At 49.5% G+C, this 144,179-nt stretch overlaps 1 protein-coding gene across 2 annotated transcripts; it reads left to right on the top strand.

Annotated features, from left to right (window-relative positions):
• Window positions 1-47,307: 47,307 nt before the first annotated feature.
• Window positions 47,308-117,518, top strand: LOC140729299 (uncharacterized). 2 transcript variants are annotated; one of them, XM_073048905.1, is made up of 8 exons: window positions 47,308-47,410; window positions 48,672-49,028; window positions 50,152-50,526; window positions 55,100-55,219; window positions 60,453-60,480; window positions 96,266-96,312; window positions 102,535-102,587; window positions 117,303-117,518. In XM_073048905.1, the coding sequence occupies exons 1-8, from the start codon at window positions 47,368-47,370 to the stop codon at window positions 117,516-117,518; spliced, it is 1,239 nt and encodes a 412-aa protein (XP_072905006.1). In that variant the 5' UTR covers window positions 47,308-47,367. The 2 variants fall into 2 exon arrangements, with proteins under 2 accessions (XP_072905006.1, XP_072905007.1); XM_073048906.1 differs by lacking the exon at window positions 117,303-117,518 and adding an exon at window positions 108,208-110,768.
• The last annotated feature ends 26,661 nt before the right edge of the window (window positions 117,519-144,179 follow it).

Genomic DNA, 144,179 nt, shown 5'->3' with positions numbered 1-144,179 from the left:
GCTCCTGCTCCAATTCCCTAACTCGGTCTGATAGGAGCTGCAGCTGGATGCACCTTTTGCAGGTGTGGTCATCAGGGACAACTGTGTTGACCCTGACCTCCCACATACTGCATACGGAGCACACCACTGCTCTAACTGTCTCCCCCATTACCTGATCCCAGATTAGTCAGAATAAATGAAAAAAGTACCTGCTGACCTTACCTTTTTTTACCTCAGCAAGCACGTACTCAGGCTCATTGATTTCCTCTCACCGAAGTCCCCTTGCGCCAAAGCCCAACACTCTGCTCCCACGCACTCCGCTGACCGCTCTTTTTAGAGTGGGCCTCTTTTTAAACCCCGCGCTCGCCGCTGACATCACCAGCGCCTGCGCAGATTTACCTTCCTCCTCAGGTACTGTCCAGGTAGGTCCGACGGTCTCAGCCTACCTACACCGGCTGATCCTCCGATCCTCCGATCTCCAGTCGTCTGTCGACCTTGAGCACTCCTTGCTCCCGCTCCGCTGCCCGCTTTCTCTCCCAGGCTGCTGAGGACCTGTACCACTGTTAAAGTGAAGGAGAAACCTGATTGACTACATGCCAGCAGGTGCAATTTGCACCACGACGAGGATGAAATAAAACACTGAACTGGTGACATCTTCCCTGAGAGAGAGGAACGGCGCTGAGAACCAAGAACCAGGCGTTATTGAGAGACTGGAACATAAATCAATTTTAACCTGCACCTCATTTTATATACATAGTGACTGATTATTAACAAAATATATACTCAATAGAGGACTAACAAGAAGGAAGTAGTGGTAATAATCATATTGGGGGTGGGATTGGTTGATTACCTAACAGTATCGGAGGGCAAATACAAAGGAACAGAAAAGTGGAGAAGTATTAGCCTGAGAAGGAGGGGTCAGTGCGTCATTAGGGACAGAATGTTGCACCTACATACTCGATGCTTCAGAAAATATGACCCATGTGTTAGAACAATGACCCAAGCTGCGAGATGGAATGCACAAACTGAACTCTCAAGCTCCTCCAGAAGATTGTGATTTCGTTAAGTGGGTTAAATCAGTGTTAGGAGAGGAATATTTTCCTAGCTACAGCCCCTCTTTTACGGACCCATTGCCCTGCTAACGAAATGGTGGGAAATAATAGAGGGATGGTTTTTTGGCTGGGGAAGCTGGATAATGCATGGAATAATTATACTGGCGATAATATGTGTTTTAGGTTGTTGTGCGTGTGGAGCACTGCGATTGCGCTGTTATCAATTCATGAAAAGAGCCTTGTCTGGCCCTGAAGGTGTCCTTATATTATCTCAAATGATGATGACGCAGCCAGCAAGGAGCATTGGTGGGGTGAAGAGGTGTACCCAGGGAAGAAGAGAGCCTTCCGCTATGGATATGAACCCCCTTATGAGGAGGAGGAGGAAATACCCCAGTAAGGAATGTTAATCTAGAAGATTAACAAGGAGGGAACTCTAGAAAAAATATCAAGGCCTTACATTGTAATGGGCATTGAGGGGCTAATGATATGTTTCAAAATGTGAATTTAAAGTCTACAATCTGCAACTAACATGCTCTGTGTGACTGAAACGTGCCTCGCAACCGAGATATAAAAATAACTGTATCTGTACTTATTTGTTCTGAGAATTTTCATGTATCTGCGGTCAAGCCAGCTTGCCTGATAAATTTTTTGAGAACTAACATTTACGTAAAATGTGTAGCTGCTCAAGGACATATTTTTAGTACTTCGCTATTCGCTAGAATTGTTGGAGTTCCTCCTTGAGGTTTAAGTTCTTTTTGTCACGTTAGCCTGGGATATAAATGTGACTGTGATCTTCTGTTGGGCAGAGGCATGAAGCTCCGCTTTTAGGAGCCAGTGCTCTCAATGACATAATGTGGCAATAAAGCTTTCTGAAGCAGATGCTCTCTGAATCCGACTGATCTGTAGTACTTTTCTGCAACACTGTGTAGATACAAACTTACCTGTAAAATCCCCGCCCCGGGACTTCCCTCCAATCACTTTACAAGTATACCACCTGTTAGACAGCAATGCACCCCTGGGAATGTCACTGTCTACCCACTGAATACAGGTCTGTTATCATTTTGTGTCCCTCTATCAAGTCACCTCTCATCCTGCATTGCTCCAAAGAGAAAAGCATGAGTTCACTCAACCTACCTTCATTGGAAAGTCTCTCTAGCACAGGTAGCATCCCATTAAATCTCCTCTGTGGCCTTTCTGATGCCTCCACAGGATTCCTGTTCTGAGGAAACCAGAAAAACTGAATGTGATATTCCAAATGTGATCTAATCAAGATTTTATAGTGCGGCAACTTCACCTCACGGCTCTTGAACTCTTTCCCCCCCTCCACTAGTGATGGCCCACAAACTATATGCCTTCTTACCACCCTATCGACCTACACCTTTAAAGGATCTATACTTATCTGTGAACTTACTGATTAGTAAGCAACGTCCATGATGAATGATCCAATTGCTCAATTGCTCAAAATCATTTTCAGGCAGCTACCACTGGGGGGGGGGGGCAGGAGGTATAGAGGACTGAGGTCCCTCACCATCAGGTTCAAGAATAGCTACAGACATCTGGTTCTTCAGGCAACTGACACAACTAACCACTACTTTAATAGACCAATTCTGTGTCAATTTGGACTATAATGGACATTGATTTTTGTTCTTCTAATCACGTTCTTCCTTGTAAAATTCAAGTCCGCTCTCTCCAATCCCCTGGCACGCTTCCTAAGGTTTGACACACTGTTTTCATCACAGTCTTTCAGTCCCTCTCTCCTCAAGGGGTGGAACTCCCTCCTGCTTGGCACATTGTGTCTCTGCTGAATCACAATCACAACTCAGCAGAGTCAGAGACACCTCAGGATTATTCAGAAACCCCATCCAGTGCCCCTGACTCTGCTCTCCTGTAGTATTGGGTCACAATCTCCAACCTTGACCGCATGTGTTACCCCACAACCCGATGCTCTCTCTGCCCTCTCCTCCTGTGTCTCAGTCACTGCTCTGGATCACAACTCACAGGAGGTTCATTGACCCCCACAGCGACCACAGTAACTCAGGAGATGTGGAACCTCATCCACAGCTCCGTCCTGATGATCCGGACAGCGCTGGTTCTAGGACTGCTGGCAGTGGTGTGGACGGTGGGCATTTACCTGAATAAGAGGATCCCAGTTACAGGTAACCTGCATTCTCTGTCTTTGCAGATCCCTGTCCGACTAAATGAATTGTGTCAGCCTCCGGTTTGACTTGGTGTACCGTTTATGTACCGTCCGCACTCGAGCACAATCTGGGGCTCTGAATGATGATTCCGGACTTTGTAACACCCCATCCTCCTTCACAGAAAACTCTACCATGGTGATTATCAGCATCCCAAGCCCGTCCATACCCCTCACGTCCCATTCGGAAAACAGGAGCAGTCTGTTGGGACCCTCAAATAGGCTACTGGGACACTCAAAAACGCCCCAGTTTTTAATTAAACTTCAGGAAATGTATCCCGCGCCTCATCCCACTTTCCCTACCATTTACGAGGACCCAATAACAAAGTGTTGGAAAGTCCATCCCCTTCCGATCCAAATGATTTTGCCAAGAATTCCAGAGATGCACCAACTTTTGCAGCAGTTTTAAATGACCACCTCCTCCCATGGACATGAAGAGAATGGAGAGATATTCACATGTTGTCAGGTCAGTTAACTGTGCTATTACTAGTTTTATTAGAGCAGTACAACATCGTGGGCCGAAGGGCCTTTTCCTGTGATGTCCTGCTCTTTACTCAGTGGCCACTCTATTTGGTGCAAGAGTGGAACCCAGTGTTGTTTTCAAGTTTAAATTCAACATTAATCATCACACATCCAAACTGGTATATATTCTGAAACAAATCAGCATTTGAAACAGCTCATGCACCCATCCAATTCAAGATTTGATGTGTTGTGCATTCAAAGATGCTCTTCTGCACTCCACTATTGGAACGTGTTGGCATTTGAGTCACTGTCACCTTGAACCAGACCTGTTGTTCTTCTCTCATCTCTCACAATAACAAACTGCTTTCCCCCACAGAACATCTGCTCACGGCTTTTTTTTTGTGTGTTATTCACACCATTGTCTGTAAAGCCTGGAGACTGTTGTGCATGCAATTCACTGGAAATCATCAATTTCGAAGATACTCAGTTTTACCTCCAAGTTAGCTCAATGGCATTTCTTCCCCACTCAGAGATTTGGTTTGAAGAACAACTGAACTTTGACTGCATTTGCATGCATTATTTGCATTGAGGTTGTGTCACATAATTGGCTGATTAAATATTTGCATTAACCACCAGGTGTACAGGTGCACCTAATATGGCAGCCACTAAATGACCATAAGACTGTAAAACATAGTAGACCTGGCCATTCAGCCCATAGATTCTGCTCTGCTATTCCATCATAGCTGATCTCGCATCCCACCAACCCACCTGCCTTCTTGCCTGATCCTTTGATGCTCTGACTGATTAGGAAATGATCAACTTCTGCCTGAAATATACCCACAGATTTGGCCTCTCCCTGAGTCTGTGACAGAGCATTCCACAGATTTACAACTCTCTGGCTAAAGAAATTCCTCCTTACCTCTGCTTTAAGTGTTGCCGCCTAAAACTGCCAAGACCCAGCCGACTTTTCATGTTTCACAATTAAAGCCAGTTTCCGTCAGCCCCTTGTGTCCCCCGGCTGAGACTCCCTGAGTCTGTGGCAGAGCATTCCACAGATTTACAACTCTCTGGCTAAAGAAATTCCTCCTTATCTCTGCTCTAAGTGTTGCCGCCTAAAACTGCCAAGACCCAGACGACTTTTCATGTTTCACAATTAAAGCCAGTTTCCGTCAGCCCCTTGTGACCCCCAGCTGAGACCCCACCCCCCCCACCTGCCTGTATCATCGACAACCATCCGGCATACAAAGTCTGAAGATTACTGGATGTGCGCCGGAGGGGCGGGGGTTTCCAAAACATGGTAGACTGGGAAGGGTACGGTCCAGAAGAGCGTTCCCAGAAACTTCAGCCATCTCTGCTCTGACGTAATCTCCACCAGTATTCTCCTCCAGTACTCCTGGGCAAGTACCTCTGTCATGTCTCTGTAATTCCCTTTACTGTATTGCGATACTGATACATCTGAGTTATGCTTCTCCCATTAAAATTGCAGTATGAAGTCAATCATATTATCATCATTGCCTCTGAACAGTTCCTTTACGTTAAATTACCTAATAAGATCTGGTTTATTACACATCGCCCAGTCTGAGATAACCTTTCCCCAAGTAACACTGTAGCACAAACTGTTCTAAAAAGCCTCTTCATAGGCATTCAACAAATTCCCTCTCTTGCAATCTGATACCAACCTGTTTTTCCCAAATTCCTTGCTTATTGCAGTCCCCAATTACAATTCTGTCATTACCCTTATTACATGCATTTTGCAGCTCCTTTTGCAATTTCAAACCCACATCTTGTCTACTATTTGGAGGTCTATGTATGATTCCTATAATGGTATTTCTACCCTTGCAGTTTGTTAATTCCACCTCCAAAGACTTAACATTCTCTAGCCACCTCTTTATGAAGATATAATTCCATCTCTTACCAACAGAGCTATCACCTCCTGTGCCTTCCTGCCAGTGCTTTCGATACAAATCATATCCTTTCATGTTAAGCTCCCAACTATGGCTTTCTTACAGCCACGACTTGGTTATGCCCACCGTGTCATTCTAACCAATCTGTAACTGTGCCATGTTCGTGCACCTTATTCAGAATGTTAAGCATATTTAAATACAACACATTCAGTTCTGAATTCACCCTTTCGAATTTCGCCTCTGTGGTACAATTTAACTCCTTGCTCTGTCTGCATTTGTACCCAATCATTGCCTTGACCTTCCTCACATTAATGTTACGCCCATCATCTACTAGTAAACCTGCTGGCTCATCCTCAAGTCTATCATTCTCATTCCCAACCCCCTGCCATATGTGTTTAAACCATTCCCAACAGCTCTAGTAAAATTGTCTGTAAGAATATTTGTCCCCCTTGGGTTCAAGTGCAACATGTCACTTTCGTACAGGTCTCAATTACCCTGAAGTGGTCCCAATTATCCAGAAATCTGAATCCCAGCCCCTGCTCCAATTCTTCAGTCATGTATTTGCCTGCCATCTCATTCTATTCCTATCCCCACTGTCGCTTGGCACAGGCAGCAATCCCGAGATTACTACCCTTGAGGTCCTGCTACACAGCTTCCTTCCTAACTTCCTATATTCTTTTTTCAGGACCTTCTCCCTTTTTCTTCCTTTGTCAATGATACCAATATGTACAACGACTTCTGGCTGCTCACTCTCCCTTTTCAGGATATTGTGGATGCGCCCAGAAGCATCTCAGACTCTGACACTTGAAAGGTAAACTACCATCCGTGTTTCCTTTTTGCGTCCACAGAATCACTTATCTGTTCCCAGACTATAGAGTCCACTTTTACTGGTGCCGTCCTCTTCAGTCCCTTACGCTTCTGATACACAGGGCCCGACTCTGGGCCAGAGGCACGGCCATGGTTGTTTCCCCAGGTAGGTCATATCCCACCCATAACAGTATTCAAAATGGTGTAATTACTTTGGAGGAAGATGACCACAGGGGTGCTCTCCACTCTGATGTTCCCAATGCCATCTCCTGACAGTCACCATTTATCTGTATCATGTAGCCTTGGAGTGACTGCACCCTTTTAGCTCCTGTCTATTACTGCTTCACTTTCCCTAACAAGGAGAAGGTCATCAAGGTGCAGCTCCAGTTCCCGAACGCTATCTCTCAGGAGCTGCATCTCGATGCACCTGGTGCATTAGGGTTGGGAGTCTCCTGGAAATCTCACATCTGACACTCAGAACAGAACACTGGCTCTGTAGATATAGACCCTCTCTAGAATTGAATGAGAAATAAGGAATGAACTTACCTAGACTCTACCTCTACTCACTGAAGCCCCGTTTGAGCCAAAGCCTTCAACTCTGACTCAGACTGCTCCCACGATGACTGCTTGCTTAGATGCTCCCTCTCATTTTAAGAGACTGGGTTTCCTGTTCAAAGTCTTTGTCGGACCTGTGCAGGAACATTCCTCTCACATCTATACACACTCCAATCAACGACGCCGCTCTTTTTTCTATGTAGAGTTGCTGAGCACCAGATTCCCAGCGCCACAGTGATGGATATCGACCATTGCTCCACGCGTCCGTCTCTTCAGCAAATTGTGTACAGCATTGTGCCTGAGACTTTCGCACGGTACAGTAGTAATTTCAGCATCCTAGTGATCCTATCTCTTCCAAGGATGTTTGGTTTATGTGCAACATCTCATGGTTATCTGTATAAGAAAAACCCCAGAACTAGTTTCCAAATAGGTGGGATATTTTCATGGCTTGGATCAGCAATATTGTTTCATGATGTTGGCATATATTTTGAACTGTTTCCTCTTTAGGTTTGTTAATGAATATATTAACAGTGAAATGCCATAAACACAAGGGTTGTTTAAAGCTGCTGGAGAGGCCCTGCAAGTCAAGCAGCATCGATAAAAATGAATCCGTTACCGTTTCTGGCTGAATCGTCCTTCTGGCCTGGGGTGGAAGTGGATGGCGTTAGAATAAAAAGTGGGGGAGGGCAAAAAGAACCAGCTAGAAGGTGATAAGTGAAGCCAGTAATATGCTAAACTTATAGAGCTGGAGATCAAGGAACCTGATATAGGAGAGGAGAGTGGATCCTGAGGGCTAGGGAGAAGGGGTGCACCAAAGGGAGGTAATTGCGCCGGTGAGGAGAAGAGGTAAGAGGCCAGATTGGCATATAGAAGAAAGGGGGAAGGAAAATACTGTAAGGAGAAATCAATGTTCATGCCATTAGTTTGGAGTTTATATCATTGACTGCACCTCCAATAGTCCTTGGAGTTGAGGTCATACTTCACCTGCAAATATGCTGGGCTCTTCTATTTGATGCAACCTCAGCTACATCATGGTGAGACCGGGGGTAAATTTACTGACTATTTTCTCCAGCAACGCCACTCCATCTGTGATTAACCATTTTAATTCATATCCCCATTCTCCTTCCCATTGATCTTAATATTTTCTGTGATGAGGCGACACTCAGGATGGGGGAGCAACACCTCCTATTCCATCTAGGAAGCTTCTAACTGGACGTCATGGAGAAGGATTTCTCCATCTGGTAAGTTTTTCCTCTCCCTTTTCCCTCTTCTATTCCCCACTGTGGTCCCCTACCCCTTCTACTCACCTGCCTATCAATTCCCCCCGTGCCCCTCCGCCTCCCCCTTCTCCCATGGTCCATTCTCGCCTCCTATTAGTTTACTACTTCTCGAGCCCTTTACCTTTTCACCCACCTTCCACCTTCCAGCTCGTCCTCCTTCCCCGTCCCCCACCTGTCTACAGTGCAATATCATATTCTACATCAGAGGCACATCCCTCCGCACCGTCGGTAAAGTCTACAGGAGGCGCCGCTTCCAGAAGGCAACATCCATCATTGAATATCCACGGCATCCAGGGCATAGAATCTGCTCACAGACAGGAGGTACAGAAGCCAAGTTCAAGAAGACATACTCCCGTTCAACCATTAGGTTCCTGAAACATCCGGCTCAACCCTCATCACTAGAGAACAGCGATATTTTTCCAGCTGTGACTTTGCACTGAAGTAGACCTCACGTTCTAATGAATTTTATATAATTTGTGTATAATAAATGCTTTCTTTGCTGCTTATCTGATTCTATGTCTGTGATGCTGTTGCGAGTCAGTTTTTCATTGTATCTGTGCAGTAGTGCTACATTAACCCTCAATATTACATCCTTCCTTTTCTATTCTCAAAAGAATACTAGCATCGCATTTGCACAGAGTAACGTGCAAATTAGCCGATAGGGAGTCCTGCACGAGGATTCCCAGTCTCTTTGCAGCTCAGATTTTTGAATTTTCTCATCAGTTAAAAATAGTGTCTGCTTTTATTTCATCTACCAAAGTGCATGACCATAGACCTCCCAACACCATATTGTATCAGCCACTACTTTGCCCATTCTCCTACTGTGTCTAAAATGACTTAACATCACTGCTTCCTCAAAGCCGCCTGCCCCTCTACCCATCTTCGTAGCATCTGCAAACTTGGGCACAAAGTCATCAATTCAGTCATCCAAATCATTGATGTTTAATGTAAAAAGAAGTCGTCCCTACACAGATCCCCGTGGAAAACCATTTGTCTCCATGCAACCAACTTAAAGGCTCCTTTTATTCTCAATGTTTGCCTTTGGCCCATCAGCCATCGTTTTATCCATGCTAGGATTTCCCTGTAATACCATTGACTCTTAAATAGTTAAATAAACTCATCTAAGGCACCTGCTGAATGGGAGTGTAAAGCAAAGAGTCAGAAACTATAAGCTCCCCCAAAAATATCTCAAATATCAAGAAGTCAAATGCTTTTCAGGAAGTCAAATACACATTCGTATGCATATTACGATAGGAATCATATCCTAATAAAAAATTCAGGTTAATTTCCATCTGCCCAAAGAATTAAATTAAGCAATTTGATGTTTGCTTTGCTCCTCTTAGGAACCGCAGTTAAACAACATAGTTAAGTTAAAGTCTGTCCCGACTTTTTTGGCTGAACAGGCCGGAGTTTATGCCGGTTTTCGTGGTGTGAAGCGACTGAGAGTACGAGATTCCCCCCAGCCCCGGATAGGACGCCAGTCAATCGCGAGGTTAACCCCCAGCATTTGGCCGGTACCCATTTTCAGCTGGGTGTACTGGAGCAATGTGTGGTTAAGTGCCTTGCTTAAGGACACAACACGTTACCTCGGCTCGAACTCACGACCTTCAGACCGCTAGTCCAATGCCGTAACCACTTGGCCACGCGCTACAACAGTCAAACAGCATATATAGCATAAATTCTTCATCAGTGCACTTCGTACAGATGCTAGTGTAACGCGCTGTAAGGATTCACTGCTAATGTAATGGCTTCTCTGTAATGTTTCACTGCTGAGATAACGGTTTCTCTGTAGCAGCAATGTTTGGGTTATGGCTGGAGATAACAGGACTGTGGTATGCATGTTAGCCAATCAGGTTTTTGTTGCTCTGTCTTGTTAATCTGGAAGGAGACTATTCGCGGGCTTTTGCCGGTGCGACTTGAGGAGAGGAGACGCGAATGGAGAGATTTGGTAGACGGCCAAATCTGGACAATGATTTTGGTCCGACAGCAAGCCCAATGGAGCTCTTGGTGGGGTTTCTGAACATGCGTCAGGAGAAGGAGGAGAAGTTTCTCCTTTTATTTTTCGGCTAGAGAGGCAGCTAAATTGCTTGCAGCGCAGAGGAGTCATTCAAGCGGCTGAGGTGGATCAGTTAAGAATGGACCAGATAGCCAGGGGTGCCCAGTCCCAGGACCTGATTGCGTGGGGTCTCCGACAATCTCTTAAGACGCGCCCCCTCCATTTTTGTTCAGCTGATCAGAGAGGTACGGGAAGAGGAGAACGCGACAGAGGCGCGGGCGGACTCAATCCTCGGTAGTAGTCCCCTACGATGTAGTGACCACAGATAGCCTACCCTGGGGAGCAGTAGAGGAGATTGTGGCAAAGTTGAGAACGGAGATATATCGGCTGTTATCAGCGGGTGTGAGCCCCCGTATGATGGAGCTGATGAGGGGGGACGGGCGGGTCAATTCCCCAAGGGGACGAAGAATGCAGAGGGCTGCTGGTAGCAGGCGTTTGAATTCTGGTGGGGACCAACATCCCTCTTGTGAAGAGGCTCATGGGGGCCTGCAAGGAGAAGGCTAGCGAGAGCTTTCTGGGAACATTGTCCGTGCACCCGGTGTTTCGAGCTGCTTTTGAGTAAGTGTGTCGCAGTATTGGGACGGATACCGAATTTAAACGAGGGGCTGTGTGGTTCACCCAGTCGAAGGCAATGGTGGTACAGCCCGGGAAAGTAGCGAGAGTGATGGGGACCCCCAAATTTCCCGGAGTGCCTGAGGGCGAAGCCCTCTTAGTGGACGCTCCGGAAGACCACGAGGGGGAGACGAGATTTCCTGCTGGGGTACTGGTGAGGCCCGAATTGCAGAAGCCTTCGGTTGTACAAGAACGCAGGATGGCAGTTATTGTCAGGACCGCTACGAAGAGAGAGGTCACCCTTAAGCGGCGGATGCCCCTGGCGCATTTGTTCCCAGGGACGGTAATGTATACTGCCCTTGTGAGACAGGCCGGGGAGAAACTATTGGAAAAGGGAGGATAGTTGACCGCTGTGTCATTCAACTTCGGGGACTCGTCGGTTTCTGCGGGTTGGAAGAGGAGGCTGGCAGAGAAGATGTTGAAACTGGAAGGTGTCTTTTCCACTGACGAGTTTGATGTGGGTTCTTCCAAGAGCTTGCTATCTGGGTGACTGAGGATACCCCGTTCAGACAAAGTTCTTGGCAACTGGCCCCTGCAAAGGCAGAGGACGTTCGACAGCATTTATGTAAGTTGAACGAAGGTGGGATCATCACCGAGTGCAGAAGCCCCTATGCGTCCCCAACAGTAGTGGCTCGAAAGAAGAATGATAAGGTATGGATGTGTGTGCACTGTAGAACTCTGACCAGGCGAACCATCCCTGAGCAGTATACTGTCCCGAGGATTGAAGACACGCTGCCCTGCCTGAGTGGTGCGAAGTGGTTCAGTGTGCTGGACTTGAGGAGTGGATATCCACCAGATCCCCATGAGTGAGGTCAACAAAGAGAAAACGGCAGTTATATGTCCCCTGGAATTTTTCAGTTCGAAAGGATGCCCCAGGGCATCTCGGGAGATCCTCCAGCGGGTCATGGAGAAAATGGTGGGGGATATGAACTTGCTTGAGGTATTGGTATATCTGAATGAGCTCATGGTATTTGGATCCACGTTGGAAAATCATGAAGCGAGGCTGCTGAAGGTGCTCGGCCGCCTGAACGCTGAAGGGTTAAAACGTCTGTTTGTTATGCTGGGCACATAGTCTCATGGTTTGGAGTAACTATATATCCGGCTAAGTTGGAAGCGGTTACCTCTTGGCCAGGTCCTCAGACTGTGAGTGCTCTGCGCTCGATCCTCGGGTTCTGTGGTTACTATCCGAGGTTTGTTAAAGTCTACCCAAAAGTGAGTCACCCTTTGAATCAGCTTCTGTGTGTTTACCCTCCCTTGGTGAAGAAAGGGTGGGGGGAAAAGTACAGGGGAATGAAGAGTATCTTAGCCCGTCGGATCCCTTTGGATTTAAAATATGAAGAGGCCTTTCAGTCGCTGAAGGAGCTGCTGACCAAGGCGTCAGTCTTGGCTTGGGGCCTACACCTAGTAAGAGGATTCTTTGGAAACGTGGGGGGACTACCGGGTCCACAACAGGCGAGGTTAGGCCCACACCCACCCCGAAAGGGATACCGATTCGGAGGATGAGCACCTGGAGGTGTGGTATATGCTGCCTTTCGCTAACTCACCAGTGACTGAGGAAGAGTCTCCCGAACCTTCTCCCGCTGAGTCAGGTGAAGTGGAGGCGGGGGGTGGGCCGCCTGGGTTACAGCAGGACCCTGAAGGAGAGGAAGCGGGGCCTGGACATGGGACAGAGGGCTTCGAGTTGCGGGGGGCACGAGTGATAGGTCGGGGGAGGATTTGCCAGGTAGACCAGAAGTATCCCCAGTAGCGTCTGAGCCTGAAGAGTTAGGTGAGGAGGAACGGAGGTCTCAGAGAATTAGGAGACCACCGGATAGGTTGGCCCATGTAGCACCAGGGGATTGGATTGGACTTTGCGTTTTGCAGGAAGGGTTGGCGGATTATCTCAACGTCATGAGGACATGACTAAATTTTGTGGGGGGAAGAGTGCAACGCGCTATAAGGATTCACTGCTGATGTAATGGCTTCTCTGTAATGTTCACTGCTGAGGTAATGGTTTCTCTGTAACAGCACTGTTTGGTTTATGGCTGGAGATAACAGGACTGTGGTATGAATGTTAGCCAATTAGGATTTTGTTGCTCTGTCTTTTGAATCTGGAAGGAGATTTTTCGCGGGCTTTTGCTGGGAGAAATGAGGAGAGAAGATGCGAATGGAGAGATTTGGTAGACCACTGGAAGGGGTGGAATTGGACCGAGGGTCAGAAGGGCCCCGATGATTGGAGGAGGTCAATGGTGAATGATTGACTTATCAATGAGCTCCACCTTTGCACAACTGACTGTTTAATAAGATTCGGCCCTTTGTTTTCCTTTTTTTCGTTTCTTTACTAACAATATAGTCAAAGTAATAATTATAAAGCTTAGTGATGAATCGCATATTGTATACTGCTTGTTATTTCGTGGTACTGATATATAACAGGGGACACATCGCGCAGCATCCACCCAAACGACATTTCTTAATTTTGGTGGTACCAGGGGTTTTTACCCTTTATATTAAGCCGCTAGCTGATGCGAGAGTTACACTAGTATCGTACGATCATAAGATATCAGAACAGAGTTCAGCCCATCGTGTCCACTCTGCCATTTCATCCTGGCAGAGCCAGGATCTCATTCAACCCCATACCCCTACCCTCTCACTATATCCCTTGATGCTCCGACCAATAATAAATCCATTAACTTCCGCTTTAAATATATCCATGGACATTGCTTCTACCACAGTCTTTGGCAGAGCATTCCACAGATTCTCCACTCTTTGACTGAAAAACATCTCCTGACTTCTGTTGCCACTCAATTTTAAGGCTGAGCACTCTAGTTCTGGATACCTCCACCAGAGGGAACATCCTCTCCACATTCACCTTAACTAGTACTTTCAACATTCGAGAGGTTTCAATCAGATTCCCATGCATTCTTCTAAATTTCAGTGAGTAGAGGTCCAAAGCTGCCAAACGCCTCATATGTCAACTGCTTCATTCCTGGAATCGTCCACGTGAATCTCCCCTGTACTCTCTCCAATGACGATCCATCCTTTCTGAGATAAGGGTCCCAAAACTGTGGACAATACTCCAAGTGCCGCCTGACTAGTGTCTTATGAAGCTTCAGGATTATCTCCTTGTTTTATATTCTATTTCTCTTTAAATAAATGCTAACATTGCATTTGCCTTTTTAACCTCAGAATGAAATTTGTGAGAGTCTCCCAAGTCCCTTTGTACTTCTGATGTTTCCTCCCCAATTAGATAATAGTCTGCAATATTCTTCCTGTTACCAAAATGCATGATCGTACATTTCCCAACACTGCATTCCATCTGCCACTCTTTTGCCCATTCTTCCAATTGGTCTAAGCCGTGCTGCAATCGGTGCCAGTATCTTTCCTGTAACACCATAGTTTATCTTGTTAAGCAGGCTCAAGTGAGGCACTTAATCAAATGCCTTCTGAACACATAAGTAAATGACATGCACTGCCTCTTCTTTCTCCACTTTGCTTGTTACTTCCTCAAATAATTTGGACAGATTTGTCTGGCAATACTTTCTCTTGCAGAAAAAAATGCTGACTTTGACTTATTTTATCGTTGATCTCCAAGTACCCCGAAACCTCGTCCTTCATAATAGACTCCAAAATATTCCCAACCATTGAGGTTAGGCTCACTGGCCTTTCATTTCCTCTCTTTAATCATCCTCGCTTCTTAATTTTCCAGTCCTCAACGACCATGCCAGAATCAAGTGATTCTTGAAAAATCATGACCAATGCATCCACCATCTCTTCAGCAACCTCTCTCAGTACTCTGGGATGTAGTCCATCTGCCCCAGGTGACTTATCCACCTTAAGATCTTTGGGTTTACCTAGCACTTTTTCCTTTGTAATAGCAATGACACTCACTCCTGCTCTCTGACACTCACAGGTGTCTGGAACACTGCTCGTGTCTTCCATAGTGAAGACAGATGAAAAGTACCTATTTAGTTCACCTGCCATTTTTTTGGCCCAGTACACCTTCACCAGCTTCATTTTCCAGTCCAATATCAACTCGCAACCCCCTTTTACTCTTTATATAACGGAAAAAATCTTTTAGTTTTCTGCTTTATATTATTGGCAAGTTTGCCCTCATATTTAATCTTTTGAACTTCTAAAAGATTATCAGTTGGATTTTGTTGGATTTTAAAAGCTTCCCAATCATCCAACTTCCCATTCACTTCTGCTACCTTTTATAACTTTTCTTTGGCTTTTATGCAGTCTTTAACTTCCCTTGCCAGCCATTGTTGGCTCACGCTGCCGTTTAGGAACTTCTTCTTCTGTGGGAGGTATCTATCCCGGGCTTTGTGAACTATTCCCGGAAACTTAAACCACCTCTGTTCTGACTTCAACTCCACCAGTATCCCCCTGCAATCCACCTGGGCAAGTAGCTCTCTCATACCTCTGTAATCCCCTTTATTCCAGCGCGATACTGATACATGTGACTTAGGCATCTCCCTGTCAAATTGCAGTTTATGATCGTTGCCTTTTAAGGGGCCCTTTACGTTAAGATGACTAATAAGATCTGGGTTATGACACAACACCCAATCTAAGATAGCCATTTCCTGAATATATTGGAGTACAAACTGCTCCAAAAGCCATCTCGTATGAAGTCAACAAATTCCCTGTCTTGCGATCCAACACCAAACTGATTTTCCAAATGCCCTTCTGAATTGAAGTACTCCATTACAACTCTGAAATTACCCTTATTACATGCCCTTTCCAGCTCCCTTAGCAATCTCAGCACCACATCTTGGCTAGTTTTTAGAGGGCTAAATATTTTTCCCATAATGGTTTCTAACAAAATTAATATGCTTGGTACTGAGGTTGATGTCTGTAATGAGTTTCGACATTCACCCTGTGACCCAGTGGGTTCCCTCTAGGTGTTCCGGTTTCCTCCCACTGTCCGAAGACGTACTGGTTGGTAGGTTAATTCCTGTCTGTAAATTGTCTGGTGATTAGGCCATGGTTCAATAGGAGACTGCTGAGCGGCGCGTCTCGAAGGACCAGAAAAACCCGTTCCGCACTATCTCAAATAAAAAAAGAATTAAAGTGTAGATCCAATAAAAAAAAAGTCAGAATAACTTAGTCCATTTATACCAGTCTCCCACTTGAATTCCCACCATCCTCTGAATTTCATATAAATGCCGTCCTTCGTTTTCATTATCCCGACCTACTTGCCACAGTGATCAAATAGACTTTTAATTCGGGATTTCATTTCCCTTTCACGCAAAGGTACCTCTACATTTATATCCTCATGTTAACGATTGTTTGGTAAGGATCAATGGCTGTTTGCAGGCTCCTAACTTCTACATACTGGCTGCGACCAATCAACTAATTAAACATCAATTTTCTCCCAATAATATGCAAAAAGTGTCCCTTTCGGGCTTCAGAACGTTTGTACTACGCAATGCACGCGGAGACACAACTCCCGCCTCCTGCTCCAACTTGCCCCTCAAACGTTTGTGGTGATGATTTCCCGTTTCACTGACTCATCACCAACTCCCCCTCACCGCGGGAGAATTCCCTTCACTCCCCACTTTGGACGCACAAACCAACCCACGTGTAGGGGCCGGCGGGTGGGGCAGTAGCAAGGGAAATGTCTGAGGGGTGATGGGACCCAAGAGCTGGAGGCGGAGTCGGGGGACTGAAGAAAGCAGGAACACTTAATGGATGACAGGGCAGTCGTGAGTCATGGTCAGTGTTAACTACGGACGCTATCAGCTCCAGAGAGGAAGTGTTGGTGGGGGAGACGCCATGGACGTTTCGCTCTGTCTGGTGTTGCTACAGTTGACAGTGGGTGAGTAGACCCAGCTTCATCACATACCACCTCTATCTCCATTCCTCACCTCCCCCCCCCCCTTCAACAGCCAACCCCTCGTAGAATATTCGGCACCGTTTGTGGAGGGCTCCCTCCAGCCCCACCTCTCCATTTCAGAGAGGAAGCCCGTGCGATGCCTTCCCGGGTTGGAGGAACAAATGTCTGTATTTGAATTGCGCCCTCATCGGAGATGAGAACAACTCGAAGTGCTTCCCACCCGCTAACGGGTACGAAGAGTAGAAATGGGGAACAGGAGATCCGGGAAAGGCCTGTTGCTAAAGTCGGGGTTGAAGCTGGAGGGCCGCTGAAGTGAATGGGTTTTTCCAGCGAGACCATTCGATGCGGCTTGTACAGCTGATCGGAGAGAGGGCAAGGACAGATCGGGCAGAGAGCTCGAAGGGCGGCAGAGTGAGATCTGGGTTTTCAACGTTCACTCCGTCAGTAACATATTTAGGCGTTAGTTTCAGTTTGGAATCCAATAAAAGGTTTTAAGGTGTTTATAAGTGAATAACAGATTCTGAAGAGATAGTTACAGGCAGGTATCTACAGAGACTTACGCACACGCAGACACACACAGTTTTGCGAGGGTTCGAGGTATTTATACAGTCAATAACAGATCCCGAAACGTTTGGTACAGGCTGGAATCTAATCCCTGTGTTCCAGGAGTTTATACCTGTGTTGCCTGATTCCCCATTGGAGGTCTTGGGCTCGGAGTGTGAAAGGTAAACGTAAAATTTATTATCGTTGTAGGTAAATGTCACGATATTTCAGAATCATTTCCTTGCAGACATTTCAGGAAAATAATGTAATACAATGGAATTTATAATAATCTGCACATAAGCAAAGACTGCCAACCAACACCCAAAGCAAGTGAAATTCTATAAACAGAAATTATACTGACAACTAGATTTGTAAAGAGCTCTTGAAAGTGAATGTGCTGGTGAGAGAGTGAGTTCACAGATGCAGTGAATGAAGTTATCCACGCCGGGTCAGGGTGCTGGTGGTTGGTAGTGCGGGTCAATCACAATATGGATTTAACGGGTTTGAGAGGAGAAAGAATTGTTCAGGAGTTCGGTCTATCAATCAGAGGGCAGGGACTTGCCTGGCGCTAAGGGAATTAGGGGCTGATTATCCGCAGGGTGAGATGTGGTTTGAGGTTCCCAAATGACCATTTGCTCCCTCCGTCTCCCTCAGCATGGAGCAGTGGAAGTGGGTTCCGGGTGGAGCAGCCGAAATACATCGAGGCTGTAGTGGACGAGTCCGTCACTCTCACCTGCACCTTTACGCACCCGGAAATCTCCTCACTCGGAGACATTGACATCAGATGGAGAGTTCGCAATTACCACAAGACAGATATATTCAGATACCTGGATAACTCCACACTCAAAGATTTCAGAGACCGGATCAGGTTCCTGGGTTCGCCACTTAGAGACAAGACGGGCTCCATCCGCTTACACCAGGTCGAAGAAAGGGACAGCAACATGTACTTCTACATTGTGGTGATCTCGGGGGAAGAGTGCACAGGTCCTGGGACCGTCCTGTCGGTTCAAGGTGAGAACACCTTCTTCTGTCTACAGAAAATGTGGAGTCTGCGGCTGGAGGTGTTGTCTGGGGTTGGGGTGTTGCAGATGAGTGAACGACGAGTGGTAAATGGAATTTACAGAATTTACATGTCTCTGTGCCGAATAAGGAATTAGACCGCAGACGAAGTAGATGAAACTGCGGTTGTCTCACTGAAACACACAAGCACGAACACACACACACCTAGCGATTCCTGACAGTCTGTGGTGAGAGGAGAGTCGGGACGAGCATACTGTAAATATGTTGGAGAACAGACCCCAGGGATTCAATTACTGAAGTGGATTTAATTCATGCGCTCCGAGGGTTTATTTATCGATTAAGTGATACTTAGCTGTGAGATGCAGACGGGGATCTAATCCAGGGGTTCGGGTGCTTCTATGCAAGAGACCTTAGAGAGTTAGTAGTAAGTGGGATCTTATCTAGGAGTTCATTGAGTTTATGTTGTGAAATACAGATTCCCAGACATGAGCTGGACGCTGTGAGCTTTGTAAGCAATTTGGGAGTTTAATATAGAGAATAACAACTAACCATGAGTTGGGTCTGGACAAGAATCTAATCTGGTGTTCAGATTTTACCTAGCAACACACCCGGGAGTGGGTTGCAGAATAGACTGCAGTCAAGGGTTCAGAGGGTTTATATTTAGAAATATATGCCCAGAGAGAGTTACAGGCTGGGATCTATTGTTGGATCTTCGGAATTATATATAGAATTATAAATTCACTTCTATGGGTTAAACGTTGTGATGTAATCCAAGGATTTAAACGGTATTTGTTGAGAATGACATGTCCACGGAAGTAATCTAGGGTCTCGATGACTAGTTTACATAATTCCCCATCGGTGTTCACAGGATTGGAGAATGGACGATTTAGTCTGGATTTATTCTGCATTGGTCTAGTTTATTAATCAGAGCGTCGGGGCATATCTGTTGCTGAGTGTATTATGGGATGGTTTTCCGCCGAATGAAACGTGATAGGAGGTTCCCGAATGATCAACGCAGACCGGTGGCCGTGAGATCCGGATGAAGCAGATGGGGTACCTGGAGGCTGCAGAGAATGGGTCCGTCATTCTCCCCTGCTCCTTCACTTACCTCGACACTTATACACCCAGAGACATTCATATCACTTGGAAAGTTGGTGCCCATTTTGGTACAGAGATATTGGATTCTTCACAAAGCAACGCTTTCGGGGAATACCGAGGCCGGATCGAGTTCCTGGGCTCCCCGCTGCGAGACAAGACGGGCTCCATCCGCTTACATCGGCTGAAAGGAAATGACTCGATTTTCTATGTCTGCCGTGTGAAAATTTTGGAGGATCATCGTAAGCCGATTGGACGGCAAAGCATCTCAGTGACGTTTCTGTCAGTGAGAGTTGAGTCCTGAATCCTTACTCTGACCTCTGCTCTTGTCTGAAGGTTCTTTCAATTAATTCCTGTGCATCAACCCAGCTTCATGTTTTCATATTCTCATCCTGCAGGAGGTTAGTCCACTCAGGCCATCGCATCCATACTGACCGACTGACCGCCACCTGCGTTAAGCTCACCTCCGGGGGTTCATCCCTCACCTGTCCCTGGATAGTTCAGGTATTGGTGTAGATAATTCCGAAAGGACGTCAGTGACTGCTCCGCCCCTCTCTCTCTGGTAGCGTGTTCCAAATACTCACCGCTATCTGAGTGTGAAACTTCTTTCTCAGAGCCCCGCCAGATCCCTTATTTTTCACTTTGATGCTTTATCAAATATTACCTTTAGTCTACCCTGTCAGTACGTTCACGGGTATGCGCACCTCAGTCATCTTACTGCACAACCATGTCCATTCCAGAGAATATAGACCTAGTCCCTCTTCATTACTGAAGCAGTCTGTCTCAGATAATATCTTGTTGACCTTCTTCACAGTTTCTGTAGTGAGAACACTCCCTCCCTTCTCTTCCTCAGTATTCCATGTCCTTGTCTCATTAATGCCCCCAATGTCTTTTTCTCTGGAAAAAATATCCCCCCGTGATGTCTCAGCCCATTTCAACAAAACAATGAGTTTCAGTATTGACAAATTTACCCTCCATACTGTCCGCAATGTCATTGATTTTTGCATTGTAGAACATAGAACAGTACAGCACAGGACACGCCCTTCAATTCATATGTTGTGTCGACATTCTGTCCCACTCTAAGATTAATTTAACCCAGCCATCCTACATAGTTCTCCATTTTTATATCATCCTTTTCGCTGCCTATGAGTTTGTATTTTAAATGCCTCTAACGTATGTTCCTCTACTGCAAACACTGGCAGGGTGTTCATGCTCCCACAACTGCCTATGTAACTCCAAACTTACCTCTAAAATCCCCCCGATACTTCCCTCCAATCACTTTAGAAGCATACCACCTGTTAGACAGCATTGCCCTCCTGGGAATGTCACTGGCTACCCACTGAATACAGGCCTCTTATCATCTTGTGTCTCTCTATCAAGTCACCTCTCATCCTGCATTGCTCCAAAGAGAAAAGCATGAGCTTGCTCAACCTACCTTCATTGGAAAGTCTCTCTAGCACAGGTAGCATCCCTCTGAATCTCCTTTGTGGCCTTTCTGATGCCTCCACAGGGTTCCTGTTCTGAGGAAACCAGAACTGAATGTGATATTCCAAATGTGATCTAATCAAGATTTCATTATGTGGCAACATCAGCTCACTGCTCTTGATCTCTATCCTCCCCCCCCCCCACTCCTGATAGTCCACCAACCATATGCCTTCTTAACCACGTTTGACGAATCTATGCTTATCTGTGAACTTACTGATCAGCAAGCAACGTCCATGATGAATGATCCAACCAATTGCTCAAAATCATTTTCAGGCAGCTACCACTGGGGGAGGTATAGAGGACTGAGGTCCCTCACCATCAGGTTCAAGAATAGCTACATCCCTTCAGACATCTGGTTCTTCAGACAACTGACACAAAACTAACCACTACTTTAATAGACGAATTCTGTGTCCATTTGGACTACAATCGACCTTGATTTTTGTTTTTCTAATCACGTTCTTCATTCTAAAATTCAAGTCCCCTCTCTCCAAGCCCTGGCACGCTTCCTAAGGTTTGACACACTGTTTTCATCACAGTCTTTCAGTCCCTCTCTCCTCAAGGAGTGGAACACCCTCCTGCTTGGCGCACTGCGTCTCTGCTGAATCACAATCCCAACTCAGCAGAGTCAGAGACACCTCAGGATTATTCAGAACCCTCATCCAGTGCCCCTGACTCCCCTCTCCTGTAGCATTGGGTCACAGTCTCCAACCTTGACCCCATGTGTTATCCCACAACCAATTGCTCTCTCTGCCCTCTCTCCTGTGTCTCAGTCACTGCTCTGGATCACAACTCACAGGAGGTTCATTGACCCCCACAGTGACCACAGTAACTCAGGAGATGCGGAACCTGAGCCACGGCTCCGACCTGATGATGTGGACAGCGCTGGTTCTAGGACTACTGGCAGTGGTGTGGACCGTGGGCATCTACCTGATCAAGAGGAACCCAGTTCACAGGCAACTTACACTCTCTGTCCTTGCAGATCCCTGTCTGTCTAAATGAATCGTGTCAGCGTCCCATTAGACTTGGTGTACCGTTTATGTACCGTCCGCACTCGAGCACAATCTGGGGCTCTGAATGATGGTTCCAGACTTTGTAACACCCCATCGTCCTTCACTAAAAAAACTCCCCCATGGTGATTCTCAGCATGCCGAGCCCGTACATCCCCCTCACGTCCCCTTCGGAAAATAGGAGCAGGATTACGCTACTCGGCCCTTCAAATATGCCCCAGTCTTTAATGAAACTTCAGCAGAAGTACCCCATGCCTCATCTCACTTTCCCTGCCATTTGCGAGGAGCCTCAATATTGAAGTATTGGAAAGTCCGTCCCCTTCCCATTTGAAATGCTCCAGATGATTTTGCCAAGAATTCCAGAGATGCTCCAACTTTTGCAGCAGTTTTAAATGACCACCTCCTCCCATAGACATGAAGAGAATGAAGAGATATTCTCATGTAGCCAGGTGAGTTAACTGTGTCATTACTAGTTTTATTAGATCAGTACAACATCATGGGCTGAAGTGCCTTTACCTGGGATGTCCTGCTCTGTACTCAATGGCCACCTTTATTTGGTGCAAAAGTGGAAACCAGTGTTGTCTTCAAGTTCAATTTCAACATTAATCATCACACATCCATACAGGTGTATACAGTTAAACAAAGCAGCATTTGAAACAGCTCGTCCTGCCCATCCACTTCAAGGTTAGATGTGTTGTTGTTAAGGATCCAGCCTGAACACTGGGTTCAAAGGGGCTCTGCTGATATCTCTGGACCACAACAGTCCTTAAATTCTACCTTCTTTCACCTGGCCATGTGGGCTTTGAACCAGCCCCTTCCCTAAGTGGACTCTCGCCAATTACCCACTTATCCCCTCAATAGCACCCACCTGTTTCTGTTCTCGCTCATTACCCGGTCCACTTAAACACTGCCGCGACTCATACTCTCTGCCTGTTCGTCCCAGCCTGCTATAGTGACCACTGCCAACTGAAATTGTTGAATTCTGTGTTTCCGGATTCTGCCTGTTTGGAACCTGATTCTTGCCTGAAGCACCCGTAATCGTCTGCCCTCGCCGGACAGCCTTTCCCGGGTAAGACCTCCGCCTGCCATTCCGGCTTCGTGCCTGCCTCCTGGTGTTGAAAGACTGTTGCCCCTGTGGCCGCTAATAAAATCCTGGTAAAAGAACATTCTTTGGTCTGCACTTGAGTCCTACCGCAACCAGCCCCTCCTGACAGTTGTACATTCAGAGACGCTCTTCTGCACTCCACTGTTGGAACGTGCAGGCATATGAGTCACTGTCACGTTGAACCAGACCTGTTGTTCTCCTCTCATATCTCACATTAACAAACTGCTTTCCTCCACAGAACATCTACTCACGGTTTTTTTTTTTGTGTGTGTTATTCACACCATTGTCTGTAAAACCTGGAGACTGTTGTGCATGCAATTCGCAGGAAATCATCAATTTCGAAGATAACAGTCTTACCTCCAAGTTAGCTCGATGGCATTTCTTCCCCACTCATAGATTTGGTTTGAAGAACAACTGAACTTTGACTGCATTTGCATGCATTATTTGCATTGAGGTCACGGCACATAATTGGCTGATTAAATATTTGCATTAACCACCAGGTGTACAGGTGCACCTAATATGGCAGCCACTAAATGACCATAAGACTGTAAAACATAGTAGACCTGGCCATTCAGCCCATAGATTCTGCTCTGCTATGCCATCATGGCTGATCCCAGATCCCACCAACCCACCTGCCTTCTTGCCTGATCCTTTGACACTCTGACTGATTAGGAAATGATCAACTTCTGCCTGAAATATACCCACAGATTTGGCCTCTCCCTGAGTCTGTGGCAGAGCATTCCACAGATTTACAACTCTCTGGCTAAAGAAATTCTACCTTACCTCTGCTCCAAGTGTTGCCCCTCAATTTTGAGGTTGTGCCCTCTAGTTCTGGTACCTGCACCATAGGAAACATTCTGTCTACATCCACCTTTCAGCATTCGGTTGGTTCTAAATTCCAGTGAGTATAGGTCCAAAGCTGCCAAATGCTCCTCATTTGTTAACCCCTTCATTTCTGGAATTATCTTTGTGGACCTCCTCTGGAATCTTTCCATTGATAACGCATCCCTTCTCAGATATGGGGCCCAGAACTGTTGACAGTACTCTAAGTGCAGACTGACTAGTGTCTTATTATGCCTCAGTGCATCAGTCCTACCCCAGCACTTCTTCTGTGCCGCCTATCCTGTGTCCCCTCTGCGATGCTCCACTATGCAAAAGAATTAGGCGCCCAAGCTACAGTACCTCTATGAGGCTAAAACGTTTGCACAAGACGCTCCGGCTGTCACTTGCTCGGATAAGCACATGTCCTGACTACCAGTGGCACCTTCTCTGCCAGTTGAGTTCACAATCAAAAATCCATCTGCCTGTTTCCAGACTCCAACACTCGGGGAGAATGAATTCAGCTCTGAGAATGAATTCTCCCAGACAGTTTCGGGACAGACGGGTTAATCTTGGTCCGGGAAACAGGTGAAACTGAAGATCACTCATCACTGCAACTTCAACATCACAGTTTAAATGGAAGCAGCAAGGATGGAGGCTAATCTTAGCATTCTGGTGATCCTATCTCTTCCAAAGATGTATGGTTTGTGTGCAACATCCCATGGTTATCTCTGTAATAGAAACCCCAGAACTAGTTTCCAAATATGCGGGATATTTTCATGGCTTGGATCACCAATACTGTTTAAAAATGTTGGCATTTATTTTGAACTGTTTCCTCTTTAGATTTGTTGATGAATATATTAATAATGCAATGCCATAAACACAGCGGGTTTTAAAGTTGCAGGAACTCTGGAGGGACATGTACAGAATGCTGGAGAGGCTCTGCAAGTCAAGCAGCATCGATCAAAATGAATCCGTTACCGTTTCTGGCTGAAGCCCTTCTTCAGGACTGGGGTGAAAGGGGATGGTGTTAGAATAAAATGTGGGGCAGGTCAAAGAGAACCAGCCAGAAGTTGATAAGTGAAGCCAGTAAGGTGCAAAACTTATAGGGCTGGAAAACAAGGAACCTGATATAGGAGAGGAGAGTGCACCATGAGGGATAGGGAAGAAGGGGTGCATCAAAGGGAAGTGATTGCGCTGGTGAGGAGAAGAGGTAAGAGGCCAGATTGGGGTATAGAAGGAAGGGAGAGGGAAATACTGAAAGGAGAAATCAATGTTCATTCCATTAGTTTGGAGTTTATAGCATTGACTACACCTCCAATAGTCCTTACAGTTGAGGCCACACTTCACCCGCTGGGCTCTTCTATTTTATGTGACCTCATCTACATCATGGTGAGACCGGGGGTAAATTTGCTGACCATTTTCTCCAGCAACACCACTCCAACTGCAATTAACCATTTTCATTCCTATTTCCATTCCACTTCCAATTGTCTTCATATTTGCTGTCTGAGGCCACACTCAGGATGGGGGAGCAACACCTCCTATTCCATCTAGGAAGCTTCTAACTGGATGTCATGCGGAAGGATTTCTCCATCTAGTAAGTTCTTTCTCTCCCTTTTCCCTCTTCTATACCCCACTGTGGCCTCCAACCCCTTCTACTCACCTGCCTATCAATTCCCCCCGTACCCCTCCTCCTCCCCCTTCTCCCATGGTCCATTCCCCTCGCCTATCAGGTTACTACTTCTGCAGCCCTTTACCATTTCCACCCACCTACCTTCACCTTCCACCTTCCAGCTTGTCCTCCTTCCTCTCTCTACAGTGCAACATCACACTAGACGTCGCAAGTACATCCCTCCACACTGTCGGTAAATTCTACAGGAGGGGTCACTTCAAGAAGGCAACATCCATCATTGAATATCTGCAGCATTCAGGGCATGCCAGCTGCTCACAGACAGGAGGTACAGAAGCCAAGTTAAAGAAGACCTACTTCCGTTCAACCAGTAAGTTCCTGAACCAACGGGAACGCCCCTCATCACTAGAGCTCAGCAACATTTTGACGACTGTGACTTTGCCCTGAAATAGATCTCATTTTCTAATGAATTGTATATAATTTGTGTATAATAAATGTTTTGCTTGTACATGCTGCTTATCTGATGCTATGTGTGTGTGAAGTGGCTGTGAGCCAGTTTTTCATTGTATCTGTGCACTCATTAAGTTGTTCAGTGTCAATCCTCGACATTAATCCTCAATAATACATCCTTCCTGTTCTATTCTCAAGAGCGCTTGCATCGCATTTGCCTTTCTCACCACAGATTAATGTACAAATCAGCCTTTAGGAAATCCTGCACGAGGATTCCCAGTCTCTTTGCTGTTCAGATCTTTGACTTTTCTCATCAGTTAAAAATAGTGTCTGCTTTTATTTCATCTACCAAAGTGCATGACCGTACACTTCCTGACATCATATTGTATCAGCCACTACGTTGCCCATTCTCCTAGTCTGTCTAAAATGAGTTAGCATCTCTGCTTTCTCAAAGCTGCCTGCTCCTCCACCTATCTTCATAGCAAACTGTGGCATAAAGTGATCAATTCAGTCATCCAAATCATTGATGTTTAATGTAAAGAGAAGTGGTCCCAACACAGATCCCCGTGGAAAACCATTTGTCTCCACGTAGCCAACTTAAAGGCTCATTTTATTCCCAATGTTTGCCTTCAGCACATTGGCCAATGTTTTACCCATGCTAGTTTCTTTCCTTTATACCATTGGCTCTTAAATAGTTAAGTGAACTCTTGTAAGGCACCTTGTAAAAGGCTTTCTGAAAATCTAAGTGCACAATATCCATTGATTCTCCTTTGTTTATCGTGCTTCTCGTTTTCTCAAAGAATTCAAACATGCAAGATTTACCCTGTAGTACAACCATGCTAACTTTGGCCTATTACATTTGCTGTCAAATTCCCTGAAACCATATCTTCAATAATTGATTTCAAAATCTTCCCAATCACTGGAATCAGACTAACTCGCCTATAATTTCCTCACTTTTGTCTTTCTCCCTTCTTGATATTTGCAATTTTTCAGCCACTGGAACCCTGCCAGAGTCCATTGCTTCTTGAAATATCATTACTATACTTTTACAATCTCTTCAGCCACCTCTTTCAGAACACTGGGGTGAACATCATCTGGTCCAAGTGATTTATCTCACTATAGAACTTCCAGTTTCCAAAGAAACTTCTCCCCAGTAGTGGCAACTTCACCAACCTCTGCCCCTGACATTTGAAATTCCAGCATACTGTTAGTGTTTTCCACACTCCCACAATGTTCAGTTTTATTCATCTTCACCTTGCAAAGTTAGATGACAATGACAGACCGACATAATGTGCATTACTGGTACCTGCTGAATGGGTGTGTAAAGCAAAGACTCAGGACCTATAAGCTCCCCCAAAAATATCTCAAAAATTATCAAGAAGTTTAATGCTTTTCAGGAAGTCAAATACACATTCATATGCATATGACGATAGGAGTCATATCCTAATAAAATTTCCAGGTTAAGCTCCATCTCTCCCAAAGAATTCAATTTAGCAATTTGATGTTTCCTTTGCTCCTCTTAGGAACTGCAGTCAAACAACAAGTATGGCACAAATTCTTGATCAGTGCACTTCGTACAGATGCTAGCATCATATGATCATAAGATATAGGAGCAGAGTTAGGCCATTCAGCCCATTGTGTCCTCTCTGCCATTTCATCATGGATGATCCAGGATCCCATACACCTGCCTTCTCATCATATTCCTTGATGCCCCAACCAATCAGGAATATATCAACTTCTGCTTTAAATATACCCATGGACTTGGCCTCTACTGTGGTATTTGGCAGAGCATTCCACAGATTCTCCACTCTTTGGCTAAATGAAAATTCTCCTTACTTCTGTTGTAAAAAGTTGCCACTCAATTTTAAGGCTGTGCCCTCTAGTTCTGGATACCTCCAACAGAGTGAACATCCTCTCCACATTCACATTATCTAGACCTTTCAACATTCAATAGGTTTCAATGAGATTCAAATGCATTCTTCTAAATTCCAATGAGTACAGGCCCAAAGCTGCCAAATGATCCTCATATGTTAACCCCCTTCATTCATGTAATCATCCTTGCGAACCTCCTCTGTACTCTCTACAATGACAATACACCCTTTCTGTGATAAGGGGCCTAAAACTGTTAACAATACTCCAAGTGAGGCCCAACTAGTGTCTTATAAAGCCTCAGCATTATCTGATTGTTTTATATTTCATTTCCATTTAAATAAATGGCAACATTGCATTTGCATTTTTGACCACAGAGTTAACCTTCTGGGAGTCTTGCATGAGGACTCCCAAGTCCCTTTGCACTTCTGATGTTTCCTTCCCATTTAGATAATAGTCTGCAATATTGCTCCTTTTACGAAAATGCATTATCATACATTTCCAAACACTGTATTCCATCAGCCACTTTTTTGCCCATTCTTCCAATTTGTCTAAGCCCTACTTTGTTTCCTCGGCACTACCTACCCTTCCAGCTATCTTCATATCATCCACAAACTTTTCCACAGATTCATGAATTTACTATCTAAATCATTGACAAACAATGTGAAAAGCAGCGGTCCCAATACTGACCCAAGGAACACCACTAGTCACTGGCAGCAAACCAGTAAATGCCTCCTTTATCCCCACTCACTGTATCCTGCTTGTCAGCCATTCCTCCATCTATGTCAGTATCCGTCCTGTAGTGCCATAGTTTACCTTGTTAAGCAACCTCATTGAGGCACTTAATCAAATGCCTTCTGAACATCTAGGTAAATGACATCCACAACCACTCCTTTGTCCACTCTGTCAGAATTATTTTACTTCTTCAAATAATTCTGACAGGTTTGTCCGGCAAGATTTTCCTTTGCAGAAACCATGCTGACTTTGACTTATTTTATCATTCATTTCCAAGTACCCTGAAACCTCGTCCTTAATAATGGACTCCAACACTTTCCCACCCACTGAAGTTAGGCTAAGTGGACTATCATTTCCTCTCCTTTGTCATCCTCCATTAATAAAGAATGGAGGGACATTTGCAATTTTCCATTCCTCCAGAATCAAGTGATTCTTGAAAGTTCATGACCAATGCATCCACCATCTCTTCAGCAACCTGGCTCAGTACTCTGGGATGTAGTCCATCTGCCCAGGTGATTTATCCACCTTAAGATCTTTGAGGTTGCCGAGCACTTTTTCCTTTCTAATAGCAATGGCACTCACTCCTGCTCTCTAACACTCACAGACCTCTGGAACACTGCTAGTATCTTCCATAGGGAAGATATATGCAAAGTACCTATTTAGTTCAACTGTCATTTCTTTGGCCCCAGTACTCTCTCACCAGCTTCATTTTCCAGTCCAATATCAACTCGCACAGCCCTTTTACTCTTTATGTAACTGAAAAATATTTTAGTATCCTACTTTATATTGGCAATTTGCCCTCATACTTAATCTTATCAACTTCTAAAAGCTTCTCAGTTAAATTCTGTTGGATTTTAAAAGCTTCCCAATCATCCAACTTCTCACTCACTTCTGCTACCTTATATAACTTTTCCTGGGCTTTAATGCAGTCTTTAACTTCCCTTGCCATCCACTGTTGCTTCGCCCTACTGTTTGGGAACTTCTTTTTCTGTAGGACATATCCATCCTGGGCTTTGTGAACTATTCCCAGAAATTTCAACCACCTCTGTTCTACTGTCAACTCTGCCAGTATCCTCCTCCAATCCACCTGGGAAAGCAGCTCTCTCATGCCTATCTAATTCCCTTTATTCCAGTGTGACACTGATACACGTGACTTAGGCATCTCCCTCCCAATTTGCAGAATGAATTCAATCATATTGTAATCACTGCCTCTTAAGGTGTTGTTTATGATAAGCTGACTGAGAATATCAGGGTTATTACACAGCATCCAATCTAAGATAGCCATTCGCCGAGTAGGCTGTAGCACGAACTGCTCTAAAAGAAAACACCTTGAAAGCATTCAACTAATTCCCTTTCTTGCAATCTGACAGCAAACTGATTTTCCAAATCCCTTTGCATATTGAAGTCCCCCATTACAATTCTGTCATTACCCTTATTACATGCCCTTTCCAGCTCCCTTTGCAAGCTCAACATCAGATCTTGATGATTATTTGGAGGGCATAATAGTTTCTAACAGAGTTAATATGCTTGATGCTGAGGTCGATGTCTGTAATGAGTTTGAACATTCACCCTGTGACCCAGTGGGTTCCCTCTCAGTGTTCCAGCTTCCTCCCACAGTCCGAAAACATACTGTTTGGTGGGGCAATTGGTCATTGTAAATTTCCAATGATTAGACCAGGGTTCAATCAGAGACTGTTGAGTGGCGCGTCTCGAAGGACCGGAAGGGCCCATTCCGCGCTGTAACTCAATAAATAGACATCTTAAGAGCAGGTCCAATATAAACATGTCAGTATTATTTCCTAGGTCTTTGTATACCAACCTCCCACTTGAATTCCCACCATCCTCTAAATTTCTTATAAATGCCGGCCTTCGATTTCTTTATCCCAACCTAGTTGCCACGATGATCAAATAGACATTTTAATTCAGGATTTCATCTCCCTCTCACGCAAAGGCACCTCTACATTTATATCCTCATGTTAAGCGACTGTTTGCCAAGAATCAATGGCTGTTGCAGCTTCCGAGCTGCTGCATACTGGCTGCTGGCAATCAAGTAATTAACTAATCAATTTTCTCCAAATAATTTGGAAAAAAGAGTCTCTTTTAGACTACAGAACATTTGAACTATGCAATACCACAACTTCCGCCTCTTGATCCAACACTTTCCCCCTGCACTGACTCTCCCCACCATGTGACTCTCCCATAATCAACTCTACTCCATTGCAGTATTCCCCTCACTCCCCACTTTGGACGCACAAGCCGACCCCCGTGTAGAGACCGACGGGTGGGACAGGAGCAAGGGAAATGACCCTAAGGATAATGGAACCCAAGAGCTGGAGGCGGAGTCGGGGGACTGAAGAAAGCAGAAACACTGACTCAGCGACAGGGCAGTCGTGAGTCATAGTCAGGGTTACCGACGGACGTGATCAGGTCCAGAGAGGAAGTGTTGGTGGGGGAGATGCCATGGACGTTTCACTCTGTCTGGTGTTGCTACAGTTGACAGTGGGTGAGTAGACCCAGCTTCAACATGTACCACCTCTATAGCTGTTCCTCACCCCTCCTCATATCAGCCAACCCCTCCTAGAATACTCGGCATCGTTTATGGAGGGCTCCGTTCAGTCCCACCTCTCCACCTCAGAAAGGAAGCCCGTACTATGCCTTCCCGGGTTGGAGGAACAAATACCTGCATTTGGATAGCACCCTCAGTGGAGATGAGGAACAACTCGAAGTGCTTCCCACCCGATAATGAGTACAAAGTGTAGAAATGGGGAACAGGAGATCCGGGAAAGGCCTGTTGCTAAAGTCGGGGTTTACGCTGGGGGGCTGCTGAAGGGTATGGGTTTTTCGAGTGAGACCATTCGTTGAGGCTTGTATGGCTGATTGGAGGGAGGGCAAGGACAGATCGGGCAGAGAGAACTTGAAGGGTGGCAGAGTGAGATCTGGGTTTTAGTCAATAACAGATTCCCGGGGATTGTTACAGGTTGGAATCCAATAAAAGGTCTTAATGTGTTTATAAATGAGTAACAGATTCTGAAGGGATAGTAACAGGCTGGACTCTATACAAGCACAAATACACACTCACACATAGTTTTTCGAGGGTTTGCGGTATTTATACAGTCAATAACAGATCCCAAGGGTTGGGTACAGGCTGGAATCTAATCCCTGGGTTCCAGGAGTTTATACCTGTGTTGTCTGATTCCCCATTGGAGATCATAGGCTCAGAGTGTGAAAGGTAAACGTAAACTTTATTGCATACTTTTACGCATTGAGTTGCTGCTACGTAATTGGCTGATTAAATATTTGCATTAACCAGCAGATGTGCCGGAGATCCTAATAAGGTGGCCACTGATTGTCTGTTCGATGTTGTATGGAAGGCTGCTCACCACTATATTCTCAGTGCCACTGTGTTGGGTACAGGATGTTGCTCCACACGTAATTCTGTTCATCACCAATCAGTGTACAGTATTGTGCCTGGTACTTTTGCACAGCACGTAGTAATGTTATGCATTATACTGTACTGCTGCCAAAAAAAATCATGGCATAAGTGATGGATGATAAGCTTGATTCTGTTATGGGTTTCTAACATGGACCGAGAGTGAGAAGGGGGCAAGGAGAGGGGTATTACTTTTGGGAAAAGGGGAAGGGTGAGAGAAAGGATAAGTTAGATAAGTCACCGGAACTGCATGAGATACAACCCCGGCTACTGTGTAAAATGAAGGAGGAGATTGTTGAGCCTCTAACAATGATCTTTGAGTCATCAATAGGGACGGGAGAGTACCGGAGGACTGTAGGGTCGCAAATGTTGTTCCCTTATTCAAGAAAGGGAGTAGAGATAACTCAGGAAATTATAGACCAGTGAGTCTGACTTCAGTGTTGGGCAAATTGTTGGAGAAGATCCTGAGGAGCAGGATTTATGAGCATTTGAAGAGACATAATCTGATTAGGGATTGTCAGCATGGCTTTGTCAAGGGCAGGCTTTATGAGGTGAGGGATGGGGAAGAGGGCCAGTTAGAAGGTGCAAAACCTATAGGGCTGGAGAACAAGGAACCTGATATAGGAGAGGAGAGTGGACCATGAGGGATAGGGAAGAAGGGGTGCAGCAGGAGGAGGTTATTGCACTGGTGAGGGGAAGAGGTAACGGGCTAGATTGGGGAATAGAGGGAAGGGGGAGGGGAAATACTGGAAGGAGAAATCGATGTTCATGCCATTAGTTTGGAATTCATACTCTTGACTACACCCAGTCTCCTGTAAAAATGCTATTGCCTTTCCTCAGTTCCTTCGCCTATGCCATCTGTTCCCAGGATGAGTCTTTCCTTTCCAGGACACCAGTGATGCTCTTTTTTTAAACTGGGTTTTTGCCATCACACACATCTCCTTGATTTCCTGGATATCTGCGCTTACACCATCTTCCATTAGATTTAGCTGGGATAGAGTTCCATATGTCCTCACTTATCACCACTTTTGCCATCACATCCAACACAAAGTTCTCCAGAGCTTCCGCCATCTTCGACGGGATCCCGCCACCATACGCATCTTTATCTGCTCATCCTCCCTCCGTGATTTCCTGTCTATTTTTTCCTCTCTATTAATTTGCCTCCTTCCCACCTGGCTTATACCCTGCAAGTGAAAGAATTGCTACATCTGCCAATTCAGCTTCCTCTCTAACCTCGAGTCAGGACCCCAAGTAGTCCTTACAGTTGACGCCACACTTCACCTGCAAATCTGCTGGGCTCTTTATTCGCTGCAACCTTATCTACATTGTGGTGAGACCGGAGGATAAACGTGATGACCATTTTCACCAGCAACTCCTCTCCATCTGTGGTTAACCATTTTAACTCCTATGCCATTCCCCTTCCAGTTGTCTCCACATTCACTATGATGAAGCCACACTCAGGATGGATGAGCAACACCTCATACTCAGTCTAGGAACCTTCTAACCTGATGGCATGGAGAAGAATTTCACACTCTGGTATTTTTTCTCTCTGTTTCCCCTCTTCTATTCCCCACTGTGAAAGCCTACCCCTTCTACTCACCTGCTTATCAATTCCCCCCATGCCCCTCCTTCATCTAAGGTTCCATAGCATATTACAGCACAAAAACAGGCCTTTTGGCCCTACTGGTCTGTGTTGAACCATTTTTCTGCCTAGTCCCACTGACCTGCACCTGGACCATATCCCTCCATACCCCTCTCATCCATGTACCTGTCCAGGATTTTCTTAAATGTTAAAAGTGAGCCTGCATTTACCACTTCAACTGGCAGCTTGTTCCACACTCCTACCACTCTCTGTGTGAAGACGCTCCCCCTAGTGTTCCCTTTAAACTTTTCCCATTTCACTCTTAACCCATGTCCTCTGGTTTTTTTCTCCCCTAGCCTCAGTGGAAAAAGCCTGCTTGCATTCACTCTATCTATGCCCATCATAACTTTACGCACCTCTATCAAATCTCCCCTCATTCTTCTACGCTCCAGGGAATAAAGTCCTAACCTTTTCAACCTTTCTCTGTAACTCAGTTTCTCAAGTCCCGGCAACATCCTTGTAAATCTTCTCTGCATTCTTTCAACCTTATTAATATCCTTCCTGTAATTAGGTGACCAAAACTGCACACAGTACTCCAAATTCAGCCTCACCAATGTCTTATACAACCCCACCATAACATTCCAACTCTTATACTCCATACTTTGATTTAGAAAAGCAAATGTTTCGAAAGCTCTATTTATGACCCTATCTACCTGTGATGCCACTTCTAGGGAATTTTGTATCTGTATTCCCAGATCCCTCTGTTCTACTGCACTCCTCAGTGTCTTACCATTTACCTTGTAAGTTCTATCTTGATCTGTCCTTCCAAAGTGCAATACCTCACACTTGTCTGCATTAAATTCCCTCTACCATTTGTCAGCCCATTTTTCCAGCTGGTCCAAATCCCTCTGCAAGCTTTGGAAACTTTCCTCACTGTCCACTACACCTCCAATCTTTGTATCATCAGCGAATTTGCTGATCCAATTTACCACATTATCATCCAGATCATTGACACAGATGACAAATAACAATGGACCCAGCACTGATCCCTGTGGCGCACCACTAGTCACAGGTCTCCACTCAGAGAAGCAATTCTCCACTACCACTCTCTAGCTTCTCCAATTGAGCCAAAGTCTCATCCAATTTAGTACCTCACCATTCAGTTCCTAGCGACTGAATCTTCCTAACTAACCACCCTTGCGGGACCTTGTCAAAGGCCTTACTGAAGTCCATGTAGACAACATCCACTGCCTTCCCTTCATCCACTTTCCTTGTAACCTCCTTGAAAAACTCTAATAGATTTGTTAAATATGACCTACCACGCACAAAGCCATGTTGACTCTCGCTAATAAGTCCCGGTCTATCCAGACACTTGTAGATCCTATCTCTTTGTACTCCTTCCAATAACTTACCTACTACTCATATCAAACTTACTGGCCTATAATTTTCCAGCTTACTTTTAGAGCCTTTTTTTAAACAACGGAACAATATGAGCTATCCTCCAATCCTCTGGCACCTCACCCGTGGGTACCGAAATTTAAAATATATCTACCAGGGCCCCTAAATTTCAACTCTAGTCTTCTTCCAGGTCTGAGGGAATACTTTGTCAGGTCCCGGGGATTTATCTACTCTGATTTGCCTCGACAGCAAGCACCTCCTCCTCTTTAATCTGTATAGGTTCCATGACCTCACTACTTGTTTGCCTCACTATTTGTTTTCCATAGACTCCTTGCCAGTTTCCTTAGTAAATACCGATGCAAAAAAACCATTTAAGATCTCCCCCATTTCTTTTGATTCCATACATAGCCGACCACTCTGTTCTTCAAGAAGGCCAATTTTATCCATTACTATCCTTTTGCTTTTACTATACCTGTAGAAGCTCTTTGGATTATCCTTCACTTTGACTGCCAAAGCAACCTCATGTCTTCTTTAAGCCCTCCTGATTTCTTTCTTCAGTATTTTTTTGCACTTTTTATACTCCTCAAGCATTTATTTGCTCCTTGTTGCCTATACCTGTCATTCATTTCTCCTTATTCATCAGATTTCCAATATCCCTCAAAAACCAAGGTTCCTTATTCTTATTCACTTTGCCTTTAATCCTGACAGGAACATACAAACTCTGCACTCACAAAATTTCTGCTTTGAGGGCCTCCTACTTACCAATCACATCTTTGCCAGAGAACAACCTGTCCCAATCCACACATTTTAGATCCTTTCCCATTTCTTCAAATTTGGCCTTTTTCCACTTTAGTACCTCAACCTGAGGACCAGATCTATCTTTATCCATGACCAAATTGAAACTAATAGTGTTATGATCACTAGACCCGAAGTCCTCCCCTACACATACGTCCGTCACTTGTCCTAACTCGTTTCCTAATAGGAGATCTAATATTGCATCCTCGCTAGTTGGTACCTCTATGTATTGATTTAGAAAACTTTCCTGAACACATTTTACAAACTCTAACCCGTCTAGACCTTTAACAGTATGGGGGTCCCAATCAATATGTGGAAAATGAAAATCCACTACCATCACAGCTTTATGTTTCCTGCAGTTGTCTGCTATCTCTCTGCAGATTTGCTCCTCCAATTCTCACTGTCTATTGGGTGGTCTATAATACAACACAATTAACGTGGTCATACCTTTCCTCTTTCTTAGCTCCACCCATATGGCCTTGATAGACAAGCCCTCTAATCTGTCCTGCCTGAGCACTGCTGTAACATTTCTCTGACTAGCAATGCCAACCCCCTCCCACTCTTCATCCCTCTGCCTCTATCACATCTAAAACATCGGAACCCTGGAATATTAAGCTACCAGTCCTGCCCCTCCTGTAGCCAAGTTTCAATTATGGCTATAATTTCATAAGCCCATGTGTCAATCCATGCCCTCAGCTCGTCTGCCTTCTCCACAATACTCTTCACATTGAAATAGACACACCTCAGAAGATTATTACCACCACAAATAACCCTTCTATTTCTGACTTTGCATGGACTTTTAACATCATTTATTTTCAACCCCGCTCCACTGTCTGCTCTGGCACTTTGGTTCCCATCCTCCTGCAAATCTAGTTTAAACCCTCCCCAATAGCACTAACAAACATCCCTGCGAGGATATTGGTCCCCCTGTAGTTTAGGTGTAACCCATCTCTCTTGTGCAGGTCCCACCTGCCCCAGAAGAGGTCCCACTGATCCAAAAAACTGAAACCCTGCCCCCTACACCAGTTCCTCAGCCATGTGTTCATCCTCCAGAGCATTCTATTCTTACCCTAACTGGCACGTGGCACAGGTAGCAATCCTGAGATTACTACTCTTGAGGTCCTGCTTTTTAACTTCCCACCAAGCTCTCTATTGTCATGGTTCCAGTTGGCCATTCCCCTTTAACACTTCTTTCTCCCTGATCATGCCCCAATTTCAGTCAATTGCTGCTAGTTGCCCAATTACCATACATCTGGCTTTCAATCAGAGACTGGGGAATAAAAACGAGGACGACCCTATCACAGGTTGCCAGTTCGTTAGTCAATTATTGTGTGATACTTCGTTCCCTGTTCCGATTAGAACCGGTAATTCTAAGTTCCACTCTAGTTCTAGAGAGTGCCTGTGAATCCCGTCTCCTTGTCAAGATCCCCCTGGTTTCCTGCTCTACATTCAAGTCTACGCCAGCCTCCCCAACTGAGTCAACGTGCCAGTGTCCTGCACTTGGGTTCTCCTCCATCGCCCCCATGTAACATCTATACTCATTCTTCAGGACCTCCTCACTCTTCCTTCCTACGTCGTTGGCACGGATGTGTACCATGACATCTGGCTGCTCACCTTCCCACTTCAGAATGCTGTGCATGCGATCAGAGACATCCCTGACCCTGGCACCCGGGAGGCAGCAATCCATCCGGGAGTCTCTGTTACGACCACAGAACCTCCTGTCTGTACCTTTAACTATCGACTCCCCTATCACTACCGCTCTCCTCTTCTTCCACCCTCCCTTCTTCACTGCAGAACCAGACTCAGTGCCAGAGATCCGGCTGCCACAGCTTGTCCCAAGTAAGTCATTCCACTCCCCCCAGCAGTATCCAAATCAGTATATTTGTTGTTGAGGGGAATGGCCACAGGGGAACCCTGCTCTGCCTGCCCATTCCCCTTCCCTCGCCTGACTGTAACCCAATTACCTGTGCCCTGCTCTTTTGGCGTAGCTACCTCCCTGAAACTACAATCTATTAACTCCTCATTCTCCCGAATGATCCGGAGGTCCTGCTCCAGTTCCCTAATGCAATTTGTTAGGAGTAACAGCTGGATGCACTTTCTACAGGTGTCATTGGCAGGGACACCAGAGTTCTCCCTGACATCTCACATCTTGCAAGAGGAGCATTCCAACATCTTGCCTGGCATTCTCTCTAAACTTAATAGTTAAAAAAGAAATCGAATGAGAAAAAACAACAACAATAACTTATCAGAACCTACCCTCACCTCTGCCTGTTCATGCCGAAGCCTGCTGAGCCAAAGCCGTCGCACTCTGACTCAGTCCACTCTGATGATGGCCACTTCACTAGATGAAACATTTTATAGTGTGCTAGCTGACCGGTTGTCTTCGGCTCCTCCACCCCCAATTGGTTGGCTGTTTAAAAAACTGAAAAAGCCCGTGAATCCTCTCCTTCTCAAGCTCTGACGATGGCTGCTTCGCTAGACGAAACTTCTTACTTCCATGGTGCACTCTCCTCTTCTATCAGGTTCCTTCTCCTCCAGCCCCTTCCCTTCTCTACTCACCTAACTTCAAGTTTCACCTTCTATCTTGTTCTCCTTCCCCTCCCTCCACCTATTTATAGAGCAATATCACACTGTACATCAGAGGCACATCCCTCCGCACCATGGGTAAAGTCTACAGGAAGCGCCATTTCAAAAAGGCAACATTATCATTGAATATCTGTAGCATTCAGGGCATGCCAGTTACTCACAGACAGGAGGTATAGAGGCCTAAATTCATACATCACCAAGTTAAAGAAGACCCACTTTCATTCAACACACACAAAATGTTGGTGGAACACAGCAGGCCAGGCAGCACCTATAGGGAGAAGCACTTCATCAGGACAAGGGGTCTCGGCCCAAAACATCGACAGTGCTTCTCCCTATAGAAGCTGCCTGGCCTGCCGTGTTCCACCAGCATTTTGTGTGTGTTGGTTGAATTTCCAGCATCTGCAGATTTCCTCGTGTCCAATTTCATTCAACTATTACATTACTGAATCAACCGGCACAACCCTCATCACTGGAGCTCAGTGACATTTTGCCAACTGTGTCTTTGCACTGAAATAGACTTCACTTCCTAATGAATTGTGTATAAATCATGTACAGTAAATGTTTTGCTTGTACATGCTGCTTATCTGATGCAATGTGTGTGATGCAGCTGTGAGACAGTTTTTCATTGTATCTGTGCACACATGCATTTGCTCATCTGACAATAAACATGATTTTGGCCTTAACTTTGACTTTATCTTTGAGCAGGACTGAAGCAAGATTTTGCACAGTGTGCCTCTCAGTGCATTCTCCTGTGATGCAGCCCATCACTGTGGTGTTGGGTGAGATATTACATATCTGATATAGGAGCAGAATTGAGCCATTTTTCCCATTGAGCCAGCTCCCCCACTCCATTTCATCATGGCTGAACCATTTCAGTCTCAGCCCCAATATCCTGCCTTCTCCCCAATTCCCTTCATGCCATGACTGACCAAGAATCTAGCAACCTGTGCCTTAAAGCTACCAAAGTTGTCTGTGCAACATTTTCCACAGATTCACCACTCTCTGTCTAACTCTGCTCTAAATGGACGTCCCTCCAATCTGAGACTATGTACCGTAGTTTTTGACTCCCCCACCACAGGAACATTGCCAGTGCTTTATAAAACCTCAACGTTACATCCTTCCTTTTCTGTTTGAGTCCTCTCAGAAGAATGCTAGTATCGCACTTGCATCTCTCATTGCAGATTGTAGGCAGCTGTCATTCTCAGGGGGTCCTGGGTTTGCACCTCTGTTGGACTGTCCCCTCTCCAGGGTGCAAGCCTGGGAGGGAAGATTTGAAGAATCAGCTGTTGCCCATGCAGCGGGTTCCCCCTCTCCATGTCACTGATGTAGTCCAAGGGAAGGGCAAGCGCTGATACAGTTTGGCACCAGTTTCGTCACAGAGGTTACCAGAGTGAAGTTGTAAACAACATCAAACTGCCTTAGGGACCCCAGCTCTGGATTTCTTCCTCAGGGTTTACTCCTGAAGCCATTCCCATGAACGGGTATGGCTGCAAGGCAGCAGAGATTTAAAATCCTTCTCATAGGTGGACTGCCATCCAACGCTGATGGGCACCACCTTCATGAAACAACTGGTTTTCAAGTGCCAGTAGTCCACCTTTCCCCTTCTCTTGTCAGTAGGAACAGTTCTGCTGGGTCTATTCCATCTGCCATTACTTTGCCATTCTCCTCGTCTGTCTACAATGACTTAGCATTTCTGCTTCATCAAAACCACCAACCCCTCCACCTATCTCCGTGCCTTCTGGAAACTTAACCATAAAGTCATCCTAATCATTGATGAGTAATGCAAAAAAAAGTGGTCCGAACACTTGTGTAAAACCACTCGTCTCAAGGCAGCCAACCAGAAAAGGCTCCTTTTACTCTCAACATTTGCCATCTGTCCATCAGCCAATGTTTAACCCATGCTAGTATCTCTCCTGTAATACCATCCGCTCTTAACTTGCTAAGCAGCCTCATGTGTGGCACCTTGTCAAAGGCCTCCTGACACTCAAAGTATGTGACATCCACTGATTCTCCTTTGTTTACTTTGCTTGTTGTTTTCTCAAAGAATTCTGACAGATTTGACAGGAAAGATTTCCCCCGAACGAAACCAGGCTGACTTTGACTTATTTTATCACGTGCCTCCAAGTGCCTTTCATCTACATCTGTACTAATCAAGTTCAGTATCTTCCCAATCACTGAAATCAGACAAACTAGCCTTTAATATCTTTTCTTTTCACTTTCTTCCTTCTTGAATATTGGAGTGATATTTGCAATGTTTCAGTCTACCAGAACCTGGTCAAAGTTCACTAATTATTGAAAGATCATTACTAATGCCTCAACAATCTCTTCAGCCACCTCCTTCAGAACACTGGGGTGATGATCATCTGGTCCAGGTGGCTGATCACATTTCAGAACTGTCAGTTTCCCAATAACCATCTCCCTAGTAATGGCAAATTCACCAACCTCTGCCCCCGACACTCTTGAACCTCCAGCGTACTGGTAGAGTCTTCCACACTCCCACAATGGTCGGTCTTCTTCTTCTTCTTCTTCATCCTGTAAAGTTTGATGGCTGTTGGCAGACCAACATAAGGTGCAGTATCACCACCTGCTGAATGAGAGTGTAAAGCAGGGAGCCAGGAAGTATAAACATGCCTCCTCCCAAAAACTCAAATACTATCAAAAATTCTAATGCTTTTCAGAGAGTCAAATGCACATTTATACACACATTAAGATTGGAGTCATACCCTAACAACATTTCCAGGGTAAACGCCATCTGCCCCAAAGATCACAATTTAGCAATGAGAAGTTTCCTTTGCTCCTCTTCAGTGCATTCAAGCAATATACGTGGCACAAGCTCTTGATCAGTGCTTTTCCTACAGATGCCAGTATCATAAGACCAAAAGACCATTCAGCTCATCCACTCTGCATTTCATCATGGCTGATCCCGGATCCCATTCAACCCCATACACTTGTCCTTCCGCCTTATCTCTGAATGCCCTGACAGAGCAGGAATCCATCAACTTCTGCTTTAAATATACCCACAGACTTGGCCTCCACCACAGTCTGTGACATAGCATTCCACAGATTCACCACTCTTTGGCTAAAAAACGTTCCTCCTTACTTCTGTTGTAAAAGGTCGCCCCTCAATTTTAAGCTGTGCCCACTCGCTCTGGGTAGCCCAACCAGAGAGAACATCCTCGGCACATTCACCTTAACCAACATTGAGATCCCCAAGCATTCTTCTAAATAACAGTGAATACAGGCCCATACCTACCAAACCTTCCTCATATCTTAACCCTTTCATTCCCGAAATGATCATCGTGAGCCTCCTCTGTACTCCCTCCTGTGACAATACATCCTTTCTAAGATAAGGGGCCCAAAACTGTCGAAAATATTCCAAGTGTACCCTGACCAGTGTCTTATAAAAGCTCAGCATTATCTCCTTGCTTTTATATTCTATTCCTTTGAAATAAATGCCAATGTTGCATTTGCCTTATTTACCACAGACTCAACCTGTGATATAACCTTCTGGGAGTCTTGTACGAGGACTCCCAAGTCACTTTGCACCACTGATGTTTGAATTTCCTCCCCATTTAGAAAATAGTCTACACTTTTGTTCCTTTTATCATAATGCATTATCATACATTTCCCAACACTGTACTCTATCAGCCACATTTTTGCTCATTCTTCCAATTTGTCTAATTCCTGCTGTAATTGCATTGCTTCCTCAGTACTACCTACCCCTCCAGCTATCTTCGTATCATCCACAGAATATTCCAGAAAGCCATCAATTTACTATCTGAAATCATGGACAAACAAAGTGAAAAATAGCTGTCCCAATACTGACCCCTGAGGAACACCACTAGTCATTGGCAGCCAACTAGAAAAGGCCCTCTTAATCCCTACTCACTGCCTCCTGCCTGTCAGCCATTTCTCTATCCAGCCAGTATATTTCCTGTAACACCATAATTTATCTGGCTAACCAGCCTCATTTGAGGCACTTTATCAAATGCCTTCTGAAAATCTTAGTAAGTGACATCCACTACCTCTCCTTTGTCCACCCTGCTTGTTAACTCCTCAAAAAATTTGAACAGATTTGACTGGCAAGATTTCCTTTTGCAGAAACCATACTGACTTTGACTTATCTTATCATTAGTCTCCAAGTACCCCGAAACCTCGCCCTTAATAAAGGACTCCAGCACTTTCCCAAACACTGAGGTTAGGCTAACTGGCCTATCGTTCCCTTTCTTTCTGTCTTCCTCCCTTCTTAACATGAGGAGATGATAGAGAGGAGCTTTAGGCAAGTAGTCACACAGGCCTTGGGAGACAGAGAAGTGGGTAACAGTCAGGAGGGGGAAGGGCATGAGTCAGATACTAGAAACTACCCCTGTAGCTGCCCCCATAGCAATAAGTACTCCTGTTTGAGTACTGTTGGAGAGTCAACCTACCTGGGGAAAACAACAGGGGCTACACCTCTGGCACAGAGTCTGGTCCTTTGGCTCAGAACTGTGGGGAAAAGATGAAGATGGCAGCACTGTTAGGGGACTCTATAGTTAGGGGGTCTTTCAGGCGATTCTGGGGACGCAGGAAAGAAACTCGGATGGTAGTTTGCCTCCCAGGTGCCAGTATCTGGGATGTTTCTGATCGCGTCCACGATATCCTGAAGTGGGAAGGTGAACAGCCAGAAGATGAACATATTGGTAGCAATGACATAGGTAGGAAAAGGGAAGGAGTTAGGAAATAAGCTGAGAAGAGGACCACAAGGGTAGTAATCTTGGGATTGTTGCCTATGCCGCGTGACATTGTGTATAGGAATGGAGTGAGGTGGAGGATAAATCTTTGGCTGAGCAAGGGGCAGGGATTCAGATTTCTGGATCATTGGGATCTCTTTTGGGGCAGGCGTGACCTGTACAATTGAATCCAAGGCAGACCAATATCCTGGAAGGGACGTTTGCTGAGGCTACTGGGAAGAGTTTAAACTGGAATTTCTTGGGGGTAGGAACTGAACTGACGTGATGGAGGAAATGGAGGTCAGCTCACAAACAGAGAAAGCTTGGAGACAGTGCGAGAGGGAGGATAGGCAGGTGATAGTGAAGGACCTGCCTCGCATCAAACTGATGGTTTGAGATGTGCCTATTTTAATGCAAGGAGTATAATAAACAAAGCAGATGATCTTAGAGCGTGGATCAGTACTTGGAACTATGATGTTGTGGCCACAGAGACTTGGATGTCTCAGGGGCAGGAATGGTTACTTTACATGATATGCTAAACCATGCCAGGCTTTAGATGCTTCAGAAAGGACAGGGAGGGAGGCAAAAGAGGTGAGGGTGTGGCACTGCTGATCAGAGATAGTGTCACAGCTGCAGAAAAGGAAGAATTCATGGAGGGTTTGTCTACTGAGTCTCTGTGGGTGGAAGTTAGAAACAGGAATAGCTCAATAACTCTACTGGGTACCTTTTATAGACCACCCAACAGTAACAGGGGCATTGAGGAACAGATAGGGAGATAGTTTCTGGAACGGTGCAATAATAACAGGGTCGGCATGATGGGAGATGTTAACTTCCCAAATATTGACTGGCATCTCCCTAGAGCAAAGGGTTTAGATGGGTTGGAGTTTGTTAGGTGTGTTCAGGAAGGTTTTCTGACACAATATGTAAATTAAGCCTACAAGAAGAGAAGCTGTACTTGATTTGATATTTAGAAATGAAGCTGGTCAAGTGTCGGGTCTCTCAGTGGGAGAGCATTTTGGAGATAGAGATCACAATTCTATCTTCTTTAGCATTGGAGAGGGATAGGAGCAGTCAAGTCAGGAAAATGTTTAATTGGTGTAAGGGGAGCTATGAAGCTATCAGGCAGGAACTTGGAAGCATAAATTGGGAGCAGAAGTGCTCAGGGAAATGTATGGAAGAAATGTGGTAAATTCTGTTCCTCTGGGACCATGTCAGACTTAAATGATTCTTGAAAGATCATGACCAATGCATCATCCACTCATCTACAGCAATCTCTTTCAGGACTCTGGGATGTAGTCCACCTGGTCCAGGTGATTTATCCACCTTTAGACATTTCAGTTTGCCTGGCACTTTTGTCTTTGTACTAGCAACGGCACTCACTCCTGCTCCCTGACTCTCTGTCATGGTCCGGTCCATGAAGACCATGTTCTGGTTCACGGTCTGGTCTGTGGACTAGAGACCTCAGGTCTACCGGCTGTCCCATTGTTTCATTTGGGCTTAATCATAGGCACCTGTTTCTCATCTTAGGGCTGGGAATTTAAGTGGCCCTGGGTTTGAGTGTAGGTGCTGGTTTGTCTTGACAGGATCCTGTCCCTGCCTCTGTGGGGTAAGTCAGGCCCTCTTTGCTGTTACCGTGAGGTTGGATCTGTCCCTCCCTGTCCTTGCCTCTGTTGGATAAGCCAGGCCATCTTTGCCGTTACCCTGACGCTGGACTGTTCCCTTCCACTTCTTTCTGCAATCCACACCTGAAGCCTTGCCTGCAACCTTGCCTGTATTGCCGTTAAGTTCAGCTGCCAGAGTGAGACCAGAGCCTTGCCATGCCAACAGAAGGAACTATCTATCATTGAGCTTGGAACAGTTTCTTTGTGTCCCTGTGTTTAGTGTCCGTGTATGAGTCCAAGCCCTATGTCCTGTCCCCAAGGAGGGGTCCTGACTCTGTGTTCTATGTTCCTGTGCTCAAGTCCAAGGCTCCGAGGAGATCCCGGCCCGTGTCCAAGGCTCCGAGGAGGTCCTGGCCTATGTCAAAGGCTCAGAGGAGGTTCCGGACCGTGTCCAAGTTCAAGTCATAGCCCAGGCCCTGAGTCCTGGTCTCATCCAGGGCCTGTGTCCGTGTCCAGCTACGCCTCTCCCTGCTTCTGCTTTGCTCTCCCTTGACTGAGCTCCCAAGTCTGAGCTTCATGTCCTCGTCAACCCTGGAGTCCTGCGTCCTGCCCCCACATCCAGTCCTGTTACCTTGCCACATCCAGTCCTCGCCTGGATCCAGAGTCCGAGCTCGAGTCCAGACCTAGGTTCTGGGTCCCTGTCCAGGTTCCTAGTTCCTCGTCTAGGTTCCACTTTCCGACTCTAGTCCTAGCCCATGCCTGTCTCCTAGTCTTGTCCAGGGCCTGTGTCTTGTCCAGCATTGTTTCTCCCTCACTTCCCTTGCTTTCTTGATACACCTAGTCCTCTCCCTAGTACTTCAGTGTTTGCGTCTCGCATTTGGATCCGCTCTCAACGCCCACTGTATGACACTCTGATGGTCCTCTGGCACACTTCTAGTGTCTTCCATGGTGAAGACTAATGCAAAGTACCCATTTAGTTCATATGCCATTTTTTGTCCCCCATTGCTATCTCACCAGCGTCAGTTTTTAGTCGTCCAATATTCACTCACCTCCCATTTTCTCTTCATATAGCAGAAAAATACTTGTAGTGTCCTGCTTTATATTATCTGGTAGTTTACCCTCATATTTCATCTTTTCCCTCATAGATTTTTGGTTGTCTTTTGTTGGATTTTAAAAGCTTCCCAATCATCCAATTTTCCACTCGCTTTTGCTACCTTATATACCCTTTCCTTGGCTTTTATGCAGTTCTTAACTTAGTTTGTCAGCTACCGTTGCCTCTCTCTACCATTTGGGAACTTATTCTGTGGGACATATCTGTCCTGCGCCATGTGAACTATTCCCAGAAACTTCAGCCATCTCTGCTCTGCCGCCATCCCCGCCAGTATCCTCCTCCAATCCACCTGGGCAAGCTCCTCTCTCATGCCTTTATTCCACTGCGATACTGATACACGTGACTTACGCTTCCCCCTATCAAATTGCAGTATGGATTCAATCATATTAGGATCACTGCTCCTAAGGGTTCCTTTACGTTAAACTGACTAATACACAACACCCAGTCTAAGATAACATTTCTCCTAAGAGGCTCAATAACAAGCTGCGCTCTAAAGCCATCTCGTAGGCATTTAACAAATTCCATCTTTTGCGACACCAACCTGATTTTCCCAATCCCCTTGCATAGTATCAGAGTCGTCTATTACAATGCTGATCTTACCCTTACTACAAGCCCTTTCCAGCTCCCTTTGCAATCTCAGTCCCACATCTTGGCTAGCACTTGGAGGCCTGTGATTCCCATCATGGTTTCTGAACAGAATTAATACGCATGATACTGACGTCGATGTCCGCATTTATCTTTGACGTTCACCCCGTGACAGAGTAGGTTCCTTCTGGGTGTTCCCACAGTTCAAAGATATACGGGTTGCTGGATTGTCCCGTGATTAGTCTAGGGTCCAATCGGGGGCTACTTCTTACGTCCTTTTATACCGATCTCCCAGTTGAGTTCCCACCAACTCAACTGTCCTTCGACTGTCAATGCTGTCCTTCGTTTTCTTTATCCCAACCTAGTTGCCACAGTGAAATAGACTATTTAATTCTGGATAAAAAAACACAAAATGCTGGCAGAACTCAGCAGGCCAGACAGCATCTATGGGAGGAAGTAGTGACGACGTTTCGGGCCGAAACCCTTCATCAGGAGGGTTTCATCACTCATCGCTCGTGTTGCTATTTAATTCTGGATTTTATCTGACTCTTACGCAAAGGTACCTCTACATTTATATTCTAATGTTAAAGCGATTGTTTGTCAAGAATCAATGGCTGTTTGCAGACCCTAACTTCCGTATACTGGCTGCTGCCAATCAACTAATTAACCATCAATATTCTCCCAATAATTTGCAAAAAGTGTCTCTTTGGGGCTTCAGAACGTTTGAACTCTGCAATACGCGTGGAGACACAACACTTATCACAACTCTCGCCTCCTGCTCCAACCTGCGCCTCACACATTTGTGATGATGATTTCCCGATTAAATAACTCTCCCGTCACCAGCTCCTCACCGCAGGAGAATTCACCTCACGCCGCACTTTGGACGCAAAAACCAACCCACGTGTAGTGACCAACGGGTGGGGCAGGAGCAAGAAAAATGTCCCGAGGGGTGATGGAACCCGAGAGCTGGAGGCGGTGTCGGGGGACTGAAGAAAGCAGGAACATTGACTCATTGACAGGGCAGTCGTGAGTCATAGTCAGTGTTACCGACGGACGCGATCAGGTCCAGAGAGGAAGTGTTGGTGGGGGAGACGCCATGGACGTTTCGCTCTGTCTGGTGTTGCTACAGTTGACAGTGGGTGAGTAGACCCAGCTTCATCACGTACCACCTCTATCTCCATTCCTCACCTCTCCTCTCATCAGCCAACGCCTCCTAACACGCCCTCCAGAATACCCTCTCCGGTGCAGAACACTCGGCACCGTTTCGGGAGGCCTCCTCCCTGTTCCGCTTCTCCATTTCAGAGAGGGAGCGTTAGTCCGTGTGATGCGTTCCCGGTTTGGAGGAAAAAGTGTCTGCATCGAGGAACAACCCGAAGTGCTTCCCACCCGCTAACGGGTATGAAGAGTTGAAATGAGGAACAGGAGGTCCGGGCAAAAGCCTGTTACTAAGGTCGGGGTTAAAGCTGGAGGGGTGCTGAGGTGGAGGGTTTTTTTGTGGAGGGAGACGATTCGTTACTGATCGGAGAGAGAGGGTAAGGACAGAACGGGCAGAGAGAGCTCGAAGGGCGACAGTGCGAGATCCGGGTTTAAGTCCATAACGGATTCCCGGGGATAGTTGCAGGTTGGAATCCAGAAAGAAGGTTTTTATGTAATGATTAACAGATCCTCAGGGGTTAGTTCAGGCTGGAATCTCTTGCGAGGGTCTGAGTTGTTTATACAATGAATAACAGATCCGAAGCGTTAGTTGCAGGTTGGATCTACACACGCAGGATCACACGCACATGGTATTGCAAGGGTTAAAGGCGTTTATACGGGTCAATAACATTCCCGAAGTCTGTAGATTCTGGAATCTAATCCCTGTGTTCCAGGAGTTTATACCTGTGTTGCCTGATTCCCCATTGGAGCTTTTAGGCTCAGAGTGCGAAAGCTAAACGTAAAAATTATTATCGATGGAGCTAAATGACACGTAATTTCAAAATAATTTTCCTTGCAGACATTTCAGGAAAATAATGTAATACAATAGGATTTATAATAATCTGCACATAAGCAAAGACTGTCAAACAATACACAAAGCTAGTGAAATTCTGGAAACAGAAATTATACTGACAACTAGATTTGTTAAGAGCTCTTGAGAGTGAGTGTGCAGGTGGGAGAGTGAGTTCACAGATACAGTGAGTGAAGTTATCCACGCCGGGTCAGGGTGCTGGTGGTTGGTTGTGCGGGTCTGTTGCAATTTGGATTTAACGGGTTAGAGAGGAGAAAGAATTGTTCTGCAGTTCGGTCTGTCAATCAGAGGGCAGGGACTTGCCTGGCGCTGAGAGAATTACGGGTTGATTATCCGCAGGGTGAGATGTGGTTGGAGGTTCCCAAATGACCATTTGCTCCCTCCGTCTCCCTCAGCATGGAGCAGCGGAAGTGGGTTCCGGGTGGAGCAGCCGAAATACATCGAGGCTGTAGTGGACGAGTCTGTCACTCTCACCTGCACCTTTACGCACCCGGAAATCTCCTCACACCGAGACATTGACATCAGATGGAGAGTTCGCAATAACCACAAGACAGATATATTGAGATACCTGGATAACTACACACTCAAAGATTTCAGAGGCCGGATCAAGTTCCTGGGTTCGCCACTTAGAGACAAGACAGGCTCCATCCGCTTACACCGGGTCGAAGAAAGGGACACCGACATGTACTTCTGCATTGTGGTGATCTCGGGGGAAGAGTACACAGGTCCTGGGACCGTCCTGTCAGTTCAAGGTGAGAACCCCTACCTCTGTCTACAGAGACCGTGGAGTTTGATGCGTCTGGAGCTGTTGTCTGGGGCTCGGGTGTTGCAGGTGAGGGAACGACGAGTGGTAAATGGAGGAAGCTACGGGGTTTACGATGTCTGAGCCGAATAAGGAATTAGACAGGCGGACGAAGCAGATGAATCTGCGGAAGTCTTACAGACACACACAGGCACGAACACACACCTAGCGATTCCTGACAGTCCGTGGTGAGAGGGGAGTCGGGTCGAGCATACTGTAATTATGTTGGATAACAGACACCAGGGATTCAATTACTGAAGTGGATGTAACTCAGGCGCTCCGTGGGTTTATTTATCGATTAAGTGATACAGAGCTGTGAGATACAGACGGGGATCTAATCCAGGGGTTTGGTTTCTGGGCAAGAGAGCCCAGAGAGTTAGCAGTGAGTGGTATCTTATCGAGGGGTTCATTGAGTTTATATTGTGAAATACAGGTCCCCAGACGTGAGTTAGAGGCTGTAATCTCTGTAAACAATTTGGGAGTTTAATATAGAGAATAACAACTAACCATGAGTTGAGTAATGGCCAGAATCTAATCTGGTGTTCAGATTGTTTACCTGGCAACACACAGACACCCGGGAGTGAGTTGCAGACTGGACTGCAATCGCGGGTTCAGAGGGTTTATATTTAGAAATATATGCCCAGAGAGAGTTACAGGCTGTGACAGGTTGTTTGGAACTCGGGATTATGCATAGAATAACAAATCCCCATCTATGGGTTACACGTTGTGATCTAATACAAGGGTTTAAACAGTCTTTGTTGAGAATGGCAGGATCCCAGAAGCGAGTTTGTTGCTAACATGTAATCCAGGGGTCTCAGGATTCGATGCCTGGTTTGCCTAATTCCCCATTGGTGGTCACAGGCTTGGAGAGTGGAAGATGCTAACAGTTAGGAATGGAGACTTTCTAAGTATGCATTTGATGGATTTGGAAGGGGATGGATTTAGTCCGGAGTTTAGTTTATTAATCAGAGCGCAGGGACTTGTCTGTTGCTGAGAGTATTATGGGATGGTTTTCTGCCGAATAAAATGTGATAGGAGGTTCCCGAATGATCGTTTGCTCCCTTTTCCCTCAGCACGGACCGGTGGCCGTGAGTTCCGGGTGAAGCAGATGGGGTACCTGGAGGCTGCAGAGAATGGGTCCGTCATTCTCCCCTGTTCCTTCACCTACCCGGACACTTATACTCCCCGAGACATTCATATCACTTGGAGAGTTGGTGGCTTTCATGGTACAAAGATATTCAATTCTTCACAAAACAACGCATTCGGGGAATACCGAGGCCGGATCGAGTTCCTGGGCTCCCCACTGCGAGACAAGACGGGCTGCATCCGCTTACATCGGCTGAAAGGAATAGATTCCAATTTCTATATCTGCCGTGTGACAATTTTGGAGGATCATCATAAGCCGACTGCATGGCAAAGCATCTCAGGGACGTTTCTGTCAGTGAGAGGTGAGTCCTGAATCCTTACACTGACCTCTGCTCTTGTCTAAAGGTTCTTTGATTTCATGGTTCAATGTAATTTCTAACGATTTATTTCCTGTGCATTGAAGCAACTTCATGTTTTCATACAATAAGGAAGCAGTCCCTTCAACCCTTTGTGTCCATGCTGACTCCAATCCACTTGAATCCTGTCTCCCGACCCTTGGCTGCTCACCTTTTGTCCCTGGGTAGTTCAGGTACTCGTCCAGACGCTTCCTAGATGCTGTCACTGACTCCGCTTGTTCAGGCAAAGTGCTCCAGGTGCTCACCACTCTCTGATTCCCATCACCTCCACCCAATCACCCTAATATTGTGATCTCAAGTTTTATTTGTTTATGATATGAGGGTCCTGTAGTCTATACCCCTTGTAGTTTTAAAGACCTTATACATGTGTTCCTTCAAAACCTCCTTAACTCCAGGGACAATTGACCTGGTCTCTCCTCACCACTGCAGCTCAATCCCAGATTACATCCTGTGAACATCTCCACCATCTCCAGCACTACCACATCCTTCCCTCTGTTTGACAATACTTAATATTTTCCTACCATTGATGCCGTGTGTCCTATCCTGATGGATACTGCCAAAACATATTGCCTCACATAGGTCCAGACTGAACTCCACCAGCCACTTGCCAAATGCAACAGATTCTGCAGATGCAGAGAATCCAGAGTAACACACACAAAATGCAGGAGGAACTCAGCAGGTCAGGCAGCATCTATAGGGGGAAATAAATAGCCGATGTTTTGGACAGAGACCCTTCTTCAGGACTGGAAATTAATGGGGAAGAAGCCAGAATGAGAAGGTGGGGGGTGGTGGGGAAGGAGTACAAGCTGGCAGATGGCTGTGTCTGGATGCAGTCATGGTTGAGGAATCGGAGGGCAGCAGAAACAACAGATGGGGAGCAGTGGGAGAGGCCCCTGTGGGAGAGATGATTAAACTTCTCCAGAGTAGGCATACCCCGAAGAGACATTGCAGTGGTTCAGCAAATTATAAACACTATTGCCCTATTGTCCTGTTTATTATTTATTGTAATGCCTGCACTGTTTTTGTGTACTTTATGCAGTCCTGGGTAGGCCTGTAGTCTAGTGTAGCTTTCTCTGTGTTGTTTTTTACGTAGTTCGATCTAGTTTTTGTACTGTATCATGTACCATGGTTCTGAAAAATGTTGTCTCATTTTTATCGTGTACTGTACCAGCAGTTATGGTCAAAATGACAATTAAAGTGACTTGACTTGACTTGAAGATTCTGCAGATACTAGCAGAATCTATGGAGATTTCTCAGACCATTTCATCAAAACATTTCCCCTAGCTAACACTTCCCTCCACACTGCCAACATCTCCACACATCTTTGTGTCATCTGAAAACTTACTGATCATGCCTTCTACATCCACATTCAGATCATTCGTATGCACTCAGAAGCCACTTTATTAAGTACACCTGCTTGTCAATCCATATATATAATTAGCTAATTATATATATATTATATATATAATATATTAAAATATATATTATAATTAGCACTGTCCCAGACAGTGGAAAACATCCTGTATTGTCCCGGTACCGAAGAAACCACAACCAAAGGAGTTGAATGACTTCAGACCTGTTGCCTTGACGTCGCACGTGATGAAGACCATGGAGCGGCTGATAATACAGAATCTGAGGCCACAAACCAGGCACGCCCAGGATCCTCTTCAGTTTGCGTATAAGGAGAAGGTGGGAGTGGAGGATGCTATCACGTATTTGCTGCACAAATCACTCTCTCACCTAGATAGGGTCAGTTGTGCTGTGAGGATTACATTCCTTGACTTCTCTAGTGCCTTTAACACCATCCAGCCCAAGATCTTAAGGCACAAACTAACGGAGATGGGAGTAGACTCTCACATGGTGGATTGGATAGTGGACTACTTGACAGATAGACCTCAGTATGTGCGGTTGGGAGACTGTAGGTCTGACACGGTGGTCAGCAGCACAGGAGCGCCGCAGGGAACCGTACTCTCTCCGGTCCTGTTCACCCTGTACACATCAGACTTCCAATATAACTCGGAGTCCTGCCATGTGCAGAAGTTCGCTGATGACACGGCCATAGTGGGGTGTGTCAGGAATGGACAGGAGGAGGAGTATAGGAAACTGATACAGGACTTTGTGATATGGTGCAACTCAAACTACCTGCGTCTCAATATCACCAAGACCAAGGAGATGGTGGTGGACTTTAGGAGATCTAGGCCTCATATGGAGCCAGTGATCATTAATGGAGAATGTGTGGAGCAGGTTAAGACCTACAAGTATCTGGGAGTACAGTTAGACGAGAAGCTAGACTGGACTGCCAACACAGATGCCTTGTGCAGGAAGGCACAGAGTCGACTGTACTTCCTTAGAAGGTTGGCGTCATTCAATGTCTGTAGTGAGATGCTGAAGATGTTCTATAGGTCAGTTGTGGAGAGCGCCCTCTTCTTTGTGGTGGCGTGTTGGGGAGGAAGCATTAAGAAGAGGGACGCCTCACGTCTTAATAAGCTGGTAAGGAAGGCGGGCTCTGTCGTGGGCAAAGTACTGGAGAGTTTAACATCGGTAGCTGAGCGAAGGGCGCTGAGTAGGCTACGGTCAATTATGGATAACTCTGAACATCCTCTACATAGCACCATCCAGAGACAGAGAAGCAGTTTCAGCGACAGGTTACTATCGATGCAATGCTCCTCAGACAGGATGAAGAGGTCAATACTCCCCAATGCCATTAGGCTTTACAATTCTACCGCCAGGACTTAAGAACTTTTTAAAAGCTATTATTAATGCTTTTTGAGATAGTGATTTAGATGCATATCATATTTTTTACTGAGTTAAGTATTGTATGTAATTAGTTTTGCTACAACAAGTGTATGGGACATTGGAAAAAAGTTGAATTTCCCCATGGGGATGAATAAAGTATCTATCTATCTATCTATCTATCTATCTATCTATCTAATGATGTGGATACAACTCAATGCAGACATGGTCAAGAGGTTCAGTGGAACATCAGAAAGTGGAAGAAATTTGACTGCAGAATGATTGTGGTTCCAGAAGAGGCAGTCTGAGAATCTTAGAAACTGCAGATCTCCTGGGAATTTCACTCAAAACAGTCGGTAAACTTCAGAGGAGAATGGCCAGACTGGTTCAAGTTGTCAGGAGGGCATTCACAACCGGCTTTTCAACACTGGTGTGCAGAAGAGCACCTCTGGATGCACAACACATTGAACCGTGAAGTGGATGGGCTACAGCAGCAGAAGACCAGGGATATACACTCAGTCACCACATTATTTGGTACAGAAGCTACAAGATAAAGTGGACACTGAGCAGCAAGTTGGATCCTGATGCTTTGAGTCCAAAGGTTCTTCAGAAGTCAAGAATCAGGCATAAATCCTACTAATGATCATCTCATTCGATGTTACAAGAACAGAAAATGGACAAGAAAGAGGAGCTCGAAACACAAAGAAATGGACAAAGGGAAAAGCAGTTGTAATCACCTCAGTGATAACACAATCTCTAGTGTCAAAGACTAGAGGTGACTCAAATTCCAGTGATAACAATTAGCCCATAAAAGACAAACAGAAGAAATTTGGATGCTGGAAATCTAAAGCAACTCACAAAACAATTGCTGGAAGAACTTTACATATCAGGCAGCATCTATGGATATGAATTAACAGTTGACATTTCCAGCCAAGTCCCTTCTTCAGGGCTGGAGAGTCAAGGGGAAGACAACAGAATAAAAGGCGGCAGACGTGGGGGGAAAGGAGGGTAGCTAGAAGGTGATAGGTGAAGCCAGGGGGTAGGAAGGGTAAAGGGTTGGAGAGGAAGGAATCTTATCGCAGAGGAGAGTGGACTATAGATGAAAGGGATGGAAGATGGGACCTGGGGGTTACAGGCAGGCAAGAAGAGTTAAGGAGCCAAAGTGGGGAATAGAAGAGAAAGGTAGAGGGAGGATTTTTTTGTTTAGCAAGAGGAAAATCTATATTCATGCCATCAGGTTGTAAATAATTTATACTTAAATAATATATTACTTATGAGTGTTTTGTGCCTGGTGCTACATACTTGTGATGCTGTTGCAAGTAAGTATTTCATTGTACCTATGCATTGTACTTATGTGTACCACTTAGCAACACATTGCTCTGCGACGACACCAGTGCCAAGCTGCTTGGGTTCGAGTGCCCTTCCCTTGGACAACATCGGTGGCATGGAGAGGGGAAGGCTTGCAGCTTGGGCAACTGCCGATCTCCCATATAACCCTGCCCAGGCCTGCACCCTGGAAACCTTCCAAGGTGCAAATCCATGGTCTCACGAGACTAACAGATGCCTAAAGAAAAGAATGCAGATGAGAATAAACTTGACTTTGACCCTTCTCATAAAACAAATGCTCCCTCTTTGTGGTGGACTTGCCCTGGGCATTTGAGGAGGCAAGTTCTTCATGGCTACTGACCAGGGGCGACGCATACCCTCCTTAACATGGGAAGGGTAGTTCAAGGAATAGAGATTGTAGAAGGTGAGCTAATCTCTTCTCTGCTTGAAACCCTCACAGCCAGATCAGCTGACCCCAGGGGCACTCTGACCTGGCTCTACATCCTTTTGGGGGTCTGCGGGCTAGCACTATGTGTCGGACTGGTCTTCGGGATTTGGATCGTCAAGAGAAAAAAGAGTGGTGAGTAATTCTCCAAGATATATATGAAAGCCCTTTCCGTGGGAGATCCCTTCTGGAAGTCGTCATCTCTTTGGGAGATCCCTTTCACTCTGAGTTCCCTCACTGATATACGCCTTTGGGAGATGACTCTCTCTGGGAAAATCCCTCTCACAGAGTTCCCTAACTCCCTGTGAAATTCCTCTCACTAGGAACCCTGACTGGACAGTCCCCTGCCCTATCTCCCTCTGGGAGATTCACCCCTCCCTTCCCCACTCTGGGAGATTCATCACTCCCTGCTCTAAGAGATTTGAGATTCCTCCCACCCCAACTCTGGGACATTACACCCACCCACCCTGCTCTGGAAGGTACCTCTCCCCCCGCACTTGTGGCACCAGAGACCCAGATTCAATCCCCTCCTCCAGTGCTGCCTTTCTCTGCGTGGAATTTGCACGTTCTCTCTGTGACTGCATCAGCTTCCCCCACCCCCACCACAACCTCCACGTTCTCTGGTTTCCTCCCACATTCCAATGATGAGCGGGGCTGTTTGTTAACTGGCTGTCATAAATTGCCCTGAGTGCACGGGTAGGGATGAGAGAGCATGGGAGGAGGAGAGCAGATGGGAATATGGGAGGGGAAAATTAGTTTCGTAAGTAGAGGAGTGGAATTGTTCTGAGAGGCAGCAGAGCCTTGATAAGCCAAATGTCAGTACAGAATACAAGTGGCAAATCAGCTCATAGCTAAAGGAAGGATGTAGGAGTTTTGAGCTTATGAACAACCTGACTCTAACACAATGAGCGTCAGTGCCCTGCACCCCTCCCGTGCAGCTCAGTTGCAGTTGTAGTTAGTTCTGCAATATGAACATTTGCATAATAAATGGGAAGTCATGTATCTAGGGCAGAGCAATGGGAAATGGACATGATATTCTACAGCTGTTGGAAATCTTGAGCAACATGCACCAAACATTGGAGGAACACAGCAGGTCAGACAGCACCTATGGAGAGGGATAAACAGTTGTTCTAGGTTGATGTTCTAGGCTGAGACCCTTCAACAGGACTGGAAAGGAAGGGGGCAGAAGGTGGGGCCACAGTTAAGGAGTACAAGCTGGCAGGTGATAGTTGAGACCAGGTAGGGGAGCAGGACAGCAGGTTGGTCATTTCTGGTAATTTCTCACCCCCCTCCCCCTTCCCTCTGTTTCCATTCCTCATCCTGGACACCCTTTCATCCCTTCTCTTCTCCTTACCTGCCCATTCCCTCCCTCTGGTTCTCTACCTCATTCTCTTTCCCCCACAGTCCACTGGATCTCCTTTGGGATTCCTTCTTCTTCAGTCCTTTACCTCTCCTTCCAATCACTTCCCAGCTTCTCACATCATCCACACTTTCCCCACCCGCTCACTTTCCTCCCCACCAGGGTCTCACCTGTCACCTGCCAGGTTGTACTACCCCCTCCCCCACATCATTCTGGCTTCTGCCCTCTTCCTTTCCAGTCCCAATGAAGAGTTTCAGCTTGAAACATCAACAGTTTATTCCCCTCCATAGATGCTGCCTGACTTGCTGAGTTTCTCCAGAGTTTTGTGTGTGTTGCTCTGGAAGTAGATGAGTTGAACAGATCACAGGTTGAGAATGGAGCAAATTTCCTTCAGGGTCTCTCTCATTCCACAGCTCGATGCAACCCCACTTCTGACAGATGGATGGAGTGGAATGGAAAAGAGAGAATGGTGGGAGAGGGAAAGGGACACAGCAAGAGAACAGGGCAGAGTTAGATAGGGAGATGGAGATGAAGAACAAGTGAGCAAGAGGGAGACAAAGGGGGAGAGAGACAAAGAGAGAATGAGACATAGTGAGATGGGGAGATAAGTGAAAGCGAAAGAGGAAGCAAGAGAGAGAACAAGAGCAAGCAAGTCACGAGATGGAGAGAGAGAGATGAAAAGGCAAGTTCTTCAAGCAGAATTGAAAGGAAGATTAATGATACTGGAGGAGATCGTTTGGCCCATTGTGTTCATGCCAGCAACGTGCCTCATCCCAGCTCTCAGAAGTGGATCTGTAGCGCCCCCCCCCCCCACTCCCCCCCCCAGAGGTCACAATTCCTCAAGTACACTCTGTAATTGTGACTGCTGTCTCCTTCTCCACCAATTCCTCAGACTGTGAGTTTCAGAGCCCCACCACCCTTTGGTGTGGAGCACATCCCCCTCCGCCACCACCACCAATCACTTTAATCTCCTGCACTCTAAGGGTTCATTGCTCTAATAAGGGAAATGCATGACTTCCCATTTCCAGGAACAGGTAGTTTTAGAAAGTGCATGATTTTTGAAATCCCACATAAAATTGGAGAAATGAAAGAAGACTCATGAAATGTTTTCCATGAATCACAAAGCAAATGTAGGGCAGAGTTTCTTCAGATACCCACACACTAAGATCCGTATACTCCCATTCACGGTCTAGCATCTGAAACCTCTGGGGCTTGTGTCAGCCTAGACTATTACTTTATCCAGTGGCTAGGTGTCCAGTTGCTAATAGTGGTGTTGCAGGTACATAGGGTTGAAAATAAATCTTTTGGCACATTGTCCTTCATAACTCAAAGTATGGAGCTGGGATGTTATGCTGAAGTTTTATAAAACATTGGTGAGACCACATTTGGAGTATCATATGCAGTTCCGGGCACCAATCAATCAGGTTTATTATCATCGGCATGTATCGTGGAATTTGTTAACTTAGCAGCAGCAGCAGTTTAATGCAATACATAATATAGAAGAAAGAAAAGTAAATCAATAAATAAATCATTTACTGTAGACACATATTGAATGGATTAAAATTGTGCAAAAACAGAAATTATATATAATAAATCAGTAAGGTAGTGTTCAAGGGTTCAATGTGCATTTAGGAATCAGATGATGGAAGGGAAGAAGCTGTGCCTGAATTGCTGAGTGTGTGCTTTCAGACCTCCGTACTTCCTACCAGACTGTAACAGTGCAAAAAGGGCTTGCCTTGGGTGCTGAGACTCTTTAATAATGGATGCTGCCTTTCTGAGTCACCACTCCTTGAGAATGTCCTGGGTACTTTGTAGGCCAGAAACCAAGATAGAGCTGACTAAATTTACAACCCTCTGCAGCTTCTTTCAGTCCTGTGCAGTAACCTCTCCCCCGCCATACCAGACAGTGATGCAGCCTGTCAGAATGCTCTCCACGGAACATCTATAGAAGTTTCTAAGTGCTTTTGTTGACATACCAAATCTCTTGAAACTCCGAATGAAGTAGTCGCTGTCTTGCCTTCTTTATAGCTGCATCAAAGTGTTGGGACAAGGTTAGGTCCTCAGAGATCCTGACACCCAGGAACTTGAAACTGCTCACTCTCTTCATTTCTGATCCCTCTATGATGATTGGTATGTGTTCCTTCATCTTACCCTTCCTGAAGTCCACAGTCAGCTCTATCATCTTACTGATGCTGAGTCCAAGGTTGTTGCTGCGATACCACTCTACTAGTTGGCATATCTCGCTCCTGTATGCCCTGTCGTCACCAATGGTTGTATCATCAGCAAATTTATAGATGGTATTTGAGCTATGCCTAGCCACACAGTCATGGGTGTAGAGGGAGTAGAGCAGTGGGCTAAGCACACACCCCTGAGATGCACCAGTGTTGATCATCAGCGAGGAGGAGATGTTATCAGCAATCCACACAGATTGTGGTCTTCCGGTTAGGAATTCATGGGTCCAAGAGCAGAGGGAGGTACAGAGGCCAAGGTTCTGTAACTTCTGGGAATGTTGGTGTTAAATGCTGAGCTATAGTCAATGAACGGTATCCTGCCATAGGTGTTTGTCCAGGTAGTCTAAAGCTGTGTGAAGAGCTTGAGATTGAGTCTGACATTGACCTTTTATCCTAGCTGAGGCAGGAGTTCAGTCTAGTCATGACCAAACTCTGAAAGCATTTCATCACTGTCGATGTGAGTGCTACCGGGCGATGGTCATTAGGGCAGCTCACATTATTCTTCTTTGGCACTGGTATAGTTGTTGCCTTTTTGAAACAAGTGGGAACTTCTGCCCGTAGCAGTGAAAGGTTGAAAATGTTCTTGAATACTCCTGTCAGTTAGTTGGAACAAGTTTTCAGAGCCTTACCAGGTACTCCATCTGGGCTCCTGTCTTGCTAGGGTTCACTTTCTTTAAAGACAGCCTAACATCAGGCTCTGAGACAGAAATCACAGGGTCACCGGGTGCAGCAGGCATCTTCGCAGCTGTAGTTATTTTCTCCCATTCAAAGTGGGCATAGAAGGCATTGAGTTCATCTGGTAGTGAAGCATCGCTGCCATTCATGCTATTGGGTTTTGCCTTGTAGAAAATAATATCTTGCAAACCCTGCCGGAGTTGTCATACATCCAATGTTGTTCGAAATTGTCTCTTCATTCTTGAAATAGCCCTCTGCAAGTCATACCTGCTTTTCTGGTACAGACCTGGGTTGCCCCCACCCCCTGGATGCCACAGATATCAATAAGATTGAAAAAGTACAGAAAAAATTTACAAGGATGTTGCTGCAACATGAGGACCTGAGGTTTAGGGAAAGGTTCAACAGTTAAGACTATATTCCCTGAAGCATAGCAGAATGAGGTGAGATTTGATATAGGTATTCAGAATTATGAGGGGTATAGATATGGTAAAATCAAGCAGGCTTTTTTCACTGAGACAGAGGTCATGGGTTAAGGGCAAAAGGTGAAATATTTAAGGGGAACCTGAGGAGAACTTCTTCACTCAGAGGCTAATGTGAGTGTGGAACAAGCTGCCAGCAGAAGTGGAGGATGCGGCTTTGATTTCAGCATTAAGACAAATTGGGATGAGCACACGGTTGACAGGGGTATGGAAGGCTAAGGTCCAGATGGGACTAGACAGAGTAATAGTTTGGCCTTAGACTAGGTGGACAGATGGATCTGTTTCTGTCATATAGTGCTCTATGACTCTATGTTGTTGAACCTGGTGGTTAGCAGGTCCCCCTCCCCAAAGGTATTTCAATTCTCTCCCACCCACGGATGCCAAGTGCCCCGTCAGCCCAGATCCCGCAACAAAACATCTCAGAGGGATATCGACGTAGTTTCAGACAGGATGACTTGGCCAACAAGGTTCTGCAAACCGTGGGGTAGTGCAGGTGCCAACAGTGGCCGCTCAGAATTGTCCAGGAAGTCCAAGCTTCCACAGACCAGTATGAGAGAAGCTGGAACCCTGCCCAGTGTTCACCATCTCCAAACTTACTCTCTTCCTGTCCTGTCTCTCCACAGCAAATATAAAGAAAGAAAACTACAATCTGTGAGTATACAGTTCTAATACCCTGTTTTATTTGCTCAATGCTGCTGTTTACTGTATATTATTTGCACAGTGTACTCTGTATTAGGGACACCTGTACACTTGTCATTAATGCAAATATTTAATCAGCCAATCATGTGGCAGCAACTCAATGTGTAAATCATGTAGATATGGCCAAGAGGTTCAGTTGTTGTTCAGATCGAATATCAGAATGAGGAAGAAATGTGATCTAAGTGACTTTGACCATGGAATGATTGTTGGTGTCTGACAGAGTGGTTTGAGTATTTCAGAAGCTACTGTTCTCATGGGATTTTCACACACACTAATCTCTAGACTTTGTAGAGAATGGTGTGGAAAAACAAAAGAACATCCAGGGAGCAGCAGTTCTGTTGGTAAAAATGAGAGGTCTGATGAGTTAATCAGAGAAGTCAGAGGAGAATGTTTCAAGCTGGCAGGAAGTTGCCAGTGTATTAAATAACCACATGTTACAACAGTGGTGTGCAGGAAATCATCTCTGAATGCACAACACATCGAACATTGAAGTGGATGGACTGCAGCACAGAAGACCACCAACATTAGGTACCTTCTGTACCTAACAAAGTGGCCACTGAGTGTAATTAACTGAGTTGCTGACAGTGCAGTTTCACTAGCTAACACTTACCACAGCATAAGCTACAATAGCTTCCTGCTTTTCTCCTGCTCGTCTGTGGAAGCTTAGGCTTCCCAGACAACTCTGAGATGTCAACACCCATGGGTTGCAAAATCTTATTGCCAAAGTTGTCATGTATGAGACCCTGCGGATCTCCCTGTTCCAGCCTTTGAGTTCCTCCAGTTTGTTGTGGGAACTGGGCAGCTGGAGGACCTGGAGCCCATGGGGAGGAGGGAATCAAACCCTCTCTCAGGTGCAACAGCATAGAGTCATAGAACACTACAGCGCAGGAACAGGCCCTTCGACCCATCTAGTCCATGCCAAACTATTATTCTATCTAGTCCCATCGACCCACACCTTGACCTTAGCCCTCCATACCCCGCTCAACCATGTACTCATCCAAATTTCTCTTAAGTACTGAAATTGAAGCTGCATCCTCCACTTCCACTGGCAGTTCATTCCACACTCGCACTACCCTCTGGGTGAAGAAGTTTCCCCTCAAGTACCCCTTAAATCTTTCACCCTTAACCCATGACCTCTAGTTCTGTGGAAAAAGTATGCTTGGATTTACCTTGTCTATATACCTCATAGTTTTGTTGTACCTCCTTTTCATCTTCTATATTCCAAGGAATGAAGTCCTAACGTGGTCAATCTTTTCTTATAGCTGATGTCCTCCAGACCTAACAAATTTTCTCTGTACTCTTTTAACCTTGTTTACATCTTTCCTGTAGGGAGGTGACCAAAACTGCACACAATACTCCAAATTAGGCCTCACCAACATCTGATACAACTTCGACATAACATCCCTGTACTCACTACTTTGATTTATGAAGGCCAATGTGTTAAAAGCTCCCTTTACGACCCTGTCTGCCCATGTCATCACTTTCAATGAATTATGTACCTGTATTCCCATTGTTCTACACACTCCTCAGTGCCCCACCATTCACTGTGTATGACACACTCTAGTTGGTCCTACCAAAGTGCAACTCTCTGCATTAAATTCCATCTGCCATTTTTCAGGCTATTTTCCAGCTGGTTCAGATCAGCTTCAAGCTCTGATAATCTTCCTCGCTGCCCACTAAACCCCCAGTTTTGGTGTCATCTGCAAATTTGCGGATCCAGTTAACCATTTTATCATCCAGATCATTGATATAGATGACAAACAACAACGTACCCAGCATCAATACCTCCTCTAGTTACAGGCCTCCAGTTAGAGAGGCAACCATTTACTACCACTCTCTGTCTTCTCCCACAAAGCCAATGTCTAATCCAATTTACTACCTCATCATCAATGCCAAGCAAATGAACTTTCTTGACCAACCCCACATGTAGGACCTTGTCAAATGCATTGCTAAACTCCATCCACAGCCTTGCCTTCATCAACATCCTGGTAATATCTTCAAAAACTCTATAAGATTGGGTAGACGTGACCTACCACGTACAAAGCCATGCTGACTATCTCAACCAGTCCAAATCCATCCAAATAATTATCTACCCAGTCCCTTAGAATACCTTCCAATAACTTCCCCACTGCTGATCTCAGGCTCACTGGCATACAATTTCCTGGTTTATTTTTGGAGACTTTCTTAACCAGCAGAACAACATTAGCTTATCCCCCAATCCTCCTGTACCTCACCTGCCACTAAGGATAATTTAAATATCTCTGCTAGGGCTCCTGATATTTCTGCACTTGCTTCCCACTGGGTATGAGTGAACACCTTGTCAGGCCCTGAGGATTTAGCTACCCCAAATTTGCCTCAAGACAGCAAATACCTCTTCCTCTGAAATCTGTGTAGGGCCCATGACTTTGCTGCTGCTTTGCCTCACTGTTACAGACTCTGTGTCTGCCTATTGAGTAAATACAGATGCAAAAAAAAATCCATTTGAGATCTTCCCCATCTCTTTTGGCTCCACATATAGATTACCATTCTGATCTTCTGGAGGACCAGTTTTGTCCCTTGCAATCTTTTTTGTTATTAACATTTCTGTAGAAACCCTTAAGATTTTCATTCACCTTGTCTGCTAGGGCAGCCTCATGCCTTCTTTCAGCCTTCCTGATTTATTTCTTAAAGGTTCTCTTGCTTTCCTTATATTCCATAAATATCTCATCTGTTCTTAACTGCCTATACTTGCTATGCACCTCCTTTTATTCTTAACCAGATTCCCAATATCTCCTGAAAACCGAGGTACCCTAACCTTACTATGTTCACATTTTTAATCTGACAGACACGCACAAGTTTTGTACTCTCTAAGTTTCACATTTGAGGACCTACCACTTAACAAGTACACATTTGCCAGAAAACCACCTGTCCTAATCCACACTTGCCAGATCCTTTCTGATACCATCAAAATTGGGCTTTCTCCAATTTAGAATCCCAGCCTGTGGATCAGATGTATCTTTCTCCATATTTACATTATGATCACTAGTTGCAAAGTGCTCCCCTACACAAACTTCTGACACTTGCATTGTCTCATTTCTCTAATCAAAGAACAACTATTGCACTCTTTCTCTCTCATTGGGTCTGCTATGTACTGATTGAGGAAACTTTTCTGAACACATTTGACAAACTCTATCCCATCTAGGACTTTTACAGTATGGGAGTTCCAGTAAATATGCGGGAAGTTACTATTTCCACTATAACAGACTTGTATTTCTTGCAACAATCTGCGATCTTTCTCCAGATTTGTTCTTCTAAGTCCCATGGACTGTTATCTAGTCTATAATAAGGCACTATTAACATGGTAATACCTTTCTTATTCCTCAATTCCACCCATAAAGCCTCTTTAGATGAGTTCTCAAGGCTGTCCTGACTGAGCACTGCAGTGATATTCTCCCTTTCTGGTACCACCGCCCCTCCCCATTTAATCCCTTCTGCTCTGTCGCATCTAAACTAATGGAACCCTAGAATACTGAGCTGCTGGTTCTGTGCCCCCCACCCCCTGCAACCAAATCTCACTAATGGCTACAATGTCACAATTCCACGTGTTGATCCATGCTCTGAGCTCATCTGCCTTTCCTACAATACTTCCTGCATTGAAATATGTCCAGCTCAGGACACTAGTTACACCATGCTTAACCTTCTAATTCCTGACTTGTCTGAGGTCTTACCAACATCTGGCTCCACAAACTCTCCACTATCTCTAGGACCCATCCCCCTGCAACTCCAGTTTAAACCCCACCATGCAGCATGAGCAAACCTTCCAGCTGGGATATTATTCCCCCTCTACTTCAGACGCAAGCCATCTCTTCTGTATAGGTCCTAACTTCACTGGAAAAGAGCCCAATTATCCAAAAATGCACTCCCTCCTACACTAAGTTCTCAGCCACATGTTAAAATGTACGATCTTCCTTTTTCTGGCCTCAATAGAGTGTGGCACGGGTAGCAATCCTGAGATTACAACCCTGGACATCCTGCCCTTTAACTTAGCACCTAACTCTCTGAACAGACTTTGCAGAACCTTGTCATTGGTACCTACATGGACCTTGATCTCTGGCTACCCAACCTCCCACTTAAGAATGCTAAGGACTCAATCTGAGATATCCCGGACCATGGCACCTGGGATGCAATATAGTATTCAGGAATCTCATTCTTGTCCACAGAGCCTCCTTCCTGACCCCTAACTACCAAATTCCCTATCACAACAGCTCACTTCTCTCCCTTTCCCTTCTGAGTCACAGGGCCAGGTTCAGTGCCAGAGACCTGACCACTTTCCTCTGCTAGGTCATTTCCCCCATGCCCCAACAGTATCCAAAGTTGAGGAGTATGGCCTTAGGGGTACTCTGCATGGGCTGTTTAATCCCTTTCCCTTTCCTGACTGTCACCCATTCTCCTGTGTGCTGTACCTTGGGTGTAACTCCTTCTCTATATGCCCTACCTATCAGCCCCTCAGCCTCCCAGATGATCTGGAGTTCACTCAGTTCCAGCTGCAACTCCTTAAGGTGGAGTGTTAGAAGCTGCAGCTGAATGAGGAGAGATTGAGTGAACTAGGGGTTTTCTCTTTGGAGTAAAGGAGAATGAGAGCTGATTTGACAGAGCTGTACAAGATGATAAGAGGCGTGGATAGACTGAACGTCCAGTCAGTTTTTCCCAGGACAGAAATTGCTAATACAAAGGGGCATAATTTCAAGGTAATTGGGAGAAAGTATGGAAGGGATGTCAGATCTGTGTTTTTTACACAGAGAGTGGTGGGTGCATGGAAAATGCCATGCCAGAGGTGGTGGTAGAGGCAAATACATTAGGGGCTTTTGAGAGACTGCAGATAGGAACACTGATTGTAAAATGGAGGGTTATGTAGAAGGAAGGACTTAGATTGCTCTTTGTCTAAGTTAAAAGCTCAGCACAAAAGCCGGAACTGTGCTGTAACATTTTTATGTATTATGCAATGTCAAACATCATTGTTCTATAGTTAGATCTGTCACATTTTAATTGTAGTGTGTCATATTGCAGACTAGTAGGACTTCTGACCCAAATGCCTGCACTTGGTGCATTTCCTTCTCAACAGTTTCCATCCTATGTCTTTATCCTGCCCGCCTCATATGCACCACCCTCTGCATGAAGAAATTGTCCCTCGGGTCCCTTATAACTTTTTAAAACTATTTTTGAGGTACAGCATGGTAACTGGCCCTTCTGGCCAATGAGCCCATGCAACCCAATTGCACCCATCTGACCAAATAACCTACTAATCTGCAAGTCTTTGGGACGTGGAAGGAAACTGGAGCACCTGGAGAAAACCCATGTGGTCACAGTAAAAATAGTACAAACTTCTTAAAGACAACAGCAGGAGCTGAACACAAGGTACTGGCATTGTAATAGTAGTGTTATGGTAACTGCTGCATTGCCGTCCACCTGGTGAATTCCTTTCCCCTCCCATCTTAAATCTATGCCCTCTATTTTTGGATTCCCTTTCCCAAGGAATATGTGAAACTGAGTGTTCACCCTATCTATGCCTCAACCAAATTTCCTCTCAGCCTCCTTCGTTACAGCCTGCCCAGCTTCTCCCTATAACCACAAGTCCTGGCAATATTTTCATAAAATCTTCTTTGCACTCTTTCCTGCTTAATTTCTGAGAGCAGGAGTGACCAAACCATACACAATACTCCTACACACGGTCTTACCAATGACTTGTATAATTGAAACATTTCAAGTCCTATACTCAGTGTCCTGTCTGATGAAGGCTAGCCTGCCAAATGCCTTCTTAACCAATCTACCTGTGACGTCACTTTGAGCGAACTATGCGTCTGTGCTCCTGGGTCTCACTGTTCTACAACATCTTCCAGATGCCTACCATTCTCAGTGAATGTCCTTCCTTCTCCTATTCAGAATTTCTGAATTAAATGCCATTTGCCACTCCTCCACCCAATTTCCTAGATGATCAACACCTGCCAGTAATTTTGATAGCCTTCTTCACTTTCTACAATATCACCTACAGACTTGCTAACGATCTGCTGGGGGTTCTAATGGGTCAAGCAACATCTGTGGGAGGAAATGAATTGTCTGCATTTTGCATCGAAACTCTATAGGAATCAGAATCTGAATCAGGTTTAATATCACTGATATATGTCATGCAATTTATTGTTATGTAACATAATACATCGCAATGTATAATAATAAAAAGCTGTAAATTACAGTATTTTTATAAATATAGTGCAAATAAGAGAAAAAAATGTAGTGAGGCAGTGTTCATGGGTTCAATGTTCACTCTGATGGTAGAGGGCTGTTCCTGAATAGTTGTCTTCAGTCTCCTTTACCTCCTCCCTGGTGATCGCAGTGAGAAGAGGGCATGTCCTGGCTGTTGGGGGTCCTTGATAATGGATGCAGCCTTTTTGAGGCATCGCTCTTTGAAGACGTCCTGGATGCCGGAGAGGCTGGTGCCCATGATGGATCTGTCTGAGTTTACAACTGGCTGCAGTGTTTCTGACCCTGTGCATTGCACACGCCCCTTGCCCTCATACCAGACGGTGATGCAGCCAGTCAGAATGCTTTCCACGGTACATCTGTAGAAATTGGCGTGTGACTTTGGTGACATACCAAATCTCGTCAGACTCCCAATGAAGTAGAGCCTCTGTCATGCCTTCTTTGCAACTGCATCGGTAGGTTGGGTCCGGGACAGATCCTCGGAGATGCTCTGACACCCAGGAACTTGAAATTTCTAATTCTTTCCATCTCTCATCCCTCTATGAGGACTGGTGTGTGTTCGCTCATCTTACCCTTTCTGAAGTCCACAATCAGTTCTGTGATCTTACTGACGCTGGGTGCACAGTGTTGCTGCAACAACTCTCAACCAGCTGATCCATCTTGCTCCTATACTCCTCCTCATCACCATCTGAAAGTATACCAACAGTAGTTGAGTCACCAGCAAATTTATAGATGGCATTTGAGCTTTGCCACACAGTCATGGGTATGGAGAGAGTAGAGCAGTGGGCTATGCACACACCCTTGAAGTGTGCCAGTGTTGATCATCAGCAAGGTGGGGATGTTATTTCCGATCTGCCAGTGGTTTTCCAGTGAGGAAGCTGAGGATCCAGTTGCAAAGGGAGGCACGGAGGCCTAGATTTTGGAGTTTTTTGAGCATTGCTGTAAGACAATGCTGTAGTGAGGGCTGTGTCAGTGTCACGGTGAGGGATGTGTCTGTGTAGTACTGAGGGCTGTGTCGGTGTCACGGTGAGGGGTGTGTCTGTGTAGTAGTGAGGGCTGTGTCAGTGTCACGGTGAGGGATGTGTCTGTGTAGTAGTGAGGGCTGTGTCGGTGTCACGGTGAGAGAGGGGTGTCTGTGTAGTAGTGAGGGCTGTGTCAGTGTCACGGTGAGGGATGTGTCTGTGTAGTAGTGAGGGCTGTGTCAGTGTCACGGTGAGGGATGTGTCTGTGTAGTAGTGAGGGCTGTGTCGGTGTCATGATGAGGGGTGTGTCTGTGTAGTAGTGAGGGCTGTGTCAGTGTCACGGTGAGAGGGGGGTGTCTGTGTAGTAGTGAGGGCTGTGTCAGTGTCAAGGTGAGAGGGGGGTGTCTGTGTAGTAGTGAGGGCTGTGTCAGTGTCACGGTGAGGGATGTGTCTGTGTAGTAGTGAGGGCTGTGTCAGTGTCACGGTGAGGGGGGTGTCTGTGTAGTAGTGAGGGCTGTGTCAGTGTCACGGTGAGGGATGTGTCTGTGTAGTAGTGAGGGCTGTGTCGGTGTCACGGTGAGGGATGTGTCTGTGTAGTAGTGAGGGCTGTGTCAGTGTCACGGTGAGGGGTGTGTCTGTGTAGTAGTGAGGGCTGTGTCAGTGTCACGGTGAGGGATGTGTCTGTGTAGTAGTGAGGGCTGTGTCAGTGTCACGGTGAGGGGTGTGTCTGTGTAGTAGTGAGGGCTGTGTCAGTGTCACGGTGAGGGGTGTGTCTGTGTAGTAGTGAGGGCTGTGTCAGTGTCACGGTGAGGGATGTGTCTGTGTAGTAGTGAGGGCTGTGTCAGTGTCACGGTGAGGGATGTGTCTGTGTAGTAGTGAGGGCTGTGTCAGTGTCACGGTGAGGGGGGTGTCTGTGTAGTAGTGAGGGCTGTGTCAGTGTCACGGTGAGGGATGTGTCTGTGTAGTAGTGAGGGCTGTGTCAGTGTCACGGTGAGGGGGGTGTCTGTGTAGTAGTGAGGGCTGTGTCGGTGTCACGGTGAGAGGTGTGTCTGTGTAGTAGTGAGGGCTGTGTCAGTGTCACGGTGAGAGGGGGGTGTCTGTGTAGTAGTGAGGGCTGTGTCAGTGTCACGGTGAGGGGTGTGTCTGTGTAGTAGTGAGGGCTGTGTCAGTGTCACGGTGAGGGATGTGTCTGTGTAGTAGTGAGGGCTGTGTCAGTGTCACGGTGAGGGATGTGTCTGTGTAGTAGTGAGGGCTGTGTCAGTGTCACGGTGAGGGGGGTGTCTGTGTAGTAGTGAGGGCTGTGTCAGTGTCACGGTGAGGGATGTGTCTGTGTAGTAGTGAGGGCTGTGTCAGTGTCACGGTGAGGGATGTGTCTGTGTAGTAGTGAGGGCTGTGTCGGTGTCACGGTGAGGGATGTGTCTGTGTAGTAGTGAGGGCTGTGTCAGTGTCACGGTGAGGGGTGTGTCTGTGTAGTAGTGAGGGCTGTGTCAGTGTCACGGTGAGGGATGTGTCTGTGTAGTAGTGAGGGCTGTGTCAGTGTCACGGTGAGGGATGTGTCTGTGTAGTAGTGAGGGCTGTGTCAGTGTCACGGTGAGAGGGGGGTGTCTGTGTAGTAGTGAGGGCTGTGTCAGTGTCACGGTGAGGGGTGTGTCTGTGTAGTAGTGAGGGCTGTGTCAGTGTCACGGTGAGAGGGGGGTGTCTGTGTAGTAGTGAGGGCTGTGTCAGTGTCACGGTGAGGGGTGTGTCTGTGTAGTAGTGAGGGCTGTGTCGGTGTCACGGTGAGGGGTGTGTCTGTGTAGTAGTGAGGGCTGTGTCCGTGTCACGGTGAGGGGTGTGTCTGTGTAGTAGTGAGGGCTGTGTCAGTGTCATGGTGAGGGATGTGTCTGTGTAGTAGTGAGGGCTGTGTCAGTGTCACGGTGAGGGGGGTGTCTGTGTAGTAGTGAGGGCTGTGTCAGTGTCACGGTGAGAGGGGGGTGTCTGTGTAGTAGTGAGGGCTGTGTCGGTGTCACGGTGAGAGGGGGGTGTCTGTGTAGTAGTGAGGGCTGTGTCAGTGTCACGGTGAGAGGGGGGTGTCTGTGTAGTAGTGAGGGCTGTGTCGGTGTCATGGTGAGGGATGTGTCTGTGTAGTAGTGAGGGCTGTGTCGGTGTCACGGTGAGAGGGGGGTGTCTGTGTAGTAGTGAGGGCTGTGTCGGTGTCATGGTGAGGGATGTGTCTGTGTAGTAGTGAGGGCTGTGTCAGTGTCATGGTGAGGGATGTGTCTGTGTAGTAGTGAGGGCTGTGTCAGTGTCACGGTGAGAGGGGGGTGTCTGTGTAGTAGTGAGGGCTGTGTCAGTGTCACGATGAGAGGGGGGTGTCTGTGTAGTAGTGAGGGCTGTGTCGGTGTCATGGTGAGGGATGTGTCTGTGTAGTAGTGAGGGCTGTGTCAGTGTCACGGTGAGAGGGGGGTGTCTGTGTAGTAGTGAGGGCTGTGTCGGTGTCACGGTGAGAGGTGTGTCTGTGTAGTAGTGAGGGCTGTGTCAGTGTCACGGTGAGAGGGGGGTGTCTGTGTAGTAGTGAGGGCTGTGTCAGTGTCACGGTGAGAGGGGGGTGTCTGTGTAGTAGTGAGGGCTGTGTCAGTGTCACGGTGAGGGGTGTGTCTGTGTAGTAGTGAGGGCTGTGTCAGTGTCATGGTGAGGGATGTGTCTGTGTAGTAGTGAGGGCTGTGTCAGTGTCACGGTGAGAGGGGGGTGTCTGTGTAGTAGTGAGGGCTGTGTCAGTGTCACAGTGAGGGGTGTGTCTGTGTAGTAGTGAGGGCTGTGTCAGTGTCACGGTGAGAGGGGGGTATCTGTGTAGTAGTGAGGGCTGTGTCAGTGTCACGGTGAGGGATGTGTCTGTGTAGTAGTGAGGGCTGTGTCAGTGTCACGGTGAGGGATGTGTCTGTGTAGTAGTGAGGGCTGTGTCAGTGTCACGGTGAGTGGGGTGTCTGTGTAGTAGTGAGGGCTGTGTCAGTGTCACGGTGAGGGATGTGTCTGTGTAGTAGTGAGGGCTGTGTCGGTGTCACGGTGAGGGATGTGTCTGTGTAGTAGTGAGGGCTGTGTCAGTGTCACGGTGAGGGGTGTGTCTGTGTAGTAGTGAGGGCTGTGTCAGTGTCACGGTGAGGGATGTGTCTGTGTAGTAGTGAGGGCTGTGTCAGTGTCACGGTGAGGGATGTGTCTGTGTAGTAGTGAGGGCTGTGTCAGTGTCACGGTGAGGGATGTGTCTGTGTAGTAGTGAGGGCTGTGTCAGTGTCACGGTGAGAGGGGGGTGTCTGTGTAGTAGTGAGGGCTGTGTCGGTGTCATGGTGAGGGGTGTGTCTGTGTAGTAGTGAGGGCTGTGTCAGTGTCACGGTGAGAGGGGGGTGTCTGTGTAGTAGTGAGGGCTGTGTCAGTGTCACGGTGAGGGGTGTGTCTGTGTAGTAGTGAGGGCTGTGTCAGTGTCACGGTGAGAGGGGGGTGTCTGTGTAGTAGTGAGGGCTGTGTCAGTGTCACGGTGAGGGGTGTGTCTGTGTAGTAGTGAGGGCTGTGTCGGTGTCACGGTGAGGGGTGTGTCTGTGTAGTAGTGAGGGCTGTGTCAGTGTCACGGTGAGGGGTGTGTCTGTGTAGTAGTGAGGGCTGTGTCAGTGTCACGGTGAGGGATGTGTCTGTGTAGTAGTGAGGGCTGTGTCAGTGTCACGGTGAGGGGGGTGTCTGTGTAGTAGTGAGGGCTGTGTCAGTGTCACGGTGAGAGGGGGGTGTCTGTGTAGTAGTGAGGGCTGTGTCGGTGTCACGGTGAGAGGGGGGTGTCTGTGTAGTAGTGAGGGCTGTGTCAGTGTCACGGTGAGAGGGGGGTGTCTGTGTAGTAGTGAGGGCTGTGTCGGTGTCACGGTGAGAGGTGTGTCTGTGTAGTAGTGAGGGCTGTGTCAGTGTCACGGTGAGAGGGGGTGTCTGTGTAGTAGTGAGGGCTGTGTCAGTGTCACGGTGAGAGGGGGGTGTCTGTGTAGTAGTGAGGGCTGTGTCAGTGTCACGGTGAGGGGTGTGTCTGTGTAGTAGTGAGGGCTGTGTCAGTGTCATGGTGAGGGATGTGTCTGTGTAGTAGTGAGGGCTGTGTCAGTGTCACGGTGAGGGGTGTGTCTGTGTAGTAGTGAGGGCTGTGTCGGTGTCATGGTGAGGGATGTGTCTGTTTAGTAGTGAGGGCTGTGTCAGTGTCACGGTGAGAGGGGGGTGTCTGTGTAGTAGTGAGGGCTGTGTCGGTGTCACGGTGAGAGGGGGGTGTCTGTGTAGTAGTGAGGGCTGTGTCAGTGTCACGGTGAGGGATGTGTCTGTGTAGTAGTGAGGGCTGTGTCAGTGTCATGGTGAGGGATGTGTCTGTGTAGTAGTGAGGGCTGTGTCAGTGTCACGGTGAGGGGGGTGTCTGTGTAGTAGTGAGGGCTGTGTCAGTGTCATGGTGAGGGATGTGTCTGTGTAGTAGTGAGGGCTGTGTCAGTGTCACGGTGAGGGGTGTGTCTGTGTAGTAGTGAGGGCTGTGTCAGTGTCATGGTGAGGGATGTGTCTGTGTAGTAGTGAGGGCTGTGTCAGTGTCACGGTGAGAGGGGGGTGTCTGTGTAGTAGTGAGGGCTGTGTCGGTGTCACGGTGAGAGGGGGGTGTCTGTGTAGTAGTGAGGGCTGTGTCAGTGTCACGGTGAGGGGTGTGTCTGTGTAGTAGTGAGGGCTGTGTCAGTGTCACGGTGAGGGGTGTGTCTGTGTAGTAGTGAGGGCTGTGTCAGTGTCACGGTGAGGGGGGTGTCTGTGTAGTAGTGAGGGCTGTGTCAGTGTCACGGTGAGGGATGTGTCTGTGTAGTAGTGAGGGCTGAGTCAGTGTCACGGTGAGGGATGTGTCTGTGTAGTAGTGAGGGCTGTGCCGGTGTCACGGTGAGAGGGGGGTGTCTGTGTAGTAGTGAGGGCTGTGTCAGTGTCACGGTGAGGGATGTGTCTGTGTAGTAGTGAGGGCTGTGTCAGTGTCACGGTGAGGGATGTGTCTGTGTAGTAGTGAGGGCTGTGTCAGTGTCACGGTGAGGGGTGTGTCTGTGTAGTAGTGAGGGCTGTGTCGGTGTCACGGTGAGGGATATGTCTGTGTAGTAGTGAGGGCTGTGTCAGTGTCACGGTGAGGGATGTGTCTGTGTAGTAGTGAGGGCTGTGTCAGTGTCACGGTGAGGGATGTGTCTGTGTAGTAGTGAGGGCTGTGTCAGTGTCACGGTGAGGGATGTGTCTGTGTAGTAGTGAGGGCAGTGTCAGTGTCACGGTGAGGGGTGTGTCTGTGTAGTAGTGAGGGCTGTGTCAGTGTCATGGTGAGGGATGTGTCTGTGTAGTAGTGAGGGCTGTGTCAGTGTCATGGTGAGGGATGTGTCTGTGTAATAGTGAGGGCTGTGCCGGTGTCACGGTGAGAGGGGGGTATCTGTGTAGTAGTGAGGTCTGTGTCAGTGTCACGGTGAGGGATGTGTCTGTGTAGTAGTGAGGGCTGTGTCAGTGTCACGGTGAGGGATGTGTCTGTGTAGTAGTGAGGGCTGTGTCGGTGTCATGGTGAGGGATGTGTCTGTGTAGTAGTGAGGGCTGTGTCAGTGTCATGGTGAGGGGGGTGTCTGTGTAGTAGTGAGGGCTGTGTCAGTGTCACGGTGAGAGGGGGGTGTCTGTGTAGTAGTGAGGGCTGTGTCAGTGTCATGGTGAGGGATGTGTCTGTGTAGTAGTGAGGGCTGTGTCGGTGTCATGGTGAGGGATGTGTCTGTGTAGTAGTGAGGGCTGTGTCAGTGTCACGGTGAGGGGGGTGTCTGTGTAGTAGTGAGGGCTGTGTCAGTGTCACGGTGAGGGATGTGTCTGTGTAGTAGTGAGGGCTGTGTCAGTGTCACGGTGAGGGGTGTGTCTGTGTAGTAGTGAGGGCTGTGTCAGTGTCACGGTGAGAGGTGTGTCTGTGTAGTAGTGAGGGCTGTGTCAGTGTCACGGTGAGGGATGTGTCTGTGTAGTAGTGAGGGCTGTGTCAGTGTCACGGTGAGGGGTGTGTCTGTGTAGTAGTGAGGGCTGTGTCAGTGTCACGGTGAGGGGTGTGTCTGTGTAGTAGTGAGGGCTGTGTCAGTGTCACGGTGAGAGGTGTGTCTGTGTAGTAGTGAGGGCTGTGTCAGTGTCACGGTGAGGGATGTGTCTGTGTAGTAGTGAGGGCTGTGTCAGTGTCACGGTGAGGGGTGTGTCTGTGTAGTAGTGAGGGCTGTGTCAGTGTCACGGTGAGGGATGTGTCTGTGTAGTAGTGAGGGCTGTGTCAGTGTCACGGTGAGGGATGTGTCTGTGTAGTAGTGAGGGCTGTGTCAGTGTCACGGTGAGGGGGGTGTCTGTGTAGTAGTGAGGGCTGTGTCGGTGTCACGGTGAGGGATGTGTCTGTGTAGTAGTGAGGGCTGTGTCAGTGTCACGGTGAGGGATGTGTCTGTGTAGTAGTGAGGGCTGTGTCGGTGTCACGGTGAGGGATGTGTCTGTGTAGTAGTGAGGGCTGTGTCAGTGTCACGGTGAGGGGTGTGTCTGTGTAGTAGTGAGGGCTGTGTCAGTGTCACGGTGAGGGATGTGTCTGTGTAGTAGTGAGGGCTGTGTCAGTGTCACGGTGAGGGGTGTGTCTGTGTAGTAGTGAGGGCTGTGTCAGTGTCACGGTGAGGGGTGTGTCTGTGTAGTAGTGAGGGCTGTGTCAGTGTCACGGTGAGGGATGTGTCTGTGTAGTAGTGAGGGCTGTGTCAGTGTCACGGTGAGGGATGTGTCTGTGTAGTAGTGAGGGCTGTGTCAGTGTCACGGTGAGGGGGGTGTCTGTGTAGTAGTGAGGGCTGTGTCAGTGTCACGGTGAGGGATGTGTCTGTGTAGTAGTGAGGGCTGTGTCAGTGTCACGGTGAGGGGGGTGTCTGTGTAGTAGTGAGGGCTGTGTCGGTGTCACGGTGAGAGGTGTGTCTGTGTAGTAGTGAGGGCTGTGTCAGTGTCACGGTGAGAGGGGGGTGTCTGTGTAGTAGTGAGGGCTGTGTCAGTGTCACGGTGAGGGGTGTGTCTGTGTAGTAGTGAGGGCTGTGTCAGTGTCACGGTGAGGGATGTGTCTGTGTAGTAGTGAGGGCTGTGTCAGTGTCACGGTGAGGGATGTGTCTGTGTAGTAGTGAGGGCTGTGTCAGTGTCACGGTGAGGGGGGTGTCTGTGTAGTAGTGAGGGCTGTGTCAGTGTCACGGTGAGGGATGTGTCTGTGTAGTAGTGAGGGCTGTGTCAGTGTCACGGTGAGGGATGTGTCTGTGTAGTAGTGAGGGCTGTGTCGGTGTCACGGTGAGGGATGTGTCTGTGTAGTAGTGAGGGCTGTGTCAGTGTCACGGTGAGGGGTGTGTCTGTGTAGTAGTGAGGGCTGTGTCAGTGTCACGGTGAGGGATGTGTCTGTGTAGTAGTGAGGGCTGTGTCAGTGTCACGGTGAGGGATGTGTCTGTGTAGTAGTGAGGGCTGTGTCAGTGTCACGGTGAGAGGGGGGTGTCTGTGTAGTAGTGAGGGCTGTGTCAGTGTCACGGTGAGGGGTGTGTCTGTGTAGTAGTGAGGGCTGTGTCAGTGTCACGGTGAGAGGGGGGTGTCTGTGTAGTAGTGAGGGCTGTGTCAGTGTCACGGTGAGGGGTGTGTCTGTGTAGTAGTGAGGGCTGTGTCGGTGTCACGGTGAGGGGTGTGTCTGTGTAGTAGTGAGGGCTGTGTCCGTGTCACGGTGAGGGGTGTGTCTGTGTAGTAGTGAGGGCTGTGTCAGTGTCATGGTGAGGGATGTGTCTGTGTAGTAGTGAGGGCTGTGTCAGTGTCACGGTGAGGGGGGTGTCTGTGTAGTAGTGAGGGCTGTGTCAGTGTCACGGTGAGAGGGGGGTGTCTGTGTAGTAGTGAGGGCTGTGTCGGTGTCACGGTGAGAGGGGGGTGTCTGTGTAGTAGTGAGGGCTGTGTCAGTGTCACGGTGAGAGGGGGGTGTCTGTGTAGTAGTGAGGGCTGTGTCGGTGTCATGGTGAGGGATGTGTCTGTGTAGTAGTGAGGGCTGTGTCGGTGTCACGGTGAGAGGGGGGTGTCTGTGTAGTAGTGAGGGCTGTGTCGGTGTCATGGTGAGGGATGTGTCTGTGTAGTAGTGAGGGCTGTGTCAGTGTCATGGTGAGGGATGTGTCTGTGTAGTAGTGAGGGCTGTGTCAGTGTCACGGTGAGAGGGGGGTGTCTGTGTAGTAGTGAGGGCTGTGTCAGTGTCACGATGAGAGGGGGGTGTCTGTGTAGTAGTGAGGGCTGTGTCGGTGTCATGGTGAGGGATGTGTCTGTGTAGTAGTGAGGGCTGTGTCAGTGTCACGGTGAGAGGGGGGTGTCTGTGTAGTAGTGAGGGCTGTGTCGGTGTCACGGTGAGAGGTGTGTCTGTGTAGTAGTGAGGGCTGTGTCAGTGTCACGGTGAGAGGGGGGTGTCTGTGTAGTAGTGAGGGCTGTGTCAGTGTCACGGTGAGAGGGGGGTGTCTGTGTAGTAGTGAGGGCTGTGTCAGTGTCACGGTGAGGGGTGTGTCTGTGTAGTAGTGAGGGCTGTGTCAGTGTCATGGTGAGGGATGTGTCTGTGTAGTAGTGAGGGCTGTGTCAGTGTCACGGTGAGAGGGGGGTGTCTGTGTAGTAGTGAGGGCTGTGTCAGTGTCACAGTGAGGGGTGTGTCTGTGTAGTAGTGAGGGCTGTGTCAGTGTCACGGTGAGAGGGGGGTATCTGTGTAGTAGTGAGGGCTGTGTCAGTGTCACGGTGAGGGATGTGTCTGTGTAGTAGTGAGGGCTGTGTCAGTGTCACGGTGAGGGATGTGTCTGTGTAGTAGTGAGGGCTGTGTCAGTGTCACGGTGAGTGGGGTGTCTGTGTAGTAGTGAGGGCTGTGTCAGTGTCACGGTGAGGGATGTGTCTGTGTAGTAGTGAGGGCTGTGTCGGTGTCACGGTGAGGGATGTGTCTGTGTAGTAGTGAGGGCTGTGTCAGTGTCACGGTGAGGGGTGTGTCTGTGTAGTAGTGAGGGCTGTGTCAGTGTCACGGTGAGGGATGTGTCTGTGTAGTAGTGAGGGCTGTGTCAGTGTCACGGTGAGGGATGTGTCTGTGTAGTAGTGAGGGCTGTGTCAGTGTCACGGTGAGGGATGTGTCTGTGTAGTAGTGAGGGCTGTGTCAGTGTCACGGTGAGAGGGGGGTGTCTGTGTAGTAGTGAGGGCTGTGTCGGTGTCATGGTGAGGGGTGTGTCTGTGTAGTAGTGAGGGCTGTGTCAGTGTCACGGTGAGAGGGGGGTGTCTGTGTAGTAGTGAGGGCTGTGTCAGTGTCACGGTGAGGGGTGTGTCTGTGTAGTAGTGAGGGCTGTGTCAGTGTCACGGTGAGAGGGGGGTGTCTGTGTAGTAGTGAGGGCTGTGTCAGTGTCACGGTGAGGGGTGTGTCTGTGTAGTAGTGAGGGCTGTGTCGGTGTCACGGTGAGGGGTGTGTCTGTGTAGTAGTGAGGGCTGTGTCAGTGTCACGGTGAGGGGTGTGTCTGTGTAGTAGTGAGGGCTGTGTCAGTGTCACGGTGAGGGATGTGTCTGTGTAGTAGTGAGGGCTGTGTCAGTGTCACGGTGAGGGGGGTGTCTGTGTAGTAGTGAGGGCTGTGTCAGTGTCACGGTGAGAGGGGGGTGTCTGTGTAGTAGTGAGGGCTGTGTCGGTGTCACGGTGAGAGGGGGGTGTCTGTGTAGTAGTGAGGGCTGTGTCAGTGTCACGGTGAGAGGGGGGTGTCTGTGTAGTAGTGAGGGCTGTGTCGGTGTCACGGTGAGAGGTGTGTCTGTGTAGTAGTGAGGGCTGTGTCAGTGTCACGGTGAGAGGGGGTGTCTGTGTAGTAGTGAGGGCTGTGTCAGTGTCACGGTGAGAGGGGGGTGTCTGTGTAGTAGTGAGGGCTGTGTCAGTGTCACGGTGAGGGGTGTGTCTGTGTAGTAGTGAGGGCTGTGTCAGTGTCATGGTGAGGGATGTGTCTGTGTAGTAGTGAGGGCTGTGTCAGTGTCACGGTGAGGGGTGTGTCTGTGTAGTAGTGAGGGCTGTGTCGGTGTCATGGTGAGGGATGTGTCTGTTTAGTAGTGAGGGCTGTGTCAGTGTCACGGTGAGAGGGGGGTGTCTGTGTAGTAGTGAGGGCTGTGTCGGTGTCACGGTGAGAGGGGGGTGTCTGTGTAGTAGTGAGGGCTGTGTCAGTGTCACGGTGAGGGATGTGTCTGTGTAGTAGTGAGGGCTGTGTCAGTGTCATGGTGAGGGATGTGTCTGTGTAGTAGTGAGGGCTGTGTCAGTGTCACGGTGAGGGGGGTGTCTGTGTAGTAGTGAGGGCTGTGTCAGTGTCATGGTGAGGGATGTGTCTGTGTAGTAGTGAGGGCTGTGTCAGTGTCACGGTGAGGGGTGTGTCTGTGTAGTAGTGAGGGCTGTGTCAGTGTCATGGTGAGGGATGTGTCTGTGTAGTAGTGAGGGCTGTGTCAGTGTCACGGTGAGAGGGGGGTGTCTGTGTAGTAGTGAGGGCTGTGTCGGTGTCACGGTGAGAGGGGGGTGTCTGTGTAGTAGTGAGGGCTGTGTCAGTGTCACGGTGAGGGGTGTGTCTGTGTAGTAGTGAGGGCTGTGTCAGTGTCACGGTGAGGGGTGTGTCTGTGTAGTAGTGAGGGCTGTGTCAGTGTCACGGTGAGGGGGGTGTCTGTGTAGTAGTGAGGGCTGTGTCAGTGTCACGGTGAGGGATGTGTCTGTGTAGTAGTGAGGGCTGAGTCAGTGTCACGGTGAGGGATGTGTCTGTGTAGTAGTGAGGGCTGTGCCGGTGTCACGGTGAGAGGGGGGTGTCTGTGTAGTAGTGAGGGCTGTGTCAGTGTCACGGTGAGGGATGTGTCTGTGTAGTAGTGAGGGCTGTGTCAGTGTCACGGTGAGGGATGTGTCTGTGTAGTAGTGAGGGCTGTGTCAGTGTCACGGTGAGGGGTGTGTCTGTGTAGTAGTGAGGGCTGTGTCGGTGTCACGGTGAGGGATATGTCTGTGTAGTAGTGAGGGCTGTGTCAGTGTCACGGTGAGGGATGTGTCTGTGTAGTAGTGAGGGCTGTGTCAGTGTCACGGTGAGGGATGTGTCTGTGTAGTAGTGAGGGCTGTGTCAGTGTCACGGTGAGGGATGTGTCTGTGTAGTAGTGAGGGCAGTGTCAGTGTCACGGTGAGGGGTGTGTCTGTGTAGTAGTGAGGGCTGTGTCAGTGTCATGGTGAGGGATGTGTCTGTGTAGTAGTGAGGGCTGTGTCAGTGTCATGGTGAGGGATGTGTCTGTGTAATAGTGAGGGCTGTGCCGGTGTCACGGTGAGAGGGGGGTATCTGTGTAGTAGTGAGGTCTGTGTCAGTGTCACGGTGAGGGATGTGTCTGTGTAGTAGTGAGGGCTGTGTCAGTGTCACGGTGAGGGATGTGTCTGTGTAGTAGTGAGGGCTGTGTCGGTGTCATGGTGAGGGATGTGTCTGTGTAGTAGTGAGGGCTGTGTCAGTGTCATGGTGAGGGGGGTGTCTGTGTAGTAGTGAGGGCTGTGTCAGTGTCACGGTGAGAGGGGGGTGTCTGTGTAGTAGTGAGGGCTGTGTCAGTGTCATGGTGAGGGATGTGTCTGTGTAGTAGTGAGGGCTGTGTCGGTGTCATGGTGAGGGATGTGTCTGTGTAGTAGTGAGGGCTGTGTCAGTGTCACGGTGAGGGGGGTGTCTGTGTAGTAGTGAGGGCTGTGTCAGTGTCACGGTGAGGGATGTGTCTGTGTAGTAGTGAGGGCTGTGTCAGTGTCACGGTGAGGGGTGTGTCTGTGTAGTAGTGAGGGCTGTGTCAGTGTCACGGTGAGAGGTGTGTCTGTGTAGTAGTGAGGGCTGTGTCAGTGTCACGGTGAGGGATGTGTCTGTGTAGTAGTGAGGGCTGTGTCAGTGTCACGGTGAGGGGTGTGTCTGTGTAGTAGTGAGGGCTGTGTCAGTGTCACGGTGAGGGGTGTGTCTGTGTAGTAGTGAGGGCTGTGTCAGTGTCACGGTGAGAGGTGTGTCTGTGTAGTAGTGAGGGCTGTGTCAGTGTCACGGTGAGGGATGTGTCTGTGTAGTAGTGAGGGCTGTGTCAGTGTCACGGTGAGGGGTGTGTCTGTGTAGTAGTGAGGGCTGTGTCAGTGTCACGGTGAGGGATGTGTCTGTGTAGTAGTGAGGGCTGTGTCAGTGTCACGGTGAGGGATGTGTCTGTGTAGTAGTGAGGGCTGTGTCAGTGTCACGGTGAGGGGGGTGTCTGTGTAGTAGTGAGGGCTGTGTCGGTGTCACGGTGAGGGATGTGTCTGTGTAGTAGTGAGGGCTGTGTCAGTGTCACGGTGAGAGGGGGGTGTCTGTGTAGTAGTGAGGGCTGTGTCGGTGTCATGGTGAGGGGTGTGTCTGTGTAGTAGTGAGGGCTGTGTCAGTGTCACGGTGAGAGGGGGGTGTCTGTGTAGTAGTGAGGGCTGTGTCAGTGTCACGGTGAGGGGTGTGTCTGTGTAGTAGTGAGGGCTGTGTCAGTGTCACGGTGAGAGGGGGCTGTCTGTGTAGTAGTGAGGGCTGTGTCAGTGTCACGGTGAGGGGTGTGTCTGTGTAGTAGTGAGGGCTGTGTCGGTGTCACGGTGAGGGGTGTGTCTGTGTAGTAGTGAGGGCTGTGTCAGTGTCACGGTGAGGGGTGTGTCTGTGTAGTAGTGAGGGCTGTGTCAGTGTCACGGTGAGGGATGTGTCTGTGTAGTAGTGAGGGCTGTGTCAGTGTCACGGTGAGGGGGGTGTCTGTGTAGTAGTGAGGGCTGTGTCAGTGTCACGGTGAGAGGGGGGTGTCTGTGTAGTAGTGAGGGCTGTGTCGGTGTCGCGGTGAGAGGGGGGTGTCTGTGTAGTAGTGAGGGCTGTGTCAGTGTCACGGTGAGAGGGGGGTGTCTGTGTAGTAGTGAGGGCTGTGTCGGTGTCATGGTGAGGGATGTGTCTGTGTAGTAGTGAGGGCTGTGTCGGTGTCACGGTGAGAGGGGGGTGTCTGTGTAGTAGTGAGGGCTGTGTCGGTGTCATGGTGAGGGATGTGTCTGTGTAGTAGTGAGGGCTGTGTCAGTGTCACGGTGAGAGGTGTGTCTGTGTAGTAGTGAGGGCTGTGTCAGTGTCACGGTGAGAGGGGGGTGTCTGTGTAGTAGTGAGGGCTGTGTCAGTGTCACGGTGAGAGGGGGGTGTCTGTGTAGTAGTGAGGGCTGTGTCGGTGTCATGGTGAGGGATGTGTCTGTGTAGTAGTGAGGGCTGTGTCAGTGTCACGGTGAGAGGGGGGTGTCTGTGTAGTAGTGAGGGCTGTGTCGGTGTCATGGTGAGGGATGTGTCTGTGTAGTAGTGAGGGCTGTGTCAGTGTCACGGTGAGGGGTGTGTCTGTGTAGTTGTGAGGGCTGTGTCGGTGTCATGGTGAGGGATGTGTCTGTGTAGTAGTGAGGGCTGTGTCAGTGTCACGGTGAGGGGTGTGTCTGTGTAGTAGTGAGGGCTGTGTCAGTGTCACGGTGAGGGGTGTGTCTGTGTAGTAGTGAGGGCTGTGTCAGTGTCACGGTGAGGGGGGTGTCTGTGTAGTAGTGAGGGCTGTGTCAGTGTCACGGTGAGGGATGTGTCTGTGTAGTAGTGAGGGCTGTGTCAGTGTCACGGTGAGGGATGTGTCTGTGTAGTAGTGAGGGCTGTGTCAGTGTCACGGTGAGGGATGTGTCTGTGTAGTAGTGAGGGCTGTGTCAGTGTCACGGTGAGGGATGTGTCTGTGTAGTAGTGAGGGCTGTGTCAGTGTCACGGTGAGGGATGTGTCTGTGTAGTAGTGAGGGCTGTGTCAGTGTCACGGTGAGGGATGTGTCTGTGTAGTAGTGAGGGCTGTGTCAGTGTCACGGTGAGGGGGGTGTCTGTGTAGTAGTGAGGGCTGTGTCGGTGTCACGGTGAGGGATGTGTCTGTGTAGTAGTGAGGGCTGTGCCGGTGTCACGGTGAGAGGGGGGTGTCTGTGTAGTAGTGAGGGCTGTGTCAGTGTCACGGTGAGGGATGTGTCTGTGTAGTAGTGAGGGCTGTGTCAGTGTCACGGTGAGGGATGTGTCTGTGTAGTAGTGAGGGCTGTGTCGGTGTCACGGTGAGGGGTGTGTCTGTGTAGTAGTGAGGGCTGTGTCGGTGTCACGGTGAGGGATATGTCTGTGTAGTAGTGAGGGCTGTGTCTGTGTCACGGTGAGGGATGTGTCTGTGTAGTAGTGAGGGCTGTGTCAGTGTCACGGTGAGGGATGTGTCTGTGTAGTAGTGAGGGCTGTGTCAGTGTCACGGTGAGGGATGTGTCTGTGTAGTAGTGAGGGCTGTGTCAGTGTCACGGTGAGAGGGGGGTGTCTGTGTAGTAGTGAGGGCTGTGTCAGTGTCACGGTGAGGGGTGTGTCTGTGTAGTAGTGAGGGCTGTGTCGGTGTCACGGTGAGGGGTGTGTCTGTGTAGTAGTTAGGGCTGTGTCGGTGTCACGGTGAGAGGGGGGTGTCTGTGTAGTAGTGAGGGCTGTGTCGGTGTCATGGTGAGGGATGTGTCTGTGTAGTAGTGAGGGCTGTGTCAGTGTCACGGTGAGAGGTGTGTCTGTGTAGTAGTGAGGGCTGTGTCAGTGTCACGGTGAGAGGGGGGTGTCTGTGTAGTAGTGAGGGCTGTGTCAGTGTCACGGTGAGAGGGGGGTGTCTGTGTAGTAGTGAGGGCTGTGTCGGTGTCATGGTGAGGGATGTGTCTGTGTAGTAGTGAGGGCTGTGTCAGTGTCACGGTGAGAGGGGGGTGTCTGTGTAGTAGTGAGGGCTGTGTCGGTGTCACGGTGAGAGGTGTGTCTGTGTAGTAGTGAGGGCTGTGTCGGTGTCACGGTGAGGGGGGTGTCTGTGTAGTAGTGAGGGCTGTGTCAGTGTCACGGTGAGGGATGTGTCTGTGTAGTAGTGAGGGCTGTGTCAGTGTCACGGTGAGAGGGGGGTGTCTGTGTAGTAGTGAGGGCTGTGTCGGTGTCACGGTGAGGGGGGTGTCTGTGTAGTAGTGAGGGCTGTGTCGGTGTCATGGTGAGGGATGTGTCTGTGTAGTAGTGAGGGCTGTGTCAGTGTCACGGTGAGGGGTGTGTCTGTGTAGTAGTGAGGGCTGTGTCGGTGTCATGGTGAGGGATGTGTCTGTGTAGTAGTGAGGGCTGTGTCAGTGTCACGGTGAGAGGGGGGTGTCTGTGTAGTAGTGAGGGCTGTGTCGGTGTCACGGTGAGAGGGGGGTGTCTGTGTAGTAGTGAGGGCTGTGTCAGTGTCACGGTGAGGGATGTGTCTGTGTAGTAGTGAGGGCTGTGTCAGTGTCATGGTGAGGGATGTGTCTGTGTAGTAGTGAGGGCTGTGTCGGTGTCACGGTGAGAGGGGGGTGTCTGTGTAGTAGTGAGGGCTGTGTCAGTGTCACGGTGAGAGGGGGGTGTCTGTGTAGTAGTGAGGGCTGTGTCAGTGTCACGGTGAGAGGGGGGTGTCTGTGTAGTAGTGAGGGCTGTGTCAGTGTCACGGTGAGGGATGTGTCTGTGTAGTAGTGAGGGCTGTGTCAGTGTCACGGTGAGAGGGGGGTGTCTGTGTAGTAGTGAGGGCTGTGCCGGTGTCACGGTGAGAGGGGGGTGTCTGTGTAGTAGTGAGGGCTGTGCCGGTGTCACGGTGAGAGGGGGGTGTCTGTGTAGTAGTGAGGGCTGTGTCAGTGTCATGGTGAGGGGGGTGTCTGTGTAGTAGTGAGGGCTGTGTCAGTGTCACGGTGAGGGGTGTGTCTGTGTAGTAGTGAGGGCTGTGTCAGTGTCACGGTGAGGGGTGTGTCTGTGTAGTAGTGAGGGCTGTGTCAGTGTCATGGTGAGGGATGTGTCTGTGTAGTAGTGAGGGCTGTGTCAGTGTCACGGTGAGAGGGGATGTCTGTGTATTAGTGAGGGCTGTGTCAGTGTCATGGTGAGGGATGTGTCTGTGTAGTAGTGAGGGCTGTGTCAGTGTCACGGTGAGGGGTGTGTCTGTGTAGTAGTGAGGGCTGTGTCAGTGTCATGGTGAGGGATGTCTGTGTAGTAGTGAGGGCTGTGTCGGTGTCACGGTGAGAGGGGGGTGTCTGTGTAGTAGTGAGGGCTGTGTCGGTGTCACGGTGAGAGGGGGGTGTCTGTGTAGTAGTGAGGGCTGTGTCAGTGTCACGGTGAGGGGTGTGTCTGTGTAGTAGTGAGGGCTGTGTCAGTGTCACGGTGAGGGGTGTGTCTGTGTAGTAGTGAGGGCTGTGTCAGTGTCACGGTGAGGGGGGTGTCTGTGTAGTAGTGAGGGCTGTGTCAGTGTCACGGTGAGGGATGTGTCTGTGTAGTAGTGAGGGCTGTGTCAGTGTCATGGTGAGGGGGGTGTCTGTGTAGTAGTGAGGGCTGTGTCGGTGTCACGGTGAGGGATGTGTCTGTGTAGTAGTGAGGGCTGTGTCAGTGTCACGGTGAGAGGGGGGTGTCTGTGTAATAGTGAGGGCTGTGTCGGTGTCATGGTGAGGGGTGTGTCTGTGTAGTAGTGAGGGCTGTGTCAGTGTCACGGTGAGAGGGGGGTGTCTGTGTAGTAGTGAGGGCTGTGTCAGTGTCACGGTGAGGGGTGTGTCTGTGTAGTAGTGAGGGCTGTGTCAGTGTTACGGTGAGAGGGGGGTGTCTGTGTAGTAGTGAGGGCTGTGTCAGTGTCACGGTGAGGGGTGTGTCTGTGTAGTAGTGAGGGCTGTGTCGGTGTCACGGTGAGGGGTGTGTCTGTGTAGTAGTGAGGGCTGTGTCAGTGTCACGGTGAGGGGTGTGTCTGTGTAGTAGTGAGGGCTGTGTCAGTGTCACGGTGAGGGATGTGTCTGTGTAGTAGTGAGGGCTGTGTCAGTGTCACGGTGAGGGGGGTGTCTGTGTAGTAGTGAGGGCTGTGTCAGTGTCACGGTGAGAGGGGGGTGTCTGTGTAGTAGTGAGGGCTGTGTCGGTGTCGCGGTGAGAGGGGGGTGTCTGTGTAGTAGTGAGGGCTGTGTCAGTGTCACGGTGAGAGGGGGGTGTCTGTGTAGTAGTGAGGGCTGTGTCGGTGTCATGGTGAGGGATGTGTCTGTGTAGTAGTGAGGGCTGTGTCGGTGTCACGGTGAGAGGGGGGTGTCTGTGTAGTAGTGAGGGCTGTGTCGGTGTCATGGTGAGGGATGTGTCTGTGTAGTAGTGAGGGCTGTGTCAGTGTCACGGTGAGAGGTGTGTCTGTGTAGTAGTGAGGGCTGTGTCAGTGTCACGGTGAGAGGGGGGTGTCTGTGTAGTAGTGAGGGCTGTGTCAGTGTCACGGTGAGAGGGGGGTGTCTGTGTAGTAGTGAGGGCTGTGTCGGTGTCATGGTGAGGGATGTGTCTGTGTAGTAGTGAGGGCTGTGTCAGTGTCACGGTGAGAGGGGGGTGTCTGTGTAGTAGTGAGGGCTGTGTCGGTGTCATGGTGAGGGATGTGTCTGTGTAGTAGTGAGGGCTGTGTCAGTGTCACGGTGAGGGGTGTGTCTGTGTAGTTGTGAGGGCTGTGTCGGTGTCATGGTGAGGGATGTGTCTGTGTAGTAGTGAGGGCTGTGTCAGTGTCACGGTGAGGGGTGTGTCTGTGTAGTAGTGAGGGCTGTGTCAGTGTCACGGTGAGGGGTGTGTCTGTGTAGTAGTGAGGGCTGTGTCAGTGTCACGGTGAGGGGGGTGTCTGTGTAGTAGTGAGGGCTGTGTCAGTGTCACGGTGAGGGATGTGTCTGTGTAGTAGTGAGGGCTGTGTCAGTGTCACGGTGAGGGATGTGTCTGTGTAGTAGTGAGGGCTGTGTCAGTGTCACGGTGAGGGATGTGTCTGTGTAGTAGTGAGGGCTGTGTCAGTGTCACGGTGAGGGATGTGTCTGTGTAGTAGTGAGGGCTGTGTCAGTGTCACGGTGAGGGATGTGTCTGTGTAGTAGTGAGGGCTGTGTCAGTGTCACGGTGAGGGATGTGTCTGTGTAGTAGTGAGGGCTGTGTCAGTGTCACGGTGAGGGGGGTGTCTGTGTAGTAGTGAGGGCTGTGTCGGTGTCACGGTGAGGGATGTGTCTGTGTAGTAGTGAGGGCTGTGCCGGTGTCACGGTGAGAGGGGGGTGTCTGTGTAGTAGTGAGGGCTGTGTCAGTGTCACGGTGAGGGATGTGTCTGTGTAGTAGTGAGGGCTGTGTCAGTGTCACGGTGAGGGATGTGTCTGTGTAGTAGTGAGGGCTGTGTCGGTGTCACGGTGAGGGGTGTGTCTGTGTAGTAGTGAGGGCTGTGTCGGTGTCACGGTGAGGGATATGTCTGTGTAGTAGTGAGGGCTGTGTCTGTGTCACGGTGAGGGATGTGTCTGTGTAGTAGTGAGGGCTGTGTCAGTGTCACGGTGAGGGATGTGTCTGTGTAGTAGTGAGGGCTGTGTCAGTGTCACGGTGAGGGATGTGTCTGTGTAGTAGTGAGGGCTGTGTCAGTGTCACGGTGAGAGGGGGGTGTCTGTGTAGTAGTGAGGGCTGTGTCAGTGTCACGGTGAGGGGTGTGTCTGTGTAGTAGTGAGGGCTGTGTCGGTGTCACGGTGAGGGGTGTGTCTGTGTAGTAGTTAGGGCTGTGTCGGTGTCACGGTGAGAGGGGGGTGTCTGTGTAGTAGTGAGGGCTGTGTCGGTGTCATGGTGAGGGATGTGTCTGTGTAGTAGTGAGGGCTGTGTCAGTGTCACGGTGAGAGGTGTGTCTGTGTAGTAGTGAGGGCTGTGTCAGTGTCACGGTGAGAGGGGGGTGTCTGTGTAGTAGTGAGGGCTGTGTCAGTGTCACGGTGAGAGGGGGGTGTCTGTGTAGTAGTGAGGGCTGTGTCGGTGTCATGGTGAGGGATGTGTCTGTGTAGTAGTGAGGGCTGTGTCAGTGTCACGGTGAGAGGGGGGTGTCTGTGTAGTAGTGAGGGCTGTGTCGGTGTCACGGTGAGAGGTGTGTCTGTGTAGTAGTGAGGGCTGTGTCGGTGTCACGGTGAGGGGGGTGTCTGTGTAGTAGTGAGGGCTGTGTCAGTGTCACGGTGAGGGATGTGTCTGTGTAGTAGTGAGGGCTGTGTCAGTGTCACGGTGAGAGGGGGGTGTCTGTGTAGTAGTGAGGGCTGTGTCGGTGTCACGGTGAGGGGGGTGTCTGTGTAGTAGTGAGGGCTGTGTCGGTGTCATGGTGAGGGATGTGTCTGTGTAGTAGTGAGGGCTGTGTCAGTGTCACGGTGAGGGGTGTGTCTGTGTAGTAGTGAGGGCTGTGTCGGTGTCATGGTGAGGGATGTGTCTGTGTAGTAGTGAGGGCTGTGTCAGTGTCACGGTGAGAGGGGGGTGTCTGTGTAGTAGTGAGGGCTGTGTCGGTGTCACGGTGAGAGGGGGGTGTCTGTGTAGTAGTGAGGGCTGTGTCAGTGTCACGGTGAGGGATGTGTCTGTGTAGTAGTGAGGGCTGTGTCAGTGTCATGGTGAGGGATGTGTCTGTGTAGTAGTGAGGGCTGTGTCGGTGTCACGGTGAGAGGGGGGTGTCTGTGTAGTAGTGAGGGCTGTGTCAGTGTCACGGTGAGAGGGGGGTGTCTGTGTAGTAGTGAGGGCTGTGTCAGTGTCACGGTGAGAGGGGGGTGTCTGTGTAGTAGTGAGGGCTGTGTCAGTGTCACGGTGAGGGATGTGTCTGTGTAGTAGTGAGGGCTGTGTCAGTGTCACGGTGAGAGGGGGGTGTCTGTGTAGTAGTGAGGGCTGTGCCGGTGTCACGGTGAGAGGGGGGTGTCTGTGTAGTAGTGAGGGCTGTGCCGGTGTCACGGTGAGAGGGGGGTGTCTGTGTAGTAGTGAGGGCTGTGTCAGTGTCATGGTGAGGGGGGTGTCTGTGTAGTAGTGAGGGCTGTGTCAGTGTCACGGTGAGGGGTGTGTCTGTGTAGTAGTGAGGGCTGTGTCAGTGTCACGGTGAGGGGTGTGTCTGTGTAGTAGTGAGGGCTGTGTCAGTGTCATGGTGAGGGATGTGTCTGTGTAGTAGTGAGGGCTGTGTCAGTGTCACGGTGAGAGGGGATGTCTGTGTATTAGTGAGGGCTGTGTCAGTGTCATGGTGAGGGATGTGTCTGTGTAGTAGTGAGGGCTGTGTCAGTGTCACGGTGAGGGGTGTGTCTGTGTAGTAGTGAGGGCTGTGTCAGTGTCATGGTGAGGGATGTGTCTGTGTAGTAGTGAGGGCTGTGTCGGTGTCACGGTGAGAGGGGGGTGTCTGTGTAGTAGTGAGGGCTGTGTCGGTGTCACGGTGAGAGGGGGGTGTCTGTGTAGTAGTGAGGGCTGTGTCAGTGTCACGGTGAGGGGTGTGTCTGTGTAGTAGTGAGGGCAGTGTCAGTGTCACGGTGAGGGGTGTGTCTGTGTAGTAGTGAGGGCTGTGTCAGTGTCACGGTGAGGGGGGTGTCTGTGTAGTAGTGAGGGCTGTGTCAGTGTCACGGTGAGGGATGTGTCTGTGTAGTAGTGAGGGCTGTGTCAGTGTCACGGTGAGGGATGTGTCTGTGTAGTAGTGAGGGCTGTGTCAGTGTCACGGTGAGGGATGTGTCTGTGTAGTAGTGAGGGCTGTGTCAGTGTCACGGTGAGGGGTGTGTCTGTGTAGTAGTGAGGGCTGTGTCAGTGTCACGGTGAGGGATGTGTCTGTGTAGTAGTGAGGGCTGTGCCGGTGTCACGGTGAGAGGGGGGTGTCTGTGTAGTAGTGAGGGCTGTGTCGGTGTCACGGTGAGGGGTGTGTCTGTGTAGTAGTGAGGGCTGTGTCAGTGTCACGGTGAGGGATGTGTCTGTGTAGTAGTGAGGGCTGTGTCAGTGTCACGGTGAGGGATGTGTCTGTGTAGTAGTGAGGGCTGTGTCAGTGTCACGGTGAGGGATGTGTCTGTGTAGTAGTGAGGGCTGTGTCAGTGTCACGGTGAGGGGTGTGTCTGTGTAGTAGTGAGTGCTGTGTCAGTGTCATGGTGAGGGATGTGTCTGTGTAGTAGTGAGGGCTGTGTCAGTGTCACGGTGAGGGATGTGTCTGTGTAGTAGTGAGGGCTGTGTCAGTGTCATGGTGAGGGATGTGTCTGTGTAGTAGTGAGGGCTGTGTCAGTGTCACGGTGAGGGATGTGTCTGTGTAGTAGTGAGGGCTGTGTCAGTGTCATGGTGAGGGATGTGTCTGTGTAGTAGTGAGGGCTGTGTCAGTGTCACGGTGAGGGGTGTGTCTGTGTAGTAGTGAGGGCTGTGTCAGTGTCATGGTGAGGGATGTGTCTGTGTAGTAGTGAGGGTTGTGTCAGTGTCATGGTGAGGGATGTGTCTGTGTAGTAGTGAGGGCTGTGTCAGTGTCACGGTGAGGGATGTGTCTGCGTAATAGTGAGGGCTGTGCCGGTGTCACGGTGAGGGATGTGTCTGTGTAGTAGTGAGGGCTGTGTCGGTGTCACGGTGAGGGGGGTGTCTGTGTAGTAGTGAGGGCTGTGTCGGTGTCACGGTGAGGGGGGTGTCTGTGTAGTAGTGAGGGCTGTGTCGGTGTCATGGTGAGGGATGTGTCTGTGTAGTAGTGAGGGCTGTGTCAGTGTCACGGTGAGGGGTGTGTCTGTGTAGTAGTGAGGGCTGTGTCGGTGTCATGGTGAGGGATGTGTCTGTGTAGTAGTGAGGGCTGTGTCAGTGTCACGGTGAGAGGGGGGTGTCTGTGTAGTAGTGAGGGCTGTGTCAGTGTCACGGTGAGGGATGTGTCTGTGTAGTAGTGAGGGCTGTGTCAGTGTCACGGTGAGGGATGTGTCTGTGTAGTAGTGAGGGCTGTGTCAGTGTCACGGTGAGAGGGGGGTGTCTGTGTAGTAGTGAGGGCTGTGTCGGTGTCACGGTGAGAGGGGGGTGTCTGTGTAGTAGTGAGGGCTGTGTCGGTGTCATGGTGAGGGGTGTGTCTGTGTAGTAGTGAGGGCTGTGTCAGTGTCACGGTGAGGGATGTGTCTGTGTAGTAGTGAGGGCTGTGTCAGTGTCACGGTGAGGGGTGTGTCTGTGTAGTAGTGAGGGCTGTGTCAGTGTCACGGTGAGAGGGGGGTGTCTGTGTAGTAGTGAGGGCTGTGTCAGTGTCACGGTGAGGGATGTGTCTGTGTAGTAGTGAGGGCTGTGTCAGTGTCACGGTGAGAGGGGGGTGTCTGTGTAGTAGTGAGGGCTGTGTCAGTGTCACGGTGAGGGATGTGTCTGTGTAGTAGTGAGGGCTGTGTCAGTGTCACGGTGAGAGGGGGGTGTCTGTGTAGTAGTGAGGGCTGTGTCAGTGTCACGGTGAGGGATGTGTCTGTGTAGTAGTGAGGGCTGTGTCAGTGTCACGGTGAGGGATGTGTCTGTGTAGTAGTGAGGGCTGTGTCAGTGTCACGGTGAGGGGTGTGTCTGTGTAGTAGTGAGGGCTGTGTCAGTGTCACGGTGAGGGGTGTGTCTGTGTAGTAGTGAGGGCTGTGTCAGTGTCACGGTGAGGGATGTGTCTGTGTAGTAGTGAGGGCTGTGTCAGTGTCACGGTGAGGGGTGTGTCTGTGTAGTAGTGAGGGCTGTGTCAGTGTCACGGTGAGGGGTGTGTCTGTGTAGTAGTGAGACATGTCACCGCTGTAAGACATGAAATGTTCCTTCCATCCAGTTACATAGTTAGCTCTCCCTAGATTGCCTGCGATGTAATCTTCCAGACTAGTCTTCCATGTGGTACCCTGCAAAGTCTTTGCTGAAATAACACCTCATCAATCTTCAAGGTTACCTCTTCAGAAACAGATTTGCGACACAAAATTCTCACACACAAAGCCACGCTGATGGCTCCTAATAGGCCCTTGTCTATCCAAATGCTGGTAGGCCTTGCCCCTCAGAATCCCCTCCATTAAATTACTGACATTAACAGGAGTTGACGTTGGACTCAGTGGCCTGTAGTCCCCGGATTGTCTTTGCTGTCCTTCTTAAATTATGTACCACACCAGACAACCTCCAGTCTTCCGGAACTTCTACTGTGGCTAAAGAAGAAGCAAATATCTCAGCAAGGGCCTCTGCAATTTCCTCCCCAGCCTCCCACAAGGATTGAGGTTGGAACTTTGTAGGTTCCAAGATGGCTACAGTATCGGATAATAAACAACTGTTTTGTCGTATAAGGAGGCCACTTGACCGATTGTGATATGATATCCCAGTTACTCCATCCTTCTCCGCCTCTCTGCCCCCTCTGTGGGAGGAGATGGTAGCACCCAGGGGAAAATGCGTGCACACACAACATCATCAGCACTGGAGAGGAAGAGGAGGAGTCAAAATAAGAAGGTGAGGGAAAGGGAGAAAGAAGTACAAGGAGTTAGATGATAGGTGAAACTGGGAGATGTGGAAGCATGGATGGAAAAGAGTAAACAATTGGCGTTTTGGGCCGAGACCTGAAAAGAATGAACAATCAACATCTCAGCCAAGGCCCATTCACTGCTTGAGTTGACAGTGAGGATAGACATTATATACCTTCTTTTTTTGTTAGTGAAGGGGTTTAAAGGAGTCTGGGGTGGCACGATAATGTAGTGGTTAGCATAATGCTATTACAGTGACAGTAACCTGGGTTCATTTCCCACCGCTGCCTGTAAGCAGTCTGTGTATTCTCCCTGCGACTGTGTGGGTTTCCTTTGTCTTCCTTCCACACTCCAGAGATGTTCTGGTTAATAGATTAATTGGTCATCTGGGTATAATTGGGCAGCGGGGCTCACTGGGCAGGAAGAGTCTGTTTCCATGATGTGTCTTTAAATAAAATAAAATAAAGTAAATGAAATGAACCAAGTGGTGACATTATGTGCCATGTGCCAACAATATTTTTGTACCTGCCATTGGTCCACCAACCCTGGTTGAACATACACTCAGTAGCCACTTTATTAAGTACAGGAGTGGAACCCACTGTGGTCTTCCACTTCAAAGTGTGACGTGTTGTGCATTCAGAGATGCTCTTCTGCACAGCACTGTCATAACTCATGGTTATTTGAGTTACTGTTGCTGTTCCATCATCTTACCATAGAACCATAGAACACTACAGCACAGTGCAGACTCTTCAGCCCTCCATGTTGTGTCGACCCATATAATCCTTAAAAAAAAGTACTAAACCCTCACTACCCCATAACCCTCCATTTTTCTTTCACCCATGTGCCTGTCCAAGAGGCTCTTAAATACCCCTAATGTTTTAGCCTCCACCACCATCCCTGGCAAGTCATTCCAGGCACTCACAACCTTCTGTGTAAAAAAAACTTACCCCTGATGTCTCCCCTAAACTTCCCTCTCTTAATTTTGTACCCAGGCCCTCTGGTGTTTGCTATTGGTGCTCTGGGAAACAGGTACAGACTATCCCTACCTATGCCTCTCATAATCTTGTAGACCTCTATCAAGTCCCCTCTCATTCTTCTATGCTCCAAAGAGAAAAGTCCCAGCTCTGCTAACCTTGCTTCATATGACTTGTTCTCCAATCCAGGCAACATCCTGGTAAATCTCCTCTGCACCCTCTCCATAGCTTCCACATCCTTCCTATAATGAGGTGACCAGAATTGAACACAATACTCTAAGTGCGGTCTCACCAGAGATTTGTAGAGTTGCAACATGACCTCTCTACTCTTGAACTCAATCCCCCTGTCAATGAAGCTGAGCAACCAATGGGCCTTCTTAACTACCCTATCAACCTGTGCAGCGACCTTGAGGGATGTATGGATTTGAACCCCAAGGTCCCTTTGTTCATCCACACTCTTAAGTAACTGACCATTAATCCTGTACTCAGTCTTCTGGTTTGTCCTTCCAAAATGCATCATCTCACACTCGTCCGGATTGAACTCCATCTGCCATTTTTCTGCCCAACTCTGCAGCCTGTCTATATCCTCTTGTAACCTTCGACAACCTACAGCTCCATCCACAACTCCTCCAATCTTCGTGTCATCCACAAACTTACTCACCCATCCTTCTGCCTTTCCATCCAGGTCATTTATAAAAATCACAAATAGCAGGGGTCCCAGGACAGATCCCTGCGGCACTCCACTAGTCACTGACCTCCAGGCAGAATACTTTCCTTCCACAACTACCCTCTGCTTTCTTCCTTTAAGCCAATTTTTTATCCAAACAGTCAAGGTTCCACTTATCCCATGCCTCATGACTTTCTGGATGAGTCTCTCATGAGGAACCTTGTCAAATGCTTTGCTGAAGTCCATGTAGACCACATCCACTGCCCTACCCTCAACAATTTCTTTTGTTACCTCTTCAAAAAACTCAAAAAACTCAATCTGGCTCATGAGGCACGATCTTCCCTTCACAAAGCCATGTTGACTATTCATGAGTAGACTGTACTTCTCCAAATGCTCGTAGATCCTATCCTTAAGAATCCTTTCCAGTAGTTTGCATACCACCGACGTAAGACTCACTGGTCTATAGTTCCCAGGTTTCTCCCTATTACCTTTTTTAAACAAGGGAACTACATTTGCCATTCTCCAGTCCTCCGGCACTTCCCCTGCAGCCAAAGAGGATTCAAAGATCATAGCTAATGCTCCTGCGATCTCTTCTCTCAATTCCCACAACAACCTGGGGTGTATCATATCCGGCCCTGGGAATTTATAAATTTTAATGTTTTTAAGAAGATCCAGCACTTATTCTTCCTTAATCTCCATATTGTCAGCACACAGACCCACTCTACTTCGACCTCATCCTGATCAAGATCCTTTTCACTTGTGAATACTGAAGCAAAGTATTCATTTAAGATCTCCCCAACCTCCTCCGCCTCCAGGCACATGTTGCCCTCTTTATCCTTTAGCGGTCCCACCTTCATTCTCGTCATCCTCCTATTCTTCACATACGCATAGAACGCCTTGGGGTTCTCCTTAATTCTACATGCCAAAGCCTTCTCATGCCCCCTTCAAGCTCTCCTAAGTCCTTTCTTTAGCTCATTCCTGGCTACTCTATATTTCTCATAAGCCCCTCCTACTTCCTGCTTCTTATATCTAACATATGCTTCCTTTTTCCTCTTGACGAGTTGCCTCACATGTTTCATCAGCCATGGTTCCCTTTTCCTACCATTTTTCCCTTGCCTCAGTGGGACAAACCTATCCTGAACCCAGCTCAAGTGGTCCCTAAACTTCTCCCACATTACTTCTGTGCTTTCCCCTTTGAACATCTGTTTCAAATTTACTCTTGCTAGTTCCTGCCTCAACCCTTCAAAGTTAGCCCTTCCCCAGTTAGGCACTTTACTATTTTGTCTGATTTTATCCCTCTCCATAGCTATGCTGAAGCTAAGGGAGTTGCGGTCACTCTCACCAAAATGCTCCCCCACCAAGAGGTCTGTCACCTGACCAGGTTCATTACCCAGAACTAGATCCAGTATAGCCTCTCCTCTCGTCGGCCGGTCCACATACTGTGTCAGGAATCCTACGAGAACACACCTGACAAATTCAGCCCCATCTGTCCCCCTCGTACTCGGGAGGTGCCAGTCAATATGAGGGAAGTTGAAATCACCCATAACTACTACCCTGTATTTCCTGCACCATTCTAAAATCTGCCTGCTTATCTGCTCCTCAGTGTCCCTAGGGCCATTTGGGAGCCTATAGACTACTCCCAGCACAGTGATTGATCCTTTCCTATTTCTGACTTCCACCCAGACCGATTCCGTGGACACTCCTTCTACAGCGTCCTCCCTTTCTATAGCCATGATACTATCCCTGACCAGCAATGCCACTCTCCCCCCCCCCCTTTTCTACCTCCCATTCTATTCCTTTTAAAACACCTGAACCCCAGGACCTGCATCATCCAATCCTGCCCTTCGTCCAACCATGTTTCTGTAACGGCCACAACATCGTAATTCCACATACTAATCCATGCTCTAAGTTCATCCTCCTTGTTCCTAATACTCCTAGTATTGAAATAGACACATTTCAACCCCTTTAACTGGCTACAATTATGATCTGTCCCCTGCCTGTCCTTCCTCATCAACTCAGAACTTTTAGCATCATACCCTTGTCCTTCTACCTTAATCCCTGCACTCCTATTCTGATTCCCGCCTCCCCCGCCAAACTAGTTTAAACCCTCCCCAACAGCTCTATCAAACCTGCCCGCCAGGATATTGGTCCCCCTGGGATTCAAGTGCAACCCGTCCTTTTTGTACAGGTCACACCCGCCCCAGAAGAGGTCCCAATGATCCAGAAATCTGAATCCCTGCCCCCTGATCCAATCCCTCAGCCACACATTTATCCTCCACCTCATTCTATTCCTATTCTCACTGTCGCATGGCACAGGTAGTAATCCCGAGATTACTACCTTTGAGGTCCTGCTTTTCAACTTCCTTCCTAACTCCCTGTAGTCTTCTTTCAGAAATTCTTCCCTTTTCCTACCTATGTCATTGGTACCAATATGTACCATGACCTCTGGCTGTTCTCCCTCCCACCACAGAATATCTTGGATGTGATCAGAAACAACCTGGACCCTGGCACCTGGGAGGCAAACTACCATCCGAGTTTCTTTCCTGCGTCCACAGAATCACCTGTCTGAACCCCTGACTATAGAGTCCCCTATCACTACTGCCTTCCTCTTCCTTTCCCTACCCTTCTGAGCCACAAGGCCAGACTCTGTGCCAGAGGCACGGCCGTTGTCACTTCCCCCTGGTAGGCTGCCCCCCCCCCCCCAACAGTACTCAAACAGGAGTACTTATTGTCAATGGGTACAGCCACAGGGGTACTCTCTAGTACCTGACTCTTCCCCTTCCCTCTCCTGACTGTGACCCATTTCTCTGTCCCCCGTGGCCCCGGAGTGACCACCTGTCTGTAACTCCTCTCTATCACTTCCTCACTCTGCCTGACCAGATGAAGGTCATCGAGCTGCAGCTCCAGTTCCCTAACACGATCCCTTAGGAGTTGCATCTCGATGCACCGGGTGCAGATGTGGCTGTCCGGGGCGCCGGGAGACTCCAGGAACTCCCACATCTGACACCGACCACAGAAAACTGGCCTCACACACATACTAGCTCCTTGTGCAATCAACAATCTTGAACCAGCCTGACCATTCTCCTCTGACCTCTCTCATTAACAAGGTGCTTTCGCCCACAGAACTGCTGCTCACTAGACTTTTTGTTGCTTTTAGCTTAATTTTCTGTAAATGCTTGAGACTGTTGTGTGTGGAAATCCTCGGAAAGCAGCAGTTTCTGAGTTACTCAAACCACCCCATCTGGCACCAAAAATCATTCCATGGTCAAAGTCACTCCCATCACATTTCTTCTCCATTCTGATAGTTGGTCTGTGCAGCAACTGAACCTCTTGACCATGTCTGCATTCTTTTATGCATTGAGTTGCTGCCACCTGATTGGCTGATTAAATATTTGCATTAAGAGCAGGTATATAGGCATATGTTTTATGCTCTATGGAAAACTGTTCACCGCCATCTTCCCAGTGCCACAGGGTTGGATGTAGACCATTGCTCTCCATATACATCCTGTCTGTTATCAATGGATGTATGGCTGTCACCTGTAATGAGTTGGCTAACATGTGATTGGCTAATTAGATAGTTGCATTAATGATCAGGTCTATGGATGTACCTAATGAAATGGCCACTGAATATATAAGCAAGCACATATTGTTCCACATTTAATATTATTCTCTCACTTTTTCACAGTGCGCCAGCTGTAAGTGGAGACAAGAATGTTCATCAATGTCAGGAAGGTACAGTGGCACCTGGTGAAGTATTAATATTGGGGTTGGTGTTACCCAGATCTCAAAGTCTAAGTTGCATTCTGATGGGTTAAGGGTGTGGTTATGCACTCCTCAGACTCCAGAAGATCAAACCCAGCAAAGAGCCACCAAACTTACCTGCTCCCAATGTGGCCTCCTCTTAAATTGACAAGACCAAGGAGGAGACTAGATGACCGTTTTGTCAACACCCATGTTCAACCCACAGTGGTCATCCTGGACTCCCAGATGCAAACTATTTCAACTCCCCTTTCTTTACCCACACTGACCCGTCCGTCCTCAGCCTTCTCTTCTGCCAGGATGAACCTCTACACAAAATGGAGGAGTAACACCCCAGTACCACCTGGATAGTCTACAAATCAATGGCAGGATCATTGAGTTTAGGTAGCCTGTTTTCTTACCTCCACTTCTCTCCTTCTATCCTCCAGTCCTCCCACTTTTGTCCTTCTTACCACACTCCCTACAAACCCTCCCCTCACCTCCACTTCATCATTCTCCCCCACCTGGTTGTCCTCCCTCCCTCCCCATCTTGTTCCAGACACATACATCTCTCCCCTAATGGGCTCCATTTTCACCTACTTTACTTATAAAAATCCATCATTCTGTTTCCGCTTATCTCCCTCTAGCAGTTGCCTCCAACCTTCACTCTGCTCTCCCCACACCTCACTCCATCGGGTTGATTCCTGCTTTTCTCTTTCTCTCTCTGTCATTCACCTGTCAATCCATCGTCTCTGTCCCCACTCACCCTCCCACCTGGCACAGCCTTCCCATCATCTCGCACTCCTCCTCAGTCCACCAATCACTTCAGAATCCCCTCTCACATTTCCCCTTCTCCTCATTATAATTGGCTATCTCACCTCTCCTCTCCCCGTCCTCATGCAGAATTTTGACCCCAAACATTGATTATTCCTTTCCTCCCACAGATGCTGCATGACCCGCTGAGTTCCTCCAGCAGATTGCTTTGTGACCCACATTACCCTCCCTCTAGCCCTCCCACACACCCCTGGAAAACCATCTGGTCAAAAGGAACTTGGCTCAAGCAAAGAAACATTCAATATCATCATTACATGTCATGTAGTGTGGGTGATCATGATTGTTCTTGGCAATTTTTTCTACAGAATGTGGTTTGCCTTCTGCTGGGCAGTGTCTATACAAGATGGGTGACCCCGGCCATTATCAATACTCTTCAGAGATTGTCTGCCTGGTGTCAGTACTCGCATAATCAGGACTTGTGATCTGCACCGGCTGCTCGTATGACCATCCACCACCTGCTCCCATGGCTTCACGTGACCCTGATCAGGAAGAGGTCGGGGGGGCTAAGTAGGTGCTACACCTTGCCCAAGGGTGACTTCCAGGCTAGCAGAGGGAAGGAGCGTCTTTCACCTCCACCCCAGAGCAGGGGAGACTGAGGATCAGTCTACAGCAGGGGGTTTCCAACCTGGGATCCACGGACCCCTTGAGTAATGGTATTGGTCCATGGTATAAATAAGATTGGGAACCCCTGGTCCATATTCTGAGCCCAGCAACTACATGTGATCTTATGTCCATAGACATAGGAGCAGAATTAACCATTAAAAAATGCTCACAATATTCCAAATGCATTCTGACCAGTCTCTGCAGAACATCCTTGCCATTATATTCTAGTTCAAGTTCAAGTTTATTGGCAATTAGCCATATACAGGTATACCACCAATCAAGGCAGTGTTCCTCTGGACCAAGATATGCAACACAGTACACATAATTCACACACATAACACATAACTACCACAGATAAATTAGCAAATAATAATGTACATACATGATGTTGTTCATCGACTATAGCTCAGCATTTTATACCATCGTTCTCACAATTCTGATTGAGAAGTTGCAGAGCCTGGCCTCTGTACCTCCCTCTGCAACTGGATCCTCGACTTCCTAACTGGAGCGAGAGATGCTGACTAGTGGAGTGGTGCCGCAACAACAACCTGGCACTTAACGTCAGTAAGATGAAAGAGCTGATTGTGGACTTCAGGAAGGGTAAGACGAAGGAGTACATACCGATCCTCATAGAGGGATCAGAAGTGGAGAGAGTGAGCAGCTTCAGGTTCTTTGGTGTCAAGATCTCTGAGGATCTAACCTGGTCCCAACATATCGATGTAGTTATAAAGAAGGCAAGACAAAGGCTATACTTTATTAAGAGTTTGAAGAGATTTGACATGTCAACAAATACACTCAAAAACTTCTATAGTTGTACCGTGGAGAACATTCTGACAGGCTGCAACACTGTTTGGTATGAAGGGGGATGGTACTGCACAGGACCAAAAGAAGCTGCAGAATATTGTAAATCTAGTCAGCGGTGTCTCAGAAAGGCAGCATCCATTATTAAGGACCTCCAGCACCCAGAACATGCCCTTTTCTCACTGTTACCATCAGGTAGGAGGTACAGAAGCCTGAAGACACACACTCAGCGATTCAGGAACAGCTTCTTTCCCTCTGCCATCCGATTCCTAAATGGACATTGAAGCTTTGGACACTAACTCACTTTTTTTTCAATATACAGTATTTCTGTTTTTGTACATGTTTTAAAAAATCTATTCACTACACATAATTGATTTACTTGTTTATTTATTATTATGTTTTATTTTATTTATTGTTATTTTCTCTCTCTGCTAGATTATGTATTGCATTGAACTGCTGCTGCTAAGTTAACAAATTTCACGTCACATGCTGGTGATAATAAACCTGATTCTGATACAAGTTTAAAAAGTAAACAGTATAATGCTAGTGGCACTTCATATGTGATAAGACCTGTGTGGTGGCAGGGAGTTCAGTAGTCTTACAGCGTGGGTTAAAAAGCTGTTCCTATCCAAACAGTTCTTGTCCCAATGGTGGGGGGATATTTAGATAGTGATTGTTGGACAGATGGGAGGGATCATTAGCAATGCTAAGTGCCCTGCATATGCAGCACCCCTGATAATATCTCTGATGGGCAGAAGAGAGACAGTGATGATCCACTCAGTAGTCCTCACAATCCTTTGTTGGGACATGGACTCAGATACTTTGTAATTCCCACACCCAATGGTGATGCAGCTTCTCAGGACATTCTATAGATTGTAAAAATTGGTTAATATAACGAGTGATGTTAGGGGTTTGAGGTGAATGGGAAGGCCCAATTGCCTCAATCTCCTCCGGAAGCGGAGATGCCGCTGTGCTTTCTTGACTAAAGAGATGGCGTTGAGGGACCAGGTAAGATTGCCCATTACGTACACTCGCAGAAACATGGTGCTCCTAACTCTCTTTCTGCGGAAGCTGTGTACATGCAGTGAAGGGTGATCAGCTTGCACATTACTGAAGTCCACAATCAATGCCTTGGTCTTGTCCATGTTGATATTCAAGTTGGTGCACTTTCACCATTCTACCAGCCCCTTTCCCTCATTGTTGAGGCCAACCACTGTTGTGTCAACAGTGAGTTTGATGATTCGCTTTGACCGAGCATGCAGCTCTGGGGAGTGCCAGTTCTCAGTGTGGTGGAGCTAGAGGTGTTTCTGCCAGCACAGACCGGCTGTGACCTTTCTGTCCAAATTCCAGAATCCTGTTATAGAAAGAGGTGTTGAGACCCAAGGAGGACAGCTTCTGAGGTATGATTGTACTGAACACCGAGCTGAATGGTGCAAATGAGGCACCATTTTCCAGGAGGGACAGGATGGAGTGGAGTGCAGAGTCTATGGCATCATATGTGAATCTATCTGAGCAATAAGCGAACTGCAAAGGGTCCAAAGTTCTAGGAGGATGAGATTTAATGTGATCCATAACTAGCCGCTCAAAACACTTCATTATTGTTGAGGTCACTGCCAGCGGATAGTAGTTGTTGAAGCAGGTTACTGTCACCTTCTTAGGTATCAGGATGACGGTGGTCACGTTGAAACCTGAGGAGATAGTGAACTGTTCCAGATAGAACCGTCATGGTCAGAGAGTACTGTGGTACAGAAACAGGCCCCTTGGCCCATGTAGTCCATGCCAACCTATTTCTCTGCCCAGTCCCATCGACCTGCACCTGGACCATGGCCCTCCATGCCCTTCTCATCCAAGTACTTACACAAATGACTCTCAAATGTTGAAATTGAACCACCACCCACCAAAATAAATGCCAATATTGCATTTGCCTTCATTCCTACTGACTCAGTCAAGAAGTTAGCCTGAACGGAATCCTGCACTACAACTCCCAAGTCCCTTTGCAGCTCCAATTTCTGAATTCTGCCCCTGTTTAGAAAAGAGACCATAATGCATAGAAGCAGAATTAGACAATTCCACCCTTCGAGTCTGCTGGTCGATCACAGCTGAATTACTTTCCCTTTAATATCATTGTCCTGACTTCTCACCATAACCCTTGATGTCCTTACCAATCAAGAACCTATCAACCTCTGCTTTAAAATAGTCTACACTTTTATTCTTCCTGCCAAAGTTCATAACCTACACTTTCCTGAGTTGAAGTCCAGGAGTCAGAGTGTGTGTGTGGCATTTATTATCAAGATATCCACCATCCAGGCCATGCACACCACCAGATTCAGCAACAGCCATAACCCTACAACCATCAGGCTCCTGAACCAACAAGGATGACTTCACCCAGCACAAGTCTGAACAAAACCTATGGACTCACATTCAAGGACTCTACAATTCATGTTCTCAGTGTTATTTACTTATTTATTATTCTTATTTTGTATTTGCATGGTGTCTTCTTTTATGGATGGCGGGATGGAAATATGTCTCTACCAAGGGAGGCGTAAGGTGCTCCTTCCCTCCGCTAGCCAACGGGTCACTCTTGGGCAAGTGTAGCACCTGTTTAGCAACCCCCTCCTCCCCCCACCCCCAATCAGGGTCATGTGAAGTCACAGGAGCAGGTAATGGGTGATTGTATGAGCAGCTGGTGCATATCATCACAAATCCTGGCTATATGACCACTGATGCCAGGCAGACAATCTCTAAAGTGTATTGATAATGGCTGAGGGTCACCCATCCAGACATTGGTCACAAGAAGGCAATGGTAAACTGCTTCTTTAGAAAAATTTGCCAAGAACAATCATGGTCAAGAGACCACGATCACCCACATCAAATGACACGGGACATCATTTGCACTGTGTGCAATTTTTAAATTATTCTATTGTATTTTTGCTCTACTGTGAATGCCTGCAAGAAAATTAATCTCAGGGTAGTATTTGATGACAAATTCACTTTGAATTTTGGACGGACGGACTTGAATGAATTGCAAGGACATTTTCAACCATATTGTATGAAATGCATGCCTAACTGAACAAGGAAAGGAATGGTTATTGAACACAGATTCAATGCAGGAACTGTCAGCTCTATGAAATGCTACAGGAGGATATCTCGAACACCACCCAGGACTTTGAATGGCACCTTTCACCTGAGTGGTACACTCCACAGTGTAGGCTTCCCTCGCTCCTGCACTGGGCTGTCAACCTTTGGTCTTGTGTTCATGCACCACTGAAGCACCAACACCTCTCTTTTCCAAGATGGCGCCAAGCTAGTCTCCGTCAGTGTCACAGTTCATGCTTGGTTGCTTTTAAGGATTTGGGGGACACGGGGGTCAGGTTAGGGTTTGAGGACAGGGATGTGAAGGGATTATGAGGTCAGACCAGATTCTAAGTGTCCATTACGTGCTTGAAGGCCAGCGACATTGGACATCCACAATTGGATTTCAGGCAGACAGACATGTATAAGGGCTAGTACCCCCCCCCCCCACCCCCATCCCCGTGTCAGCAAGTTGTTGGTGTGTGTTCTGGAGATGGATTTCTATGTGGGCAGGAAGAATGAGATCTGATGAAACCCTGAGGTAGCAAATTGGTGTGACCAGAGTTCAAGGCCTAGTGTAAACGTTCCCAACATTGGCCAGTCCAGACTTCGAGGCATAATTTTTAGTGATTGGTGTGCCCTGGGTCAAGGCTGAGGATTGAGGTCAGGGGTCAAATTGGAAATTCAGAAGTCAAAGCCTGCTGGCTAGCACACATGAGGGAAACTCGTGCAGTCACAGGGAGAATGAGCAAGATTCTTTCTCTCAAAACACACACACACACACACACACAGACGTACAGTCAGTTGTGAAGGTAGCAATCGAACTGGATCTCTGGAGCTGTACCAACAGTAAGTATGTGAGTGGTCGAATGAGTTTCTAATAGGTTTTCTGTGATTATATTTCAGATGGCTCTGGGCCGACTCATAATTATGACATGCCTAACATGGTTGCCGCTGAGGTAAGACATCTTTCTTGGCTGGTTGAACTGAGAACACAAGTAAATTGATTATATCCCTGGTGATAACCTACAGACCCAGACTAGAATCATGGCACATGGTGGTTATTTTAACCATTGAATGTGGTAGAACAAGGCCATTCTGCCCCTTGAGTCTGGACTGGCTCCGAGCAGAACCAAATGGAGACACGAGAGACTGAAGATGCTGAAATCTGACCAACATGCAAGGTGTTGGAGGAACTCAGTGAGTCAGGCTGGCAATCTTTTGGGCTGAGGCTCTTTATCTGGATGGAAAGAAAGGAGAGAGATAGCCAGTACAAAGAGGTGGAGGGAAGGGATGGAGCAATAGCTAGCAGGTGATGGTGAGGGAGAGTGGGTGTAGCGGCAGAGGCTGGGAGGTGAGACGAGAAGGTGATAAAGTACTGAAGATGGTGGGATTCAATAGGAGAGGAAGGTGGAGCGTGGAACCAAGTGAGGGAGGTAGGGACGCCAGAATGGAACTGTATAGGGAAGGGAACTGCAGTTGTTCTCATTCATCTGTCTAACCTTCTCCTTATCTGGATCCACCCATCACCTACCAGCTCTTCCTCCATCCCTTTCTCTTCAATCCCCCATCACCTACCAGCTTTTGTTCCATCCTTTACACTCCCCACCTCCCCCACACTTATTTATTCTGGCCACCACCACTCTCTCTTTCAATCCCAAGGAAAGGCCTCAGCCCAAAGCGACGTCTGTCCATTTCCCTCCGCAGATGCTGCCTGACCCGCTGAGTTCCTCTGCTGTTTTGTTTCTCACCTAGTTGGGCAATCCCTTAAATTATAACAATCTCCTCCCTCCCCAACACGTTGTCCATCCTTCTACAAATGCTTCTCCCTAAAAATGTCTTCGGATCCTCTCAAAGCCTCCAGATGATCCAATGACCAATTAACCTACTTACTGGTACTTCTTTGGACTGTGGGAGGAAACCGGAGCACCCGGAGGAAACCCACATGGTCATGGGGAGAACGTAGAAACTCCTTACTGGTACTGTGAAGCATTTTGCTAACCATTATGCTACAGTGCCACTCTACGGTGTTGATGTTTTGAGCCAAGGCCCTTCATCAGGACTGAAAAGGATGGTGACTCTGGCTTCAGGCCCATTCCTCTCCAGTCCTGATGAAGGGTCTTGGTTTGAAATTCAATGATTTATTCCCATCTGTAGATGTTGTCTTACCTGCTGAGTTCCTCCAGCATTTTAGAGATAGATCACTTGTTACCTTGTCCATTTATGGTAAGAAGTATCTACCTGCGTAGTCCCTTGAAATAAGGACTAACCTTGTCCTCTTGACCTCCCAAACTACTTGGTCATGACCCTTGCACCTTCCTGTCTACTTGTACTGCACTCTCTCTAACACATTCTCTATTGTTATTGATTCACCCTGAGCTACCTCAATGCACTGTGTAATGAACAGATCTCAAAGGGCAGTATGTAAGGCTGGTAGATGGGCATCACAGGTTGATAGGGTCATAAAGAGAGCTGTTGGCACATTGGCCTTCATCAGCCAAAGTACTGCGTATGGGAATTGGGATATTATGTTGAAGTTTTATAAGCTGGTGAGGCCTAATTTGGAGTCTTGCGTGCAGTTCTGGTCACCTTCCTGTAGGATGGATATCAATAAGATTAAAAGAGTACAGAGAAACTTCACAAGAATGTTGCCTGGACTTGAGAACCTGGCTTATAGCAAGAAGGTTGAATAGGTCAGGACTTTATTGCTGGAATGTAGGAGAATGAGAGGAGGTTTGATAGAGGTATACAAATTATGAGGGGTATCGATAAGCAAGCAGGTCTTTTCCACTGAGGTTGGGTGAGTCTAGAATTAGAGGTCATGGGTTAAGGGTGAAAGGTGAAATATTTATTTAATTTTAATTTTATTTAGTTAGTTTAGTGATACAGCATGGACTAGGCCCTTCAGCCCTTCAATCCACGCCACCTCAGCAACCCCCCCCCCCCACCATTAACCCTAACCTAATCACAGGGCAATTTACGATGGCCATTTAACTTTCCCAGTACGTCTTTGGGCTGTGAGAGGAAAACCATGCACTCCCAGCAGAGGACGTACAGAGACTTCTTACCGAATGGCACCAGAATTAATCTCCGAACTCCGGACACCTTGAGCTGTGGTAGCATGGTGCCCGTGTGTTCAAGGGGAGCAAGAGGCGGAGCTTCTTCGCTCAGAGAGTGGTGAGAGTGTGGAACGAGCTGCCAGAGAAAGTGGTGGATGCAGGTTTGATTGCGGCATTTAAGAGAACTTTGGATAGGTTTATGGATGGGAGGGGGATAGTGGGCTATGGTCCCGGTGCAGGTCAGCGGGATTAGACAGAATAATAGTAATAATTAGGCAGTAATAATAATAGAATACACCTGAAGGACCTATTTCTGTGCTGTAGTGCATTATGACTCTAAGACAAGGTTTTCTCTGTGCCTCAGTACATGTGACAAGAATAAACCTATAGTAATGATGAATGGCAGAGCTGACGAACAGAGACAGCTTGCTGTGCAAGAGCAAGGATGCCAGCAGTTGGCAACACAAGTAGATAAATTGGTGAAGAAGACACACACAACACTTGCTTTCATTAGTCAAGGTAGAGAGAATGAGAGCTGAGTGGTTTCAGTATAACCCCATAAAATATTAGCTAGGCCTCATCTGTTCACACTATCGAGTGGATGGGGCTGTGCCGGAGAGGGCACAGAGGAGATCTGCCTGCAATAGAGTCCTTTTGGGTAAGTTCTGTTTGAAACTGGGGGGAAGCTGACATCTGTAGATTGAATTGTGAGGGCATGGATAGGATTGCAGGTGGGAAACTTTTCTCTGGAGCAGACCTGCTTAATATTAGAAGATTTTGGTTTAGGGTGAGGGATAAGAGTTTTTGAAGGGGGGGCGAGTCTAAGGAAATTTTCCACCCAGAGGTGGGGTTGGAATCTGGAACTCGCTGCCTAAGGATGTGGTGAAGGCAGAGACTCATAAGCTTTATCTAGACAAGCCCTTGGACCCAGTGCTGGTAAATGCATTGTAGATGGGTCAGGACAGATGTTGTGGGCCAAAGAGGCTGTTTCCATTATGCGTGAGAATAAGATAAAAGGGGGACATGTTAAGGTGAGAGGGGAAAAGTTTAAAGGAGCTTAATTAATTCATTCATATCTTGTTACGCCTGCTGTCATTTAGGGCAGAACTGAAGGTCCCCCCATCTCTGTCTGTCCTTGGCCAGATAGAAGGAATCTTCATTACTGTTTCCATAAGATTTTTTGACCATTCAGGGTTGTTGGTCCTGAGATGAACCCCCAAACCTGGAGGACTGTTGGACCTCATCTGCATCTCCTCCATTTCCTGAACATCTGCACTCACCCCATCTTCCTGCAGCCTTAACAGTGATTGAGTTCTTCTTGTCCCCATGAGCTTCCACATCCAACACATCATCCTCTGCAACCTGCCATTTCCACAGGGGTCCTGCCACCAAGCATAGCTTTAGCTCCCCTCCCTCCAATCTCTGCTTTCTGCAGGGATCGATCCCTCTGTGATTCCCTTGTCCACTCGTCCTTCTGCACTAATCCCCCTCCAGGCAAGCAGCCAAAGTGCTACAACTATCAAGAATCACTAGTCTCTAGCATAGGTCCGGAGGACTGGAAAAGTGCAAATGTCATTCCACTCTTGAAGAAGGGAGGAGAGAAGCAAAAGAAAGTAAATTATATGTCAGTTAATCTGACTTCAATGGTTGAGACGGTGTTGGAGTTGATTGTTAAGGATGAGGCTTTGGAGTACTTGGAGGCACATGGTAAAATTGACCTAAGTCAGGTCAGCATAGTTTCATCAAAGGGAAATCTTGCCTAACAAGTCTGTTGGAACTTTTTAAGGAAATAGCAAGCAGGATAGATAAAGGAGAAACAATGGATGTTGCATACTTGGATTTTCAAAAAGCCTTTGACTAGGTGCTACATTGAGGCTGCTTAGCAAGATAAGAGCCCACGGTATTACAGGAAAGATACTAGCATGGATAAACATTGGCTGATTGGGTGGAGGCAAAGAGTGGGAATAAAGTGAGCCTTTCTTGATCAGATGCCAATGGGTAGTGGTGTTCCACAGGGATCGGTGTTGCTACTGCTACTTTTTCCATTATATGTCAGTGATCTGGATGATGGAATTGATGGCTCTGTTGCAAAGTCTGCAGATGATATGAAGATAGGTGGAGGGGCAGGTAGTTTTGAGAAAGTAGAGAGGTTACAGAAGGACTTGGACAGATTATGAGAATGGGCCATGTTGAGAAGCTTATAGTCATGCACTTTGGTAGAAAGAATAAAAGCATAGACTATTTTCTAAACAGGGAGAAAATTCAAAAATCTGAGCTACAAAGGGATTTGGGAGTCCTTGTGTAGGATTTCCTAAAGGTTTACTTGCAGGTTGAGTAAGTGGTGAGGAAGACAAATGCAAAGTTAGTGCTCTTTTCGAGACGGCTAGAATATAAAAACAAGAATGTAATGCTGAGGCTGCATAAGGCAGAGGCGAGACCTCACTTGAAGTATTGAGGAGTTTTGGGCATCTTATCTAAGAAAAGACGTGTTGACATTGGAGAGAGTTCAAAGAAGGTCCTTGAAAATAATTCTGCGATTGAATGGCTTAATAGATGAGGAGCGTTTGATGGTTCTGGGACTGTACTCATTGGAATTTAGAAGAATGAGGGGGAATTTCACTGGAACATTTCAAAAGTGGAAAGACCTCGATAGAGTGGATGTGGAGAGGATGTTTCCTGTGGGAGGGGAGTCTGAAATCAGTGAATCCAACCCCAGAATAGAAGGGCATTTATTTAGAATGGAGATGAGGAGGAATTTCTTTCACCAGAGAGTGGTAAATCTGTTGAATTTTTTGCCATGGGCAGCTGTGGATGCCAAGTGATTGGGGATATTTAAGATGGAAGTTGATAGTTTCTTGATTAGTCAGGGTGTGAAAGGTTATGGGCTTGAGAGGGAAATGGATCAGTCATGATGAAATGGCGGAGCAGACTCAATGGGGATAATTCTGCTCCAATGTCTAGTCGTCTTATAGTCTAATAAATTTCTTTATAATCCCTCACATCATCTGGAGGCCATTTGGCCCTTGAGTTTATGCTGACTCTGAGAGCATTTCCATCAGTTCCATTGCTAAGCTTAAAGCATTTCTCTCCTCTGTTCTTACTGACCAACACCAATTCCCTGCACCGCTGAGATTCTACCCCTCACCGAAGCATGAAGGGGCAATTTACAGTGGCCAATTAACCCACCAACCCTGCACACTGTTGGGGTGTGGAGGAAACCCGGGCAACTGCAAAACCCAGGTGGTCACAGGGCGAATGTGCAAACTCTACACACACACATGCACACACACACATACTTATGGATGCACACACACACAAACATACGTGCAAGCTTGTGCTCACACTTGCACACTCACACATATATACGCTCTCTCTGGAGCTGTAAGGCTGATTATCACACCACTGTGCTGACTCGGGATCACTGGATCTCTCGACCTGCCTCACCAACTCATCGATTATTGCCGTCCCCTTGATGAGAGCTCTGCTCAATCTCCTGTGCTGCCCTGTACTTCTCTTGCAGGGTAAGAGTCCGGAGGGGATCATCTACTCGGTCGTACAAGCCAAGGAAAGGCCAAAAACAGTCAGAAGCGTTGCCCATTCGGAAGAGAAATGTCTTTACATGGATGTTAAATTCCGGGCTGAGACACAGTAGCCCTTCCATATCACCAGGATATCTGTCTTCACAATCTGAATTAGTCAATATGTTAACAAGCACAGTTACTCAGACGTACATGTATAAATATCACTCACAAGCACTTCACCAGAGACCACATACAAAACATGAAGAAACAGGACTCATTGCCCACGATGTACTGGCTAGGCACAGTGATAAACTGCTCCCCATCTCACTCTGCCCCCTGCCCAACCATTCAAAAGCACATTAGAACAGACTTGGATTCACTGGCTCACATCAGCCTGTGCTCTTAGAACTGAAACAGCAGCTAACAGCCCGGGATCAGAGCTTGGGGTAAAACAGTTCCAAGCCAACAACTTGCATGGTGCCTCTTGCTTCTCAACTCTGGGACACCAAAACAAGTGTGTAAGAGATGCAGAAGTACAAATGGATCAAGGGAGAGAATAACTCAGAGACCACAGACGGTGTGCAAATATCCCCCTGAGACAGAGGGACTGAGAGACACCGGTCAGTGTACAGATATCCCCTGAGAGAGAGGGACTGAGAGACACCAGTCAGTGTATAGATATCTCCTGAGAGAGAGGGACTGAGAGACACCAGTCAGTGTACAGATATCCCCTGAGAGAGAGGGACTGAGAGACACCGGACAGTGTACAGATATCCCCTGAGAGACAGGGACTGAGAGATACCGGTCAGTGTACAGATATCCCCTGAGAGAGAGGGACTGAGAGACACCAGTCAGTGTACAGATATCCCCCTGAGAGAGAGGGACTGAAAGACCCGGGCAGTGTACAGATATCCTGACAGAGAGAGGTACTGAGAGACTCCGGTCAGTGTACAGATATCCCCTGAGAGACCCGGGCAGTGTACAGATATCCCCCTGAGAGAGAGGGACTGAGAGACACCGGTCAGTGTACAGATATCCCCTGAGAGAGAGGGACTGAGAGACACCGGTCAGTGTACAGATATCCCCTGAGAGAGAGGGACTGAGAGACCCCGGTCAGTGTACAGATATCCCCGTGAGAGAGAGGGACTGAAAGACCCGGGCAGTGTACAAATATCCCCGTGAGAGAGAGGGACTGAAAGACCCGGGCAGTGTACAAATATCCCCGTGAGAGAGAGGGACTGAAAGACCCGGGCAGTGTACAGATATCCTGACAGAGAGAGGTACTGAGAGACACCGGTCAGTGTACAGATATCCCCTGAGAGAGAGGGACTGAGAGACCCGGGCAGTGTACAGATATCCCCTGAGAGAGAGGGACTGAGAGACACCGGTCAGTGTACAGATATCCCCTGAGAGAGAGGTACTGAGAGACACCGGTCAGTGTACAGATATCCCCTGAGAGAGAGGGACTGAGAGACACCGGTCAGTGTGCAGATATCCCCTGAGAGAGAGGGACTGAGTGACACCGGTCAGTGTACAGATATCCCCTGAGAGAGAGGGACTGAGAGACACCGGTCAGTGTACAGATACCCACTGAGAGTGAGGGACTGAGAGACCCGGGCAGTGTACAGATACCCCCATGAGAGAGAGGGACTGAGAGACACCAGTCAGTGTACAGATATCCCCTGAGAGAGAGGGACTGAGAGACACCGGTCAGTGTACAGATATCCCCCTGAGAGAGAGGGACTGAGAGACACCGGTCAGTGTACAGATATCCCCTGAGAGAGAGGGACTGAGAGACACCAGTCAGTGTACAGATACCCCTGTGAGAGAGAGGGACTGAGAGACACCAGTCAGTGTACAGATATCCCCTGAGAGAGAGGGACTGAGAGACACCGGTCAGTGTACAGATATCCCCTGAGAGAGAGGGACTGAGAGACACCGGTCAGTGTACAAATATCCCCCTGAGAGAGAGGGACTGAGAGACACTGGTCAATGTACAGATATCCTGAGAGAGAGGGACTGAAAGACACCGGTCAGTGTACAGATATCCCCTGAGAGAGAGGGACTGAGAGACACCAGTCAGTGTATAGATATCTCCTGAGAGAGAGGGACTGAGAGACATCGGTCAGTGTACAGATATCCCCATGAGAGAGAGGGACTGAGAGACCCGGGCAGTGTACAGATATCCCCTGAGAGAGAGGGACTGAGAGACACCGGTCAGTGTACAGATATCCCCATGAGAGAGAGGGACTGAGAGACCCGGGCAGTGTACAGATATCCCCGTGAGAGAGAGGGACTGAAAGACCCGGGCAGTGTACAGATATCCCCGTGAGAGAGAGGGACTGAAAGACCCGGGCAGTGTACAGATATCCTGACAGAGAGAGGTACTGAGAGACACCGGTCAGTGTACAGATATCCCCTGAGAGAGAGGGACTGAGAGACACCGGTCAGTGTACAGATATCCCCTGAGAGAAAGGGACTGAGAGACACCGGTCAGTGTACAGATATCCCCTGAGAGAGAGGTACTGAGAGACACCGGTCAGTGTACAGATATCCCCTGAGAGAGAGGGACTGAGAGACACCGGTCAGTGTACAGATATCCTGACAAAGAGGGGGACTGAGAGACACCGGTCAGTGTACAGATATCCCCTGAGAGAGAGGGACTGAGAGATACCGGTCAGTGTACAGATATCCCCCTGAGAGAGAGGGACTGAGAGACACCGGTCAGTGTACAGATATCCCCTGAGAGAGAGGGACTGAGAGACACCAGTCAGTGTATAGATATCCCCCTGAGAGAGAGGGACTGAGAGACATCGGTCAGTGTACAGATATCCCCATGAGAGAGAGGGACTGAAAGACCCGGGCAGTGTACAGATATCCCCGTGAGAGAGAGGGACTGAGAGACCCGGGCAGTGTACAGATATCCCCGTGAGAGAGAGGGACTGAAAGACCCGGGCAGTGTACAGATATCCTGACAGAGAGAGGGACTGAGAGACCCGGGCAGTGTACAGATATCCCCGTGAGAGAGAGGGACTGAGAGACACCGGTCAGTGTACAGATATCCCCTGAGAGAAAGGGACTGAGAGACACCGGTCAGTGTACAGATATCCCCTGAGAGAGAGGGACTGAGAGACACCGGTCAGTGTACAGATATCCCCTGAGAGAGAGGTACTGAGAGACACCGGTCAGTGTACAGATATCCCCTGAGAGAGAGGGACTGAGAGACACCGGTCAGTGTACAGATATCCCCTGAGAGAGAGGGACTGAGAGACCCGGGCAGTGTACAGATATCCCCGTGAGAGAGAGGGACTGAGAGACCCGGGCAGTGTACAGATATCCCCGTGAGAGAGAGGGACTGAAAGACCCGGGCAGTGTACAGATATCCTGACAGAGAGAGGTACTGAGAGACACCGGTCAGTGTACAGATATCCCCTGAGAGAGAGGGACTGAGAGACACCGGTCAGTGTACAGATATCCCCTGAGAGAAAGGGACTGAGAGACACCGGTCAGTGTACAGATATCCCCTGAGAGAGAGGTACTGAGAGACACCGGTCAGTGTACAGATATCCCCTGAGAGAGAGGGACTGAGAGACACCGGTCAGTGTACAGATATCCTGACAGAGAGGGGGACTGAGAGACACCGATCAGTGTACAGATATCCCCTGAGAGAGAGGGACTGAGAGATACCGGTCAGTGTACAGATATCCCCCTGAGAGAGAGGGACTGAGAGACACCGGTCAGTGTACAGATATCCCCTGAGAGAAAGGGACTGAGAGACACCGGTCAGTGTACAGATATCCCCTGAGAGAGAGGGACTGAGAGACACCGGTCAGTGTACAGATATCCCCTGAGAGAGAGGTACTGAGAGACACCGGTCAGTGTACAGATATCCTGACAAAGAGGGGGACTGAGAGACACCGGTCAGTGTACAGATATCCCCTGAGAGAGAGGGACTGAAAGACCCGGGCAGTGTACAGATATCCCCGTGAGAGAGAGGGACTGAGAGACCCGGGCAGTGTACAGATATCCCCGTGAGAGAGAGGGACTGAAAGACCCGGGCAGTGTACAGATATCCTGACAGAGAGAGGTACTGAGAGACACCGGTCAGTGTACAGATATCCCCTGAGAGAGAGGGACTGAGAGACACCGGTCAGTGTACAGATATCCCCTGAGAGAAAGGGACTGAGAGACACCGGTCAGTGTACAGATATCCCCTGAGAGAGAGGTACTGAGAGACACCGGTCAGTGTACAGATATCCCCTGAGAGAGAGGGACTGAGAGACACCGGTCAGTGTACAGATATCCTGACAGAGAGGGGGACTGAGAGACACCGGTCAGTGTACAGATATCCCCTGAGAGAGAGGGACTGAGAGATACCGGTCAGTGTACAGATATCCCCCTGAGAGAGAGGGACTGAGAGACACCGGTCAGTGTACAGATATCCCCTGAGAGAGAGGGACTGAGAGACACCAGTCAGTGTACAGATATCCCCTGAGAGAGAGGGACTGAGAGATACCGGTCAGTGTACAGATATCCCCCTGAGAGAGAGGGACTGAGAGACACCGGTCAGTGTACAGATATCCCCTGAGAGAGAGGGACTGAGAGACACCAGTCAGTGTATAGATATCTCCTGAGAGAGAGGGACTGAGAGACACCAGTCAGTGTACAGATATCCCCCTGAGAGAGAGGGACTGAGAGACATCGGTCAGTGTACAGATATCCCCATGAGAGAGAGGGACTGAAAGACCCGGGCAGTGTACAGATATCCCCGTGAGAGAGAGGGACTGAGAGACCCGGGCAGTGTACAGATATCCCCGTGAGAGAGAGGGACTGAAAGACCCGGGCAGTGTACAGATATCCTGACAGAGAGAGGGACTGAGAGACCCGGGCAGTGTACAGATATCCCCGTGAGAGAGAGGGACTGAAAGACCCGGGCAGTGTACAGATATCCCCTGAGAGAGAGGGACTGAGAGACCCGGGCAGTGTACAGATATCCTGACAGAGAGAGGTACTGAGAGACACCGGTCAGTGTACAGATATCCCCTGAGAGAGAGGTACTGAGAGACACCGGTCAGTGTACAGATATCCCCTGAGAGAGAGGGACTGAGAGACACCGGTCAGTGTACAGATATCCCCTGAGAGAGAGGGACTGAGAGACACCGGTCAGTGTACAGATATCCCCTGAGAGAGAGGGACTGAGAGACCCCGGTCAGTGTTCAGATATCCCCGTGAGAGAGAGGGACTGAAAGACCCGGGCAGTGTACAAATATCCCCGTGAGAGAGAGGGACTGAAAGACCCGGGCAGTGTACAGATATCCTGACAGAGAGAGGTACTGAGAGACACCGGTCAGTGTACAGATATCCCCTGAGAGAGAGGGACTGAGAGACCCGGGCAGTGTACAGATATCCCCCTGAGAGAGAGGGACTGAGAGACCCGGGCAGTGTACAGATATCCCCGTGAGAGAGAGGGACTGAAAGACCCGGGCAGTGTACAGATATCCTGACAGAGAGAGGTACTGAGAGACACCGGTCAGTGTACAGATATCCCCTGAGAGAGAGGTACTGAGAGACACCGGTCAGTGTACAGATATCCCCTGAGAGAGAGGGACTGAGAGACACCGGTCAGTGTACAGATATCCCCTGAGAGAGAGGGACTGAGAGACACCGGTCAGTGTACAGATATCCCCTGAGAGAGAGGGACTGAGAGACCCCGGTCAGTGTTCAGATATCCCCGTGAGAGAGAGGGACTGAAAGACCCGGGCAGTGTACAAATATCCCCGTGAGAGAGAGGGACTGAAAGACCCGGGCAGTGTACAGATATCCTGACAGAGAGAGGTACTGAGAGACACCGGTCAGTGTACAGATATCCCCTGAGAGAGAGGGACTGAAAGACCCGGGCAGTGTACAGATATCCCCGTGAGAGAGAGGGACTGAGAGACCCGGGCAGTGTACAGATATCCCCGTGAGAGAGAGGGACTGAAAGACCCGGGCAGTGTACAGATATCCTGACAGAGAGAGGGACTGAGAGACCCGGGCAGTGTACAGATATCCCCGTGAGAGAGAGGGACTGAGAGACACCGGTCAGTGTACAGATATCCCCTGAGAGAAAGGGACTGAGAGACACCGGTCAGTGTACAGATATCCCCTGAGAGAGAGGGACTGAGAGACACCGGTCAGTGTACAGATATCCCCTGAGAGAGAGGTACTGAGAGACACCGGTCAGTGTACAGATATCCCCTGAGAGAGAGGGACTGAGAGACACCGGTCAGTGTACAGATATCCCCTGAGAGAGAGGGACTGAGAGACCCGGGCAGTGTACAGATATCCCCGTGAGAGAGAGGGACTGAGAGACCCGGGCAGTGTACAGATATCCCCGTGAGAGAGAGGGACTGAAAGACCCGGGCAGTGTACAGATATCCTGACAGAGAGAGGTACTGAGAGACACCGGTCAGTGTACAGATATCCCCTGAGAGAGAGGGACTGAGAGACACCGGTCAGTGTACAGATATCCCCTGAGAGAAAGGGACTGAGAGACACCGGTCAGTGTACAGATATCCCCTGAGAGAGAGGTACTGAGAGACACCGGTCAGTGTACAGATATCCCCTGAGAGAGAGGGACTGAGAGACACCGGTCAGTGTACAGATATCCTGACAGAGAGGGGGACTGAGAGACACCGGTCAGTGTACAGATATCCCCTGAGAGAGAGGGACTGAGAGATACCGGTCAGTGTACAGATATCCCCCTGAGAGAGAGGGACTGAGAGACACCGGTCAGTGTACAGATATCCCCTGAGAGAGAGGGACTGAGAGACACCAGTCAGTGTACAGATATCCCCGTGAGAGAGAGGGACTGAAAGACCCGGGCAGTGTACAGATATCCTGACAGAGAGAGGGACTGAGAGACCCGGGCAGTGTACAGATATCCCCGTGAGAGATAGGGACTGAGAGACACCGGTCAGTGTACAGATATCCCCTGAGAGAAAGGGACTGAGAGACACCGGTCAGTGTACAGATATCCCCTGAGAGAGAGGGACTGAGAGACACCGGTCAGTGTACAGATATCCCCTGAGAGAGAGGTACTGAGAGACACCGGTCAGTGTACAGATATCCCCTGAGAGAGAGGGACTGAGAGACACCGGTCAGTGTACAGATATCCCCTGAGAGAGAGGGACTGAAAGACCCGGGCAGTGTACAGATATCCCCGTGAGAGAGAGGGACTGAGAGACCCGGGCAGTGTACAGATATCCCCGTGAGAGAGAGGGACTGAAAGACCCGGGCAGTGTACAGATATCCTGACAGAGAGAGGTACTGAGAGACACCGGTCAGTGTACAGATATCCCCTGAGAGAGAGGGACTGAGAGACACCGGTCAGTGTACAGATATCCCCTGAGAGAAAGGGACTGAGAGACACCGGTCAGTGTACAGATATCCCCTGAGAGAGAGGTACTGAGAGACACCGGTCAGTGTACAGATATCCCCTGAGAGAGAGGGACTGAGAGACACCGGTCAGTGTACAGATATCCTGACAGAGAGGGGGACTGAGAGACACCGGTCAGTGTACAGATATCCCCTGAGAGAGAGGGACTGAGAGATACCGGTCAGTGTACAGATATCCCCCTGAGAGAGAGGGACTGAGAGACACCGGTCAGTGTACAGATATCCCCTGAGAGAGAGGGACTGAGAGACACCAGTCAGTGTACAGATATCCCCTGAGAGAGAGGGACTGAGAGATACCGGTCAGTGTACAGATATCCCCCTGAGAGAGAGGGACTGAGAGACACCGGTCAGTGTACAGATATCCCCTGAGAGAGAGGGACTGAGAGACACCAGTCAGTGTATAGATATCTCCTGAGAGAGAGGGACTGAGAGACACCAGTCAGTGTACAGATATCCCCCTGAGAGAGAGGGACTGAGAGACATCGGTCAGTGTACAGATATCCCCATGAGAGAGAGGGACTGAAAGACCCGGGCAGTGTACAGATATCCCCGTGAGAGAGAGGGACTGAGAGACCCGGGCAGTGTACAGATATCCCCGTGAGAGAGAGGGACTGAAAGACCCGGGCAGTGTACAGATATCCTGACAGAGAGAGGGACTGAGAGACCCGGGCAGTGTACAGATATCCCCGTGAGAGAGAGGGACTGAAAGACCCGGGCAGTGTACAGATATCCCCTGAGAGAGAGGGACTGAGAGACCCGGGCAGTGTACAGATATCCTGACAGAGAGAGGTACTGAGAGACACCGGTCAGTGTACAGATATCCCCTGAGAGAGAGGTACTGAGAGACACCGGTCAGTGTACAGATATCCCCTGAGAGAGAGGGACTGAGAGACACCGGTCAGTGTACAGATATCCCCTGAGAGAGAGGGACTGAGAGACACCGGTCAGTGTACAGATATCCCCTGAGAGAGAGGGACTGAGAGACCCCGGTCAGTGTTCAGATATCCCCGTGAGAGAGAGGGACTGAAAGACCCGGGCAGTGTACAAATATCCCCGTGAGAGAGAGGGACTGAAAGACCCGGGCAGTGTACAGATATCCTGACAGAGAGAGGTACTGAGAGACACCGGTCAGTGTACAGATATCCCCTGAGAGAGAGGGACTGAGAGACCCGGGCAGTGTACAGATATCCCCCTGAGAGTGAGGGACTGAGAGACACCGGTCAGTGTACAGATATCCCCTGAGAGAGAGGGACTGAGAGACACCGGTCAGTGTACAGATATCCCCTGAGAGAGAGGGACTGAGAGACACCGGTCAGTGTACAGATATCCCCGTGAGAGAGAGGGACTGAAAGACCCGGGCAGTGTACAAATATCCCCGTGAGAGAGAGGGACTGAAAGACCCGGGCAGTGTACAAATATCCCCGTGAGAGAGAGGGACTGAAAGACCCGGGCAGTGTACAGATATCTCCCTATCCACAGATACCCACCTATAACAAGGCTTTATGGTGAGGCACACTAACAAGGGGCTGTTCACTTTCTTCAACACCTTGAACTAAATAAATTGCTTGTTACTTCGGATGGCACTTAAGTGTCTGCCCTGTATGGTGTTCTTATGCTGATTGTCGAAAGTCGCCTCCTTTGTGATTGGTCCGTTTAGAAGCTGCTGCTGCTTTTCCCATTGGATAGGAGCCTGGTGTCGAGTTTCAAATATCCTGGGTGTATGAAAAGGCCCTGCTCACTTCTTCCTATGTTTAAGGCAAGGACGCACATGCCGATTGGCATGGTATTCTCTGCACGCACTTCTGTTGAGTATTCGGCTTTGTCGTGTCTTAATGAATGTTTGGTCAAATTTTTACTGTTTGTAAATAAATGATTAATATACCTGTTCGAAGTCAGCGCATTTCATGTCTCACTTTGTCAACCCTCCAAACCTGATCCAAAATTATAAGATCACACAATAATACACGATAAACTCCCTCTACACCGTCCCATCGCACATTCCCAGGGTCAGACACAGAGTGAAGCTCCCTCCACACTGTCCCATCACACACTCCCAGGGTCAGACACAGAGTGAAGCTCCCTCCACACTGTCCCATCACACACTCCCAGGGTCAGACACAGAGTGAAGCTCCCTCCACACCGTCCCATCACACACTCCCAGGGTTAGACACAGAGTAGAGCTGTTCTGATTGCGCTGGGAGAAATCGAGGAAAATCTGCTGTATTAAGGTCGTGAGTTACTTGGATTTGGTTTGAAATGTCTCTTGGACATCTAAGTGATCGACTGGTTCAGTGTGGAAGCTTCGTTTGGAGTTTTTCTGCCAGTTTGGACGGGTTCGTTGACGGCTGCGAACTGCGTAGCACCCAGCTGTGGCCGCTGGCAACTCGCCAGCAAGCCGGGTCGCTCTAAAAACCGGAGACAAACGCCGTTGTTCCCCCACTGACATCGGGACAACCTCCTTCCATCTTTATCGTCGGGATTCTCGTTCGGTGTATGAGCCGAAACATCGTTTGAGACGTCTTGACCTCTCACGGCCTGGAAGTTCTGCAGGACTAACGGAGCGTTTCCTGGCGTTGGAATTTCAGGCGCTGAGCCAGCAAGGTATTGCGGCCAGTTACTCAACTCGCTCCAGGACTTTATAAGCAGCATCAGCGTCTAGTTCTCGATTCGGACATAGAAGCAACATGCCGGACCGGTCTACAGGGAGTCGCAGGCCTTCGGGGAGTTATGCAAAGGCGGCTGCCTCTCCAGCCTCGGACAACGCCCTGTTTCGGTCGGTGAAAGTGGAACGCGGGGTGCAATGTATATTGCGTCCTGGAACTACCCTGGAAAAGTGCGCGGAGGCTATGGAGGACTTGTTGGGGAGAGATGGTGTTTTGGCCACTGAGAAAGAGTTCGGGAAGGCAGTGTTTTATCTGAGGAATGCTGAGTTGGTGCATCGGGCCCTCAGTAGGGGGATCACGGTGGAGAACATCTTTTTACAGATGGAGCTACTGACAACTCCCACACAACGCATCGTCCTCGGTCACGTAAAGCCTTTCATCCCCAACGAGGACCTGCTTCCCGCACTAGCACGCTTGGGGCAAGTAAGGTCAGAAATAACTGCCATCAGGCACAAATTCAGGAGACGCACCCTCCGTACCGTAATCTCTTTCCGGCGACATGTATTCATGCAGCTGGAAAGGGAGGACGAAGTTGAGAGCCGGTTTACTGTCCGGCACGAGGGGGTAGATTATCAGGTGTATTGGAGCTCTGAGCGCCCACGGTGCCATGCGTGCGGGGAGGTGGGGCACTTTCGGAGGGACTGTCCTAGCACCCGAAAACCCAGGGAGTCCACTTCGGGAACTAGTGCCCCAGCTACCTCTGCCCCGATCCCATTCCTGCTACTACACCTGTGCCGGCCCCTGCTCCTGCCCCTGACCCTGTCTCTAACCCTGTCCCTGCTCCTACGTCTGTTCCAGTCTCTGCTCCTATCCCTGTGGTTCAGGCGAGTGATCCTGAGGCTACGTGCAGGGAGGTTCAGGCGAGGGACAGGCTGGAGCCTGTGCGGGGAAGGAAAGTGAGGAAGAAATCCAAACACATGAAGAAGTCGGCCCCCGAGACCGCAGAGCTCACGCCCATTTGCCCTGAAGTGGAGCGGGAGGCTCGGGGAAGTGCACAGTCGGACGGGGTGATGGAAGCGGAGAGTAACGCTCCATCGGTGAATCCCGCACCTGTGTGCTCCTCCCGCTTGAAGAGGAGAAGGGAATGTTCCCCCAAGAGGGCAGGGAATGCAGATGCGGGAGAGTCCCAGAAAGAGGTGGGAATCCGGGTGAAAGGTGTGTCTAACCCTGAATCCCCAGATGTAGCCACCAGTCCTGTGGTAGGTGGTGTGGTTGTGCAGGAAGCTAGTGCTGGGCCTGTTTGCACAACTAAAACAGACCTGGAGCCCTCCACCCAGGACTTAGCAGTAAGCGCCTCCCTGGAGGCAAGTGTATTAAACAGTATGAGCGGAGAGGAGACCAAGCTCTCTCACTGTCAGCATCAGGCTGCCGGTGAATCCCTTGGACCAGAGCTGCTGGGGTCCCCTTCATACCTGTCTCCTGGGGAGGGTGATATAACCTGCATGCCGACCCCATCAACTAATGGCCTGCAGGGAGTCCCTGGGGATTTCCCTCCATCGTCGTAACTGTGGATAAGACTGATGTGACGGTGGAGCGGGAAGGTATGAGGGAGGTACCAGCTGCGCAGTGTGGGTTACAAGTGCAGCCACCTTATACAACACAGGAGGAGGAAGATGGGGGATCTGTCTGCAGTGAGGGGTTGGAGGGAGACTCCTTTGATAACGAGACAATGGACATCCTCACCCCTCCTGAAAAATCCCCATTGATACCTGTGGAGGAGATCAGAGAGTTTATTCACTCCTCTGTGGATGCAAAGCATCGGCCTAAACTCGCCTCGCTTCGCTGGCCTAGCGTGCCGAGGCTGGTGAAGTCCCTGCGAGTCATCCTCGGACGGAAGGGGAAGGGGAAGAGGAATGCTGTGTCAGGGAATGACAGACGGCAGCTGAAATCCTTCCTGGATGACCTGGTGAGGGACATCAGGGTGGAAAGCAGCCTCGCTCCTTCGGGAGATGGTGGGTCACAGGGTAGCGATGGTAGCAGTCGGGCCCGGAAAGCAAAGAATATTCTTGGTTTTCTTCGGGATAGTGCGGCTGAGGGCGCCACCGCTCTCAGTGGGAAGGGGACTGGTGCTGAGGCCTAGTGTGCTCCCGATATGAAACTTACCATAGCTAGTCTTAATGTAAACGGTAGCAGGGGCTCTCTCCGCAGATACAACAATCTCTCAGTCCTCAGGGATGGGAGTTATGCGGTGAGTTTCCTGCAGGAAACCCATACCACCCCGGGGGACGAGTCACCTTAGCTCCAACTCTAGCGGGGTGGCGATCCTATTGGCCCCAACCTTTCGGCCAGAAATCGTAGGAGTCCAAGATGTTGTGCCCGGCCGTCTGCTCCACCTGGCTGTGCGCCTCGATGGAGTACCGCTGCATTTTATCAACGTGTATGCTCCGAGGCGCGGGGTGATGCAGACGCGCCTATTCTGTCAGCTGTCCACCTTGCTGAGTTCCATCGATCCTGGGGACTGCGTCATCCTCGGAGGAGACTTCAACTGTACCCTCGAGGTGGAGGACCGCTCGGGCCTCCAACGCGACCCGGCATCGGCAAAAAAGGTTAAAGGAGCTAGTCGGCTCCTTTGACTTGGTGGACAGCTGGCGGAATCTTCACCCCGACTCTGGCGCCTTCTCCAGAAGATCTAGAGAGGGGGGTTCCCGGATAGACCGCCTGTATATCTCTCGGGCTTATGTCTCCCGCGTGTCGGCGTCCTCCATGCGGCCGGTGTCGTGCTCGGATCATCACCTTGTGTGGATGGAATTTACTCCTCTGCACCCTCGGGTGGGATCCGGGTATTGGCACTTTAACAACCGACTGCTGGAGGACAGCCGATTCCGGGATTCATTCCGAGCATTCTGGGCCACCTGGAGAGAGAGAGAGAGACGGAGAGAGTTCAACTCCCTACGGCTGTGGTGGGATGTGGGCAAGGCCCACACCCGGTTTTATGTCGGGAGTACACTCGGGGGTCGACAAAGAGGCGGGGCTCTGAGATTGAGCGGCTTGAGAGAGCTTTGCTTGACCTAGAGCCCCGTCTTGGTCCGACCGGTGGAGACCATCAAATGTGGCAGGAATATCAGGAGAAGAAGGACGCACTCAGGCATCTGCAGCTTCAGCAGTCCCGAGGTGCATATGTGAGGTCGCGGATCCAAATGCTGCAAGATTAGGACAGCGGCTCACCCTTCTTCTACTCATTGGAGAAGTGGCGGGGAGTTCAAAAGCAGCTGGTGGAGCTACTGGCTGCTGATGGCTCCTCCATCACGGATCCCGACGGAGTTATCAAAGAAGTCCGCACTTTCTATCGGTCCTTATTCTCACCAGATCCATCAAATGCAGAGGCGTGCAGTGAGGTCTGGGAAGATTTGCCAAAGGTCAGCCCAGAAGACGCAGCGGGTCTGGACGCTCCCCTGACTCGGGAGGAGCTGTCTACTGCCCTTCGTCAACTCCGGAGGGGTAAGTACCCTGGCTTAGATGGTCTGAGTGTGGAGTTTTATCAGGCTTTTTGGGATGTCCTGGGGGTTGATTACAGCCTTGTTCTAGGGGACAGCCTAGCCACCGGGGAAATGCCCCTCTCATGGCGGAGAGCTGTTGTGGTCCTGCTGCCCAAGAAGGGAGACCTCCGCCTGCTAAAGAACTGGCGCCCGGACTACAAGATCTTCGCCCGGGCAATGGCCAACCATCTTGGTTCAGTACTGAGTCAGGTGATCCATCCTGACCAATCTTACACGGTCCCGGGCCGCTCCATCCAGGACAATGTCCACTTAGTATGGGGCCTGATCCACCTGCAGCAGGAGACTGGGTCCCGGGCAGCGTTTCTTTCTCTTGACCAGGAGAAGGCGTTTGACCGGGTTGACCACAGTTTCCTGGTGGGCACTCTACAGGACTTTGGGCTCGGACCACACTTTGTGGCCCGAGTTCGGCTCCTATACGCTGCCGCAGAGTGCCTTGTTAAGATCAATGGATCACTGGCAGCGCCCATTCCCTTCGGGAGAGGAGTACGTCAGGGGTGCCCCATGTCCGGTCTGTGTTGAGCCATTCCTGAGCCTTCTTCGGCAAAGGCTGACAGGTCTGGTTCTGCGTGAACCGGACATGGAGGTCGTCCTCTCGGCCTATGCCGATGATGTACTCCTCATGATGACAGATCCCGATGACCTACGGAGGATGCGCGAGTGCCAAGACGTTTTCTCGGCGGCATCCTCCGCTAGGATTAACTGGGCGAAATGTTCCGGACTCTTAGTGGGTCAGTGGCAGGTGGACTCCCTGCCGGAGGAGATGAGAGCTTTTGAGTGGAGCACTAGACGTCTCCTCTATCTGGGAGTCTACCTGAGTCCTTCTGGGGAGACCTGGCTGGCGAACTGGCAGGACCTGGAGACGAAAGTCATGGCCCGGCTGGGGCGCTGGTCAGGCCTTCTCAGGGTGCTTTCCTATCGAGGCAGGGTGGTGGTCATAAACCAGCTGGTGGCCTCCATGTTGTGGTATCGGATGGTCACCTTGGCCCCTCCTGCCCCGTTTGTTGCAAGAATGCAGAGGAAGTTAGTGGACTTCTTCTGGGGCAACAGGAAACACTGCGTCTCTGCAGCGGTCTTGAGTCTCCCAGTGGGAGAGGGCGGACAGTCGCTGGTGTGCGTTCGAACGCGACTGGCGGCTCTTCGCCTCAGGACTCTGCAGAGATTCCTGGACGCCGAGCACCCTCCCAGGTGGCACGTATTGGCGACTTTCTTCCTCCGGAGGGGCTGCTGTCTTCACGAAGACATGCGGCTACCACCGGCGGGCGTCAGCCGTGCTGCTTTGCGCAGTCTGCCTGGCTTCTATCAGGACCTACTGAGAGTCTGGAACATGGTCGCCTCAGGTTGGGAATCCCCTCCTCAGGCGGAGGGCGGGGTCCTGGCCAACCCTTACCCTATCTCAGTGGATGTCGGTGCGGCTCAGATGTGTGGACCGACTCAGGCCGAGCTGCATGTCGGGCCCAGACCCCGCAATCTTCTCCGGGAGCCGTGTCCACACAACTTGAGCAGTCTCTCATCGATACCCACAGTCCCATTCAGGGATGCAAGTAAGAGGTATTTGTATGGGCTGCTGCTCCACACCCTCCAGTTCCTTGCCCTTTTCCACCGTCCGGACACGCCATGGCGGTCGGTCTTTCCACCCGGAGATGAGGAGGGTCCCCACTGGAAGTCCCTCTACAAGGGGGTTCTTCCCATGCACCTGGGGGATCTCGGCTGGAGGGTGCTGCATAGAGCGGTGCCCTGCAATAAGATTTTTAGTTTGTACATGGATCTCCCACCCGCATGCCACTTCTGCGGGCTGGAGGAGACCATGTATCACATGTACATGGAGTGTGTGAGGCTGCAGCACCTTTTTGCGTATTTGCGTGGGCTGCTTCTCGCCTTCTGGCTGCATTTTAGCCCCAACCTATTTATATATGGTCATCCAGTAAGGAGGGGAGCATGGAGGGATGAGGATGTCCTTGTAAACTTGCTCCTGGGGCTGGCAAAATCCGCCATTCAAGGGTCTTGGAAACGGGTGGCGGGAGGATCTCCCCGGGCAGACTGCCTGGCAATGTTTAGGGGGTATGTTCGTGCCCGGGTAAATATTGAAAACGAACACGCGCAGTCCACGGCGACCTTAGAGGAGTTTCGAGACCGTTGGGCTCCGCGGGGTGTAAATGCCATTGTGGATAGAGATGGCAACATTCTGGTGTAATGTCTACTGTCTATTTGTAGTGAAGTAATTGTGTTTGCCACTGTTTTGTATATGTTGTATAGCACCGATATTTGTAATAAAGGATTTTGTTAAAAAAAAGGGTCAGACACAGAGAGAAGCTCCCTCTACACTGTCCCAACTCACACTTCCAGGGTCAGACACAGAGTGAAGCTCCCTCTACACCGTCCCGTCACACACTCCCGGGGTCAGACACAGAGTGAATCTCCCTCCACACCGTCCCATCTCACACTCCCAGGGTCAGACACAGAGTGAAGCTCCCTCCACACCGTCCCATCGCATACTCCCAGGGTCAGACACAGAGTGAAGCTCCCTCCAGACCGTCCCATCGCATACTCCCAGGGTCAGACACAGAGTGAAGCTCCCTCCAGACCGTCCCATCGCATACTCCTAGGGTCAGACACAGAGTGAATTCCCTCCACACTGTCCCATCACACACTCCCAGGGTCAGACACAGAGTGAAGCTCCCTCCACACTGTCCCATCACACACTCCCAGGGTCAGACACAGAGTGAAACTCCCTCTACACTGTCCCATCACTCACTCCCGGGGTCAAACACAGAGTGAAGCTCCCTCCACACTGTCCCATCACACACTCCCAGGGTCAGACACAGAGTGAAACTCCCTCTACACTGTCCCATCACACACTCCCAGGGTCAGACACAGAGTGAAGCTCCCTCTACACCGTCCCATCACACACTCCCAGGGTCAGACACAGAGTGAAGCTCCCTCCACACCGTCCCATCACACACTCCCAGGGTCGGACACAGAGTGAAGCTCCCTCCACACTGTCCCATCACACACTCCCAGGGTCAGACGCAGAGTGACCCTCCCTCCACACTGTCCCATCACACACTCCCAGGGTCAGACGCAGAGTGACCCTCCCTCTACACTGTCCCATCACACACTCCCAGGGTCAGACACAGGGTCTCCCTCTGTCTCCATATTTTAGTCACACATTTCACTGAAACCTGAAGACACAGGGGACTGCAGTTGCTGGGGGACCTCTGTGCGACAGGCAGCATTTGTGGTGACAGAAGGCTGGTCAGTGTTTCTGGTTGAGACCCTGCTCCGGGACTGAGAGTGGAGAGAGATGATGAAGAGGGGAGAGGGATAGTTCAGAGGAGACTGACAGATGACAGGAGAAAATGGATGACAGTGGGGGATGACGTACAGATGACGGGTGAAATTCAAAGACAGAGGCTGAAGTTGATGTGCAAGTGGATACGCTGTCCACTTCTCCTGCTCCACTGCTGCCCCCTCATACTGAAAGTTCATTTCTGTTTCCGGCTGCACTTTCTGCATCCACAGTGGAGCAGTCGCCATAACCAAAGGTCCCTCCCGCTCCAGGCATTCCCTGTTCTGCCCTTTCCCATCAGGCAGAAGATACATACTGCCGGGCTCAAGGACGTCTTTCAGGACAGGATGAAATAGCGATTAGTGCTACACTTTACAGTGCCAGCGTCACCGATCAGGGTTCAATTCCCACTGCTGTCTGTAAGAGGTTTGCACAGTATAGTGGCAAAGTCTTTGGCACATATATTTAACTGGGGTGCCTAAGACTTTTGCTGTAGTACTGTATTACTATACTGTATTTGTCAACATGGAGCACAGAGTGACTGTGTAAATCTGGTGGGTGCAAAGGATGGGTGTGGGGCAGGTAGCAGAGAAGGAGTGTCGGGGTGGGGCACGGGCACAGACACACCCAGCCCTGAGGCAAGGACATTTGATTCCAAACAATTGGTTTGTTGATCATTACAGAATGTCTGACTGGTGCTTCCTGCTCCCTCCCCTCTCCCTTCCCCTTTTCCCAATCAGAATCAGGTTTATGATCACCAGCATGTGTTGTGAAATGTGTTAACATAGAAACATAGAAAACCTACAGCACAATACAGGCCCTTCAGCCCACAAAGTTGTGCCAAACCTTAGAAATTACTAGGCTTACACATAGCCCTCTATTTTTCTAAGCTCCATGTACCTATCCAAAAGTCTCTTAAAAGACCCTATCGAATCCGCCTCCACCACCGTTGCCGGCAGCCCATTCCATGCACTCACCACTCTCTGCATAAAAAACTTACCCCTGACATCGCCTCTGTACCTACTCCCCAGCACCTTAAACCTGTGTCCTCTTGTGGCAACCATTTCAGCCCTGGGAAAAAGCCTCTGACTATCCACACAATCAGATAGAGATAGATAGATAGATAGATACTTTATTCATCCCCATGGGGAAATTCAACTTTTTTTCCAATGTCCCATACACTTGTTGTAGCAAAACTAATTACATACAATACTTAACTCAGTAAAAAATATGATATACATCTAAATCACTATCTCAAAAAGCATTAATAATAGCTTTTAAAAAGTTCTTAAGTCCTGGCAGTAGAATTGTAAAGCCTAATGGCATTGGGGAGTATTGACCTCTTCATCCTGTCTGAGGAGCATTGCATCGATAGTAACCTGTCGCTGAAACTGCTTCTCTGTCTCTGGATGGTGCTATGTAGAGGATGTTCAGAGTTATCCATAATTGACCGTAGCCTACTCAGCGCCCTTCGCTCAGCTACCGATGTTAAACTCTCCAGTACTTTGCCCACGACAGAGCCCGCCTTCCTTATCAGCTTATTAAGACGTGAGGCGTCCCTCTTCTTAATGCTTCCTCCCCAACACGCCACCACAAAGAAGAGGGCGCTCTCCACAACTGACCTATAGAACATCTTCAGCATCTCACTACAGACATTGAATGACGCCAACCTTCTTAGGAAGTACAGTCGACTCTGTGCCTTCCTGCACAAGGCATCTGTGTTGGCAGTCCAGTCTAGCTTCTCGTCTAACTGTACTCCCAGATACTTGTAGGTCTTAACCTGCTCCACACATTCTCCATTAATGATCACTGGCTCCATATGAGGCCTAGATCTCCTAAAGTCCACCACCATCTCCTTGGTCTTGGTGATATTGAGACGCAGGTAGTTTGAGTTGCACCATATCACAAAGTCCTGTATCAGTTTCCTATACTCCTCCTCCTGTCCATTCCTGACACACCCCACTATGGCCGTGTCATCAGCGAACTTCTGCACATGGCAGGACTCCGAGTTATATTGGAAGTCTGATGTGTACAGGGTGAACAGGACCGGAGAGAGTACGGTTCCCTGCGGCGCCCCTGTGCTGCTGACCACCGTGTCAGACCTACAGTCTCCCAACCACACATACTGAGGTCTATCTGTCAAGTAGTCCACTATCCAATCCACCATGTGAGAGTCTACTCCCATCTCCGTTAGTTTGTGCCTTAAGATCTTGGGCTGGATGGTGTTAAAGGCACTAGAGAAGTCAAGGAATGTAATCCTCAATGCCTCTCATCATCTTATACACCTCTATCGGGTCACCCTTCATCCTCCGTCACTCCAAGGAGAAAACATCATTCACTCAACCTATTCTCATAAGGCATGCTCCCCAATCCAAGCAACATCCTTGTAAATCTCCTCTGCACCCTTTCTATGGTTTCCACATCCTTCCTGTAGTGAGGCAGCAGCAGGAGCAGTTCAATGCAATACATAATATAGAAGAAGAGGGAAGAAATAAAATAATAATAATAAATAAGTAAATCAATTACAGTGTACATATATTGAATGGATTAAAAATCATGCAAAAACAGAAATAATATATATATTAATAAGTGAAGTAGTGTTCACAGGTTCAATGCCCATTGAGGAATCAGATGACAGAGGGGAGCATGCTTTTCCTGAATCACTGAGTGTGTGCCTTCAGGTTTTTGTATCTCCTGCCTGATTGTAACAGTGAATAAAGGGCATGCCCTGGGTGCTGGAGGTCCTTAATAATGGACGCTGCCTTTCTAAGACACCGCTCCTTAAAAATGTCCTGGGTACTTTGTAAGCTAGTACTTAAGATGGAGCCACCTAAATTTACAATCCTCTGCAGCTTCTTTCGGTCTTGTGCAGTAGCCCCTCCATACCAGACAGTGATGCAGCCTGTCAGAATGCACTCCATAGTATAGCTATAGAAGTTTTTGAGTGTATTTGTTGACATACCAAATCTCTTCAAACTCCTAATGAAGTATAGTCACTGTCTTGCCTTCTTTATAGCTGCATCGATATGTTGGGAGCAGGTTAAGTCCTCAGAGATCGTGACATCCAGGAACTTGAAGCTGCTCACTCTCTCCACTTCTGATCCCTCATCTTACTCTTCCTGAAGTCCACAATCAGCTCTTTCATTTTACTGACATTGAGTGCAAGGCTGTGACACCACTCCACTAGTTGGCACATCTCGCTGCAGTATGTCCTCTCGTCTCCATCTGACAGTCTACCAACAATGATTGTATCATCAGCAAATTTATAGATGGTATTTGAACTGTGCCTAGACACACAGTCATGGGTGTAGGGAGAGTAGAGCAGTGAGCTAAGCACATACCCCTGAGGTGCGCCTGTGCTGATCGTCAGTGAGGAAGCGATGTTATCACCAATACACACAGATTGTGGTCTTCCGGTTAGGAAGTCGAGGATCGGATTGCAGAGGGAGGTACATAGACCCAGGTTCACCCTGCCCCCTTCCCACTCTCAATTCACAACAGAGACCCATATCAGAATCAGGTTTATCAGCGCTCACACATGTCATGATATTTTTCAGGGGGGCAACACAGTGCAATACATAAAATTCCTGCAGAACAGTGCAAAGGACTTGGCCACCCTAGCTATGTATATTTGCCTAAGACTGTTGCATAGTACTGTATGTTATCACCTTGTGTGTTCAGTTGTGGGCAAGGTTATTTAATTGTGGGCATACTATGTTGGCGCCAGAAGCAAGAGGCACTTGTGGGCAGCCCCCAGCTTCATCCTCGAAGTTGACACAAATGACATAGTTCTCTGAATGTTTTGACATGCATGAAACAAATAAAGATAATCTTTCATTCTTCCTACTCTGCTGTTAGCAGACTACACTCAGTGGCTACTTTATTAGGCACACCATAGTACCTGCTTGTTAACTTCAAAATTCAGGATGATAAATTCAGAAAATACCAAGAAGCCAGAAACAATCCAATGCATCACAGGATCCTGCAAGAGTTTAACTCAATCTGATTGATCAAGAGGGAAACATCATTCACCAAAATCTTGCTTTAAAATGCAAACTCATGCAAGAAACAATACCTTACTATAAATACAAGCTCCATCCAGTTTAAGTCCAAGAGTCCTACAAATTATATTACAACCGATCCATTATTACAGATAGAACAATCCATCATAACAGTCCAGATATAACAATACAGGGTAAACAAGCAAGAACAGCTTATTTAATAGATATAACCATTCCAAATACAAATTTTACAGAAATCAATAAGGGAAAAACACCAGAAATATGCTGATTCAAAAGAGGAAATTGAAAGGCTTTGGATCAATAGTAGTAGGTATCTACAACTGGCATCATCCCAGAGTCTCTACACAATAGCATTTAAAAATTAGGCCTACACATCAATATTTAGGCATATCTCCAGAAAGCCACAACACTAAACATAACTAACATAGTCTGGAAGTTGTTAGCGATTGAGAAATGAACGTGCTTGGCTATACCCTTACCTCAGTTTTGACCAGCCTGAACTGAAACAAAACAACAATACTACTAATAATAGACATTACCTCCCTGGGGAAAAGAGTATCTATTCTTTCTATGCCTCTCAAAGTTTAAAGTAAATTTATTATCAAGGTACATATATGTCACCATATACAGCTCTGAGATTCATTTCACAGTAAATCCAAGAAACACAATAGAATCAATGAAAGACCACATCTAGCGGGATGAGCAAACAATCGATGTGCAAAAGAGAATCTGTACAAGTACATGGAACACCCTGGGAAAGGTTTCACTGATAATGTAATGGTCTTTCTGTGGAAGCAGCGTTTGGGTTATGGTTAAAGATAATAAGTGCTTTAGAACGTGAGTTTCCAAGGATGGGAGGGTGTTTTAGTGCCGTGTGCCTGACGCCGAGGTGATCTGGGTCATTTGTTGGGCGGGAGATGAAGAGTGAAGCCGTCGGAGCTGAGCCATGACCCGACGAATGCCGAGGAGATCGAAGGAAAATCCATGAACTCCAACTGGTGCATGTTAGACCGTTTGTCATGGTCCGGATCGGTTCCCCTTTAAATTTAGTTAGGTTGCGATCCGGACCATTGACTCTTTGTTCCCTTCTAATTCCATTTCACATGTCCCTTGAGCTTGGCAATCAAGGTGATCTACTCTCGACCCGAACCGGCAGCTTATAAGCCCCTGGCTTTAGCCGTTCAGGGCGAGAGTGTTAAGAAGCCTTCGCAAGTCGCCGCCGCTACGACAAGCCAGAGTTATCCAGCCCGCATTGAAGTACCAGCAATTCGCCTTCCTTCGCCAGAGTGGGTCCGGGCAAGGTCAATCTACCAGGGGTGAGTTGAAGGCGGAGTCTTGACTCGACATTCATGCCCATTGTCCGTGTCTACCCCTCAAAGGAGAGTCCCAGCTCGGTGCCTGAGTGGAAGGCGGAGTCCTGGCTTGATGTTCATGCCCTGTGTCCACGTCTGTCCCCTTGAAGAAGAGTCCCGGCTCAATGCTTGATCTGAAGGAGGAGTCCTGGCTCAATGTTTCTGTCCTGTGTTTTGATATCCACGTTTCTGGCTGCGGTGAATCAAGGCCCTAGTCTCCTAGCCCAGGGTCCGCGACGATCCAGGTTCCACGTTCCGGCTGCGGTGATCCATGGATCCCAGTCTCCAAGTCCAAGGGCCGTGGTGGTCCCAGTCCCCAGGGCCCCAGTCATGGCCGCGACGATCCATGTTCCCACTGTCCAAGTCCAAGGGCCGCGATGATCCATGTTCCCACCGTCCAAGTCCAAGGGCCGCGATGATCCATGTTCCCACCGTCCAAGTCCAAGGGCCACGATGATCCATGTTCCCACCGTCCAAGTCCAAGGGCCGCGATGATCCATGTTCCCACCGTCCAAGTCCAAGGGCCACGATGATCCACGTTCCCACTGTCCAAGTCCAAGGGCCGCGATGATCCACGTTCCCACTGTCCAAGTCCAAGGGCCGCGATGATCCACGTTCCCACTGTCCAAGTCCAAGGACCACGATGATCCACGTTCCCACTGTCCAAGTCCAAGGGCCGCGACGATCCATGTTCCCACTGTCCAAGGTCCAAGGTCCACGGGTGTCCATGTTCCCACTGTCCAAGTCCAAGGGCCGCGATGATCCACGTTCCCACTGTCCAAGTCCAAGGGCCGCGATGATCCACGTTCCCACTGTCCAAGGGCCGCGATGATCCATGTTCCCACTGTCCAAGTCCAAGGGCCGCGATGATCCATGTTCCCACTGTCCAAGTCCAAAGGCCACGATGATCCATGTTCCCACTGTCCAAGTCCAAGGGCCGCGATGATCCACGTTCCCACTGTCCAAGTCCAAGGGCCGCGATGATCCACGTTCCCACTGTCCAAGTCCAAGGGCCACGATGATCCATGTTCCCACTGTCCAAGGTCCAAGGTCCACGGCTGTCCACGTTCCCACTGTCCAAGTCCAAGGGCCGCGATGATCCATGTTCCCACTGTCCAAGTCCAAGGGCCGCGATGATCCATGTTCCCACTGTCCAAGTCCAAGGGCCACGATGATCCATGTTCCCACTGTCCAAGGTCCAAGGTCCACGGCTGTCCACGTTCCCACTGTCCAAGTCCAAGGGCCGTGATGATCCATGTTCCCACTGTCCAAGTCCAAGGGCCGCGACGATCCACGTTCCCACTGTCCAAGTCCAAGGGCCGCGACGATCCACGTTCCCACTGTCCAAGTCCAAGGGCCGCGACGATCCACGTTCCCACTGTCCAAGTCCAAGGGCCGCGACGATCCACGTTCCCACTGTCCAAGTCCAAGGGCCGCGATGATCCACGTTCCCACTGTCCAAGTCCAAGGGCCGCGATGATCCACGTTCCCACTGTCCAAGTCCAAGGGCCGCGATGATCCACGTTCCCACTGTCCAAGTCCAAGGGCCGCGATGATCCATGTTCCCACCGTCCAAGTCCAAGGGCCACGATGATCCACGTTCCCACCGTCCAAGTCCAAGGGCCGCGATGATCCATGTTCCCACTGTCCAAGTCCAAGGGCCGCGATGATCCATGTTCCCACTGTCCAAGTCCAAGGGCCGCGATGATCCATGTTCCCACTGTCCAAGTCCAAGGGCCGCGATGATCCATGTTCCCACTGTCCAAGTCCAAGGGCCGCGATGATCCATGTTCCCACTGTCCAAGTCCAAGGGCCGCGATGATCCACGTTCCCACTGTCCAAGGTCCACGGGTGTCCATGTTCCCACTGTCCAAGTCCAAGGGCCGCGATGATCCATGTTCCCTCTGTCCAAGTCCAAGGGCCGCGATGATCCATGTTCCCACTGTCCAAGTCCAAGGGCCGAGACGATCCACGTTCCCACTGTCCAAGTCCAAGGGCTGCGATGATCCACGTTCCCACTGTCCAAGTCCAAGGGCCGAGACGATCCACGTTCCCACTGTCCAAGTCCAAGGGCCGCGATGATCCATGTTCCCACTGTCCAAGTCCAAGGGCCGCGATGATCCATGTTCCCACTGTCCAAGGTCCAAGGTCCACGGGTGTCCATGTTCCCACTGTCCAAGTCCAAGGGCCGCGATGATACATGTTCCCACTGTCCAAGTCCAAGGGCCGCGATGATCCACGTTCCCACCGTCCAAGTCCAAGGGCAGCGACGATCCATGTTCCCACTGTCCAAGGTCCAAGGTCCACGGGTGTCCATGTTCCCACTGTCCAAGTCCAAGGGCCGCGATGATCCACGTTCCCACTGTCCAAGTCCAAGGGCCGCGATGATCCACGTTCCCATTGTCCAAGTCCAAGGGCCGCGATGATCCACGTTCCCACTGTCCAAGGTCCAAGGTCCACGGGTGTCCATGTTCCCACTGTCCAAGTCCAAGGGCCGCGATGATCCATGTTCCCACTGTCCAAGTCCAAGGGCCGCGATGATCCACGTTCCCACCGTCCAAGTCCAAGGGCCGCGATGATCCACGTTCCCACCGTCCAAGTCCAAGGGCCGCGATGATCCACGTTCCCACCGTCCAAGTCCAAGGGCCGCGATGATCCATGTTCCCACCGTCCAAGTCCAAGGGCCGCGATGATCCACGTTCCCACCGTCCAAGTCCAAGGGCCGCGATGATCCACGTTCCCACCGTCCAAGTCCAAGGGCCGCGATGATCCATGTTCCCACCGTCCAAGTCCAAGGGCCGCGATGATCCACGTTCCCACTGTCCAAGTCCAAGGGCCGCGACGATCCATGTTCCCACTGTCCAAGGTCCAAGGTCCACGGGTGTCCATGTTCCCACTGTCCAAGTCCAAGGGCCGCGATGATCCACGTTCCCACTGTCCAAGGTCCAAGGTCCACGGGTGTCCATGTTCCCACTGTCCAAGTCCAAGGGCCGCGATGATCCATGTTCCCACTGTCCAAGTCCAAGGGCCGCGATGATCCATGTTCCCACTCTCCAAGTCCAAGGGCCGAGACGATCCACGTTCCCACTGTCCAAGTCCAAGGGCCGCGATGATCCACGTTCCCACTGTCCAAGTCCAAGGGCCGAGACGATCCACGTTCCCACTGTCCAAGTCCAAGGGCCGCGATGATCCATGTTCCCACTGTCCAAGTCCAAGGGCCACGATGATCCATGTTCCCACTGTCCAAGTCCAAGGTCCACGATGATCCATGTTCCCACTGTCCAAGGTCCAAGGGCCGCGATGATCCATGTTCCCACTGTCCAAGTCCAAGGGCCGCGATGATCCATGTTCCCACTGTCCAAGTCCAAGGGCCACGATGATCCATGTTCCCACTGTCCAAGTCCAAGGGCCGCGATGATCCACATTCCCACTGTCCAAGTCCAAGGGCCGCGATGATCCACGTTCCCACTGTCCAAGTCCAAGGGCCACGATGATCCATGTTCCCACTGTCCAAGGTCCAAGGTCCACGGCTGTCCACGTTCCCACTGTCCAAGTCCAAGGGCCGCGATGATCCATGTTCCCACTGTCCAAGGTCCAAGGTCCATGGCTGTCCACGTTCCCACTGTCCAAGTCCAAGGGCCGCGATGATCCATGTTCCCACTGTCCAAGTCCAAGGGCCGCGATGATCCATGTTCCCACTGTCCAAGTCCAAGGGCCACGATGATCCATGTTCCCACTGTCCAAGGTCCAAGGTCCACGGCTGTCCACGTTCCCACTGTCCAAGTCCAAGGGCCGTGACGATCCATGTTCCCACTGTCCAAGTCCAAGGGCCGCGACGATCCACGTTCCCACTGTCCAAGTCCAAGGGCCGCGATGATCCACGTTCCCACTGTCCAAGTCCAAGGGCCGCGATGATCCACGTTCCCACTGTCCAAGTCCAAGGGCCGCGATGATCCACGTTCCCACTGTCCAAGTCCAAGGGCCGCGTTGATCCATGTTCCCACTGTCCAAGTCCAAGGGCCGCGATGATCCATGTTCCCACTGTCCAAGTCCAAGGGCCACGATGATCCATGTTCCCACTGTCCAAGTCCAAGGGCCGCGATGATCCATGTTCCCACTGTCCAAGGTCCAGGGTCCACGGGTGTCCATGTTCCCACTGTCCAAGTCCAAGGGCCGCGATGATCCATGTTCCCACTGTCCAAGTCCAAGGGCCGCGATGATCCATGTTCCCACTGTCCAAGTCCAAGGGCCGAGACGATCCACGTTCCCACTGTCCAAGTCCAAGGGCCGAGACGATCCACGTTCCCACTGTCCAAGTCCAAGGGCCGAGACGATCCACGTTCCCACTGTCCAAGTCCAAGGGCCGAGACGATCCACGTTCCCACTGTCCAAGTCCAAGGGCCGAGACGATCCACGTTCCCACTGTCCAAGTCCAAGGGCCGCGATGATCCATGTTCCCACTGTCCAAGTCCAAGGGCCGCGATGATCCATGTTCCCACTGTCCAAGGTCCAAGGTCCATGGCTGTCCACGTTCCCACTGTCCAAGTCCAAGGGCCACGATGATCCATGTTCCCACTGTCCAAGTCCAAGGTCCACGATGATCCATGTTCCCACTGTCCAAGGTCCAAGGGCCGCGATGATCCATGTTCCCACTGTCCAAGTCCAAGGGCCGCGATGATCCATGTTCCCACTGTCCAAGTCCAAGGGCCACGATGATCCATGTTCCCACTGTCCAAGTCCAAGGGCCACGATGATCCATGTTCCCACTGTCCAAGGTCCAAGGTCCATGGCTGTCCACGTTCCCACTGTCCAAGTCCAAGGGCCGCGATGATCCATGTTCCCACTGTCCAAGTCCAAGGGCCACGATGATCCATGTTCCCACTGTCCAAGTCCAAGGGCCACGATGATCCATGTTCCCACTGTCCAAGGTCCAAGGTCCACGGCTGTCCACGTTCCCACTGTCCAAGTCCAAGGGCCGTGACGATCCATGTTCCCACTGTCCAAGTCCAAGGGCCGCGACGATCCACGTTCCCACTGTCGAAGTCCAAGGGCCGCGATGATCCACGTTCCCACTGTCCAAGTCCAAGGGCCGCGATGATCCACGTTCCCACTGTCCAAGTCCAAGGGCCGCGATGATCCACGTTCCCACTGTCCAAGTCCAAGGGCCGCGATGATCCACGTTCCCACTGTCCAAGTCCAAGGGCCGCGATGATCCACGTTCCCACTGTCCAAGTCCAAGGGCCGCGATGATCCATGTTCCCACTGTCCAAGTCCAAGGGCCACGATGATCCATGTTCCCACTGTCCAAGGTCCAAGGTCCACGGCTGTCCACGTTCCCACTGTCCAAGTCCAAGGGCCGCGATGATCCATGTTCCCACCGTCCAAGTCCAAGGGCCGCGATGATCCACGTTCCCACTGTCCAAGTCCAAGGGCCGCGACGATCCATGTTCCCACTGTCCAAGGTCCAAGGTCCACGGGTGTCCATGTTCCCACTGTCCAAGTCCAAGGGCCGCGATGATCCACGTTCCCACTGTCCAAGTCCAAGGGCCGCGATGATCCACGTTCCCACTGTCCAAGGTCCAAGGTCCACGGGTGTCCATGTTCCCACTGTCCAAGTCCAAGGGCCGCGATGATCCATGTTCCCACTGTCCAAGTCCAAGGGCCGCGATTATCCATGTTCCCACTGTCCAAGTCCAAGGGCCGAGACGATCCACGTTCCCACTGTCCAAGTCCAAGGGCCACGATGATCCATGTTCCCACTGTCCAAGGTCCAAGGTCCACGGCTGTCCACGTTCCCACTGTCCAAGTCCAAGGGCCGTGACGATCCATGTTCCCACTGTCCAAGTCCAAGGGCCGCGACGATCCACATTCCCACTGTCCAAGTCCAAGGGCCGCGATGATCCACGTTCCCACTGTCCAAGTCCAAGGGCCGCGATGATCCACGTTCCCACTGTCCAAGTCCAAGGGCCGCGATGATCCACGTTCCCACTGTCCAAGTCCAAGGGCCGCGATGATCCACGTTCCCACTGTCCAAGTCCAAGGGCCGCGATGATCCACGTTCCCACTGTCCAAGTCCAAGGGCCGCGATGATCCATGTTCCCACTGTCCAAGTCCAAGGGCCGCGATGATCCATGTTCCCACTGTCCAAGTCCAAGGGCCACGATGATCCATGTTCCCACTGTCCAAGGTCCAAGGTCCACGGCTGTCCACGTTCCCACTGTCCAAGTCCAAGGGCCGTGACGATCCATGTTCCCACTGTCCAAGGTCCAAGGTCCATGGCTGTCCACGTTCCCACTGTCCAAGTCCAAGGGCCACGATGATCCATGTTCCCACTGTCCAAGGTCCAAGGTCCACGGCTGTCCACGTTCCCACTGTCCAAGTCCAAGGGCCGCGATGATCCACGTTCCCACCGTCCAAGTCCAAGGGCCGCGATGATCCACGTTCCCACTGTCCAAGTCCAAGGGCCGCGATGATCCACGTTCCCACCGTCCAAGTCCAAGGGCCGCGATGATCCACGTTCCCACCGTCCAAGTCCACGGGCCACGATGATCCACGTTCCCACTGTCCAAGTCCAAGGGCCGCGATGTTCCACGTTCCCACTGTCCAAGTCCAAGGGCCGCGATGATCCACGTTCCCACTGTCCAAGGTCCAAGGGCCGCGATGATCCACGTTCCCACCGTCCAAGTCCAAGGGCCGCGATGATCCATGTTCCCACCGTCCAAGTCCAAGGGCCGCGATGATCCACGTTCCCACTGTCCAAGTCCAAGGGCCGCGACGATCCATGTTCCCACTGTCCAAGGTCCAAGGTCCACGGGTGTCCATGTTCCCACTGTCCAAGTCCAAGGGCCGCGATGATCCACGTTCCCACTGTCCAAGTCCAAGGGCCGCGATGATCCACGTTCCCACTGTCCAAGGTCCAAGGTCCACGGGTGTCCATGTTCCCACTGTCCAAGTCCAAGGGCCGCGATGATCCATGTTCCCACTGTCCAAGTCCAAGGGCCGCGATGATCCATGTTCCCACTGTCCAAGTCCAAGGGCCGAGACGATCCACGTTCCCACTGTCCAAGTCCAAGGGCCGCGATGATCCACGTTCCCACTGTCCAAGTCCAAGGGCCGAGACGATCCACGTTCCCACTGTCCAAGTCCAAGGGCCGCGATGATCCATGTTCCCACTGTCCAAGTCCAAGGGCCGCGATGATCCATGTTCCCACTGTCCAAGGTCCAAGGTCCATGGCTGTCCACGTTCCCACTGTCCAAGTCCAAGGGCCACGATGATCCATGTTCCCACTGTCCAAGTCCAAGGTCCACGATGATCCATGTTCCCACTGTCCAAGGTCCAAGGGCCGCGATGATCCATGTTCCCACTGTCCAAGTCCAAGGGCCGCGATGATCCATGTTCCCACTGTCCAAGTCCAAGGGCCACGATGATCCATGTTCCCACTGTCCAAGTCCAAGGGCCGCGATGATCCACGTTCCCACTGTCCAAGTCCAAGGGCCGCGATGATCCACGTTCCCACTGTCCAAGTCCAAGGGCCACGATGATCCATGTTCCCACTGTCCAAGGTCCAAGGTCCACGGCTGTCCACGTTCCCACTGTCCAAGTCCAAGGGCCGCGATGATCCATGTTCCCACTGTCCAAGGTCCAAGGTCCATGGCTGTCCACGTTCCCACTGTCCAAGTCCAAGGGCCGCGATGATCCATGTTCCCACTGTCCAAGTCCAAGGGCCGCGATGATCCATGTTCCCACTGTCCAAGTCCAAGGGCCACGATGATCCATGTTCCCACTGTCCAAGGTCCAAGGTCCACGGCTGTCCACGTTCCCACTGTCCAAGTCCAAGGGCCGTGACGATCCATGTTCCCACTGTCCAAGTCCAAGGGCCGCGACGATCCACGTTCCCACTGTCCAAGTCCAAGGGCCGCGATGATCCACGTTCCCACTGTCCAAGTCCAAGGGCCGCGATGATCCACGTTCCCACTGTCCAAGTCCAAGGGCCGCGATGATCCACGTTCCCACTGTCCAAGTCCAAGGGCTGCGTTGATCCATGTTCCCACTGTCCAAGTCCAAGGGCCGCGATGATCCATGTTCCCACTGTCCAAGTCCAAGGGCCACGATGATCCATGTTCCCACTGTCCAAGTCCAAGGGCCGCGATGATCCACGTTCCCACCGTCCAAGTCCAAGGGCCGCGATGATCCACGTTCCCACCGTCCAAGTCCACGGGCCACGATGATCCACGTTCCCACTGTCCAAGTCCAAGGGCCGCGATGTTCCACGTTCCCACTGTCCAAGTCCAAGGGCCGCGATGATCCACGTTCCCACTGTCCAAGGTCCAAGGGCCGCGATGATCCACGTTCCCACCGTCCAAGTCCAAGGGCCGCGATGATCCATGTTCCCACCGTCCAAGTCCAAGGGCCGCGATGATCCACGTTCCCACTGTCCAAGTCCAAGGGCCGCGACGATCCATGTTCCCACTGTCCAAGGTCCAAGGTCCACGGGTGTCCATGTTCCCACTGTCCAAGTCCAAGGGCCGCGATGATCCACGTTCCCACTGTCCAAGTCCAAGGGCCGCGATGATCCACGTTCCCACTGTCCAAGGTCCAAGGTCCACGGGTGTCCATGTTCCCACTGTCCAAGTCCAAGGGCCGCGATGATCCATGTTCCCACTGTCCAAGTCCAAGGGCCGCGATGATCCATGTTCCCACTGTCCAAGTCCAAGGGCCGAGACGATCCACGTTCCCACTGTCCAAGTCCAAGGGCCGCGATGATCCACGTTCCCACTGTCCAAGTCCAAGGGCCGAGACGATCCACGTTCCCACTGTCCAAGTCCAAGGGCCGCGATGATCCATGTTCCCACTGTCCAAGTCCAAGGGCCGCGATGATCCATGTTCCCACTGTCCAAGGTCCAAGGTCCATGGCTGTCCACGTTCCCACTGTCCAAGTCCAAGGGCCACGATGATCCATGTTCCCACTGTCCAAGTCCAAGGTCCACGATGATCCATGTTCCCACTGTCCAAGGTCCAAGGGCCGCGATGATCCATGTTCCCACTGTCCAAGTCCAAGGGCCGCGATGATCCATGTTCCCACTGTCCAAGTCCAAGGGCCACGATGATCCATGTTCCCACTGTCCAAGTCCAAGGGCCGCGATGATCCACGTTCCCACTGTCCAAGTCCAAGGGCCGCGATGATCCACGTTCCCACTGTCCAAGTCCAAGGGCCACGATGATCCATGTTCCCACTGTCCAAGGTCCAAGGTCCACGGCTGTCCACGTTCCCACTGTCCAAGTCCAAGGGCCGCGATGATCCATGTTCCCACTGTCCAAGGTCCAAGGTCCATGGCTGTCCACGTTCCCACTGTCCAAGTCCAAGGGCCGCGATGATCCATGTTCCCACTGTCCAAGTCCAAGGGCCGCGATGATCCATGTTCCCACTGTCCAAGTCCAAGGGCCACGATGATCCATGTTCCCACTGTCCAAGGTCCAAGGTCCACGGCTGTCCACGTTCCCACTGTCCAAGTCCAAGGGCCGTGACGATCCATGTTCCCACTGTCCAAGTCCAAGGGCCGCGACGATCCACGTTCCCACTGTCCAAGTCCAAGGGCCGCGATGATCCACGTTCCCACTGTCCAAGTCCAAGGGCCGCGATGATCCACGTTCCCACTGTCCAAGTCCAAGGGCCGCGATGATCCACGTTCCCACTGTCCAAGTCCAAGGGCCGCGTTGATCCATGTTCCCACTGTCCAAGTCCAAGGGCCGCGATGATCCATGTTCCCACTGTCCAAGTCCAAGGGCCACGATGATCCATGTTCCCACTGTCCAAGTCCAAGGGCCGCGATGATCCACGTTCCCACTGTCCAAGGTCCAAGGTCCACGGGTGTCCATGTTCCCACTGTCCAAGTCCAAGGGCCGCGATGATCCATGTTCCCACTGTCCAAGTCCAAGGGCCGCGATGATCCATGTTCCCACTGTCCAAGTCCAAGGGCCGAGACGATCCACGTTCCCACTGTCCAAGTCCAAGGGCCGAGACGATCCACGTTCCCACTGTCCAAGTCCAAGGGCCGAGACGATCCACGTTCCCACTGTCCAAGTCCAAGGGCCGCGATGATCCATGTTCCCACTGTCCAAGTCCAAGGGCCGCGATGATCCATGTTCCCACTGTCCAAGGCCCAAGGTCCATGGCTGTCCACGTTCCCACTGTCCAAGTCCAAGGGCCACGATGATCCATGTTCCCACTGTCCAAGTCCAAGGTCCACGATGATCCATGTTCCCACTGTCCAAGGTCCAAGGGCCGCGATGATCCATGTTCCCACTGTCCAAGTCCAAGGGCCGCGATGATCCATGTTCCCACTGTCCAAGTCCAAGGGCCACGATGATCCATGTTCCCACTGTCCAAGTCCAAGGGCCGCGATGATCCACGTTCCCACTGTCCAAGTCCAAGGGCCGCGATGATCCACGTTCCCACTGTCCAAGTCCAAGGGCCGCGATGATCCATGTTCCCACTGTCCAAGGTCCAAGGTCCACGGCTGTCCACGTTCCCACTGTCCAAGTCCAAGGGCCGCGATGATCCATGTTCCCACTGTCCAAGTCCAAGGGCCGCGATGATCCATGTTCCCACCGTCCAAGTCCAAGGGCCGCGATGATCCACGTTCCCACCGTCCAAGTCCAAGGGCCGCGATGATCCACGTTCCCACCGTCCAAGGTCCAAGGGCCGCGATGATCCATGTTCCCACCGTCCAAGTCCAAGGGCCGCGACGATCCATGTTCCCACTGTCCAAGGTCCAAGGTCCACGGCTGTCCACGTTCCCACTGTCCAAGTCCAAGGGCCGCGATGATCCATGTTCCCACTGTCCAAGGTCCAAGGTCCATGGCTGTCCACGTTCCCACTGTCCAAGTCCAAGGGCCGCGATGATCCATGTTCCCACTGTCCAAGTCCAAGGGCCACGATGATCCATGTTCCCACTGTCCAAGTCCAAGGGCCACGATGATCCATGTTCCCACTGTCCAAGGTCCAAGGTCCACGGCTGTCCACGTTCCCACTGTCCAAGTCCAAGGGCCGTGACGATCCATGTTCCCACTGTCCAAGTCCAAGGGCCGCGCCGATCCACGTTCCCACTGTCCAAGTCCAAGGGCCGCGACGATCCACGTTCCCACTGTCCAAGTCCAAGGGCCGCGATGATCCACGTTCCCACTGTCTAAGTCCAAGGGCCGCGATGATCCATGTTCCCACTGTCCAAGTCCAAGGGCCGCGATGATCCACGTTCCCACTGTCCAAGTCCAAGGGCCGCGATGATCCATGTTCCCACTGTCCAAGTCCAAGGGCCGCGATGATCCATGTTCCCACTGTCCAAGTCCAAGGGCCACGATGATCCATGTTCCCACTGTCCAAGGTCCAAGGTCCACGGCTGTCCACGTTCCCACTGTCCAAGTCCAAGGGCCGTGACGATCCATGTTCCCACTGTCCAAGGTCCAAGGTCCATGGCTGTCCACTTTCCCACTGTCCAAGTCCAAGGGCCACGATGATCCATGTTCCCACTGTCCAAGTCCAAGGGCCGCGACGATCCATGTTCCCACTGTCCAAGGTCCAAGGTCCACGGGTGTCCATGTTCCCACTGTCCAAGTCCAAGGGCCGCGATGATCCACGTTCCCACTGTCCAAGTCCAAGGGCCGCGATGATCCACGTTCCCACTGTCCAAGGTCCAAGGTCCACGGGTGTCCATGTTCCCACTGTCCAAGTCCAAGGGCCGCGATGATCCATGTTCCCACTGTCCAAGTCCAAGGGCCGCGATGATCCATGTTCCCACTGTCCAAGTCCAAGGGCCGAGACGATCCACGTTCCCACTGTCCAAGTCCAAGGGCCGTGATGATCCACGTTCCCACTGTCCAAGTCCAAGGGCCGAGACGATCCACGTTCCCACTGTCCAAGTCCAAGGGCCGCGATGATCCATGTTCCCACTGTCCAAGTCCAAGGGCCGCGATGATCCATGTTCCCACTGTCCAAGGTCCAAGGTCCATGGCTGTCCACGTTCCCACTGTCCAAGTCCAAGGGCCACGATGATCCATGTTCCCACTGTCCAAGTCCAAGGTCCACGATGATCCATGTTCCCACTGTCCAAGGTCCAAGGGCCGCGATGATCCATGTTCCCACTGTCCAAGTCCAAGGGCCGCGATGATCCATGTTCCCACTGTCCAAGTCCAAGGGCCACGATGATCCATGTTCCCACTGTCCAAGTCCAAGGGCCGCGATGATCCACGTTCCCACTGTCCAAGTCCAAGGGCCGCGATGATCCACGTTCCCACTGTCCAAGTCCAAGGGCCGCGATGATCCATGTTCCCACTGTCCAAGGTCCAAGGTCCATGGCTGTCCACGTTCCCACTGTCCAAGTCCAAGGGCCGCGATGATCCATGTTCCCACTGTCCAAGTCCAAGGGCCGCGATGATCCATGTTCCCACTGTCCAAGTCCAAGGGCCACGATGATCCATGTTCCCACTGTCCAAGGTCCAAGGTCCACGGCTGTCCACGTTCCCACTGTCCAAGTCCAAGGGCCGTAACGATCCATGTTCCCACTGTCCAAGTCCAAGGGCCGCGACGATCCACGTTCCCACTGTCCAAGTCCAAGGGCCGCGATGATCCACGTTCCCACTGTCCAAGTCCAAGGGCCGCGATGATCCACGTTCCCACTGTCCAAGTCCAAGGGCCGCGTTGATCCATGTTCCCACTGTCCAAGTCCAAGGGCCGCGATGATCCATGTTCCCACTGTCCAAGTCCAAGGGCCACGATGATCCATGTTCCCACTGTCCAAGTCCAAGGGCCGCGATGATCCACGTTCCCACTGTCCAAGGTCCAAGGTCCACGGGTGTCCATGTTCCCACTGTCCAAGTCCAAGGGCCGCGATGATCCATGTTCCCACTGTCCAAGTCCAAGGGCCGCGATGATCCATGTTCCCACTGTCCAAGTCCAAGGGCCGAGACGATCCACGTTCCCACTGTCCAAGTCCAAGGGCCGAGACGATCCACGTTCCCACTGTCCAAGTCCAAGGGCCGAGACGATCCACGTTCCCACTGTCCAAGTCCAAGGGCCGAGACGATCCACGTTCCCACTGTCCAAGTCCAAGGGCCGCGATGATCCATGTTCCCACTGTCCAAGTCCAAGGGCCGCGATGATCCATGTTCCCACTGTCCAAGGTCCAAGGTCCATGGCTGTCCACGTTCCCACTGTCCAAGTCCAAGGGCCACGATGATCCATGTTCCCACTGTCCAAGTCCAAGGTCCACGATGATCCATGTTCCCACTGTCCAAGGTCCAAGGGCCGCGATGATCGATGTTCCCACTGTCCAAGTCCAAGGGCCGCGATGATCCATGTTCCCACTGTCCAGGTCCAAGGGCCACGATGATCCATGTTCCCACTGTCCAAGTCCAAGGGCCGCGATGATCCACGTTCCCACTGTCCAAGTCCAAGGGCCGCGATGATCCACGTTCCCACTGTCCAAGTCCAAGGGCCACGATGATCCATGTTCCCACTGTCCAAGGTCCAAGGTCCACGGCTGTCCACGTTCCCACTGTCCAAGTCCAAGGGCCGCGATGATCCATGTTCCCACTGTCCAAGTCCAAGGGCCGCGATGATCCACGTTCCCACCGTCCAAGTCCAAGGGCCGTGATGATCCACGTTCCCACTGTCCAAGGTCCAAGGTCCATGGCTGTCCACGTTCCCACTGTCCAAGT

The sequence above is a fragment of the Hemitrygon akajei genome, chromosome 6 (assembly GCF_048418815.1).
Source record: "Hemitrygon akajei chromosome 6, sHemAka1.3, whole genome shotgun sequence".
Classification (NCBI taxonomy): Eukaryota; Metazoa; Chordata; class Chondrichthyes; order Myliobatiformes; family Dasyatidae; genus Hemitrygon; species Hemitrygon akajei.
Note: the sequence above shows the minus strand (reverse complement) of the source record. Positions and strands in the feature narration are given on the sequence as shown.

Bases quoted from the DNA above. Each gene is read 5' to 3' on its own strand.
- LOC140729299 (XM_073048905.1), top strand. From the start codon at position 47,368: ATGGACGTTTCGCTCTGTCTGGTGTTGCTACAGTTGACAGTGG. The intron at 47,411-48,671 runs GTGAGTAGACCC...CGTCTCCCTCAG, and splicing joins GTTGCTACAGTTGACAGTGG to CATGGAGCAGCGGAAGTGGG. The intron at 102,588-117,302 runs GTAAGACATCTT...TGGTCCGTTTAG, and splicing joins CTAACATGGTTGCCGCTGAG to AAGCTGCTGCTGCTTTTCCC.